Below are 144,179 nucleotides of genomic sequence, written 5' to 3' on the forward strand. Positions count from 1 at the left end.
TTGTCCGGGTTTGGCCGGTAGGGATATCCTTGTCTCATCGCGTACCAGCGACTCCTGTGGCGGGTTGGGCGCAGTGCACGCTAACCAAGGTCACCAGGTGCACGGTGTTTCCTTCAAAGCATTGGTGCTGCTGGCTTCCGGGTTGGTTGTGCGCTGTGTTAAGAAGCAGTGCAGCTTGTTTGGGTTGTGTTTCGGAGGAAGCATGACTTTCGACCTTCGTCTCTCCCGAGCCCGTACAGGAGTTCTAGCGATGAGACAAGATAGTAACTACTAATAATTGGATACTACGAAATTGGGGAGAAAAAGGGGGTAAAATTCAAAACAAAAAAACACATTTCGTCATCAGTTATTTTCTTACATTTGTGTTAAGAAGCAGTGCGGGGGAGAGCGATAGAGAGACAGAGAACCGAGGAAGACATATTTGTTGGCCTTTGTGAAAGTGAAGGTAGTTACAGTATATGCCCATAGTCCATGGGAGAGCTTTCATGGTTGTGTGGCATGTTTGATTCCCATTGCATCATGAAATACAGGTCAGACCCCATGCAGAGGATGGCCTTTTGGGGATTTTCCATGCTCTGCTAGGGAACACACCGCGGTTTTCCCTCACCACTCACTAGACTAGGCTATGGAGCAGGCACTATGGAGCAGACATTGTCACATATTAGTCTAAAATGATGCTGATTTGTTTACAGCCAAGGAGGGCCTAGTTTACTACTTGGACTTAATAAGTTGCTCTCTTTGATGCCTCTCCTTTATCGTACTTAGACTCCACACTGTGCGTCCAAAAGTGTGTTGGAGCATCTTCAGCTTCCTGGTGCTATGCCCATTTGAGAGCCTTTGAGTTGTGGCTGATGTGCGGTGTTGGTTTTATGTGCAGTTTATGTGTGGATAGGGTATGCCAGACTCTAGAGCTCAGACTAAATTAACCTACCTCAGTGTGAACCTGCGAGCTGAGAGCAGCACAAAATCTGCTCACCTCACCAGCTTTCCCATGTCCCGCTGCTCTCCTCAGCCAGGGGTGGGATGGGCTGTGGGCCAATGGGGGGTGGGGGTACTCCCTCATCTCGCTCTGTTTTAGGAAGCCATAACCCAGAGAGTCATTGAGTAGTCATAAAAACAGAATTAGAACTGTGGTCCTATGGGATGGGTGAGGTTCTCTCACTTTGGGTTTCTCTGTGTAAGAGACTGGTGTGGCTAAGGCTTTATCTGTCTGTCTGTCTGTCTGTCTGTCTGTCTGTCTGTCTGTCTGTCTGTCTGTCTGTCTGTCTGTCTGTCTGTCTGTCTGTCTGTCTGTCTGTCTGTCTGTCTGTCTGTCTGTCTGTCTGTCTGTCTGTCTGTCTGTCTGTCTGTCTGTCTGTCTGTCTGTCTGTCTGTCTGTCTGTCTGTCTGTCTGTCTGTCTGTCTGTCTGTCTGTCTGTCTGTCTGTCTGTCTGTCTGTCTGTCTGTCTGTCTGTCTGTCTGTCTGTCTGTCTGTCTGTCTGTCTGTCTGTCTGTCTGTCTGTCTGTCTGTCTGTCCGTCCGTCCGTCCGTCCGTCCGTCCGTCTGTCTGTCTGTCTGTCCTGTCCGTCCGTCCGTCCGTCCGTCCGTCTGTCCGTCCGTCCGTCCGTCCGTCCGTCCGTCCGTCCGTCCGTCCGTCCGTCCGTCCGTCCGTCCGTCCGTCCGTCCGTCCGTCCGTCCGTCCGTCCGTCCGTCCGTCCGTCTGTCTGTCTGTCTGTCTGTCTGTCCGTCCGTCCGTCCGTCCGTCCGTCCGTCCGTCCGTCCGTCCGTCCGTCCGTCCGTCCGTCCGTCCGTCCGTGCATGTGTCGGTGTGTCTGACAGAGGCTGAGCTTAGAGAGACTGCTTATCCCTGTCTGTCTGGGTGATGGACCCTTTCTGTATGCCTGTGGGGTGTGTGTGTCTTTGTGAGCACTCTGTGTGTATGTTTTCAGCCCGTCCTCCTATAGCTCATCCCACCAGCCTCCTCTGGTGTGTTTGCGCCTGAGTGTGTGTCACTGCAGGGGGAGAATGATGTACTGGCTAAATGAGCTGCTTTATCAGTGGGACGGCTGCCGTCTGTCTGGCTTATGTCATCAATATCCTCTTATATAAATGTCAGCTGTGCCATTTTACTCAGAGATATTTCCCACACTACTGATTACATTAGCTCAGAATGTAGGGGAGCTACTCCTTCGCTCTCCCACTCCCCATCTCTCACTCTCTCGCTTTCTCTTGCTCCCCCACTTACCATTCCTCACTCTATCTCCCTCCTCCCTGGCCCAATCCCTTATATGCTCTCTGTCCCCCAGACCCTCTCACACTTTCTCTATATCATCCTCTCCCCCTTTCTCTCTCTCTCTCTCTCTCTCTCTTCTCTCTCTCTTTCCCCCTCACTCTCTCTCGCTCCCCAGTATGTGTGTCAATAGCCTGCCTCCATGAAACAAGTCAATTTTCTGCTGGCTTGGCAGGCGAATAAATCTCTGAACAATCTGAGCACCGTAGATATTTATTGTGTGTGCGTGTGTGCATTTGTGTGTGTGTGTGTTATCTAGGGTGAGATTTGTGTCCTTGCCTCAATAGGGGTTTCTTGTCCAGGCTCAGTGAGTAGAGAGAGCGAGAGTGTGTGTGTGCTTGTGTGCGTTTGTGCGTGTGTGTGTGTGTGTGTGTAGCAGGGAGACTTATGGCCAGATGGATGCTGCTGTAAAGCTCAAGGCCTTTCTGCTTCCTGGGGAGGGGATATTGTGTTGGCCAAGTGATTCATTACCAGGAGTTCAAGTGTGGAGGAGCATGGGTGGGAGTCAGGCTGATTTAAAGAGAAATGTCAGCAGCAAAAGGACACTTAACACCGCACACACACTAAACCACACACACCACAGTTCCGTGTGTTTGAAACATGCCGTATTCAGGAATACATTTGAGATTTCAATCACTTTTTCTGTACTCTATAGTAAATTTAGTGCCTTTTTTTTAGAAGAAACAAAACCATCCAAATCACTATGCCCTTTGGTTTTCAACTCACTAATTCTAGACTGAACTCTATTGTGTGATTTTATTCAGACGCCACTCTACCTTAGCCACGCGAGCCAGCCTGATTTTGGCTTACATGAATGGATCGCTACCAACGCGCAGCATTAAACAGTCTAGTCATTATGAGGCTAACTTCTCCTATGGGATGTTTGGTTCAACCTACCACTGAACAGGGGTTGAACCCGTATTGTTTTCTTTCCATTCTAGTGTTCCGACCAGCATAATAAAGTTCTGAACCGGTTCGAACCAAAACAAAGTTACCGTTCATATCGTTTCTTTTCATTCATTTTTTTAACCCGTGAAATCAAAATAGATTTTAAGCTTAGCTCATTCATTTACTCCACCAATTGTCAAGGATAGAGAAGCTTGCTACAGAATCTGTAAGCTAGTTGTTTACATGTTTGATTGGTCATATAAGTGCAGGCGGGAGATGCGACTAACATTTGCCAGGTGGGGAGAGAGTGAGAAGGGGGGGGGGGGGGGGGGGCATGTAGGGGGCTTGGCTTGAAGCTCTAATAATCATGACATGAATTGAAAATTGTTCAGGCTTTCTTTTTTTTAAACCAGGCAAGTCAGTTAAAGAACAAATGATTATTTACAACGACGGCCTGGGAACAGTGGGTTAACTGCCTTGTTCAGGGGCAGAACAAGCTTGGAGATTTGTTCTAGCAACCTTTCAGTTCCTGGCCCAATGCTCTAATCACTAGGCTACCTGCCTATTACTAGCATCAGAACATCACTGAATTACATAATTAAATACAATTCTTTTTTAAACAAAAAACATCAACATTATTAACCGGTTCTCAAGATTTGAAAATAACGGTTCTGTTTCGGGAACACTAGAGATCACTTTCGATCCGGGTTCTGTCTTCGTTTCCTTGGGGGGAAAAAAGGGTTATTTTCGGATTCTCTGTTCTGTTCCAATGAACCGGTTCCCAGTAGCAAGAGATTCAGCACTGCGGCGGTAGCTCATAACAGGTATTCTGAATAGTACTGCTTGTATACCGTGTTGTCTGAAAGTGATGTGTTAGGTAGGTAGTCTTAGGTATGTGTACTTATGTGCATGTGTGTCTCAGCCACGAACAACTGCTTCATCTTTAGTAGGCCATCGGAATGATTACAGTGACATTGAGCGGTGACCTTTATCGTCTAATCAGACTGTGCTAGAAGGTTACGACCCTCCATGCCTCTTTCAGCCCCAGGTTTTCTTTTATTTCCCATTGATCTGAAGAGAGGAGTCCAACGCTGGATCAATGGGAGAGAGATGTGACATTTAAACCCTGGGTGATACACTACGTCCGGGGCTGGAGAGTGAAAGACTGTCCCGTTAAGATGAAAAAATGTATTATACACTCTTAGAAAAAATGTGCTATTTAGAACTTAAAAGGGTTCTTTGTCTGTCCCCATAGGAGAACCCTTTTTGGTTCCAAGGAATAACCATTTTGGTTCCAGGTAGAACACTATTGGATTCCATGTCGAAACCTTTCCACAGAAGGTTCAACATGAAACCCAAAAGGGCTCTACCTGGAACCAGAAAGGGTTCTGCTTTGGGGACAGCCAAATAACCTTTCTTGGACCCCTTTATTCTAGGAGTGTAGTTTCACTGTTGCAGTGAACATTGCAAGTCAGAGTTCTGTAGCATCTTCATACGTGGATTGGGCTAAATCCTTTGTAATGTAAATGTGATTTAAAGTTCTGTTAGTGTGAAATGTCCATACTGTAAAAAAACACATTTCTACTGAAATACCTTCCTCTCGTCAAATAGCTAAGGATAAATAGATACAATTAATAAATAGGATATGCCACGTTCCAACTGGTGCAATTTTGTATTCATGAGCATCTCCCTTAATGAAGTTGTCAGTGTGATAGACATGTGGGGTCACATTATCCCCGCCCAGCCCTCACCCTACAAATTCACACTCATTCAGCCAGAAATAACCTAGTAGCATAGACTGAATGCAAGATAACACACACTACAATATGGCTAATTTCATTTTAGGTAGTGTGGGAGACAGCTACACCACATACCCCTCTCTGAGGGGTACAGTGTACAGCACAGGAGGTTGGATGCACCTTAATTGGGGAGAACGGGCTCGTGGTAATGGCTGGAACGGAGTGGAATGGTATCAAATACATCAAACGCATTGGTTCACATGTGTTTGATGCCATTCCATTAACTCCGTTCCAGCTATTATTACGATCCGTCCTCCCCTCAGCAGCCTCCACTGGTGTAAAGACAACGGCTCTCCCCACTCCCACACCACATGTTCCTCCAAGAATTACCCTAATTACCATAATACCAGTAGACAGAATTTTTGCTCTGTTAGCCAAATTGAAAATTAAATGCTTTTAAAACATGTTTTACAATATCCACACATTTGTCAATCATTGCAATAAGTGTACAACACCCTATGTGCAATATGGTTTAGATGAAAAGCTCCTGCATAGTTTAAATTGCTTTCCTTATTTAGTTTGTCTATATAATATGGTATTTACAGTATGCTAATAGCTGCACACCTATATTAAGCAGGAATGTGGCTTTGGCCACACCACATCCAAGGTAAGTGTAAACAGAAAAGTTACACATCTGATGTTGAAGAGAAGTAGAGCTCACCAGACCTATTTTCTAACGTAAATCCACCCTGAGCGCTACCCCATCTTCAAAACAAGCAGATGCTGTTGTCACACACACATACACACACATACACACACAGCAAAATAGGCATGTTGTCGATATGCTGAAAAGATTTGCCTTTTAACCATCACCCATCATGTCTGTCTATTCCACTGGGCTGGAGTGATAGAACGAGGTAATCAGTGCCTTATCGGCTGAGGTTCCTGTCAGACAGCAGTGATCGTTTGAATCTGTCTGGATTAAAGAGGTATTTTTTGGTCTGTATGCTGCTAAACACCTTCCCTTAAATTAAGCATTGATTTTCTTGTACAGATCCTTTCATTGATAAATGGCACATTGCAAATGTGCTCCAGCATTAATAATGAAAAAAATGGTATTACTGAACAACCACCATTTGGTAAAAATGTTTGCAGACATAATATTTTCAACTTTATTTGAATGTTTTTTAACGTCTTTGCCTAAGAGCAGTAGTTAACTATGCAGCCTTGGAGTTGACAACAATGAAGTTAGTTTAAATCAAATCATTTTCTCACAGGTGTCCTCTGAATGAACCTCCCACTCACAGGTGGTGAGAAGAGAGGTGTGGAGAAGAGAAGGGATGAACGGAATATAAGAGGTAAGTAGATATGTGAAAGATGGAGAAGAGAAGGACATGAACAGAGGAGAGAAGGAAAATAAGTAAGGAGAGGAAAGAAGAGGAGAGGAGAAAAGATGGTCTGCGGTATCCTCAAGGTTAGAGAGGTGGGCCAATAACCAGAGGGTTGCCAGTTCGAATCCCCGAGCTGACTAGGGGGAAACGTGCAGGGAGTGAGCTGGCAGCCGGAGGGTTACCGGCTTCAATATCCTATTTGTTTATCCCTAATTGCTCCAAGGATACTGCTCTGCAGAAGCCTGTTTGTGTGTGTTGTGTATCACGTTGGGTACTGTGACAGCATCACATCAGAGAATGTCTGTGCAAATGGACCAATAAAGCAAGCGACTATATTTTGTACTGAAAATCTTGCAAGAGGTACCAGTATAGCGGTTGTCATTACTATTCAGTAAAGTGGTTTAAATGAAGAGCTGTATGGCGGAAACATCTGCTGTGTGTGTCAGACCAGTGAACCACACACCTTCCCCCTCTCTCTTATTCACAGTCTTTCTTTTAATTCTCTTGTTCTCTCTTTCTCTCTCGTCTGACATCTTAGTCTCTCTCTCATTTCTTTGTCTTTCCACAGATGTTCTCAATTTATTCCCTCTTTCTGTTTCTCTTCCTCTCTTTGCACACTGATGGTCTTACTCCCACCTCTCTCTCTCTCTCTCTCATCATTGGCTCTCCCTCCATTGCCCCTCCATCTCCTCTTTCTAATTGAAACCTGGCATCACACGTCTGAACACCAGTTGTTGCCAAGTGTCAGTAACAGCATTACTTTGCTGTGGCCTCAGACTTGAATCAACTGACTCCCACCATGCTGCAACCAAACCTAGACATTTATTTCATTATCATTAACCCTTTTGTGGTATTACCCACAGTAAGTCAGACACTGAGCCGAACAGCTGGGGATGAGGAAGGGGAAATGAGTGAGTATATCACATTAGTGACATCACTCACTATTAATGAATACATCACAGTGTTGTCATCACTCATCTGTAATGAATATATCACATTGGTCACAGCTTCCACATTGTGGTGGAAGGGGCTTTCTGGGGCATGGACTGTAGTATGGCTTTATATTCCTCATAGGCTGTTATTGGTTAGAGAGATGATGACTGGAGAAGATGACTGGAGAAGATCTGAATGTGTTTTCAGTGTGAACTCTACTCTAGACTATGCCGCCCCATTGCCAAACCCCTCTCCTTCGGCTCATACCTGAGTATGACAGAACAGCTTACAGAGATCATACACACATATATATAAACACACACACACACACCTTGACTTCTGCCATCCATCATAAGAAACCCTCTATCGTTGTGTTCCTCAAGGTGCACCTGTCCTGCTTTCTGCTTTTAGCCACTCACAGGTGAAAACATCTATCAGGGCTCTTATCTCTCCATCCCTCTTTCTCTGTCTTTCTCTTTCTTTCGCTCTGTCTCTTTACCTGTATATGTGTCTCTCTCTCTCTCTTTCTTTCTTTCTTTCTTTCTCACTCGCTCTCCCTCTCTCTATTTCACAGCGCTGTACTCCTAGCTGCTGCCTCCGGTGATGGAAGAAACCGTGTGCTTAGTAACATGTCTGTCAGAGTCAGGAGGTAGTCTCTTTCACCGGCTGTGTGTCCATAAGTCTGGCACGGCTGGCTCAGGGTCTGAAAGAGATATGGGCTTGCTAGCTGAGGCTCTGTAAATCCATAACACAGGATGAGAAATAGAAATGTTTGAATGAATAAATGCAGGAATGAATGAATGAATGAATGAATGAATGGGATGAAGGGATGAATGAATGGATGATGTTCTCAACTGGAGCTATATGACTTACTGGCTGGGGGAAATGGAAGGTTATACCATGTACTCTTCGTATTATAGAGTTAGATGATGTGAGTGGTAGCGTCCTCATCATTAGCCAGCATATCTTGCATCTGTTATGCTGTCTTCGTCTGCTCTTGGGGACCCATCAGCTTTATGATGACACGCATCTGTAAGTGGGATTAGCCGATAGCCGCATCAAGAGGCCAGTCAACATAGGCATTTAGCACCGGGCATCTGTCTAACAGGCCGTATGTGTGTGTGCCCACGGCAGTATGTAATATAAGTGCCACAGTCCCATGAATGGGCATATGAATGGCAGATATGCCAGGCCTCCATAATCACATCCGACATGTCTGCCCTTGAGAGCCACTGTTCGTCTGGCAGCAACCCTATAACCCCTAGCCTTTACCCGTTTGTTTTTTTGTAACCAGATTAGTACAATGATAGCTCCACCTCACCTTCTATTGCTTTTAGGGGGGGCTCTGCTATTTTTCCTAAGCCTATGAGGTTCCTTCAGATCTGCAAATAAAAGGAGTAGGGGATAAGGGTATAGGTTTTTGACTGGGCTTTATACACTGTTGAATATTGACATACTGACTGCTGTAGTCAGCATATAGTGACATGTAGGCCTGTGTAGTCTAGCTATAGCCCAAACCCCAGAAATGTCATTAAGCATAATGCTTTGAAGTTTAGAAATCAATGTGTTATTCATAATGTCTGTTAATGTTCAGTATTTAAGGTCACACTTCCCCCAAAACAGATTCAAATGGAATATAATTTGATCATTCAATTTGATCATTCTTTAATATTTCAACTATTTTTGCTGGCTTACTTTCCACACACATTGAAAACATCCCACTGGGCATAGATGTCAAGTCAACTTCTATTCCACGTTGGTTCAAAGTAATTCCATTGAAAGTAAGTGGAAACTATGTTAATTCAACCAGTGTGGGTCCAGTGGGATAGCCTAGACAACAAAAATCATAACCATATCAGGATGTAAACACAGGTACAATATAGACTAATAAATTCGTAGGAACAACAAATATTTTCATAATAGTCAATAATGTATTTATTTCATTGGATTATTCTAGCCTCCAGCCTATGTTTGGCCCACCTGAATTCACTTCTCTCATGACTTTTAGAAATAGGCCAACAAAAGTTCAAAGGCCTGAGTAGACATTTCTTCTGATGACGAAATCAAGACCTACGTGAAAATACGAGTGTTTCTCAATTTCTTAGAGGGTATCAAATGCACCCGCACGGATGTGGGTGCAATGATGGAGTATGGAAAGGTCAAGCGAGCAGGCGAGAGGGGAACCCTGAAAAGATCCAACAATGCCCGTGTAATCAAATCTCACGGGCGAGGAAGCCATGAGTAAATTACAAAATAAAACTGTCACCAAATAAAGTGACTTGTGTAACAAAGTCATTATTCTGAACTACTCATTGTTACACTTTGATTGCAGACATCCTAAACCTTGTCAATCAATCTTGACCATGATGGCGTTATCTACATGTTAAATATTTTTCAGGAAAAAAAAATGCTATAGCAGTATTGTCACGTGCAGAAGAAATCTGTGATGGACAGAAATCTGTGAGAGAAAGCGATCAGCCTCTGAAATGTCACTCGCTTGGGTCCAGTAAATTGCCCGAGGGCGTCAAGGATTGGACATGAAACAACTGACTGTTGGAGGCTGAAAAGATTTAATCTGTTCTCATCATTGTTGGATTTCTCCACAAATGACTCACAGTGTGCTTCATCGCACGAATTGCAGCCTAATTTCACTGCTTGTTTTTATCACGCATGGGATAATTTATTAATAGGCTACTGTCTTGGCTGTAGAGTTTAATCACCTTAAAAAACAAGGCCCGCTGCGTTAATTGTGATAGGTGGAGGTACATGACGTATAGTTACAGTAAGGACATATTTATTCATGCACCCATGGAAGGCGGAGTGTACTATTGGAACGCAACCTATGCGTCACTGCTTGAGCGTTCAACGCCAGCCACCACATAGGCCCTGCGCTTAACGTGTACGCTATAATTTTCTTTCCAAATATGATTTGTACACTAATAGGATTCTTATGACATTTTTTACAAACATAGTTGCAATGTTAATCACTATTTAATAGCTAGATTGATTGTTTTAATGCCGCGTTATGTTCTGTTGCATTATTAGCAAGGCTATTTCAGAATTGACAAATAGGAAAAAGTATATAATAATTATAGAACATTGTCTATATTATTATTATTATTAGTGGTATTATTATGGCTGTTATTATTATTGCTATTATTACTAATAATATTATTAGTAGTAGGAGGCCTAGTAGTAAGCCTAGTAGTTGTATTTACATATGGACCTATAGCCTATAATAACAGGCTAGGCCCGGTTTTCCAAAAGCATCTTAAGGCTAAGTTCATCATTAAAACCTTAGTAGTAGCAGCCTGCCTCAGACCGCTCGTAGAACAGATTATTTTTTGCCCTACCGTGTCGTTTTATACACAGAAGATCTCCGCTAAACATAGAATCACATGGTTTCTTTGTGACCGCCGATAACTTCAGAACAAATTTGACTACAAAAACAAAGTTGCCAATCTCTTTGGAATTGACAGAAACAAGCGACGTATACAAACGCTTCAAATGAAAACCGTGATAACTGCATTAAAATATTAACAGTAGGCTATAGGCCTATTCGAATCATATTAAAATAGGGTAGATTTAATGTTCAATCAATTGATTTCTATTTTGCTACTTGTAAACTACTGTCTGTTATTTGTCTCAATATAATTCATGATGTGTAGCCTAACATGTGCTCAATGATGTGCCAAATCAATGATGTAATGCATTTTTATTGGGTAAGCATTAGAATAAGCAGCCTCAATATTTGCAGCAGTAGGCGGTATATCCTTCCAGGAGCCGATCTTTCGTCAGTATTGTGAAGTAATTATAATGTTTGGGAAAAATATTTTAATGGAGAAAGCTGACCTGAGAGCAGCGCTCCCTTTCTTTTGATCATATGATGCACTCCCCCTTCACAAAAGTGGTGAGCCTTGTGACCTACATTTTTATCGCCCTATTACTCAACTTTCTTGCCTAGCTAAAATATTAGAATCCTTGACAATATCTTATCTTATCTAAGATCTTTCTTATCTTTGAAATGTTTTCTAAAAAGTTTTCATCAGTCGGGTTTTAGACCATCATAGCATTATCTCTGCTGCATCCCTAGTTATAAATGAAGTGGTTAACTGTATGGATTAAAGGCAACATTGTGCTGCCCTCTTCATTGATCTGTGAAAGGCTTTGATACTGTTGATCACTCACTGCTAATTCAGAGGCTTTCCTCAATTGGCCTAGACCAGGCTGCATTTAACTGGTTTAAAAATTACTTGACAGATAGAACTCAATGTGTATCTACTGATGATGTTTAATCAGGTTTTCTGGACAAAATGAAAGGTGTCCCACAAGGATCAATTTTGGGTCCTATACTTTTTACTGTTTACATTAACAATATTGACTCGTTGTTAAAAATTGTAACCTGCACTTATATGCCGATGATACTGTTGCGTATGGTATTGCAGACTATTGTTGATCAGGCTCTATCTGAACTACAGTCTGCCTTCATTGCATTACAGAAAAACTTTATTTACATGAAATTAGTTTTGAATGCAGGTAAAACTAAGTATATGTTGTTCTCTGGAGTGCATAAAAAGAACTCTGATGATTTAAACATACAGTGCCTTCAGAAAGTATTCACACCCCTTGACTTTTTCCATATTTTGTTGTGTTAAAAAGTGGGATTGAAATGGATTTCATTGTATTTTTTGTAAACGATCTACACAAAATGCTCTGTAATGTAAAAGTGGAAGAAAAATTTGTAACACATAAAATAAAAAAGTAAAACACTAATATATCTTGATTAGATACGTTTTCAAAGTCAATACAGAATCACTGTTGGCAGTGATTACAGCTGTGAGTCTTTCTGGGTAATTCTTAGAGCATGTGTTTTAGGTTATGGTCTTGCTGAAAGGATACATTTGTGTCTCCGTGTCTGTTGGAAAGCAGACTGAACCAGATTTTCTTCTAGGACAGGAGTATTCAACTCTTACCCTACGATTTTCAAAGACTGATGGTTTTCTGTTTGACCTGATAAATAATTGCACCCACCTGGTGTCATAAACAACTCCCTAGTCCTTGTCAATGACAAGCATACTCATAACATGATTTAGCCACCGCCATACTTGAAAATATGAAAATAAGAGTGGTACTCAGTGATGTGTTGTGTTGGATTTTCCCCCAAAAGTACTTTGTATTCAAGACTTAAAGTTAATTTATTTTCCATATTTTTTGCAGTTTACTTTAGTAGCATGCATATTTTGGAATATTTTTATTCTATTTCTTCTTTTCACTCCGTCAATTAGGTTAGTGTTGTGGAGTAACTACGATGTTGTTGATCCATCCTCAGTTTTCTCCTATCACAGCCATTAAACCCTGTAGCTGATTTAAAGTCACCATTGGCCTCATGGTGAAATCCCTGAGTGGTTTTCTTCCTCTCTGGCAACTGAGTTAGGAAGGACTCGGAGCGCCTGTATCTTTGTTGTGACTGGGTGTATTGATACACCATCCAAAGTGTAATTAATAACTTCACCATGATCAAAGGGATATTCAGTGTCTGCTTTTTATCTTTAAGCCCATTTACCAATAGGTGCCCTTCTTTGCGAGGCATTTTAAAACCTCCCTTGTCTTTGTGGTTGAATCTGTGTTTGAAATTCACTGCTCGACTGAGAGACCTTACAGATAATTGTATGGGTGGGGTACAGAGATAAGGTCATTCAAAAATCATGTTAAACACTGTTATTGCACACAGAGTGAGTCCATGCAACGTGTTCTGTGACTTTACATTAAGGGGCATTTTTATTGTGTGTAGGTCAGTGACAAAAAAACATCTCAATTTGATCCATTTTAAATTCAGGCTGTAAGACAACCAAATTCTGAAAAAGTAGATCGTTGTGAAAACCTTCTGCAGGCACTGTATGTACTTTGATCCTGTCTCTGCTTACGAAAATCTGTATTTTAAAAGCATAATGATTAGTTATTTAGGAGATTAAGAAACTGAGAATAACAATGGGTTTATTCTATAGAAATATGTCCTGCCTCAGATTATTCAGTCGATGTTCCTATCGGTCCTAAACTATGGCGACATCATCTATATGAACGCAGCTGACACTTCATTAAAGACGTTAGATGGTGTTTATCATAGCGCACTGCAAGGGACAGTTTTAATACTCATCATTGCATTCTCTACCCGAACTTTTTTTGCCCCTCTTTGATGTCACATAGGTTGATACATTGTTATGTTTCATGTATTAAAGCTCTTTGACAAAAACTCCCACTGTACCAATCATTACTTAACTTTAGACTTACCACAACAGGTCTCAGGGATGGCTAACTTTGTAAATGAGTTAGGTAAATCAGCTTTTAGTTTTCTTGCACTTTATTTTGTCGAACAATCTTCTAAATATTCCTAAATTGGACGTTTGGTGCCTCTAGGGCAATTCAGAAGGCTGATTGAGGTTCTTCTTACTGATAAATGTGTTTTTTTATGACCGTGTTTTTTTTCTGTTATTAGCATTTAGCATTTATATTTTGATGTGTGTATTTTCTGTCATTTCTGTAATTCAGAGCTCATCTGTAAAAGACACCTTGGTCTCAGTATGAGTCCCTGACAAAATAAAGGTTAAATAAAATAAAAACGAATGTTTGGGGAAAACTCTTGAAAAGTTAGCTCATAAATAACGTCGCACCTGGTATGATCATCATAATGCTTAAGTTACATCACAACTGTGAATCGAGGCCCTGGTCTAGATGCCTGTATCACAGCAGGATACTATTCACAACTTGCTGGAATACGTTATAGATAAGCTTGATTACAGCTGGGCTTCATTGATCTGGCTTAAAACATGTAGGCAACATAAAAACGTTTACTAAAGATATAGCCTAGCCATACACTTATTTCAGTAAGCCTACATCAACAAATGATTTTGGCCTACACACCAAAAAAATAGAGAGTTCCTCAAGGGTTCTTTGGGAAGGGTGATGGTTCTATGTGGAACCATACTGACCCAAAGAACCCTTTGAGCCCTTCGATGGTTCTTTGTAGTTCAAACAAGGGTTCTGTTGTGTTATGCTATTACATGTTATGTATGACTATGGCTAGTGACGTGTCTTGTGAAAGACTCGCGTATGGCCTTGTATCAAATGAGATCGGTTGACTAAGTCAGTAGTTCTCGATTCTCTCCTCAGGGACCCAGAGCTAGCATTCCTGATTCAACTTAATAAACACAATAATAAAGAACCTATGGAATTTTAACAAAATAATATGTCTATTAAACCCTGTATGGTTCTACAAAGAACCTTTGAGATTAAGAAATTACATTTTTTAGGGTTCTTTATATAGACTTCAAAGAAAGGTTCCATATAATACCAAAAATGGATCCGCTATGGTTACAAGCCAAATAATCATTACTTAGCACTACCATTTATTTGTTTTTAGTGTGTAGCAGCCTATAGTCTAAATGTGAATTCATGCTGGATGGTTAAACTGACACTTCATATTTGTACACCATATTTGTACACCATTGCAGCGAGGAGGTGAAATATCTCCCATTGCGCTATGGAGGATGGCCCTTTGTGCGTAAGTTATAGTGCAGAGGATTTGGCAAGGCTAAAGGGGATGATGTTGTCTCTCTGCCCGGAAGTATTATTAACCTGATATACTGCCTGCCTTCACAACAGCACACCGTTATAAAACATAGGGTATACCTACACTAGACCAACTTTTACGCACAGACATAGCCAGTGCACGTGTCTCCTTCCTATATCGAAAATTATGCTACAAGTAAAAACGTTTAAAAAATAATATATATATATATATAATTTTTTTAAACGTTTTTTTTATATATATATATATATATATATATATATATATATAAGATATATAAGATACATTAGCCTATTGTAACTGTAAGCAAATGATCCTGCATTTTAGAAAAGGTAATTCGATCTGAACATAGTTCAACATATTTTGTTCATGCGTAGGCTACATTACGTGGTAACCAAATAGGCTATTCTACAGAAAAGTATAATATGTACTTCGACGAAGTGCTGATTAGTCGAAAGTGTGACAGCATTAAGTAATCCAATTCGACTCCTCCCCCGGCCATGCCCTCTAATTACCGCTGCTTCGCTCACGCTAAATCCTACACTGGACCGCATCATAGTCAAGGAGTGACAAAGAGAGAGAAAGTGGGGAGAGAAAGAGTGAGGGAGAGAGTGTGTGCATGTGTGTCAGTGTCCATAATTGATTACCTTCCAATCTACAATAACTTGTTAGTGGTGGTCAATTGCGGCTGCTTTTTGGGAATCACTGGCCACCGGATGGTTTCATGTTGTGGCTCGTGCGTCACCCCGTAACAGTAGACAGGAGAAGTGGGACTTTAACTGGACTCAAAGTCTCCCTACCCTGCGGCAAAGCGACCAACATGCGGTTGCAGAAGCACCTGTGATCGGATTTCCATTCTCCACATTTCCCACAACTTTTCATTTAGACATACTTTTTTTGAAGTATAACCAGAGCATAAACAAATCTCCGAAGTGTCACCTGATAAACTACTATGACCTCCAAAGATCCCACGGTTATGGAGGACCGGAGACGCAATGCGCTGGACCAGCTTCCGCCGCCGGCCAACTCCAACAAGCCCCTGACGCCATTCAGTATAGAGGACATCCTGAACAAGCCCTCGGTAAAGAGAAGTTATTCTAGCTGCGGGACGGCGCACCTGCTCTCCTCCAGCGAGAAGCTGTCCTCTTCAGGGCATAGCCTGTCCAGCCGGGCCCTTTTCACCCAAACCTCCCCGCTCTGCGCTCTGGAGGAGCTCGCCAGCAAAACCTTCAAAGGGCTCGAAGTCAGTGTTCTTCAAGCGGCGGAGGGTAAGTCTGGACAGTCAGATCTTTAATTGGCCGATTTAGTTATTATGTGCAGACTGTGTAGCCTATTGTAATTCATCTTATGGTCTACTACAAATTCAACTAACGAAAAATAAATGAATGTCAGGTGTGTGTGTGTGTATGCCTGCAGTGGGTCTGGTCACACACATATTTCTTTCAGCATTTGAGTATTGAATAAAAGCACGGTACATGTTTTTGCACAATGAGCCTTGCCAAAGAGCTTAAAACTGAGAGGGAACTTAGAAAAATATATATCCTGGATTTTTGCAAAATATGTGTATCGAATTGGTTATTCTTATGTGAACAAAATAGATTAAATGTGACTAGTTCCACCATGAAAAAAAAACGAATAATTAGCCTATGCATAAACATGGAGCAAAATAATACTCCACATAATAAGGCAAACTAATTTAATATTTCGTTTAAGATTATTATTTTTATTAGGCCTATTGTATCACCTGATTATTATCGTCTGTTATTACCATACGTTTAGACTATTGACAGTATTGGTGTTGTTGTTGGTGGTGGTGATTTTAGAGGAGAAATACATGCATAGGTCTCTTATTGTTTTAGCAGTTATTTCCCTAAGGTTTCTTGGAGCGATATTATGCCTGGTGATTCACCAAATGCCTATAGGATAACATCCCTATCCTCTATATATCCTCTCACAGGCCGAGACGGCACGACACTATTCGGTTCGCGGAATAACCCCAAAAAGCGCCGGAAGTCTCGCACCGCCTTCACCAACCACCAGATCTACGAGTTGGAAAAGCGCTTCCTTTACCAGAAGTACCTGAGTCCAGCTGACCGCGACCAGATAGCACAGCAGCTCGGCCTCACCAACGCGCAGGTCATCACCTGGTTCCAAAACCGGCGCGCCAAGCTCAAACGCGACCTGGAGGAGATGAAGGCGGACGTGGAGTCGGCCAAAGCCGTGGGAACCGTGTCGTTTGAGAAGATGGCCAAACTAGCCGAACTGGAGAAATGCGCAGCTAACGGGGCGCTGGGCCCTAACAGATCTGAGTCACCCTCGTTATCGAACCATGAGCGCAACGCCTCGAACAAACTCTTATTGTCCTCCCCTTCGTCGCCATATACAGACCATACTAGCAGCAAGGGCTGCTCCGAGGATGAGGAGATTGACGTGGATGACTGAGGATTTTACCATTGTATCTCCCTCTTACCACGACTAAAGTTTGAAGTGCCATTTATGCACCACATCATGAGGCTTTTATGAAGAACACTTAGCATCGCATGGACTGTGTCTTATATGCAACAACAGATGCAGACAGTTATTGTATTCATCCATTCATTTAACCAACGTGGAATAGTTTAAAGAATAGCAATATGTATTTTATCCACAAATGATCTGCCCACACACACACACACACAATCTCCCCGGTATGAGTTAATACCACTAGCTAATAACTCAACCTATGAATCATTTCAATGCATGTTTTATTTTGTTTAACTTAATTGTAATTTAAACGACTGTTGGTTTGAATGTTACACAGAGGCATTCAGATTGAAAAACACACATCATATGCTAGGTGTTATAACTATATCGTAAGCCTACATATTTAAACAGTTTGATAACGATGGGAAGACATTTTCTAAGATAATAATCAAAGATAAATCATATTCCATCTGGTTGCTTGTAATATCAGTCACATTTTAATATATTTATAATGGTTTGCAAACCTGTAAGTGCCTTTCAATGCCAGCACACCATTTTAAACATAATGTATAAAGTGTAATGTATTTCAAAATAAAACATTTCGTTTCTCACTATTCCTCATAGACCACTTATTTTAGTAGCATTTATTGAAACATAGCTAGACATTAAATTATTTTGGGACCTTAATTCCATATTTTTTTGCAATCAGCATTCTACAAGCCTATTATAATGATATATTTTATATTTTATTTGTGTTTTTACATAATATCAAATTGCTGCACCTCAAGCCAAAGTATCGTTTCTCTTTCACATTGAACACATTGAAAACCTGCCTTCTGACCCGGCGACGTGTGTTTTCATTTCCTCAAATAGAATTTGTGAGAAACGCCAATCTGGAGCACAGAGCGAGGCCATAAAAGAAGGCACAAAAACGTCGAGTTCTGGGCCAGCTTCTCCATGCTGTTTGTGCATTTTTCGCTCACTCTCGGCATAGAAGCGTGAAACCGGCGAACAAATGAGCACTGCTCCCCTGTGTGACAGCCACAATGGAGCATGGGCGGACTCCAGCCGCGTGCAATACGGAGACAAGCGTGACCCAACACACAGAAAAAGATACAAACGTTTGGAGGCCATATGGTTTCTGAATTTTCCTCACAATTTCCAGTCAATTTGATGGATTGATTTAACCCTCCGTTAGCTTAATTTTTGTTACAAAGGCAGTAATGCATACATAGCCCCTCTGCTACTGAGGGCATCTGTGCTCATTGCTGTCACTGTCGATGCTTTTTTGACTCGTTTTAAACAAGTCTATGCATCACAATTGAAGTATCTTATTCTGGAGAGGGGCTGGTCTGTGCTTTGTGTTTGTGTGTGGGACTAGAAATAATATGTTTGGCTTTTTGCACGATAGATCTTTCAGCATTTTATCTTGTGGCCTGGGTGTTTTTCATGCGAAGTATAGCGGAGTCTCTTAATGTTTAAACGGTGACATTTGTGCGATTGGTGGAGGGCTTTGATTTATCGTTTTGTGTTCTTCTGTTAGCTACCTCCTTTTTTCCTTTGTCTATGGCACTTTTAATGAAGTTGAGAGCGCAATAATATGACCCCAAGATGTTAATAATTTATTATGGAGTTAGATACTTTTTACAAAAGCACTAATGTAAAACTCGACTTGGAAGATTGAGCATTGAAGATAATTCTTCAACAAATGGTACTCTAAAATACTATCTAGGCTACTATAATATAGTACTATAAATGTATTGTTTTCAATTAGGCCTAGTTTAATTCAAATATATTGTAAATCAAGCCACATTCACATTACCATATTATATTATAGGAATACTAATAATAACCTATAATAATAACAGTAATAATGACAACAATAGTGTTATTATTATTATTATTGTTATTATAATTATTATTAACATACAATTAATTTATTCTTATCATCAGTAGTTTATTATTAGTTTATTGCTACGGTTTATATTGTTGTTAGTAGTTTTCTTTTTTTAAATTGAACCTTTATTTAATTAGGCAAACCAGTTAAGAACAAATTCTTATTTACAATGACGGCCTACCAAAAGGCAAAAGGCCCCCTGCGAGGACGGGGGCTGGGATTAAAAATAAAAATGTAGGACAAAACACACATCATCACAAGAGAGACACCACAACACTACATAAAGAGAGACAACAACATAGCACGGCAGTAACACATGACAACACAGTATGGTAGCAACGCCACATGACAACCACATAACCACACTTTTTGAGAATATTATAATAATTATATTATAATTGTTTCTATTATTAAATTACTATTGTTGACATTAATTGGGCTGTGTTAATAAGCTCCCTCATTTGTTCCTTTTGCAATAAGTATTGGTTATAAAGTATGGAAATGAAAGCAGGCCGCCTTCCCTGCAAAAATGTTCTCTGCTCAAGATGATATCCCTCTGGCAGAAAAGGCTCGAGACTGCAAGCCTATGACTCGCGCACATGGTACTTTGTCCCAACAAGGATGCTGATTTAAACTGCTAAAGCCCTGCGTTTGTTAATGTAAATGTCAGATTATTTTATTAATACCAAGTTACACAAAAACAATTTATTATCAATACATTTGTTAAAAAATTAATTGATGAATATGCTATTTTTGTGAATGAACCATTGCAGGCATACATTATGGTGGAAGCTGTGTGGACAAAGTTCATTTCTTTACGTTATTAATATTGTATGCAGCTCTATTAATTTAACAGAGCAACATTTCAATTTTGATTGGCAGAGGTAGGTATAAGAGGTGGAGGATTTGTTTATGGGACTTATTTTTCTGCATTTTGACGTGCCATGCATATCCTAGAACAGTGAAGCGTCACTTGTTTTTGTAGAGAAGCCTACACTCTTAGAAAAAAGGGTCTGGATAGAACCAAAAAGGGTTCTATTGCTTGCTTCATATATGGCACCCCTTTTGTAGGGTTCTTTGATCAGAACCCCAGGGGTTCTACTTCACTGAACCAAAATTGGTTTCCTTATAGAACCCTTGGGTTCCATATTTCTATATAGAACCAATTTCGATTCTATATAGAACCTTAAGTGGTGCCATATATGAAGCAAGCATAGAACCCTTTTTGGTTCTATCCAGAACCCTTTTTTCTGAGTGTAGGCCAACTTTAGATATCTTGTCTCCTCGTGGTTTCTTATGTGGATGTCTTTAATACAGGGCCAAATAGTGACCAGTACAGTACAAAGTGTGCTATTCCAGTGCTGGTCTCAGTTCCTATTTTATGAGGTGTTGTGGCGAAGATAAGCACAATCCCCAATATTTCAATATGGTAATTAATCCACAAATTGTAAATGTATTTCAGCTCAGGAGAGAGAAAAAAATCACTAGTTCAATCGGCCGGAAAATTGAAGTTTGACGCACGAGTCTCTGCTGAAACAATAGGGTCTGCGCCCCTCTCCTCCCCACTACATCACCTCCTCACCTTACTCCCCCTCCCCTCTCTCTCTCCCTCTCGATAATTTGTCATTTGATTTGAAATAATCTTTGAAATGTGTCCACAGTTATGTGGGGCTAAACAAAGCCCATTTTCTTTTTTCCTTTAGCTTTTTAGCCAGTCTCCTTTTTTAATTCACGTAGCCCATCACGCGGACAGATGTCACTTTCGCTGATAGCAGTGGTCTTTTTATTTTATTTATATTTTTCCTGTTTTATTGAGGTACGTAATTGTGAACATATTTCGTTTACATTCAAATCATAGTTTGGATAATCGTAGGCCTAGTGGATAATGGAAATAATCTACATTCTTCCTTTTCAAATCAATTCTGGACAAAAAATCCTTTCAGTGGTTGAAATAGCTTTTCATCAGTGTAGGATCAAGTGGATAACATTATAAAGAAAGAAAGAAAGAAGAAAAACATCGTCGATTCTTGGCTCAATGGCGTGTCACCCTATTATGATCTGATGTGAGAAATTAGCTAGATTAACCTGGGGGGAAGCTTGATTGATCACTAAAGAGGGTACATTTGAAAGTTTTAGTTATAACGTTCCTATAGAGGCCCTTAACACTTCAAACTTCAATTTTACGGGCTATTGAACTAACCATGTCGCTGACAAAACTGAATATATGTATTAAATTACTTTAACCGGAGATTAATTACTATCCACTGAGAGAGTTATACGAGCCTTTTCGCCATGAATTTGCATATTAATCAAATTCTAGTTGATAATTCAAACGGAGAAATGGATTTAGGGGCATTGGGGCATATATCACAAAAATCGCTCCCTCGGATCTCTCTCTTTCTCTCCCTCGGGCTCGGCTCACTCTCCCTTAGCGCTGCTAAGCCGCTTGTCGAGTGTATTAAAATCAGAGATGCAGAACGAGCTCGCGTGGCTATTTGGTGAAAACAGAAATTGCCTGTCCACTTTTATGATGTGTTCATGCTGAGAAGGCAGATCTTAATGTGTGCTGTCAGAGTGCCCAGGATTTAAGAGGGGAAAGAGACTTTGTGTGTGTGTGTGTGTGTAGACCATTTGTTACCACTAACGTAAGTAGCCTCTATAGCTAGAAATAACTAGCTATAGGCCAAACTTCTGTTTTCAACTTTGGAATGGAATGAAAGAAAAGTCCACATTTAAGATCTCTACTGTATTTAGTGTGCACGTTAGGGAAATACAATTGAAATGAAAGATTACAAAGAAAATAAAAAAATGTTAGAAATATAGGCTCCAGGAAAATTGCTAAAATAGCCTCCAGTGCAGCAAACTGAGTTGAAAATGGGGAAAAAAACAGGCCACATAGACCTACATCACTTAACAAAGAGCCTCAACTACAGGCAAATCAACAGTATACCTACTCCCCAGCTTGCTTGCATTGTCCACATAGAACATAATCAAAAGAAAGCACTCTTACCTTACGGACAAAACCTAGCATGTCATGAATAAACCTTTAAAACAATATTCATTACACCTTTTCAGATCCGTCTATTATTTTTAGTAGATGCTTATAAACAAAACTCTGCTCACTGGCAAATGTCTCTACCCCACATGCATTGGAATGGCTCCTCCAGCACAGCTGCTGTTGGCAGTTTACTCTAGGATTTTGGATTCAGAAGACATTTAAGCATATCTGTCTAAATCAATTTAGCATTGTCAGACAGTTCACATGCAGACAGGCGATCCAAAAGCTGGCTTTACATCACGTCTCCTCGTGTGCAGACTGCAGATCAACCAAACTCCTTACTGTAAGGAGATGGGTTATTAGAGTCATAACAACATTGGTTTGTTATTGACTTCAGTTCCACAGAAACAGCAGAGATGTGGGAAAAGCTCTGTTCATCAAGACACAAAGTCATTAGCTATGTTAGGAGGCACAAATTGCAGCTATATCACTGCCAAATGTGCATTAATTATAGAACCAACGGTGATGTCGATTTAATACACTCCCCTGCTCATCTTCACAAACAAGAGTATAAGTTATTGAATCAGGATAGATCATTATGTATGAACGCACATTAAATTATATTTCCAATATTGAGTTCTTTGTTTTGACTCAGACATATGAGAGCTGTGGCCTGCTTGGTAACCCAATGTGCACCAAATTTGTGCTGGTAAGTGTATCTGGGAGCGTGTATGTGTAATAATAATTTGGTGGGTGCTTATATTTGTCCTATTTCACATATCTACACGTGTGTATTAAAGGTACAATATGCAGAAATCGCTCTCCCATTTCCTGGTTGTCCAAATTCAAATTGCTCGCCTAAAGCTGGTGTGCAAAACTGAAATTAAACGATGCAAAAATGAAACTTAAGAACGGGAAGTATAGAAATAGTGCACATAGAACAGATCTATGTTACATACACGCTCCTAGAAATTAGAATGAAATGAATAAATGCACACATAAATAGATAAATACATAAATGGATGAATGAATGCGCACACAGATAGGTAAATAATTATTTAAATATTTAATCCCACTTTAATTCATTTATATTATTTCTTATTTCTGTATTTCTTCCTCCAATATGATAATGAGGGGGTGTCAAGCAAATGTCTGTGGGTGGTACTAACACACCATTTGTTGATCAATGCCACGACGCGTTGTTCGATTGCATTTGCCTGGGCTACGTTCAGTATAACAGAAAGGTGTTCAAAGTTTAAAGGCCATGTTTCACATTTAGCACTCCCCAAATAATAATGTGTGGCTAGAGGGGCGACTAGTAACCAAAAGGTTGTAAGTTCAAATCCCCGAGCTGACAAGGTACAAAAGCTGTCGTTCTGCCCCTGAACAGGCAGTTAATCCACTGTTCCTAGGCCGTCATTGAAAATAAGAATTTGTTCTTAACTGACTTGCCTAGTAAAATAAAGGTAAATAAATAAATAAAAAATATATATATATAGCTATGTTTCAATTTGAGATGTCACATTGTTTTGGAAATAGGAGATCAACTATTATTTGCTGCTGTGCCACACGCACACCATAAAAACACACAAAAACAACAAATGGAACATTGTCCTTGCTCGATGTAGAAACAGGTGAACAGTTTTGGAACACTGAGCCATTGACTGCCTGCCTGCACCAGGTGGCTGTGTTGAGAGTGGGTCGCTTTTGACAATAAGGCACCGGACTACAGCCATATAGTTTTGAACCTAGAAGAAGGCCAAGAGACGGGAGTATGCAAAAATATTGACCGGGATGGGCAAGGGGAATGTCCAGTTGGCTAGAAAAACATAGTAAGCTAATGTTACTGATTATCAAGCTAGCTAGCTGATCTACAACTGCTAAAATTGATGTGGCTAGCTATGTTTTACAGGCAGACTCTCAGTTTTACACTTAGCTAGCTAGCTAGCTAGATAATGAACAAAACGGCAGTTATCATAAACCATTATTATCTAGCTAGCTATGCTAACTACATATCTGTCAGGTTCCTGGCAGGTGTCAGAAGCAATGCATGTTCGCCAGCACACGCTAGCTTGATCATTTATTAAGTAATCGAGTGGATACCTAATTAATAGGGTTGTCATTTAGTTAGATACCTTGGCTAATTCTTGACATCATCCATCTTTGAAGCAGATTGTTTGCAAAATTAGGTCTCAACAATCACAGGCATCTACACTAGCAGCTAGCTAACTACCGTAAAATAAGGAGGCGCATGTTGTCATGATGGAATAAGTCACCTATGTGAGGCTAGCCACAATAGTGGAATTTGCTGTTCACCTTAGCAATTGTTTGTGAGATGAGACGTGGTGCCGTAATATAAATAGTATCTTAGCAAACAATAAATGTACATGTTTTCATTATTTGTTATTTTTAATTGAACCTTTATTTAACTAGGCAAGTCAGATAAGAACTTAAGAACATATTCTTATTTACAATTGCGGCCTACCCCGGGCAAACCCCAACCCGGACGACGCTGAGCCAATTGTGCACCTTCCTATGGGACTCTCAATCATGGACGGTTGTGATACATAGCTGTTATCACAAAATGGCATGTATACTTTCAGATCTATTGTTGCCATTTTAAAGACATGAATGTAAAAGTAGACCAACTCATACATGAATCCTACAGTAAATACAGGTACCATTTTCTTTTGTTAATCTCTGAAGGTTTGTCATTTGATTTCTTGGAGCCTGGGGGAGATACCATACTACAAGTCAGGATATTTCTCTGCATCCGGGTGGAGGCTTGCTACCAGCAAGAACATGGAACACTCTGTGTCCGTAAGTCATATGATTATTTTCCTTTACATTGCATGATACTAGGGAGGAGGCCCTGGGCCAGTAGGTGGTCAGGGGTGAGGGCCCTCTCTCTTTCTAGCACTCACTAATGCTATCTGTCTCTCTCCAGGTGCTAGAGACAGAATGGTCCTGGGACCTACAGAGCCTTCTGACCAACTACATGCAATCTCTCCAGAGCACAGACAAGTAAGCGACAATCATAATAGTATACTTGATTCACAATGTAAACCTGCTTCATCATGGCAGTCTGCCTGTGTGACAACATATTGTAGCATATTATCCAGGGCCACTAGCTGGATTGGATTTACTGTACTCATGCCAAAACTCATGCTCTCTCCTCCCTGTAAAAATCTTCCAGACATTTATCAAAGCTAACATGTGTCCATCCCCAGGTGAGTCTGCTGGGCCATGGAACACTTAAAAAACCAGCCACCCTGTTGTCAGCTATATGCTGACAGTTCCCAGAGGAAGGAGACAACTATCAAGGCTTTCAAAGGCCACGTTTTTTGGATGACTAAATGGAGTAACGTTTTTATAAACTCATTTCAATTGTATTGTTAGATTACAAAACAATAACTTTCATAGAATGTTTGTCATGTAGGTCTTCACACTAACTTTGACTAACTTCTGTGGTAACTTAAACACAAAGACAACACTTGGAGCTTGCGATTCAAAAGGTCTAAATTAAATGCATGTCCAGGGTGAATGAATGTTTATTAATGTATATCAGATACATCACACAGGTGTGTCAACTAAAATATATATCCCAGATAAGATTGAAGAATTGGACAAGTAGAAAAAGTGAAAATAAGTCAATGATTCTGTCCAGACCAGTTGTATGAATTTGAGTGCTTATATACAGTACCAGTCAAAATTTTGGGCAAACCTACTCATACAAGGGTTTTTCTTTATTTTTAATATTTAGAATAATAGTGAAGATACCAAAACTATTAAATAACATATATGGAATCATGTAGTAAACCCCCCCCCCCCCAGAAACAGGGCTTTACTGAACAATCAGTTGAAAAACATGGATGGGTTGGGTTGTGGGTTGAAAATGCGACTCTGCCCTTTAAATACATCACTCATTGCTTCAAGCCACACCCGGCACACCCTCCGAATGGAGCAAACGTATCTCAAAGTCTGTTGAACTTTTTGGGAAAACGTGGCGTTCAGTACAAACTGCTCCGTAACGTAGCAAACGTTCAAGCGAACTGATACGCACCCCTAGTGTGTTGCCTGGTCGGAACAAAATCCTGCAGTATCTGCGGCACTCCAGGAACAGGGTTGCCTACCCCTGCCCTAGGGTCCTGTGGCAAGGTATTGGGCAACAGCTTTCTTCCAGGGCCATATTCACAAAGCGTCTCAGAGTAGTCATATTGATCTAGGATAACCTCCACCGTGTCAATGTAATTGTACTCAGTGTGAAGGCAAAATTGATCCTAAAATCAATACTTCAAATCTGAGATTCTTTGTGAATATGGGCCCTGCCCTGTCAGCATGCTGGCCTGTTAGCAATGCCACTCCACCTGAAATGCAACAAAAACATGAATAATAATTAGCTTAGTCAGTCAGTAACTTAGCTAACTAGCTAATGAAACACTCATGTAAATGTGCACAAACCCCCTACTTAGCCATATTATATGAAAACAACACAGCCTATTTGTAGTCAAATTTGGAGGTTATTTTCTTGCCAACTTTAGCTCACAAATGCATACATCAATAAACAGGCAGGGAAACAACACAATTTGACAAAAACTTAATACACTTGTGCGCAATAAGGTCCTACAGTTGACAGTGCATGTCCGAGCAAAAAACAAGCCATGAGGTTGAAGGAATTGTCCGTGGAGCTCCGAGACAGGATTGTGTCGAGACTGAGATCTGGGGAAGGGTACCAAAACATTTCTCCAGCATTGGAGTTTGCCAAAAGGCATCTAAAGACTCTCAGACCATAAGAAACAAGATTCTCTGGTCTGATGAATCCAAGATTGAACTCTATGGCCTGAATGCTGGCCTGAATGCCAAGCGTCACGTCTGGAGGAATCCTGGCACCATCCCTACGGTGAAGCATGGTGGCCGCAACATCATGCTGTGGGGAAGTTTTTCAGCAGTAGGGACTGGGAGACTAGTCAGGATCATGGAAAAGATGAACGGAGAAAAGTACAGAGAGATCCTTGATGAAAACCTGCTCCAGACCGCTCAGGACCTCAGACTGGGGTGAAGGTTCACCTTCCAACAGGACAACGACCCTAAGCACACAGCCAAGACAACGCAGGAGTGGCTTCAGGACAAGTCTCTTAATGTCCTTGAGTGACCCAGCCAGAGCACGGACTTGAACCCGATCTAACATCTCTGGAGAGACCTGAAAATAGCTGTGCAGCAATGCTCCCCATCCAACCTGACAGAGCTTGAGAGGATCTGTACAGTTGTATTCTGTGGGTGTCACTGAGTAGGCTGATACCCCCTTTCATGGACCCAATATCCATAGGCAAGGCTGTACATTGCAATATGAATGTCCAATACGCTCAATAAACTGGCTGGTGAGGTGACTTCCTACAGTCAAAGTCCTGCAATATGAGCTACGATGCCAATATTTGTGTAATTTCTTCACAGTTATGTTCTGGGCTGATATCCCATTTCCTGGAACAAAGATCCATAGGTAAAGCTGTACATTGCAATATTAATGTTCAACATGCACATGACACACAATAGGTTGAATGGTGATGTGATTTCCCACAGTAAAAGTCCTGCAATAAGAGCTACGACACTAATATTTGTGTATAATCTTCAGTTGTGAACATTTCATGGGCCCAAGATCCATAGGCAACGCTGTACAATGCATACAGTACAGTGGTGGTCTGTGCCGTTTAAGATGAGGGGGGACACATTTTGATTCTGAGTATGGCCATATTTCTATTACAGCAGCACATTGGATGACTGTAATTCATATTCCATTCACCCAGCTCAATGTAACATCGATAGGTTTAGGCTACTATTTGATCATCAACATTTTCCCATAACAATAGCAAGGTTGCTACAACCTAGCCTACGAATGAAAATGTGCAAGATACGTGCACAGGTCAAGAGAAAAAATGTAGTAATCAAGGTGACAGACAAGTGACACATTCAATACCGCCTTGTACACTCTCCTGCCCGCGTCTAGCTGATCTAGGGTGTAATCATTAGTCCAACAGTTGCAAACAAGAGTTTCTATTCGAACTATCTCCAAGCGGTCTGTCATGTGCCTTTTACTGAGGAGTGGCTTCTGACTGGTCACTCTTCCATAAAGGCCTGATCAGTGGAGTGTTGCAGAGATGGTTGTCCTTCTGGAAGCTTCTCCCATCTCCACAGAGGAACTCTGGTCAGCTCTCTGACCAAGACCCTTCTCCCCCATTACTCAGTTTTGCAGGCGGCCAGCTCTAGGAAGAGACTTTTCGAGTGTCACAGCAAAGGGTCTGAATACTTGTGTGTAGATTGCTGAGGATTGTTTTTTATTTAATCAATTTTAGGACAAGGCTGTAACGTAACAAATTGTGGTAAAAGTCAAGGGGTGTGAATACAGGCACTGTACAGGCACTGTACAAACAGCATGATAATTTGCTTGTTGTATAATTCCTTCTCGCATCTACACGCTCTCCTCTTCTCACCTTTTTCCTTCGCTTGTGGACTTCAGTGCACAATACAACAGCTGTCTGTGACCAGGTAAAAAAATCTTTACAAGGGTCTCCCGAGTGGCGCAGTGGTCAAAGCCACTGCATCGCATTAATAACTGTGCCACTAGAGATCCTGGTTTGAGTCCAGGCTCTGTCGCAGCCGGCTGCAACCTGGAGGCCCATGGGGCGGTGCACAATTGGCCCAGCGTCGTCCGGGTTAGGGGAGGGTTTGGCCGGCAGGGATGTTCTTGTCCCATCGCGCTCTAGCGACTCCTGTGGCAGGCCGGGCACAGTGCACAATGACACGTTCACCAGGTGTACTGTGTTTCCTCCGATACATTGGTGTGGCTGGCTTCCGGGTTAAGCAGGCATTGTGTCAAGAAGCAGTACGGCTTGTCTGGGTAGTGTTTCGGAGGACGCACGGCTCTCAACCTTTGCCTCTCCGGACGGGAGTTGCAGCGATGGGAGAAGACTTTAACTACCAATTGGATACCACGAAAAAAGGGGTACAAAAAAACAAACATTCCAAGCCAATACCTTCATACCTTAACTGCTAACCGCTACGCACCGCCTACATCGTTGTCACCATATTAGCTAACACGTCATAGTCAGCATCGCTAGCTACTAGAAGTAACTCGTTAATAAACCCACTATAATCATGCAGTGCAGTGTACAGCAAGCAGTTTAGCAGTTACACAGGTGGCAATAAATTCATAAAACGAAAAGCTTACTTTGACTTGGAAAAGTTCCAGTGTTGGATAGCCATAGCCAGCTAGCTGACATTGTGACAAAAGTACATTTTAGAGACACACTTTCATACACCCATACACGCACTTATGAAGTTTCACTTTCACTCACACATGGAGCACAAAGAAGAATGAACATTGAGAGAGAATTGGCATTGATGAAAGAAAAGAAGAAGAAATGAATGGAATTTATTAAGATAATAATTGAAGGTTAAATATGTTAAATGTTGAAAGAATGGGGCAACATACAGTGGGAGATATTGAAGGGTGATTAAACTAACGCAGTGAAAGCATTAAGAATGTTATAATGTTGGTTGCTTTAAGTTGCGATGCATGTAGACTATGTTTATTTGATTTAAAGGACATGGCTTTATGGCCTGTAGGAGGTTGATAATAACATGTTATAAGGATGAAAGGGTATCATGTTGAAGTGTTTAAAATGCTGGATGTTTAGGATGTAAGGGGAGATATAAATTAGGTTAGAGTGGGATTATAATTGAGCGGAGTAGGGAATGTTAATGTTTAAAAATAAAAGTATAAGAATGAATGGATTAAAAGTAAATGATAATGGAGTGTACTAAGGGTGCTAACTTGCATTGGAAATCCCCTGATCAGAGCGGCCAGGAACCCTTAAGGTTACCTCATTGATAGAATTGTGTTAAAGTATTTGTTTTTAGACACCATCTGAGGGACTGATCATCCTAAAGGGAGAGCCAAAACGCTGTTTATAACGTTGTAGAAGTTAAGAGCCTGTTTTTCTTGTTGTTAAATATTGTGCTTCTCATAAAATTGTAACAGACAAAAATATTGTACTGGCGATGAAGGGGTCCATCAATATAATGTATTGTCGATGTTGGCTTATCATTGACTGGTGACATGGATTTGTGTTTGATTGGTTGATCTGTGATTTTTTTATGCCTGTTTCTGGAATTTTGAATAAACTTGCTTTATTGTTCTGAAACCCTGTGTCATCAGAGTCATACAACCGCATGTCATTTTACTCTAGGATTCCGAAATAGACTTGATTAATTGAGGATTATTAGCATCTGGTTAGTGAGTCTATTGGGAACCCGAGTGGCTGGTATAAAGGAATCTAACCTTAGACCCAACTATAGGTACTAAGTGCATTGGTAAGATTCGTAGAGAGGGGTGTCTCTGGGGTCAAGCCAACCCACAGGAGGGCAACCTGCTCATAGTCTGCGGAAGCTATGGCCCAGACAAACCTGAGAAGGCACCGGGTTTATAGGTTCAGGGTAAGGGAGCGTAGGCACTCGACTCCAGGGATAGCCTACTTTACTGTAAGACCCTTGCTGTTGAGCTTGAGGAACAGTCCTTAGCTGTATATAGCTCAGTGGTATGGCAGAGCGGCATCTATCAGATCTGTAGGGATTCATGAAGATTGAAACGGACCTGCCATTGGGTAGGCAGGGGCGAGTTGAATTATTCATCCTGCAGTGGTGGTATTTTAGCTTTGACAATTGCATCCCTGTCTGTTTGAGCAGGGTGTTTGAGTAGGTCTGTGAAAGTGAAAGTGAAATATATGTCTCTCGCTCTCTCTCTCTCTCCTTTCCTCACTTGCTTCTCCTTTATTTTGTAAGAAATTAATTTGTTCAAAACTGCATTTTATTGATGGCAATTTAAACGCACAGAGATACGGTGACGAGATCCTGAGGCCCATTTTCGTGCCATTCATCCGCCGGCCATCACCTTATGTTTCAGCATGATAATGCACGGCCCCATGTTGCAAGGATTTGTACACAATTCCTGGAAGCTGAAAATGTCCCAGTTCTTCCATGGTCTGCATACGTACCAGACATGTCACCCATTGAGCCTGTTTGGGATGCTCTGGATCGACTTGTACGACAGCAGGTTCCAGTTCTTGCCAATATCCAGCAACTTCGCACAGCCATTGAAGAGGAGTGGGACAACATTCCACAGGCCACAATCAACAGCCTGATCAACTCTATGCGAACAAGATGTGTTGCACTGCATGAGGCAAATGGTGGTCACACCAGATACTGACTGATTTTCTGATCCACGCCCCTACCTTTTTTTAAAGCTAACTGTGACCAACAGATGAATATCTGTATTATTATGAATATCTGTGTGTGTGTGTGTGTGTGTGTGAGTGAGGGTGCGAGTGTGTTTGTGCGTATGTCGAAGCCTCAGAGGTGTCATCAGTGTACTTTTCTCTAAGCATCTTCATTACTGACTTGCCACCTCAGTTAACTGATGACATAGCTGTCATTCGGTGAGTGTTTATGGTTACTCAATTACTGTTCATTGGTCTTCAGTGACATCCCCTGCCTTCAGACTAAAATGTTTGACCCTAGCCTAGTGTTTCATCTAAAGTTACTGGTGCCCCCATGTGACAAGAGATGGTGATGTTCACGTTATATGGGCTCTCAGATACTGCAATCAATTGACGTGTCTCTACTGCCACCTTGTTGTGAATTATGTTCATCACTCCATCCTTTCTAAAGGAATGATTCAAGGAATGCTCAATGGTTCTGCTTTCAGGGGAATTGGGTTCTTTAAAGCCAATTTATGCTTGATCTGGAAATGTGGTCGGAGGCTCCTTATTGAGGGTGTGAAGCAATTGCGGAGCCTTTAGAGTCATGGAGAGGCCAAATTGAGCTTTGTACCACATTGCTGTTTTCCTCCCAAATGTTTTAACAACGCTGAGGGCTCAGTAAAGCTCCACGTTGACATGATTGGTTGACGGTAGGTGAGGGCGTGAGGTCCTGTATAAACACAAATTCACTTCCTTGACAACTTCCTTCACATCAGCTCTGTGCTGCTCCATAAACTCAAGAAGTATGAATGCCCTGACCTCTTCTGAGGCCATATCATCGTAAATGCTGCAAGGCCAATACAGATGCCGGATTGACCATGCAGAGCCTTTTACTCTCATACCAAATGCATAGAACTATATCTTGAAATAAAGTACTTAAACATAATCTAAATTGATATGACCGCATCCTCCGGAGTTGGAAAATAACATGATTTTCTCATTATAATTGTAAAAGAAAAATTCACAAAGACAACAACAGTACAGTGACAGCAAACATGATACCAACACAATATAGACGAAAGGGGGGGGGGGGGTCTGGGTCCTATCAGGACACACAGGGCACTCAGCGAGACCTGACAAAGCACGCTGAAGCCCGTGGCGTAAAGGGATTTTCCAAGGCCGGGAAGTACTGGGCCCGCCGGACGGCTAGGCGGGCTTGGATATGGGTGCACCCAGAAACACAACAACCAGCATGGATGCTGTACACAGACTGATTAGAACATTTGCACGATGCGGTTGTAATAACAGAGCGGTTTGTGTTTGCTTCGTACAAATTATGACCCCATCACTGAAAGACAGGACTCTCAGGAACACTTATTTGCATTCTGTTTCTCTCTACAATGCCTACAAGCCTCATTAGAACAGTGTGGACAAGACCAGTCACTAAATCAATGATTATGTTGTTTTCTACACAGAAGATAAAAATAATTATCCCCTGATGATCTTCTGAACTTCCCAATACCTTTCTGACGCATTTTAGTCACTTCAAACCATACTTAATTCAGCTTGAAATACTGTCAAAAGTACTGTCAGACTGATTTGTAATAGATTGTCATAGGCCCCAATTAAAAAAGTTAACATTGACAGTTGATGACATCACTTTTTTTACATGGTTGTGTCGCAGCTTTTTTTAAATATAAAAATGGGGTCGCTGACCAAAAAAATGTGGGAACCACTCATGTGCAGCATTATGATTCTACAATTCTTTAAAAAAAAATGTACACACAGTATGCTTTTTATCTTGAAAACCTTTCATCTTAACATAATCTTCCTGTATCATAAAAAAAAAAGTTGTTGTTAATAAATAATTCATTCTGTTCATGGAGCATTCACACGCAGCAAGATAGAAGATAAATAGGACAAAAAGACACGTTTGTGTGTTGTGTGCCCTAGGGGGGGGGGGCTGTGGTATGTCCAGGCCTGCTGACAGTTGGAGTGTCTGGAGAACAGCTCAGAGATAACCACTGTGTGGACAGACGATCCTCTGGACAGAGTACACAAACACAGAGAGCATCTCAGAGAGATGCAGGCAAAGCCCCACGTCGCAGGTGAATGCAGATACAGACGCATGAAGACTGACAAACAAAGACAGTCTCTCTTGGAAACATAGAGATACGTTTATGCACAAACACACTCAGGCACAGAATCAGAGACATAGAGACTCACTTGGGACATACGGGGGTGGCAGGTAGCCTAGTGGTTAGAGCGTTGGGCCAGTAACTGAAAGGTTTCTAGATCGAATCCCCGAGCTGACAACGGAAAAAATCCGTCATTCTGCCCCTGAACAAGTCAGCTAACCCACATAAGAATTTGTTCTTAACTGACTTGCCTGGTTAAATAAATAAAATAGAGGTGATACCTGCTAAATGCCTGCCAGGCCCCTGCTTCACTGCTGGACAGTGACCGCGCACACACAGTCAGTGGCAGCTGACACAAGCCATTTCAGCAGCAGCTCTTACTTATCTCACTGAGTTTATGGACCTGTCTGCAGTAATGGCCTGTCAGACACTCTCTCACACATGCCCGCACACACACACTCAGTAGTGCATGCGTGTCTGTGACACTGTGCGTATCTATTTTATATGACTCTTTATTTTACTTTATAGGTACCAGAAAGCAACCACAAACTTGACTTTTCATGTAAATGGAAAGGTTTTAAAAGTACTTATAAGGCTAAATAAAGACGTGACCTACAGTATATCTGTGCTTGTGTTTGGGTATCCTGCTCAAGATGTGCTCATATAAAACCCTGTCTGTTTGTTTTCTGCTCTTTCTCTCCACCAGAGGGAAGTAGAGGGCATATTTTCATCAGTTACAGACACAAACACATAGGATTCATAACACGATATAAAGATCCAACAAAACACATGCATTAGGAGCTCTATTATAATGTCTCATTCTTGTTCACATGAATACACGGAAATGTGATTCATGCAGTGCCTTGTGAGAAGATATTACTCTGTATCACATTTCATTTGTCTGCATATTGAATAATTGATATGGATATTTACAAGGAAAAACAATACATATCTTTCATTACGTCAATATGACAAATAAAGATGACTTTTTTGTACTGTAATGTTTTTATATTCTTGTGATGAGGGACAGTTGAGGAAGGAATCTCAAGCGAAATAGCAGAAAGCAACATAAAAAAAAAACTATTATCTACCGAATTCAACGCAAAAAATGCTAGACAATAATGAATTGCTGTGTGGTATTGTTTATTGGGTTGATATGTGTTATTATTGTCTGGATGTTGAGTGTGTAGGTTTGAATATATGATTATGCGGTTGTGGGTTTGGGGGTTTTGGTTACAGTTGTGGGATTTAAAGCTGAGTTGGTGTGTATTTATGTGTACAGTATCAGATCATGTAACTGTGTGAGGTTCTGTATTTGTTATGCTGTCCATTGATGCACCACTGTATACTACACTTCAAATGGACCTACGGTGAGATGTATTTTAGCCTCTTACAGGCCAAGTGCTGTTTAGAATGAGCTCTTCTCCTGTGTGCACTTTCTTATCTAAACTTTACTCAACATTGACTCTGATTTATATCTCAGTCCTCACCATTCACTCTGTCTTGGGACAACACTCAGACTGTTTCCCCATGTAACAATGGAATCAGAGAGGGGGGCAGGAAGTGTGTGTGTGTGTATGCATGCATATCTATGGGGTACCTGTGCTCTGTCTTCATCTGTCAAGGCCTCTGACACTGAGCTCTATCTTGCAGAGGGCAGGAGAGGGGGAGGAGGGGGACTGAAAGAGAGAAAGAGAGAAAGAGGAGACAGTAATTAAACCTCTTGGTGGACACTTTCACTCAGATGCTGCCAGCAGCAGGCGAAGGGATGGAGATGGGAGGAAGGGATGGAGATGGGAGGAAGGGATGGAGATGGGAGGAAGGGATGGAGATGGGAGGAAGGGATGGAGATGGGTGGGAGGGATGGATGGAGGAGGAAGGGATGGAGGAGGAAGGGATGGAGATGGGAGGAAGGGATTGAGATGGGAGGAAGGGATGAGATGGGAGGAAGGGATGGAGATGGGAGGAAGGGATGGAAGGGAAGGGATTGAGATGGGAGGAAGGGATGGAGATGGGAGGGGATGGATGGAGGGATGGATGGAGGAAGGGATGGATGGAGGAGGAAGGGATGGATGGAGGAAGGGATTGAGATGGGAGGAAGGGATGGAGATGGGAGGAAGGGATGGATGGAGGAGGAGATGGGAGGAGGGGGATGGGGATTGGAGGAGGAAGGGATGGAGATGGGAGGAAGGGATGGAGATGGGAGGAAGGGATGGAGATGGGGAGGAAGGGATGGAGATGGGAGGAAGGGATTGAGATGGGAGGAAGGGATGGAGATGGGAGGAAGGGATGGAGATGGGAGGAAGGGATTGAGATGGGAGGAAGGGATGGAGATGGGAGGAAGGGATGGAGATGGGAGGAAGGGATGGAGATGGGTGGGAGGGATGGAGATGGGAGGAAGGGATGGAGATGGGAGGAAGGGATGGAGATGGAGGAAGGGATGGATGGAGATGGGAGGAAGGGATGGAGATGGGAGGAAGGGATGGAGATGGGAGGAAGGGATGGAGATGGGTGGGAGGGATGGAGATGGGAGGAGGAAGGGATGGAGATGGAGATGGGAGGAAGGATGGGATGGAGATGGGAGGAAGGGATGGAGATGGGAGGAAGTGATGGATGGAGGAGGAAGGGATGGATGGAGATGGGAGGAAGGGATGGAGATGGGAGGAAGGGATGGATGGAGGAGGAAGGGATGGAGATGGGAGGAAGGGATGGATGGAGGAGGAAGGGATGGAGATGGGAGAAAGGGATGGATGGAGGAAGGATGTGTAAGGAAGAGTGGGTGTGTGACCCTTTTATTACCAGCAGAGCGATGCAATATCCTGTCTAAGGGGCTGGGCCACAGTAACCATGGTGTCCTAATTTACCGTGAGGAGAAGCCCAACCACAAACATAGTCACAAGCACAATCAGACAACACATTGGACAGACCCTGCGTCAGCATACATTATGTCCTCATCTTGATTTGGATCTGACGAAGGTTTCACAGTAGGCCCATGCATTATTGCATCCAGTCCATTTAATCTCATATGACTACAATTAAGTTGCGCCTTTGATATATCCAAATAATTATACATGTTCATGTTCCCCCTCTTACACATGTAGTCAGTTAGTTATCTTTTTTTGTATGAAAAGTACTGCTGAATCCCTATTAAATCATCCATATACTGTAAGCCACAAACTCTGCTTCTACAGTTTTGCACTGATTTTCCTCACCTAGGTTAAAAAGAAGCGCCCTCTGCGTGCTGTGTGATTGGACAGGTCTTTCAGGTCCATGTTGCTTTAAGATTGTCTGGGCAGGGAGAGAGAGTGGCCGGGGATGCAGAGAGGAGAGGAGGGTGAGGAGTAGTGGTGGTGGAGTGGGGGGGGGGGGAGGTGTGAGTTGGTGGAGGAGGAAGGGGGATGGATGGTATTGGGTCCAGGACCATCTTTGAGAGGGTAATCCATCTCCATCACTTAAATGATTAGCCCCATTAATCTGCTGTAAACTAATAAAGTAAAAAGCATACCCCCCCCACACTCCTGTAGCCTCTCTTCTCTCTGAGTACTGGACTGAGCTTCATTAAGTCTTTAGTACATTAATATGTCTTCATGTCCTCCTGCCGTTCCCATCACCTGGTGCTGTGCTCCCCTGGGACAATGGTGGGGATCTCTCCCATTCTCTGAGTGAGAGGACAAGAGGATGTTGTCTGCCTTGCTTGTGTGTGTGTGTGTATGCGTGTGTGTGTGATGTGATGAGCGTTGTGGATTTAATTTGTGGCGCAAGGCTCAGAGGCTCAGATGGCCCCCGCGGTCGCCACGGTAATTTGGCTGATCAGGTTAGAGAGCCGTTGCTGCGGCGCGGTGATCAATCATCTGGGTGTCACGACGACAGAGGCCCGATAGACGTTGACTCCACCTGCCTGGCTTGAGCTCGCTGTAATTGGCTCTAAATTGATGCTGGGATGTTTTCCAGTGATGTCAAACTAAAAGTTTGGTCAATTAAAGGCAGTTACAATCGCATCCTCCAGGAGGCCCCTGGCGGCCCCCCCACCGGGGCTGTTTGAGGTGTTTACATTGTCTTCTTGTCACTGGGTGGCAGGATGACAACATCAAACACTTGGCTGGTGGCTCTTCCTGCCTGTACTTGATGGGGAAAGAGAGAAGAGAGAATTAATTGGGGAGAGAGATAGGTGTGTGTAAAGATAGAGAAGAGGTGGTCTGAGCAACAGGGTGTGTGTGTGTGTGTGTGTGTGTGTGTGTGTGTGTGTGTGTGTGTGTGTGTGTGTGTGTGTGTGTGTGTGTGTGTGGACAGAGGGGACTGGGTTGTTTAAACTCTGACACTGTTTATCTTGCTGAGTGATGCAGCGCTGCCTCTCCTCATTACTGACCCAAACAGATCGTAACTCTTTCACAACACACTCACACACACAGCCCTTCCGTTGTACGACAGACACACACACTCCAGGCTTCCGTTAGCTCACACAGACACACACACTCCAGGCTTCCGTTAGCTCACACAGACACACACACTCCAGGCTTCCGTTAGCTCACACAGACACACACACTCCAGGCTTCCGTTAGCTCACACAGACACACACACTCCAGGCTTCCGTTAGCTCACACAGACACACACTCGGACATATTAAGTGCCAAATCGTGTAAACAGAATGTGTATGAGAGAGATGGATGCACGTGCTTAACAGCTGGACAGACATTTACGGAGACCATTAGCTTTGGTTCTGTTGCTTGATATGAGTGATTACTTTCTAGAGTTCTTGAGAAACGTCCTGTGAGGACAGCAACATTTGGATATCCCTTACAATCACATACCATCAGATATTATATCAGATACAGTAGACATCATTGCAGGCCTTGGTAGGCTAATCATAACTGTTGTTCTCAGGTTTAGGGTGTTGATGTAAGGTTAGGGTTAGGGTTAGGATCACAACTCTTCATGACTCCTTAGTAAGTGTGTTCCTCCTGCTTCCTGTTGTGGATCGGAAGCTGCTGTCTCCGCGTCTGTCACCCCCTCCATCAGTGATATTTATGGCCTCGCTAGCCCAGGGTTCACACAATTATCAGGGATATTTATTAGCCAAGTCATGGGCTTTGGTATTACAGGCTCAAGTTCACATTAGGAGTCTTTTACAGTAAGTTAGAGTTCACATGCGACACTAAGCCAATGGGATGGGAATCCCAGGATTGGGTTGACATTTCCGTAATCTTAGATGTTATGATCTGGTGTGAGTGATTGCCTAACTGTAAAATGGCAATGATTCACACTCATTGTACTGCTGCAATGTAACTAGTCAGACTTTATGTTACCCTTGTAGTGTGTTTGTAAAGTTCGTCGTCTTCCTCTGATGAGGAGTAAGAGAGATCGGACCCATTTGCAGAGTGGTAAGTGTCCATTTTAATAAGACAAACTGAACACTACAAAAATACAAAATAACAAAGTGAAACAACCTAAACGGTCCCGTGTGGTAACAAACACTAACACGGACAATAATCACCCACCACTCAAAAGTGAAACCAGGCTACCTAAGTATGGTTCTCAATCAGGGACAACAATTGACAGCTGCCTCTGATTGAGAACCATACCAGGCCAAACACAGAAATCCCAAAACATAGAAAAAGGAACATAGACAACCCACCCAACTCACGCCCTGACCATACTAAAACAAAGACATAATAAAATAACTAAGGTCAGAACGTGACAGTGTTGTTTGAGAGGATTTTTATTTCTTGGTGTAAATAGCAATAACTAATTTTAGACTAATTTTATTATCTTGCCAGTGAGGAGTATAAATATTTTAGTGACAAAAGTAGTATCAAAGTAACTACATGTCATAAGAGCAACTACATAGACTGCATTAAGTGTTGCCGTGTAACCCTATCCTGTTGTTGTGTGCCGGTGTTGTGTCTAGGGGCTTCTGTTTGCTCATTTGTTGATCATCTCTGATTCTGGGCGAAGCTGCTTGGACTCTAATCTGGGCTGACCTGAGATCTGTTTGTTTTGGTTCCCCAGGTCCATTAACCCAATTAGAACTGACCTCTGACCCCACAGAGAGAGCTGTCTGTCATGTCATGCTCCAGCACAGCCAGAGGGACCGCAGCAAAGCACAGACTAGCTCTCTGTCTGCACGCACTTTCTACTGTCTCTTTCTCTTTGTCATTCTGCTCCTCTTTCACTCTCTCACTTACAAACACATGCATATTGACAGACAGACAGACAGACAGACAGACAGACAGACAGACAGACAGACAGACAGACAGACAGACAGACAGACAGACAGACAGACAGACAGACAGACAGACAGACAGACAGACAGACAGACAGACAGAGAGGAATGCAGACAGCAGTGGTTTAATGAAGTGAGGGAGTGGATCTGATCTGGACTCAGAAATGTCTGTTGTAGTGTTTAGGATAAGGGAGGCTGAGGGCTGAGGTATGGATCAATTGTTGCAGCTTCTCCTCCCACTAAGTGTGACTAGAGAGACACAACAGCCCTATCAGTGCAGGTCATTACGCTAGCCATGGGCCCCTGGGGCAGCATAGGCACCAGGCAGTCTGTGTGTGTGTGTGTTGTGGCTGGAGGCCTGTTTGTTTTGGGGTAAGTTGCTGCGTAACTAGGATGGCCGGGTAACGATGACAAACCAGTGAACAGTTCAACATCCTACCTGTCCAAATCACTGTGATGACAGGTCAGTCTTTTTGTGTGCCTCTCTGTTTATGGTTGGCTGAAAGATCTGCAGTCTGGTTATTTGTGTGCTCTCTCAAAGCTTCTGCAGTAAAGATTCATGTACACCACAAAACAATGTTTACAGTGAGAAACAAAAAGAAAACCTGAATCTGAATTGCTCTATAGTTTTGATGGAATAGTCCTAGGTTTCCATTAAAGGGCCTGTCTAGTTTGTTATATGTCCCTCTCTGCTCTCTGCTGCGCTATAGACCAGGCCCACTAGTCAGGGCTTAATGAAGGGTTATTGCCTCCTCTTACAACACTAGGGTTCATAAATACACAGTATGTCTGAAACTCTGCTGAAACATCCTGCGAAGGGTTACAATGCAGCGTATTAACAAGAAGAATCAGGTCCTTGAACATGGTTTCATCCATGTTACGAAGGTGGATATTGATCTTACTCTAACCTGATCGCGCTGGGCTTTTAACTGCGTGTTCAAGTTGCACATGGCTGGTTGAAATTCGAACTCTTTGCTGAGACAATACTGGGCTACTAACAGCGTACTACACAACATACACTTTGTATTACTTTCTTAGCTACAGTAAACATGTCTCCCTGGCATATTACATAATGCAGCAGCATAAAAGACATTTTTAGACTCGCCTTGTTGTGCTGGGCTCACTTCGACAGGAAGGTGGCGCGGCGGTCCTTAGTGGGCAAATTTTGTCATCAAAGTCTGGCATTCTCTGGATTTATGGTGCTTTCAAGGCAACTGGGAACTCTGGGAAAAAAAACAAGGTTGAATAATGATGACGTCAGTGATCTTCAGGTCGTAGCTCTAGAAAGAGTTCTCGATTTACAATTCCGGTTTGGATGACCATTCAAAATGTATTTTCCCTGTCGGGAGCTTGTTTTTTTCCGAATTCCCAGTTGTCTTGAACACACTGAAGTCAGATGTTAACAGTTCAGAGTTAACAGTTGTTAACTGTTAACGGCACAAATCATGCTTCATTGACAACATAGCCAATGTTGAATGTTTATCATTTTAAGCTTGGAAAAAAGACCCTTAATCCCACTGATTCCTTCCAAACCACTCATTGTTGAAATTGCGATTTCCAACTTGTTGTGTAATGTTTATGTCCAATGGCCGATGAGCACCGATACGTTTTATCAATCATTTCTCTTCATTATTTATCTTCATATGAAAAGGATTCAAAATAATTTGCCAGTAGATTGTTGACATGATACACGATGATAACTGCTAGCTAAGATTTTGAAAGTATGATGTTGACATGATCAGTCCAATCAAGGCTACTGTAGATCTAACGTGATTTGACGTCATTTTATCTTTGGCCAATGAACTTGAGCCTTCTTGGATGAGCACTTCTAATGTAACTTTATGGCAGCACCCAGCGGGCTTTAATTTTTTTGTTCTACCCTTAGACTTGGCAGTGATGTAGTGTCCCCATGAGTGACAGAACACTGAGCCAGTCATGGTGCAACTAGAGAACATTACCAACCCCTACGCTCCGTATTTCCACTGGCAGCCCCACCACCACAGAAAGCACTGAGCTAGGCTGAAACACCTGCATTTTGGAGCTGTCTTACTCAAGAAAGCAAAAAAAGAGACAATGTGTGTATGCGGTTTTATTAACTCAATAATTTGTTGTTGTTTTTTAACTTTGTTGGACATATTATTGCCAAAATAACATTCAAAACAGGCAAGCCCCCAAAATAATCTGGTTGATTTTTTTGTTATTTTTTATTTTATTGTTAAAAATGTGGGACTCTGCCCCACCTGCCCTGAATGACGGATTGTCACTGGTCCTGAGTTAACCTGCCCCAGAGCAGGTTAGTTGTGAAAGATTCTTTGCCAAATTCACCTGTCTAAAAGGTGAGCCACTTTTGTGTCACTGGTTATTCTGAGTTGAACTGAGTTGACCAAAGTTACCTCGCTAACCCCTCAAACCAGATTCATAGTATAGGGCTCAGTAGACAGTGAGACGATCCCATCTGTCTGTGAGGAGTCAACGTCTATCAGCTGGCCATGTGGGATGGGAAAGGGAAGCGGGAATGCCCCACTCGTCCCACTTCCCAATTCAAACACAGACGACAGGAAGCTCACACTCAACCCACCGTGCAATGGGACGAGAGGAGAGGCACCCACGATGCAATGGGGCTGACAGAGGCTACCGTTTGGCCGGACAGAGACCACCTGCTGGCCTGGAACAGGACGTGTGTGCGTGTGTTCAGTGCATGAAGTGCATGCGGGATGGGGGAGGCGGGGCTATAAATCTACAGCCTAAACCCCTTAAGTGATCACAGCAGCTACTACAGGCATCCAGACACCTCCAAACTACCTCCAAGCCCCATGCTCCATTAACAAGCACAGAGGCTGTGTACGTCCTCAAAAGTATGCTCTGCCAAACCACACCTCAGCATTACACTTGGGCAGCTGATAGCATTCACACAGCCTGCTAATAGGTTGTGCAGTACATTAACGGTGATATCCACACTAAGCTCAATGATTGCGCTTGGTGTTAAATGGTAGTATTCACACGGGGTGTAGTGACAGATTGTGTCCCAGATTATATGATGTGGCTCTGCTGTTGTGCCTATCTCTGAACGCACTCACGGCACATGTTGCCCTCATTCGTTACCACTTAGAAAAGTGTAATATCATCAGTGCTATGTCTCATCGGTGCCACTGGTGTCTGAAATGCTCTCTGGAATGTCAGCAGAATAAAGAAATTATGACCATACATCATTTTGTTCAATTTGGACAGATCCTTCATAGGAGTTGAATCGAGCAATTAGCCAGGAAGACACAGCACCATGTAGCATGGTCCCATAGTTCCCTGCTCTCTAAGTCACTACCCACCGGTGAAGCCCACTATCACCGGATGGCCTGTTTAGAACCATGGGTGCCTCAAGTAGCTCCTGCACAATGCTTTAGAAATCAAAGGCAGAGGTTATACACATTTTATACAAAATGAAATAGGGTTCAACTGAGGCCCACAGCCTTTGTGTTGCCTGTACCATGTGTCAACAAACTGAGGCATTGGGGCAGCCATACACTTTGAACGAGGAGAATATGAATTCAAAACATGTATCGATAAAGTTCAGGTTTAATTTTTAAATGTTTGAATGACTCCTCTTGACTGCAGATTATTTGACAGATGGGTCATGGGATTGATTGATGGATCCATGCTTTTGTCTTCCCTTCAGTATAGATTCACACGGTGCAGTGGATAGCTAACATCCGCCATACAACGTCGAGGTTCAGAATAAGCCCTTTTTCATATTTGATAGTGTCCCCATCAAATCGTGAAGTCCCTGCTTCCGTTCCAAGCATTCAGGCCAAACATTCCGTGTCCTTTTCCCCAATCGTTGCCTTCTATTCCTGAGTCACTCCTCTCACCCTGACCATCAATCCCCTCCGAGGGGTTAAACACACTGAACCTGTGACAGGAGGCCTTACATGGGAAAGGCAGGGGGTCCGTGGATCCAACCTTAAGTTAGCATGAATAGCTGTCATTAAAATAAGGTGCAACTAGATGAAGGCAACTCACTCCTGTGTCCATGGTTACTTTCCATCTGTCTGGCTGTTTGTCTTGCTCTCCCTCTTTATTTCTCTCTTTCTCTCTCTCTCTCTCTCTCTATCTTTCTCTCTCTCTCTCTCTCGCCCTCTCTCTCTCTCTCTCTCTCTGACTGGGTCCCATCCATCAATTGAAATGGTATTTTCTGGAAGTCGCTGATGTTCAGAGGATAAGCATGCTGATAGGGACCTCTCACTCACACAAGGCTGAGGAAACAGTCAACCTTGTGTCCTGCAAGACACGGAACACGTAACTCTGTTGTCCAGCCCTGAAACTCTGGTCCGGAATCTGTTTGTTCCATCGCTATGAGATTATGGTCTGTGTGTGTGTGTGTGTGTGTGTGTTGACAGACTGTATGAGGTCATTGTGTCTGTCAACACTTTCATGTGGCTACACCTATGGCCTGGACTGTAGCAACTCTACATACACAACAACACATCTTGTAGCCACGGGCTATGTGCTCTTGGCTCGGGCACTTTTCTCCTTGTGTTTATAAACTCAAAGTTCAGCTACATTTCATTATGTGCGCTATGAGAATGATTACACCCTGAAAGAGTTCCTTGTCAACTAGACCATTAGACAGTATTCAAGGCAACATGTTCTGTGTTTACTGCCTCACATTACGAGATGTGTCACTAAAGTGCGTCTAGCTCTGATGGATCAGTCTGCCCGCGGCGGAGTGAACTCAAACATGTTTTCCCTCACATTTTTCCTGTGTGTGAATCCCATCTGTTTCGTATGTTTTTGTTCAGAGACTGTGTGTGTGTGTGTACTCGGTAGGAAGTTGAGGGGTTGTGGGGCTAGCGGTGTTTGTGCCGCATTAGATCCCTGTGGTGGCAGCCATTTCCCTGTGTTACTAAACAAACAGGATGATCGCTCACGTCTCAGTGATAACTGTTATTTCAGACCAGAGATGGCTTCAGCTCCCTCATGGGTGGAGCAGAGTAGCCTACGTCAGCCTAAGTCATTCACTGTATGAAATAGTGCTCATTTGACCTGCTTCGATCACATGGACACTCAACTCATATCAGTTTACAAATGTAGACCTAGACCAAGGAATCTGTTAGGTCTAATTCACCCAAGTGAAGGCGGTAAATCAATTATGAATCCCATTAGGTTGTTTTACTCTACAAACCAATTAAATGCAGTGAAAGTATGATAAATATGTATGGCATTTTCTGAGCTTGGTTACGTGATCTGTGTATAAAATAATTGTCCTTCTGTTTGGAGTTCAATAGAGAAGTCCTATTTGGGCTCCAGTGGATATCCGGGTGCACAAGCATGTCGGCGCTGACATAAGTTTGGCTCGAGGAGTTGGTTGTATTTGACGGCTGTTCTGTGTGTCAATACAACATGCCCAAAGTTTTATCTGGCTCCTTTGAGAATGGGGCTGCTGTGCTCTGTTATTCATATTGATACAATCAATGTATGTCCTCATTTACTCCACAGTTGGCGGTGCTGGACAGAAGAGATTGGGGAGAGAGTGATGGTTTCATTTTAATGGAACACAGGAAGAGAGGACCTATCCAAACTGTCATCGTTCATGGCCACGTGCGCTTGGCTCGGGCGGTCCTTCTTGTTAAGTGCGTGCGCCGAGGAGACGAGATGATGGAATTGGCGCCAGATAGGTCGGGGTCAGGGGTCAAGGACTGAGCAGGTAGACCCAGAAAGATGATACACTCTGATACAACCACAGGGGAAAAGAAACACAACAAACGGACCACATACCACCATGAGACTGTCCTCACAATAAAGCAGCACCATTTAGAATGACAAAATATAGAAAATAGGCCTCAATATCCCATATGGCCTAATTTATTACGATGGGCTAATGTAGCATACACCACAGGGATGAGCTATGCCTATACATAGATCTACAGGCAGACTTAAAAGGGTATGAAATCAATAGGCTAAATCTCTCTGAAAATAACTTTTTCCAAACCACACCAAAACCCTAGCTGCTATTGGAGGTGGTGGCTCAATAATCCGAGTTTGATAAGAAGCTGCTGACAGTTTTACTCCGTGTTACCACGGCAGGTTGGATTTGAGTATCTAGGACGGACACACACACAGGCACACACACATACGACCCATGACCCACACTGCACGAGAACAGCCAATCACTTACTCCACCATTTAGATGAATTGAAATAAGTCTAATCACAGATACCTTTTCCAAAGAGAAACTTGCGTGCATGTAGACTATAGATAGGCTCGTGCTCCATCTCCGTTTCTCAAAAGAAGAAAATAAAGGATTGCAGGCCTCCAAATGATATGTTGACAGCTGCAAACTAACCTCTATCCTCATCTCTTTAATGATATGGTTATATATAGCATATTCATATAGCATATATATATATATATTTCAATTGAAAATAATTCCCAGTCCAAATTGTTTGCTCTGCTTCCATGGTGCCCAAGGCCCTTTTTTTGCATATGGTTTGGGAATGCCCAGAGGTGTCCTAATTCTGGAATCTGGATTATATGTCTTTGTCGACATAGAATCCTTTTGACCAACTACATTTCTTAATGACCTTACTGTTCGTGAAAAAAACATACATCGTGTGTGGGTGGAGGATGGGGATGGCTGGGGGTTTTATAGTGTGTATTTTGTCCATGTTCTCTCTTGTCTGTGTTACCGGAAATTAAATATATATATATATTTATAAATATAACAAAAAAAGCTTGCAGTCCTCCGTGACTGCATTAGTAGTCTGCAAAGGTCGTTATTAATCCAGATTTTAACGAGTTGGTTAGTAGCCTATACCACACAAGTGGGAGCCCCGCGAGCTATTAAACTTTAATTTCGGTCAATTGGCCAGTGAGAATCTGGAAACCCATATCAAATATTAATACTTTAATGCACTCTGTTAAATAATCACATCCCTGAAGATTTCGAGAGGAGAGAAAAACAATGACCCATATGTTTTCATTTTCATGTAATTGTTTTGAAGTTAGCATTTTTGTCTGTTGAAATTATTAACTGAATTGGGTATATAAATTAAAAACGCATAAAAAAACGGGCTTTGATCATTTATTTAGCTTTTATTTAGATATGATACAGGTAGCCAATATTTATTCATTTGAACTTGAATATTATAGTATAGCCTACATAATACCAAGCCATTGATCATTAATGACGTCCATTAGGCTGGACTGAATAAGACAATGGATAAATAGGTTGCATTAAAAATAACGAGTTTGTAGTCCAATGGTTTATACTCTTTCGTTTAACTTAATTTCACAAAATATTTGATAGGCATATGCCTACATGCCAGGCGTGTGTCCATAACATGAATATTTCTGAAAATAAAGTCTTGACACATGCACAGCCAGTCAATGGCTAATTAAATAAAAAAAACGTTTTGTAGTGATGCCACTATACGAACATAGGCCTAAATAAATTATGTCGTGGGACATTAAATATCAAGCCTATTACGATGAAGGAGCTCATTATAGGAGTTGTGCAGCTGATATGCTTATCATTAATTGGTCTATTTGAGCTCACTTTTTGAAAGCCTAATAAACTCCCCCTCACAGGACCGGCTGTATAGGGCATGGATATGCTTGAAACTATTTGATTTTAATTAAATAATAGGCTAGGCTACTAAGAAATGTACAATCGAGAGATGAGTCCATAATTCAATTGGAATTACGCATGGACATATAGGCCTATCAGTAATATGCTTTATATATTAAAAGGTGAGCACATTGCAGGTCGATTAATCATTCATTATGATATGCAGTTCTCCAAAGGCTTAATATTAATCGATTTACTTTATTCGTGTCGACAAAGTTAACATTTTGTTGATGTTTTAAATCAACTATAACCAATGGAGTTTTATTGGGCATAAAATCGAAGTTTGGGGAGTTTCGTTTACAGTGTCTTCAGGAAGTATTCACACCCTTTAACTGTTTCCACATGTTGTTGTGTTAAAGCCTGAATTTCAAATATATTCAATTGAGATTTTGTGTCACTGGCCTACACACATTACCCCCTCATTTGGGGCGACAGGGTAGCCTAGTGGTTAGAGCGTTGGACTAGTAACCGAAAGGTTGCAGGTTCAAATGAATTTCAAATGAAAAGCTGAAACGTCTTGAGTCAATAACTATTCAACCCCTTTGTTATGGCAAGCATAAATAAGCTCAAGAGTACACATTTGCTTAACAAATCTAATAATATGTTGCATTTTTGAATGACCACATCATCTCTGTACCCAATACAATTATCTGTAAGGTCCTTCAGTCGAGCAGTACATTTCAAACACAGATTCAACCACAAAGACCAGGGAGGTTTTCCAATGCCTCGCAAAGAAGGGCACCTATAGACGGGTAAAAAAAAAAAACAGACATTGAATATCTCTTTGAGGATGGTGAAGTTATTCATTACACTTTGGATGGTGTATCAATACACCCAGTCACTACAAAGACACAGGCCTCCTTCCTAACTCAGTTTCTAGAGGGGAAGGAAACGGCTCAGGGATTTCACCATGAGGCCAATTGTGACTTTAAAACAGTTACAGCATTTAATGGCTGTGATAAAGGAAAACTAAGGATGGATCAAAAACATTGTAGTTACTGCACAATACTAACCTAAATGACAGAGTGAAATGAAGGAAACATGTACAAGAATAAAAAATATTCCAAAACATGCACCCTGTTTGCAATAAGGCACTAAAGTAAAACTGCAAAAAATGTGCCAAAGAAATTTACTTTATGTCCTGAATACAAAACCTTATGTTTAGGGCAACTCACCACTGAGTACCACTCGTCATATTTTTAAGCATGGTGGTGGCTGCATCACGTCATGGGTATGCTTGTCATTGGTGTAACCGATGTGAAATGGCTAGCTAGTTAGCGGTGGTGGCGCTAATAGCGTTTCAATCAGTGACGTCACTCGCTCTGAGATCTTGAAGTAGTTGTTCCCCTTGCTCTGCAAGGGCCGTGGCTTTTGTGATGGGTAACTATGCTTCGAGGGTAGCTGGTTCGAGCCCAGGTAGGGGCGAGGAGAGGGACGGAAACTATACTGTTACATTGGCAAGGACTGGGGAGTTTTTTAGGATTAAAAAAAACACAGGCAGAGGAAAACCTGGTTCAGTCTGCTTTCCAACAGACACTGGGAGACAAATTCACCTTTCAGCAGGACAATAACGCAAAACACAAGGCCAAATATACACTGGAGTTGCTTACGAAGACAACATTGAATGTTCCTGAGTGGCCTAGTTACAGTTTTGACTTAAATCGTCTGGAAAATCTATGGCACGACTTGAAAATGGCTGCCTAGCAATGATTAACAATCGACTTGACAGAGCTTGAAGAATTTTAAAAACAATCATGTGCAAATATTGTACAATCCAGGTGTGCAAAGCTCTTAGAGACTTATCCAGAAAGACTCACAGTTTAATCCCTGCTAAAGGTGATTTTAACATGCATTGACTCAGATGGTTGAATACTTAGGCTATCTAAACAAGATACATACATTGTTTTACAAATGTTTCTTCCACTTTGACTTTCTGAAGGCATTGTGAATCCACTTTGACTTTCTGAAGGCATTGTGAATCCACTTTGAATTTCTGAAGGCATTGTGAATCCACTTTGACTTTCTGAAGGCATTGTGAATCCACTTTGACTTTCTGAAGGCATTGTGAATCCACTTTGACTTTCTGAAGGCATTGTGAATCCACTTTGACTTTCTGAAGGCATTGTGAATCCACTTTGACTTTCTGAAGGCATTGTGAATCCACTTTGACTTTCTGAAGGCATTGTGAATCCACTTTGATTAAGATCATTTGCTCGAGCACGTAGATTTTTCTCCAGTTCAATTGTGTTTCCAAGAAACACTGTCAAATGGAGACATTTGATTCGGCCTACCTGAAATAAATTGAACACAGAGGCCTACGAGGGATGGAAGAAGACACGTTCCTCCGCATTTATTAGGCCATTTTAACACTTTCACTGCTTGCTCGGATCTGACCACGCACCTATTGACATTAGGTTAGTGTGTGTTACGTAAAACAGTTTTTGTAATTGATGTTCTAAATATGTGCCATGAGGTGAAATTAATAAAATACAGAATATAAACATTGCCTACTTTCACAAGACTCCGCCTGGTGTTTATAATGTTTGCCACAAGTCCAGAGGATCATGCGACCCTCCGCTCAGTTTTCACTGAATGAGCTTGTGGCCTCGCGGTGGTGTCTTCAGCCAATTGAGTCTCGAGGCCTAAAAATGGGGCTTAATCTCCTGCTGCCTATTTGGCACTTTGATTGATGCTGCACTCCAGTCGGCAAGGCTGCCCGAGCCAAAAGGGAAGAAAAAAAAAACCAGACAATCGCTTTTAGTATAGCCTCACTCTCACACACTTACACTCTCACAAACACGCACACACACGCACACACACCCACACACACACGTATTAGATAACGACTGGAGCGAGAGCTGAAGACGTTTTAAAGGACCAAGATAAGGCGCGCTGCGTGGAGCACCTCTGTACCTCGCGGGGGGCTCGCGGGGGCCATGGATCATATTGGAGCGCATCTCCAGCACATTCACGGGGAGCCCATCAGCTTCGGGATCGACCAAATCCTTAACAATGTGGACCAAAGCTGCATGCTCGGCGATCGGATGCCCGAGCCGGACTATGGCCTCGGCTGCGTCGTCAGCACTGCCTACAACACCATGACTAGTAACTTCACCGGCGACAACTCTGGATATAACAGCAACGCATGTGGGGTCGCCAATCTGAGCGGCACCTATAACATGAACATGGGGATGAACGTCAGTGGGAATAACGTTAACGCAGCTGGAGTCATCCGTGTGCCCGCGCACCGGCCTCTGAACAGTGGACACTCGTCCATCCCCTACGGCATGTCCACGATGCCAGGCTCGATTAACAACCTGACGGGATTTACATTCCCCTGGATGGAGAGTAACAGAAGATACACCAAAGACAGGTTCACCGGTAGACCATCTCTATAATGCACATACAATGTTGTGTGTGTGTGTGTGTGCGCTTGTGCGTGTGTTGCCATGCTTGTCATGAGAAAATCACGATCGTGCAATTTGTTTCTGATGGAAAGGGTCATTGAATGCACTTAGACGTAGTTATTGTCTTCTGACGCACTCAGCTTAGAAAATAATCGATAATAAATCAGTCTCCTGCTGTCTACTACGGCTTCTTCTTAACACGCTGCGTAATTTCATTATACCATTTTAGTTGATAAACACCTATGCATTTGACTTATTTTACTAGTCTATATATATATCTCACAAGAAGCACCTACAATCAACGTTGATTTAAAGATAATCAAAATATAGCCCAACACATGTTATCGAAATAGTCGAAATGTACCCCCCCCCATTATTACAAAAATGTCTACAACAAATATAACACCGTATGCATCCTTGTTTTTCATCTCTCGGTGATTTAAAAGGAACATTTATCCTTCAATCTCACATTTTAAAAGTTCACTTAACGATAACTAGGCTATAGTATTTGGAGCTTTTTAATTGTATGTTGTCGTTTTATACACTAAATGTTTCTGCAGCCTAATAGGTGGATAATGCATCTGCCAGAATCTGTGTGGTATAAACGTAACATCGAGTGTTTTCCTCCTACCTGCATCATCTTGTTTTAGGACAGGACAGTGGGTGCCTAATCAATATGCTATTTCATCCAGGACTGTATCAGAGTGCATTATTAACAATGGGATGTTTGGTTTAGCCTAGCATTTGAATTGCAGTTCTTTATTTTAAACCTGCAATCTCCCTCTCTCTGTCTGAAGTTGCATGAACTTGCTTCGCTGCTCTGTTGTTGCTATTTTGCTGATTTTGCTGCATGCTTTCGCCCTTATCTATCCGTCTCCCAATCCAGTGGCGCTCTCACCCCTCACTGTAACACGTCGTGTAGGTCACCCGTACCAGAACCGGACGCCCCCCAAGAAGAAAAAGCCCCGGACGTCTTTTACTCGCCTGCAGATCTGCGAGCTGGAGAAACGCTTTCACCGACAGAAGTACTTGGCTTCCGCAGAGCGAGCGGCTTTGGCCAAGGCCCTCAAGATGACTGACGCACAAGTCAAAACATGGTTCCAGAACAGAAGAACAAAATGGAGGTGAGATTACTGATGATAATTTGTAGATTACATTTAAGGTATAAAGTGTCCTCTCCGTGATTTGTTTGTGTGTGTGTTTTAGCTAAATTGATGCTTTTATGTATAACATGAGCTATTTATTTACACTCCAAGAAGGCTATATAAACCCACCAAAAAGAGATTGGGAGACGGATAGATTGAACGTACTCGGTCTTAAATATGGGATAAATAATTGTGTGCATTTGTTAAAACTATATACAAAAATCCAATCTCCCTGCTTCAAATGAACATTTTACAGTCTACTCCAGATGGTCAATTGTATTTTTTATTGAAGTTTTCGATTGCAAACCTTTGCAATTCATTGAATTAATATTGTCTTGCAACAGTCAAGGAAACTATGGTGATTCATATAATGAGTGGTTTAAAATTAAAGTAAAATTCAGTGGCAACTTAACTATATCCTATATCCTATCCTAACCTACAGGATAATGATTTCCCTCACACGTCTACTCTTTTAAAGTGAAACGCTTCTTTAATCTTACGAAATAATGTCATTTCAGTCATTTTAAAAATGGTCTTTAAAGCTATTTTCAGATTAAACATATCGTGCATAAATGTAGAAGGCCTGTTTGGCCACACATTTTACGCATTGAGATAGAGGATATTTTCCTTGGCCTATCTACTAAAGAAGTTAAATACATCTCTGAAGATTGGATTTTAGAAAAAAATATATATATACAATCAAGGAATACAAATATTATGTATATAGGCCTAAGAGTAAGTATGAAGTCAATGAGAGAACATAACAGAACATTTTGGAGAAACATTTATGCCACATCAGAGGAAGACTAAATTAATTGACAAAACGTTATTTATTTTCACATAAGCTATTGTTGGCTGTGAAAATGTTATACTATTTGTGGTAAATTTGCATTTGGATATCAGCTTTTAGCCTATCGGTTAATAATGCTTAGCCAAGCAATTTAGCCTACATTAGGCAAATGTTGTCTCGCAATTTGTTATAGTCTATAATCATACTTGATAAACGTGTTTAAATTAATCCAGAAGACATTCACTTTGTATCAAAATGTAATGTGCATAGGCTTCTTAAGATCTATAATGACGCAGCCTATTTTGGATAGAATTTCCCACTGATTCCTCGGTGTCGCTCTTGTGTCTCGGGTGTTCCAGGCGGCAGACAGCTGAGGAGAGAGAAGCAGAGCGACAGCAGGCCAACCGGATCCTCATGCAACTCCAACAGGAGGCTTTTCAGAAAACGATAAACCAACCGGCAAACCCGGACCCGCTGTGCCTGCATAACAGCTCCCTGTTCGCGCTTCAGAACCTCCAGCCATGGACTGAGAACACCGCCAAAATCAGCAGCGTGTCCGCCTGCGAATAACAAACTCTGACCCGCATTTCTTTTCTCTTCTTTTTGAAAGTGAGTGGAGTCATAGCGAACAACTTTTTAAGATCATCAACTTGAAAAATATGACTCAAGAGGACCTGGATTTATCTGACTGCCTCAAAAAAGGTTTAGGTTGAAAGCATGGAGTGAACAAGGAGCTCATAGCCACCGGAAGTAGGGGTGTTGAGGGTGCTGCAGCACCCCCTGATAAATCATAATTAAATACACATATACATACATACACATACATACATATTTATATATATATATATATATATATAAAATCAACAATATATATAAAATCACCAAATTAGTGCACTGGACCTTAATGACTCCTGTATGAGTGGAGAAAAATAGTCGTTAATGCGGGGATATGTTTTCTTTCTCAGCACCCCCACCCGGAAAAATCTTCCTGCAGCCATGCACGAGTCCATTAGCAACATGCTTTTAGAGGACTGTGCAATAGTTCACCTTATCGTCCTGCTTTTAGGTGATAACATTTTTAGCAGTTGTATTAATTGTCATTTTTCAATCAAATATAGTCCAGTTCTAACTATGAACTAAGACTATAGCTAGATTCAAACAAGTGAGCACTTCTTTTAGCACTTTTCTCCTAGAGGAAAACTTTGACATATTCATTCATACCTGATCATTTGAGGAATAGGCCTAATTCAAGAAAAATGTATTGGTTTCAAAAATATGAATTTGCTGGTATAGATTCACTAGCCTGCCTGTGTCTCATAACAGTGATGTTTATATCAACCGTTTATATTGATAGCAATGGTTATGAATCGCTTTTAGCAGTTATGCAACCCCTTTATCTCTTTGCAAGGGAAGAATCAGTGGCAAAAGGTTCAAATGTACCACCTCATCAAGTTTCTGTTGTAAATTATTCATTATCTTTTACCTCTTACCACATTACACAAGCACTTACTAATTTGGATTATACTTTATTGCACTCTACTATTTACCTGGTATTTGCAGAAATTGGATTATACAGTTGCCTGATCATTGTACAATATTATTTGTTGTCTTTGTCTTTCAAACAAGCACAATGTTAGCAATATGAACATGGCTTTGAATTTGTTGAAGTGTAAATGTATTGTTTTTTCGTTAAGTAGCCTATCCATTGTTACTGCATAATGTAATTTCTTAATCAATACCAGGTAAACAGCTGAATTATGACTGTAAAATAAGGTGTTATTTGTTCAACTTTCTTGTACTCTATAATCATTTCAGTTATGTTGATCCATTTATACGCATAATGACAGGCTAGAATTATAAGGCCATATGAAATATATTTTTAAAGAATTAATACAGTTGTACTTTGTGTATTTGTCATATTTTGTTTTAAACTAATGATCATGCATCATGGAGTACATGGAGTGAACTACATTGCTGTGTATGGGACAACTGATGGCCAAAGCCCTCTTTGACTATAGGATCCATCCCTGATATACCTGCCCTCTATTAGTCAATACCAGACCTTTATAATGGGTGTTTCCAGCAAGTGATTGATACTGGTTGCATGATCATGATGAATGTCTACTTTTTGGAATATGCAGCTGTGTATTTTGTGTGTTAGTTAACATTCATTGCAACTGTAAAGTGTGTGTATGTGTGTGTTGATCGTATCCAGCTGTAGGACAGTGTGTTTGTGAGTTAGTCCAGGGCCTCTCCCCATGGTCAAAAAGGAATGTAGGGTAGAATTGCCTCATCTACTCGGAAATATCAGCACTGCAGCGTCACTTAAGTGGCTTTCCCAAAACTCCTGAAATTCTTAAACCGAGCAGGCATGATGGCTTTCGGTTTTTTTCAAAGCCCTCAATGGAAAAAGTTGGTAAAAAATGGCTGAAAATGTAAAAGAAGTGGACAAGTGCAGTGAGCGGCAGATTGAGAGCTTAATATGTAAGCAAGCATAACACCTTCCATTTTGTTCGTTGTCCTCAGCCTTTTCAGTTTTAGTTTGATCCGTATTCTTTATTTATGGCTTCTTTAAATTACAATTATTTAGGCTTGTTTTATGTCATCAAATACAGTTCCTACATGCATTTCATTACTGAAGTAATATGTTATTGTATTTCTACCAAGTGAGCGTTTACTGTTTGTTTTGTCTGCCACAATTCAGTTGCAAATCCACAATCTAACAACATTCGTATATCTTTACACAGCCACAAATAATGTTCAGTTCTTGTGCTACTGCTATTATCCTCTTTTGTACCGTATGAAATGTGTTCATTTCCACAAACATGTTCTACGTTTGATCTCACTGCGCTTTGCTTCCTTGTGATCTGTAATGCTGCAATGCATTCATCACTACACAATCTCCAAATTAGCATGAACCAGGACTTACAGCTTAGTATCCTGTTTATAGCACAGTAATGTATGATTCTGCCACAGTAAGTCACAGAAGCCCATGCATTTTTCATTCACCACCAGGGAAATAAAGCAGCATATTCTTAACATCATCAATAAGAAGTTGAAACATAATTATCAATAAACCGATCTCTGTCATGTCCTTCATTGCTACAATTAATTTGCAATGAATCCTATTGCTATATAAAAATGATTGTATGACTCAAATTAGCTACAGTATAATATATTCTTGGCTTTACACACATACGAATCACTGTACCATTCAAAGCCATTGTGTAGTCTATGTCTCTGAATTTGAAATGTATGAATGGAGCGAGTTTTTTTTCTCATTTTGAACTGCATGCAAAATCAATTGTCTATTGCAGACTTTATTCTGCAATCATTGTTTAATCATATTCTTGAACAGAATATGGCAATTTGTATGTTACATTTTTTAATTAAATGATTCATGCTTTTGTATTTGATAAATATTTGGCTCTTCTAATCCATTAGTTCCCTTGTTTAACATATTAGATGAGACAAAACCATGTCCACAAAAGAAAATCATAGCAGCTGTATCCCAATTTTTAACAAGGTATTTTCTCATCTCAACCTATTTATTTAACTAGGCAAGTCAAGTCAGTTAAGAAACACTTCTTATTTACGGCATAGGAACAGTGGGTTAACTTCCTTGATCAGGGGTAGAACAACAGATTCGTATCTTGTCAGCTCGGCGGATTCGAGCTAGCAACCTTTCGGTTACTAGTCCAATGCACTAACTAACCACTAGGTTACCTGCCGCCCGATCCTATAGGAGCACTGATCGGTGGATTGATTAGGTTATACCATACTTCTTTCACACAACATTTTTTTTGTGTGCTAAATGATCCAAGGAAAGGGAGAGACTGAGATTAACCCATGAAAAATCTGTTTTTGTATTTATTATTATTATTATTTTTACAAATTGTTCGGTTCTTTCAACCTGTGCATGTGACAAATGGCCATGTCAACCAAAATACACTTTATCACACATGTATACACTTTTTGAGGAGAATGATAGACCCGTGAACTTTCCCACATACATTGATAACTATCCCTCCATGATGTTATTATCTCACGTTCTGCATCTAGAAGACATTATGATGAAAGCACTTACACAGGGATTTACCGGTGGTGGTAGTTTGTGTTGTGATGGCTACTCGGCTGCATCTGATTGACCCACACCCTGTACTTTAGCTCGCCCTGGTGACCATACGTAGTTACTACAAGTTAGATTTTGTCGCAAGATGATGACTTTTAATACGTCATTAAAGCTTGCCAAAACACCAGAACATTTGGTAAATTACTGTTTAACCATCTTTCTGAACGAGTGAGTGTATCTAACGGCAATCAACATGTCTCTACTAAGCGTCTGCGCTTCTGCATCGAAACGTCTTGTGACCCAAGGGTTATTCGTGGAATCTGCTTTTACAGGTGCGTGTATTAACTCGAAGAAGAGTGTTGCCTCTCAAGGCTTAGTGTGCACATGATGGCTATAGTTACCGTTAGCAAGGTAAACAACATAAAATCAACGTTTATTTGTCACGTGCAGGTGTAAACAGTACAGTGAAATGCTTTCTTGCAAGCTGTTCCTCAACAATGCAGTAAATACTACAGACGATAAATAAGGAAAGTACACATGAGAATGAAAGAAATCAACTCAGGGATACTTGTGACAGTTGAGGTAAAGCTCAAGGATGAGCGGGAGGTAGGTTGATGTTCCTATCCCTAAAACATGTAAACAATGGAGCAAATGGGCATTCCGTTGCATTTTCAGGTGGGGCATAAGCTAGCCCAATGATGGACGAAAGGAGCCTAACGTTACCCCTTTATATTCCTAGGACCTTACATTTTCTGTTTAGAAGCGAATTGGCTTAGACAGCCAAATACCCCATCTAAACGGGAATCGATTCTCAATTGCGGTATGGTTCGTTTTGGCTCGTGAGCACCACTTTCAAAACTACTGCCTGAAATTATACAATAGTTTAAGAGTGCATCTTTTTTATTTTTTTATTAAATTTTTTTGAATACTGCCAAACCTAAACACGGATAGAGAAACTCAACACATACTTTCTGAACGAATTCAACCACACTGTAAACATTCAGTATGATCCTCAAATGGTTCTCAAACAAGTACAGCTCAGCAAAGATGCCACAGTCTCTACACTAGTCCACCTGAACAGATCTAAGTACTTTTATACACTTCACATGTTCTCCACTAATTAGGGTAGTGGGACATTCAGAGAGGATTTGAACACGATCATGTCGATGTACCACTGTTCAGTTTCCCGCTTCCCACAAGCACATTAATCCCCCAATTATGCCTTGTTAAATCAAACTGTGTCTGGTAGTATTATGATGTACCCTGGATTGTCCATTTGTTTAAATTAGTTATTGTTGTTGTGTTATTTTTGCAAATAAATACATAACTAAAAAAGGGTACCCTGGGAAACAGAGACCAAAACTATGGATTCTACATGGTCACATATACATAATTTGTTTACAAATTACCAAGATATTGATACCCTTCTCAAGCCACCAATCATTTTGTGTTTATATGTCAAAATGTCAACACATAATCATCTAGGTTAGGTATGAAGTTGTTCGTTTTTCAATGTAATTTCAGCAAGCAATGACACCCACCAACTCAGATTGTTCTGAGATTGTTTCTGTGAATAGAAACAGATACGATTGGCATTCTTGAAACATTATTTTGTTGAACTTTAATTTTATCTTGGAGAAATTAAGCTAATTGATTGCACCCAAATGGTCTATTTTCATTTTATAGGATTGAGATAATATTCAATAAATGTAGTACCCAACATCTTATTTGGACCATTTATTTATTGAACGTCTGAATCCTATCAATTAAAATGGCCAACTTGAGTGTCATCAATTAGTTTATTTTCTCACAGATCAGATTATATGTCAACAAAATAAGGTTTCAGGAATACTAATCATATCTGTTACTGTTACCCCTTCTGAAAAAACCTACACTCGATCCCTCCGATGTCAACAACTACAGACCAGTATCCCTTCTTTCTTTTCTCTCCAAAACTCTTGAACGTGCCGTCCTTGGCCAGCTCTCCCGCTATCTCTCTCAGAATGACCTTCTTGATCCAAATCAGTCTGGTTTCAAGACTAGTCATTCAACTGAGACTGCTCTTCTCTGTATCACGGAGGCCCTCCGCACTGCTAAAGCTAACTCTCTCTCCTCTGCTCTCATCCTTCTAGACCTATCGGCTGCCTTCGATACTGTGAACCATCAGATCCTCCTCTCCACCCTCTCCGAGTTGGGCATCTCCGGCGCGGCCCACGCTTGGATTGCGTCCTACCTGACAGGTCGCTCCTACCAGGTGGCGTGGCGAGAATCTGTCTCCTCACCACGCGCTCTCACCACTGGCGTCCCCCAGGGCTCTGTTCTAGGCCCTCTCCTATTCTCGCTATACACCAAGTCACTTGGCTCTGTCATAACCTCACATGGTCTCTCCTATCATTGCTATGCAGACGACACACAATTAATCTTCTCCTTTCCCCCTTCTGATGACCAGGTGGCGAATCGCATCTCTGCATGTCTGGCAGACATATCAGTGTGGATGACGGATCACCACCTCAAGCTGAACCTCGGCAAGACGGAGCTGCTCTTCCTCCCGGGAAGGACTGCCCGTTCCATGATCTCGCCATCACGGTTGACAACTCCATTGTGTCCTCCTCCCAGAGCGCTAAGAACCTTGGCGTGATCCTGGACAACACCCTGTCGTTCTCAACTAACATCATGGCGGTGGCCCGTTCTTGTAGGTTCATGCTCTACAACATCCGCAGAGTACGACCCTGCCTCACACAGGAAGCAGCGCAGGTCCTAATCCAGGCACTTGTCATCTCCCGTCTGGATTACTGCAACTCGCTGTTGGCTGGGCTCCCTGCCTGTGCCATTAAACCCCTACAACTCATCCAGAACGCCGCAGCCCGTCTGGTGTTCAACCTTCCCAAGTTCTCTCACGTCACCCCGCTCCTCCGCTCTCTCCACTGGCTTCCAGTTGAAGCTCGCATCCGCTACAAGACCATGGTGCTTGCCTACGGAGCTGTGAGGGGAACGGCACCTCAGTACCTCCAGGCTCTGATCAGGCCCTACACCCAAACAAGGGCACTGCGTTCATCCACCTCTGGCCTGCTCGCCTCCCTACCACTGAGGAAGTACAGTTCCCGCGCAGCCCAGTCAAAACTGTTCGCTGCTCTGGCCCCCAATGGTGGAACAAACTCCCTCACGACGCCAGGACAGCGGAGTCAATCACCACCTTCCGGAGACACCTGAAACCCCACCTCTTTCAGGAATACCTAGGATAGGATAAAGTAATCCTTCTCCCCCTTAAAAGATTTAGATGCACTATTGTAAAGTGGCTGTTCCACTGGATGTCTTAAGGTGAACGCACCAATTTGTAAGTCGCTCTGGATAAGAGCGTCTGCTAAATGACTTAAATGTAAATGTAAATGTACATAAACGATTTCAGAACAATCTGACATGGTGGGTGTCAATCCTTTTTTCTTGTGCATTTTGAGGTGGAATGACCTAATGCATCAGATGTGATGTGACTCTCTTGTGTAAAGGATACTTACGGACAGCCAGTGGAGCAGTGAAGGACAAGGAGCCACTGCGCAAGGCCAAAACCCCCCAGGGCCGCTTTGACATGAATGATGAGAAGACCAAGGATCCCCTTGAAAGTAGGACAAACTATTTTCACTATGTTGAAGTCGGAAGTTTACATACACCTTAGCCAAATACATTTAAACTCAGTTTTTCACAATTCCTGACATTTAATCCTAGTAAAAATTCCCTGTCTAGTTCAGTTAGGATCACCATTTTATTTTAAGAATGTGAAATGTCAGAATAATAGTAGAGAATAATTTATTTCAGCTTTTAGTTCTTTCATCACATTCCCAGTGGGTCAGAAGTTTACATACACTCAATTAGTATTTGATAGGATTGCCTTTAAATTGTTTAACTTGGGTCAAATGTTTCGGGTAGCCTTCCACAAGCTTCCCACAATAAGTTGGGTGAATTTTGGCCCATTCCTCCTGACAGAGCTGGTGTAACTGAGTCAGATTTGTAGGCCTCCTTGCTGGCACACGCTTTTTCAATTCTGCCCATAAATGTTCTATAGGATTGAGGTCAGGGCTTTGTGATGGCCACTCCAATACCTTGACTTTGTTGTCCTTAAGCCATTTTGCCACAACTTTGGAAGTATGCTTGGGGTCATTGTCCATTTGGAAGACCCATTTGCGACCAAGCTTTAACATCTTGACTGATGTCTTGAGATGTTGCTTCAATATATCCACCTAATTTTCCTACCTCATGATGCCATCTATTTTGTGAAGTGCACCAGTCCCTCCTGCAGCAAAGCACCCCCACAACATGATGCTGCCACCCCCCTGCTTCATGGTTGAGATGGTGTTCTTCGGCTTGCAAGGCTCCCCCTTTTTCCTCCAAACATAACGATGGTCATTATGGCCAAACCGTTCTATTCTTGTTTCATCAGATCAGAAGACATTTCTCCAAAAAGTATGACCTTTGTCCCCATGTGCAGTTGCAAACTGTAGTCTGGCTTTTTTATGGCAGTTTTGGAGCAGTGGCTTCTTCCTTGCTGAGCTGCCTTTCAGGTTATGTCGATATAGGACTCATTTTACTGTGGATATAGATACTTTTGTACCTGTTTCCTCTAGCATCTTCACAAGGTCATTTGCTGTTGTTCTGGGATTGATTTGTACTTTTCGGACCAAAGTACGTTCATCTCTAGGAGACAACGCGCCTCCTTCCTCAGCGGTATGACGGCTGCGTGGTCCCATGTTGTTTATACTTGCACACTATTGTTTGTACAGATGAACGTGGTACCTTCAGCCGTTTGGAAATTGCTTCCAAGGATGAACCAGACTTGTGGAGGTCTACAATTTTCTTTCTGAGGTCTTGGCTGATTTCTTTTGATTTTCCCATGATGTCAAGCAAAGAGGCACTGAGTTTGAAGGTAGGCCTTGAAATACATCCACAGGTACACCTCCAACTGACTCAAATGACATCAATTAGCCTATCAGAAGCTTCTAAAGCCATTACATAATTTCCTGGAATTTTCCAAGCTGTTTAAAGGTACAGTCAACTTAGTGTATGTAAACGTCTGACCCACTGGAATTGTGATACAGTGAAATAATCTGTCTGTAAACAATTGTTGGAAAAATTACTTGTCATGCACAAAGTAGATGTCCTAAACGACTTGCCAAAACTATAGTTTGTTAACAAGAAATTTGCGGAGTGGTTGAAAAAGAAGTTTTAATGACTCCACCATAAGTGTATGTAAACATCTGACTTCAACTGTACCTTATAGGATGCGCCATTGCCTTTCACACTGTAATTATTCCCCATTGATTTTCCAGAGTTCCCTGATGATGTGAACCCAGCCACAAAGGAGCAGGGGGGGCCCCGGGGCCTAGAGCCCACACGCTACGGGGACTGGGAGAGGAAGGGCCGCTGTGTCGACTTCTAGTTTCCATACCTGGTATATTACACATGCGATGTGGACATACCTTAGCTATAAATGATGTATCTATATCTATGGACTGTCGTGCAAGAGACCAGGAATGGTCCACCATACGGAATCAGACTTAATTATTTCCCCCTGAACGACACAATCTGATGACTGTTCAACAGACTCCATGTGTATGAATTTGAAAAACAGTCTCTCTTTATATTGTGTTCCTATGTTGAAATGTATGATGATGACGTTGTGAATGCTTGTCATGGTTATTGCTTCCTGTACAGAAATTAGAATTTTGTGAATAAAATGAAACATTTCTGGAAAATACCGTGGCATGTTTTCAGTTTTTGGTGTACGCTCATGATGTTAAAGAGATATCTACAATGCCTGATGCCTCTCTGATCGTCAGTATTCCTACATTAGCCCATGTCTCGTCACTCCACTACCTTTATCATACCTGGCTCTCGGTTGTTTATCGATTTTATTCTATATGTACTGTACAGAACCACTCCTGCTCACCAACACTCAACAGGCAGAAACCTAACCGGCTCTTCTACGTCTTGTTGTCTGGGACGTCCTGTAACATCCACTGAACCAAAATATAAACGCAACATGTAAAGAGTTCGTTTCATGAGCTGAAATAAAAGATGCCAGAAATGTTCCATATGCACAAAAAGCTTATTTCTCTCATTTTGTGGACTAATTTGTTTACATCCCTGTTAGTGAGCATTTTTCCTTTGCCAAGATAATCCATCCACCTGACAGGTGTGGCATATCAAAAAGCTCATTAAACAGCATGATCATTACACAGCTGCACCTTGTGCTGGGGACAATAAAAGGCCACTCTAAAATGTGCAGTTTTGTCACACAACACAATGCTGTGCAATTAGCATGATGACTTCAGGAATGTTCACCAGAGCTGTTGCCAGAGAATTGAATGTTCATTTCTCTATCGTAAGTCGCCTCCAAGGTCATTTTTGAACATTTGGCAGTATGTCCAACAAGCCTCACAACCGCAGACCAATGACCAATTATGGAGTTGTATGGCGACCAATTTGCTGATGTCAACGTTGTGAACAGAGCGCCCCATTGGTGGACATTTTATCAATGGCTATTTGAATGTACAGTGATGCCGTGACTGAGATCCTGAGGCCCACTGTCGTGCCATTCATCTGCCACCATCATCTCACGTTCCAGTATGGTAATGCACGGCCACATGTCGCAAGGATAATTCCTAGAAGCTGAAAATGTCCCAGTTCTTGGCCTGCATACTCACCAGACATGTCACCCATTGAGCATGTTTGGAATGCTCTGGATCTATGTGTACACAGCGTGTTCCAGTTCCCAATATCCAGCAACTTTTCACAGCCATTGAAGAGGAGTGGGACAACATTCCACAGGCCACAATCAACAGCCTGATCAACTCTATGTGAAGGAGATGTGTCGCGCTGCATGAGGCAAATGGTGGTCACACCAGATACTGACTGGTTTTCTGATCCAAGCCCCTACCTTTTGTTAAGGTATCTGTGACCAACAGATGCATATCTGTTTTCCCAGTTAGGACCTAAGGAATGTATTTAAATTGTTGGTATTTTATTAGGATCCCCATTAGCTGTTGCAAAAGCAGCAGCTACTCTCCCTGGGGTCCACACAAAACATGAAACATGACATAATACAGAACATCTCAAAGATACAACTACTTCACACGTAGCCTACATATCAATACATACACAAACTATCTAGGTCAAATAGGGGAGAGGCGTTGTGCTGTGATGTGTTGCTTTATCTGTTTTTTGAAAGCAAGTTTACTGTTCATTTGAGCAATATGAGATGGAACGAAGTTCCATGTAATAATGGCTCAATGTAATACTGTCCACTTTCTTGAATTTGTTCTGGATTTGGGGACTGTGAAAAGACCCCTCGGCATGTCTGGTGGGGTAAGTATGTGTGGAATGGGTGGCGGACGCCTCACAAGTCCTCAACTGGCAGCTTCATTAAATAGTACCCGCAAAACACCAGTCTCAACGTCAACAGTGAAGAGGCGACTCCGGGATGCTGGCCTTCTAGGCAGAGTTCCTCTGTCCAGTGTCTGTGTTCTTTTGCCCATCTTAATCTTTTCTTTTTATTTGCCAGTCTGAGATATGGCTTTTTCTTTGCAACAGCATCTTCACTGTTGACGTTGAGACCGGTGTTTTGCGGGTACTATTTAATTAAGCTGCCAGTTGAGGACTTGTGAGATGTCTGTTTCTCAAACTAGACACTCTAATTTACTTGTCCTCTTACTCAGTTGTGCACCGGAGTCTCCCACTCCTCTTTCTATTCTGGTTAGAGCCCGTTTGCTCTGTTCTGTGAGGGGAGTAGTACACAGCGTTGTACGAGATCTTCAATTTCTTGGTAATTTCTCGCATGGAATAGCCTTCATTTCTCAGAACAAGAATAGACTGACGAGTTTCAGAAGAAAGTTATTTGTTTCTGGCCATTTTGAGCCTGTAATCGAACCCACAAATGCTGATGCTCCAGATACTCAACTCGTCTTTTGTGTGACTTTTACACCTTTTTCTCCCCAATTTCATGTTATCCAATTGTTTTTTAGTAGCTACTATCTTGTCTCATCGCTACAACTCCCGTACGGGCTCGGGAGAGACGAAGGTTGAAAGTCATGCGTCCTCCGATACACAACCCAACCAAGCCGCACTGCTTCTTAACACAGCACAATCCAACCCGGAAGCCAGCCGCACCAATGTGTCGGAGGAAACACTGTGCACCTGGCAACCTTGGTTAGCGCGCACTGCGCCCAGCCCGCCACGAGTCGCTAGTGCGACAAGGATTTCCCTACCGGCCAAACCCTCCCTAACCCGGGCAACGCTAGGCCAATTGTGCATTGCCCCACGGACCTCCCGGTCGCGGCCGGTTACGACAGAGCCTGGGCGCGAACCCAGAGTCTCTGGTGGCGCAGCTGGCGCTGCAGTAAGTTTTATTGCTTCTTTAATCAGAACAATAGTTTTCAGCTGTGCTAACATAATTGCAAAACATTTTTTAAATGATCAATTAGCTTTTTAAAATGATAAACACAACGTGCCATTGCAACACAGGAGTGATGATTGTTGATAATGGGCCTCTGTACGCCTACGTAGATATTCCATAAAAAATCTGCCGTTTCCAGCTATTGTTAGTCATTTAAAACATTAACAATGTCTACACTGTATTTCTGATAAATTTGATGTTATTTTAATGGAAAAAAATGGCTTTTCTTTTAAAAACAAGGACATTTCTAAGTGTCTCCAAACTTTTGAATGGTAGTGTATATGTTTTCACCATGACAGTTTACAGGTTACACCAAGTAATTTAGTCTCAACTTGTTCAACAGCCACACCATTCATTACCAGATTCAACTGAGGTCTAGAACTTAGGCAATGATTTGTACCAAATACAATGCTCTTAGTTTTAGAGATGTTCAGGACCAGTTTAATACTGTCCACCCATTCCAAAACAGACTGCAACTAATTGTTAAGGGTTTCAGTGACTTCATTAGATGTGGTTGCTGATGCGTATATGGTTGAATCATCAGCATACACGGACACACATGCTTTGTTTAATGCCAGTGTCAGGTCATTGGTAAAAATAGAAAAGCTAAGAGAGCTGCCCTGCGGTACACCACACATTCGACATTATTAAAGAAACACTGTTGAGTTCTATTAGATAGCTCTGAATCCACGATATGGCAAAGGTTGAAAAGCCATAGCACAAGTTTTTTTCTGCACTGAAGGCTGCACTGAAATCTAACAGCTCCCACAATCTTCTTATTATCAATTTCTTTCAACCAATCATCAGTCATGTGTGTCAGCGCAGTACATGTTGAGTGCCCTTCTCTATAAACATGCTGAAAGTTTGTTAATTTGTTTACAGAGAAATAGCATTGTATTTGGTCAAACACTATTTTTTCCAACAGTTTGCTGTTAGAACCAGTAAATGCAGCTTCACCACTTTTAGGTAGCGGAATTACTATGGCTTCCCTCCAGGCCTGAGGACAAAGACTTTCCTCTAGGCTCAGATTAAATATATGACAAATAGGATAGAGTCAGCTACCATCCTCAGTAGCTTTCCATCTAAATTGTCAATTCCAGGTTTGTCATAATTGACCGATAACAATAATTGTTCACCTCTCCCACACTAACTTTACAAAATTCTAACTTGCAATGCTTTTCTTTCATTATTAGTTTTTTTTATGCATGAATACGATGGCTCACTGTTTGTTGTTGGCATTTCCCACCTAAGTTTGCCCACTATGCCACTGAAGTAATCATGAAAATGATTGGCAACATCAAATGGTTTTGTGATGAATAAGCCTGATCTGATTTGATGAAAAGATGGAGTTGAATTTGTCCTTCTGCCCATAATTTAATTTAAAGTAGTCACGTTTTTTTTTTCGATCACTCTTATATCATTGATTGATCTTTGATCTTGGATTCATAATACAGTTTATTTTTGTTGAGTTTAGTCACATAATTTCTCAATTTGCAGTAAGTAAGCCAGTCAGATGTGCAGCCAGACTTATTAGCCACTCCCTTTGCCCCATCTCTTTTAACCATACAGTTTTTCCTCAATCCATGGAGCCTTAACAGTCAGTTTCACAACAAGTGCATGTTTATCAATTATTGGAAGAAGCAATGTCATAAATTCATCAAGTGCTGCGTCTGGATGCTCCTTATTAATCACATCAGACACACACATTTTTTTTACATCACCCACATAAGAGTCACAGCAACATCTTTTGTATGGTCTCTTATACACTATTTTAGGCCGAGCTTTTGGATCTTTGGCTTTCCTGTATATAGCCATAATATTGTGATCACTGCATCCAATGGGATACAGCTTTAGATCAAAGTTCTACAGTATCAGTAAAAATGTGATCCATACATGTGGATACTCTTGTTCCTGTAGCATTTTGTTTTATATACCTTTATTTAACTAGGCAAGTCAGTTAAGAACCAATTCTTATTTTCAATGACGGCCTAGGAACAGTGGGTTAACTGCCTTTTTCCGGGGCAGAACGACAGAGTTTTACCTTGTCAGCTCGGGGATTCAATTGGGCAAACTTTCGGCTACTAGTCCAACACTCTAACCACTAGGGTACCTGCTGCCCCTGTAGTGTTTGTAAACACCCTGGTAGGTTGATTAATAACCTGAACCAAATTACAGGCACTGGTTACAGTGAGTAGTTTCCTCTTGAGCAGACAACATGATGAAAACCAGTCAATATTCAAGTCCCCAAGAAAGTATACCACTCTGTTTACATCACATACACTATCAAGCATTTCACACATTATTTAGATACTGACTGTTAGCACCAAAAGAAAAGGCTTTAGATGTGCCAAGTGAACCTACAACCACAACACATCAATAACACTTGACATAAGATCTTCTCTAAGCATTAAAAGGGATATGGCTCTGATAATATACAGCAGCACCTCACCCATAAGCATTGCTGTCTCTTCTATAGATGTTATATCCTTGTATTGCTACTGCTGTATAATCAAATGAATGATCTAAGTGAGTCTCAGAAATGGCTAATATATGAATGTTATCTGATGTTAGCAAGTTGTTGATTTAATGAACCTTCTTTTTAAGGCTACATATATTAATATGGGCTATGTTCAGCCCTTTCCTGGGTAGCTTATCAGAGATAGACATAATGTGGAAAATAGCCAACATAGACATTGAAAAAAATATACATTCAGCAGTCCATTAATCAATTGGTGTGTGTAAGTGTGTGTGTGTGTGTGCTGCAGTGTTGAAGCTACGAACCCATAGGCTTAGCTTTCTCATCCCTTCCAGGCTTCTGGTAGGGTGGACAATGAGCCTGTCATAGCAGATGTAAGCAATGTCCTGACTGATTTCCTTATATGAACTGTAACGCAGTAAAATCTTTGAAATTGTTGCGTTTATGTTTTTGTTCAGTATTGATGCAGTGGACCCATCTGTTGCGATGGTCTGATACGTTGTGGCTGTATTGACGATTCTTTCAAACAAACGGAGATAACATGAGTGTTCTAATACCAGCACACAAATATTACATTATTCAATCCGTATTGAGTCCAGTTGTGATATTAAATTATGAAATATTGTGATCAATGTGAAAACGAATGCGTTGAATAATAAAAATGAAGGAACTACAGTAATTGTTACAGATGTGGCCCCACTAGGGGGTAGTGTTAGCTACGGTCTGAAACTGTGCAGTAGCCTCTTCCGTTTGCCACGCCTGTTTACAATTGAACTATTTCCTTTGCCGAGGTATCTTTGTTACAAGAAGGGATGTGGTGAAACAAATGTTACCGTAAGGATGCGCCCATTGCAACACGTTTAGTTGGAATACATTCATCGAACAGACGCGTGCGCTAAAGAAATAAGGTAGGTTCTGTTTGAGCCTCTCGTGGAGTGAATGCTTTTGTTAATAAATGGCTAGGGCTGCTAATGTCATTTTAGGACTGGTTGAGGAGAGCAATTAGCTATTTGAAAACCAGTAACCTCTCGGTACACACTGTAGAGTAAAACTATAGCTTACATTGAGAATTATTTTGAATGTGATGTCACGGGTTTCTCTGGAGGTATATAGCTAGTGTAGCCTAGCCAGCCTCTAGTGGGCGCTAGATCGCACTAGCGGCTGCCTAGGATAAACTAGTGCCTTTGTCTTACAGAATGTTGCCTTTGTGGATAGTTCATTTCAAATTTAGAACGTATACCTCTAGTCAGTGGCCTAGACTACTAGAGTGATAGTTTGCTAAGCATTCTACTTGCCTTATTACTCAAACTGAATTCTTACGCAGTGTTATGTCCGCTACATCAGTCTGAGACTGCCGTCAATGAAGGAGCGGTGTTGTACAAAACAAAGTCGTCAGCAATTGGGCCGTCTCTAACCAATCAGCGTATCAAAACGGTTGACGAATTTTCAAAACGCTGCTTTGTACCAGCGGCTTCTGGGACTAATCAAAACCGCTAGAATGTGTTAGCGTTCTAGAAATCATTGGGGAGGGACTCAAATCCAGACTCATTGTGGAGAATAAATGTGGCGTTTGACCAGAGCGATGAGTTTGGGTAGCCAGCCAAGCATTCTACCCACAAGGACTCATAATCTTGGGCTGGACAAGGCCTACATGTTACCATATGTTCAAGGGAAGACCAGGGCAGCTTGGCTCAAATTTTTGAAGCCTATGTATAAATACCCTGACTATTGGAAAATCATTGAGCAACACATTCAAACACACAGGTGCAGAGAGCTGCCCTGGGCTTGATGAATTCACAGATCTAAAGTGTCCAAGGTTATCCAGTAAAATACATCAAATTATATCACCAAATACATCTTACTAGGCTGATTCTATAATACATCTATACAAGGGAACGAGTCTTGTTCCCAGAAAAGTCAGGTAAGCAAGCTACAGGAAGACTCATTGGCTCTTGAAAACATTATCAGTAATTCAATGTGTAGCTATGCCATGTGTGAGTTAAGGCAAACATGTTGTTGCTAGGCCAGTATCCACAACTGTTCTTCCTCAATGAGAGTAACAAAGAGGCACAGCGGGCTAAAATAATTTGATCAGTGGCAGCTTCAAGAGAGAGGTAAGAAATTAACTTAGATTAAATTGCTAAGTGTATTTTTCGTTGTATTCAAACACAGTAAGAGCTTTTTTCTGCATTTATATCATAGTATAGGTATAAAGGTAACTAAGAAGGAAATGGGGCAGACTGGGTGTTCTATGTCAGTCTTTGTTCTGTAGTTAAGCTTTGATTGACACTACCCTCATGATCAGCGTTCTAGAGAGCCACTCTAGTCGTTTGCCATGGGTTATTTCCATGAGCACCATCGTGAAGTTTATAGGAGCATGTCAAATGAAAGCTTAGTCTATATTTAGGAGAAATGAAGGCATAGATACATTTTTCAACAATTTTCCGTCTTATTTTTTTTTTTGCATAAGTAATGGCTTTGATTTCTGGTTAAACAGATGGAATATGTGTCTTAGATGTTTTCTAACATAAAAAACATTAGAATTACATCAAAACACCATGTGAAGTAAAGACCCCTGCCATCTAATATCAACATTTTCTTATTTAGTTTTGGGGAAATGTTTTGCTGTATAAGTTTTAAGAAACATTGCCTTGTGTCTTGAAATTCCGTTACCAAAAACCCACATCTTTAAGATATTATTTAATTTATCACCCTTGTGAGGGAGGATAATGTAAAGGTAGACCTATCAATTAGTAAGTGTTTTTACTGGTTTACATTTTTGTATATGAATTATTAAGTGATTAAAACACGTAATTCTGTTACCAAATCGGTAACAGAATTACTGCAATTGAATTGGCTACAATACAAAATCACAGTAGTCACAAACCACAGTTTGGTCACTTGCTACTGTCATCCCTACCAATGGCATACTGTTATGTTATGCTCATACAGGTTTTCTTTCTTGTCTAGCTTTGACCACCAGAAGATAAAACAGTCTAGACAATCCCTCCCCCTCTTGCTGCCTCTCTCTTCTACGGCCTTTTCTCATTTGGGCAAAAGTCTGTCCTTTCCTCCGTGACCTGGAAACCGATAAGTGATCATGGAGTGTGTCCATTTGTTAGTAGGCAAACGGAAGACTGTCCTCCCCTCCTTGATTAACCTCCTTTGTCGAGGAAGAACAAGTGTGTCCTACCTCAGAAGAGTTTGATATCTGCCACACACCGTTTGAATCAGATGTTGTATTGCCGGAGGAGATAAATGTGTGCAATCTTCTACTTCTCCTTTTTATCTATACAATTCTTGCATGAATCACTTTACACTTATTTTGGGATCCACCCCTGTAAACGCCATTTGCCAGATGGCACGCTAGGGGAGAAAGTATTCTCATTTCATAAAAGTGCATTTTTTTCTACGTTCACTCTCCGCGCCGCCTCTGCTTGATTACCTTTGACCTTTTTTAAAAGGAGATGAGAGAGGACGCGGGAGTTGAGCAAATCTAATTGAGAAAAGCCCTCTCTCTCCATTTTAATATGACCTCTTCTGGCTGTTAATGACACCCATGAGCCCCCTCTTTCCATGTACTGTAACCAGCATCCTCACCCACTGAGCACCGACAGACACTGGATGTCCATGGATGTTGGAATTTGTTCAGTCTGCCCCGGCCTTGATTTTCTACGTCCACGGATGTTGGAATTTGGCCCCAAAATAAACGACCATTATTGGTGACTGGACCAACTCTGAACCAGTTGTAGATGTCTGTTTCACAAGTTTGGACAACACCGTACAGTAAATAAAAGTTGAGTAGAGTATATTGTACTGTACTCTACTGCCCCGTACTGTACCGCACTCTACTGTGATGTCCAAACTTGTGAAACATAGATGTCTATGATTGGTTCAGATTAGGTCCGGACCAACCAAATTTGGTTTGGGCTCATTAGAATAATGGCCAGTGTGTAGAATAATACCCCAAAATGTAAAGGATGAGATTGTGTACCTATTCGTAATACATCACCATGAAGAGAATTACATTCATATCCATAATTATGCATTTCTGTGTAGTACAGATCAGGGACCCATGATGTAATTCCGTTACCGTAATTGTGTTACCGGGTGTGAAGCCACTTCGCTTACTGTAGTTCAATAACCAAAATATACATAGATTTATTTTTACTCAAGATGTCATGTCATAGCTGACACCCCATTTAAATGTTTTAAATCTTAAATCGAAGCAGATATTTAAGAGTTTTTGGAAAACGTGGTTGCATAAAAAAACAGAGGGAGATTTTACCTTGATTCTGTTACAATACTTTGCATCTGCACAGTTCTTCCATTTAAATGGGTTTTTGTCAAATGTTCAGTGGAAATTGTTTTAAAAGTAGTTCTTGTGCATAGAGTTCTCTACGGTTTAACCTTTTGAAAACCATGGTTTTTGTTTGGTATACATTTTGAAGTGAAAAATCGGAGTCGGCGTAATTCTGTCACTGGATTTTCCCCATGGCAACAAGACGTACTCAAACCGGCAGGGAGGATGCTAGAGGGAGCGCAACACCCCAGAGACACACAGAGCATTAGCTGTCTGTTTTTACAATTGTATTTACAATTTTTTTTCCCAGGATGGAATCTCACTATCATTAAATATAATCGAGCTTTGTGAGAGCTATTCAAACATCGTGACGAATACAGATAATATGATGCTTTTACATTTGCAAGTTCAGCATGACTTGACTGGCGGCTGTAGCTGGATGCTACATGTTTGTTTATATGGCTGGTCTGTCTGGTTGTAGCTATGCTACTATAAGGTACACAATGGGCAGTGTTCTTCCTCTTATCTGTGCTGCCATCCCTGACCACACAACAGATCATGGTACCAGTAGTACAGCCCAAGTGTCTTTGGTTTATATCACAACAACTGTTTAAAGACCGAAATATATATATTTTTTGCTGTCAATTTCAGAGGTCGCTTGGACACATGACACATCTCTGGCCCTCTACCCATAACCATGGCACTGGGAGTTGACAGGGCCTTCCCAGCATCCATCTCTCCGATGGAGTCCAAGGGCTGCAGTGGGCAATGGAAGACCCGGATTCCAGAGATTACCCGGGCGGGGTCAACCACAACGAAGCATGACAAAGACTGGGAGAGGGGGACAGGGGATAGGGACCGGGGTGGTCCCAGAAAGAGTGTTTCCATGGCACCCACCTCCAGGTATATGAGTGACAGGAGGCAGTACTCTATGAGGAAACCGCTGGTCACCACCACAGAGCAGCAGACCTCCATCCTAAAGAAATCCTACCTACACGAGCACCCAGAAAAGGTGAGAGATGACTGCTACTATTGTATGACTTATGACAAGTATGGAAACATGTTTGATTTAGATTCCCTTTGACTGCACTTTTTTTTTTATAATAAAAAATAATAATACTATTACTTTACAAATAACAACAATGAACACCACGTTGAATGTTAGCTCTACCTAATGTCCTATTCCTTCCCTATTCTTTCACCATAGGAGCGACAGGGGGATGGTAGCCGTAATGAAGCACACCATCATGGCGAGTTTGACTTCCAGACCCGATGGGCTGAACAGAAGTTCCCAGACAACTTCAACCCCTCTCAGGCCAACATCTCAACCTGCTCAGCCTCCAGAGAGGACTTTAGCACCTCCCTAGGGGTGTCAGACCTCATGACCGGTCTGTCACATGAAGAACCCACCTTCAGCTCATCGTATCTTGGCAGCAGGCCTGGCCGACGCAGCCTCTCCAGCCCACCCCTGGAGGTCCGTACTTTCTCTACTCCACTCAACTCCAAGTGGACCTCCACTCTGCTATCCCCCCTCTCGCCCTCCTACACCCCCCCGTCGCGCCCGTCCAGACAGAGATGGACAGAGCTGAAATTGGATGCAGGTGAAGTTTGTCAATCACATGGAGGAGGAAGGGAAATGAATCTAAATGTAGGCCCTTCAGTGGGCTACTCCAAGGGCAACTCCAACCCTGTGCTCCACACCATGTCCCCCCACCAGGCCAACTACTGGGCCTGCGCCATTCCCAGCTCCCTGCCCCCCTCCCCAGACCGACGCTCTTTGAGCTGGAACCCTGATAAGGAGTACCAAGCCCTCCTGGACTACACCTACCCTCTGAGGCCAGGTAGGGTGGTCGGTGGGTGGGATACCTCCGACGCAGGGGGTGGACCTCTCATCCAGACAGACCCAAACCTCCAGGACTCAGGAATAGACCTGGACCGCCTATGCAGCTCTACCAGCCCGTCAGCTTTGGACTTTTCCCTGACTGGCACGGCAGGGGTGGGGACGGCAAGGGAAAGGCGGATGCCGGGTATAGGTCAGAGGTCATCTGAGCTGCGTGGGCTCTCACACCCCAAGTCCTCAGATGGTCGCCTCTCCAGTAGCCCCTTATCCTCTGCGGACCCTATTGGTCTATCCGTGGAGAGTCTGGACTGTAGTGGAGGTGGTGGTGGTCTGGATCCTTTGCATCGTATCGAGGAAGGTCGCTACTGCCATCACGGCATCTCCTCTTCCACCACGTTCATCCGCACAACGAGTATCCTTCCCCAGCCAGGGTGCCTCAGAGGGGGGGCTTGGGATGAGGAGTTCTGGTCTCTCCCGGAGCAGTTGGAGGAGCTCCGGGGTTTGTCCCGGCAGGTCAGGGAGGTGACGGCCCAACTCAGTCAGCCTGTCACAGCCAGCTGGGAGTCCCTGGAGAGGGGGACCACCTCCGTCCAGTCCTCCATGAACCTGGCTGAAAAACAGGAGGCAGAGGAGGAGAGAAAAGAACGGGAGCAGAATGAAAAGGAAGAAAGGGAGGGTGATGAGAAGCAGAAAGAGGTGTCCATTTCTGAAGCGCTTCAATACTTTAATAAAGGTATGTGTTGGTGCCAGCATTTCAGTAGGCTTTTTAAAAAATGTATAGTATTTTATTGTATTTGTAATATTTCTCAACTTAGCATGTGTTTGACTTCAAACACTTTTTTTTAGTCTCTAAAGTGGTCCATAGTGGGGAATCCTCCCAGGCAGCCAGAAACTCTGGTTCTAGGATGGAGGGTGGGGTAGCAGGCAGGGGAGTGAGCAGGGCCAGTCTCAGAGAGGTGGAGGCCATGGTGGACCAGCTGAGTGGACTAACCCTGCCTGAGTTCCAGAGGGGGAGTCAGGGGGAGCAGGGGCCCAGGGAGTCCCTCATGCAGCACATCCAGGTAAGGACAGAGAGCTAAAATAATCGCTTTATTATGTGAAATATAATGACGAGGGTGTGCCTCTGCCACCAATATGCAAAAAAATGCAGTATGATACAGTACCTTCCAACACAATGGAATACAATACACGTTACACAATCAATGCAATGTGTTGATAATGGTATAATTAAACAATAAGGCTAAGGGATGTTCTTAAGCACAACGCAACACAGTGCCTGGATACAGCCCTTAGCCGTGGTATATTGGCCATATACCACAAACCCCTGAGGTGCCATATTGCTATTGTAAACTGGTTACCAATGTAATTTAGAGCAGTAAAAATAAATGTTTTGTCATACCTGTGGTATACGGTCTGATATACAACAGCTGTCAGCCAATCAGTATTCAGGGCTTGAACCACCCAGTGCATAATGCATAATACATGTACAGTACACAGGTCTCACCTCTATTCAATCCAAATCCACAAACAAACGGTTGTGGTGCAGTTTGATATTAACCTGTTTACCCATCAGACCTTCTGTTCTAACCTGGAGGAGCTCATCCAATGGCTGTACACTGTGGTGGAGAGGATGGAGGTGCTGGCTCCGCCCTCTGTGGACATCGAGAGTGTCAAGTCGTCCCTGGCGGATTATAAGGTCCGTAGTTTACACACAAAGATCCTGTAAATCAATTTTACATGTTATTCTGTGGGTGTACAATACACGTCCTTGCTCAAAAGTGATAACTCTTGGCGTAGTATCTTGGGAGAAGGGAAGTGGCTTATAATTAATCAACCCCCTCTGTCCCCTTCTTTTTTCTGTCTTTCAATCTCTATATGCCTATGTCTCCCCACTCCCTCTGTTTTTCCCTTTGTCTTTTTCACCCTCATCACTCGCTCGTTCCCCTGCCTCTCCCTCCATAGAGGTTTCAGAGAGAAGTAAATGCCCACCAGCCTCTGACCACCTCTGTTCTGCAGACTGGAGAGCTTCTCTTGGGTTGTATGACCTCCACTTCTCCCGGTGAGCTTTCCATCACTGACTAGTTTCTCTTTGCCTGCAGCTATTTCATTGGTACCTACTGTATCTCAGGTGTCACCCACCCTGACTATTAGGACCGATAAATGAGGCTTCCTTCACACAGCAATGACCCCGATCTCAACTCAAGAGGATCAGCCTGTCAGACCAGACTCCTTCATAGTAAAGGTTGTGGAAGTGTTAAAATTACTTTTTTTGTTTTTACTGAAAGACGACGATGAGGCCAATACGCCACACTACTCTATTTCCTTTTGTGAATTCTGAAATATGCTTGTGCTCCTTTACTAAAGGAAGAGTCAAATGAGTTGCGTGACACAGCAACATCTGAGACTGTTGAAGTGGGCGTTGCCTGTTTTTTTTTTTTAGGGATTCAAATGACATTACATGATTAGCTTACATGTTTGTGTGAAGGCTACCTTGATCAAAGGGTAACAGTGTCCGCTAACAGGGGCGAGCTTGTCTTGGTTTCAGGTCTCATACGTGTCAGTTCAACAGCTAACACTGGCATACTGTAGATGTGTGGCAGTCACTAAAGCGTTCCATTTCTTTTTTCTCTTCCTCTTCCTCTCCATTTTTCTTCTCTATACTACTCTCTTCCCAGTTCTGAAAGAGACCCTCGGTCTTATTGAGAGGCAGTCCAGGGCGTTGGAGACTCACTCAGAGCACCTCTTCTCCTCTATCCTCTCGGCCATGGACAGCCTGACCCAGCCCAGGGAGACCGGCGCTGGGGACACCGATAGCGTGAAGATCCAGGGGACAGCTTAGTGAAGGCTCCATGCAAGATATGGATAGTATGTTTCTGTGGTTACATAGAGATCGGGCTATGACTACTATACATCACCGTCTCGGGCTATCGGTTGTATTATTTATCAGAAGTAATTATCCTTTTCAGTGAAGAAGAATGAGAGCAGATTGGTGGAGGAGGCTTGATGAGGTGCAGGAGCTTCTTCACTAACATTCCTTAAAGGAAATAACCTCGACGTGTTGAAAAGAGAACCACTTGACTGTTTCATTATTGTCTTAAGTGCTTTTTAAATGTTTGCATAATGTGTGCTGAAGAAGCAAAGTATTATTTGCCTTGTGATATATGCTCAAGCAGATGTTTAATCATTTATTTGAGTTACACACTTATTAATAATGACCCATTGCACTCCTCTTGCAACTCTGTTACATGCATGACATTATTATTTTTACCTATTTTGATATCCCTCTGTGGCATCTAAGTGTCTTCACTAAAGGTGCTGTGAATTTCGTACACTGGGTAGAGCACTGCAATATTTTCCAGCAAGTTTTTTTTTTTCAGGGCGAACTCAACCAGTTGATTATGGCCTCAGATTGTATCATCACCTGTCTCTGGTACATAATGTTGAGCCTTCTTCCTGGATTGACAGAAGGGAAGGTCTGCATTTGTGCAGTGTTGATGTTGTATATGTCGATTGGTAATATAGGATGGTGAACCATTGTGCCCTTACAGTTGTATTTGAAATCATATCATTGATCAGATGGCAGCTATATGCAAGATATGGCCACTGTGATAATCACCAGCCAGAGACAACAGCACAGTTTGGAGGTCCCATGTTTTTAGGAGTTTGATACTTTTCGTATGCATGGAAAACCTGGATGAAAAGTGCCTCAATTCAATCATATCAAGCATTCGCGGGCAATAGTCGGCACCCGCGCGTACCTGATGTTTTGGCGGCGTCAAATTGGTGAGCAGCTGCTCTTGATTGTCACAAAGCCACACCCTTCACGTTAAGATGTTCAGAATGAGAAAGTAGGTTATATGGAAATAATTATGCTCAAATTGAAAATCATTCAACTAAATAATGAGGATTTAATTTCAAATTAAAATGTAAACAAGGCTGCATGGGATTTCTCTTAATGAGACTCGGTGCAGCCAAGGGCAATGTCCACTTTAGGTATAATGCCAGGAGCCGCTTGTGGGTTTGACAGCTCTAACGCAGTTCCACCTTCACTGCCAAAACGACCACTTTGCGGATGTCGGCTAAAGCGGATCTGATTGAATAGAGCGCTCAGACATAACTACAGCCTTTTTTAATGTGCAGGATGTTTTTAACTGTCTTTGTTACTGTAGTAATCAATTGGGAATGTTAACTTTTAAACACCATTGAAAACTTTGTTCATCAGACTGTTATCCTCGTTCACAAAATGAACCTGGTGAAAACTACACATTGTTCCTTCTGATTAAACAAACCTTTTATCTGGCTGCTTCATTGAACGTATAATCAGTTTGTGTAGAGCTCCGGTATAATAATTATCAAATTTGTGCTGCCTAATGAGTTGTTGCTCTTAAAGCTGAGTAATCTGAAATGGGCTGTCTACAGGCCCCAGATTCATGAAACAGTATTTCCTCAACTATGGAATTCTGCTGAGTCGGGTCTACTGGAAATCAGGTCACACTTCAGCTGCTTATGCAGCAGAACAATGGAGGCCAGGTCAGTGAAAATACTGTAGTTACAAACGAATGTGGCTTGGCATATTGTAAGATCCAAGGAACTGTGAATCTCTGACCTTTTCCTTAAGTCTGAAATGAGCAGTTGGTGTACTGAGGGGACTCATGCGAATGTGACACATAGGCATTCTATTCTGACCTGTAGAATGTCCTTACCACAGAATGATATCGGGACAGACCACTACCACTACAAAAAAAGACATCCATACAGCAACAATACTGAACTCTGTAAACGGTGCTAGAGAAATGGGAACAGATTTATTTTAAAACTGTATTTAGTTGCCATAATTATGAAAAAGAAAAAAAGTTTTATATATGCAATTCTGAATGAAGATATTCCACAGGTAATGGCCCATTTGCAAACCAATCCTAAATTACTGGTGCAATTTATTTGCCATAAATGTAGAATAAATAATTAAAACAAAATGTTTCTACATATTCCACCAAGAATTGCAGATAGATCTTTCTGTATCATACATTCTGGAACTACAATATTTATTGTTTAAATCTGACATGTTGAGCAACAAAATTACAATTGCCTACAGCCACAAATTTAATTCAGAAATTAAGTCAAGACTACTCAGATAATGTAATGAAGTCTACAGAACTAGCAAATCAGATCATACATATATACATAAGCATATATACAGTACCAGTCAAAAGTTTGGACACCTCATTCAATGGTTTTTATTTTTACTATTGTCTATATTGTAGAATTAACACATTAAATCATGTAGTAACCATGATTTAGACTCTTCAAAGTAGCCACCCTTTGCCTGACATCTTGGCATTCTCTCAACCAGCTTAATGAGGAATGATTTTCCAAACAGTCTTGAAGGTGTTCCCACATATGCTGAGCACTTGATGGCTGCTTTTCCTTCCCTCTGCAGTCCAACTCATCCCAAACCATCTCAATTGGGTTGAGGTCGGGTGATTGTGGAGGCTGGGTCATCTGATGCAGCACGCCATCACTCTCCTTGGTCTGCCTGGAGGTGTGTTTTGGGTCATTGTCCTGTTGAAAAACAAATGATAGTCCCACTAAGCACAACCCAGATGGGTTGGCGTATCGCTGCGGTAGCCATGCTGGTTAAGTGTGCCTTGAATTTTAAATAAATCAGTGTCACTATCACACCTTCATGCTTCATGGTGGGAACTACACATGCGGAGATCATCGGTTCACCTACTGTGCATCTCACAAAGACACAGCGGTTGGAACCAAAAATCTTAAATTTGAATTCATCAGACCAAAGGACAGATTTCCACCGGTCTAAGGTCCATTGCTCGTGTTTCTTGGCCCAAGCAAGTCTTCTTATTGGTGTCCTTAAGTAGTGGTTTCTTTGCAGCAATTCAATCATGAAGGCCTGACTCACGCAGTCTCTCTCAGTTGATGTTGAGATGTGTCTGTTACTTGAACTCTGTGAAGCATGTATTTGGGCTGCAATCTGAGGTGCAGTTAATGCTAATTAACTTATCCTCTGCAGCAGAGGTAACTCTGGGCCAGTCCCCGTGAGAGCCAGTTTCATCATAGCGCTTGATGGTTTTTGTGAATGCGCTTGAAGAATCTTTCAAATTCCCTTGAATTTTTACAGATCGACTGACCATGTCTTAAAGTAATGATGGACTGTCATTAGTCTTTGTTTATTTGAGCTGTTCTTGCCATATGGACTTAGTATTTTACCAAATAGGGCTATCAACTGTATACCACCCCTACAAACGCATTAAGGAAAGAAATTCCACAAATTAATGCACATCTGTTAATTGAAATGCATTCCAGGTGACTACCTCATGAATCTGGTTGAGAGAATACCAACATTGTGCAAAGCTGTCACCAAGGCAAAGGGTGGCTACTTTGAAGAATATAAAATATATTTCGATTTGTTTAACACTTTTTTGGTTACTACATTATTCCATGTGTTATTTCATAGTTTTGATGTCCACTATTATTCTACAATGTAGAAAATAGTCCAAATGAAAACCCTTGAATGAGTAGGTGTCCAAACGCTTGACTGGTACTGGTATATTTTTCAGTACTTTTTCACGAGACAGTGAGAGACTTGTGCAGTTGGCTGACACTCATATTCGCGAATAAACACCTTAGAGAGACATGCCGACACAAACCGTAAAATAACCAACAGGAAAGGAAAGCAAAGAAAAAAGACGGGGACAGAAGAATAGAAAACATAATTGAATTTGACCACAGACCAATCCCGACGTAGAAATGCAGTGAGATACACACACATTATTCTCATAACCCTGCACACAGAGGGGGTGTTAACTGCGGGGGTGAGGGGGCAAACAAAATCAGTTGTCTCTGAGGTGGTCCGGGGAAGGGTGGGGGTAAAGCCTCTCCAGGAGGGGGCCAGTGAGGGACATGTCCATCTGACTGCTAACAGATTGCCTAGAAAGTACTACTAATCATCAATTACCAGGGCAATAAGGGAGGGGGGATAATGATTTATTTTCTTGGTAGTGCGGCTACAGTACAAATTCAGGCAACTTCATTTTGTTTTCCCTCTCGCACACACAACTTCTTTCTATCAGACTTTCCCTCTCTCGGTTACGGTTAGGCTAGGAAGGTGGGGCATGGTGGAAAATGGGGCCAGGTGGAGGGGGCTGACAGGCTAGAGGGGGGTGCTTGAGATTGGGGTAGAGGTGTTGGTGGGGTTCTCTCTCAGCAGCAGCCCCCCGAGGCAGGTTTGACAGGCGTACTCTGGATCTTGACATTGGACTTCTCGTTGCCTCCGGTCGTGGCCCCGGGCCCCATCCTCTTCTTGATCTCAGCAGCCATGGTCATGAAGGCCTGCTCCACATTGGTGGCGCTCTTGGCACTCGTTTCCAAGAAGGGGATGCCCAGGGAGTCTGCAAACTCCTGCAGAGAAAGGAATGGCAAGAGAGGGTTAGGGGAGCTGCTGCATTCATGACAGGACTGTAGACTATTACTGCTACTAATTTATTCCTCGGTTGTAGAGACCCGACTGTGTCCAAAACCATTTGGAATGTTTGGGGGCCTCAACAAAATCTCAATTCAAAAGTTTGGTAACCACAGCTCGACAACATTTTTTCAAAAAGTTAATTGGAAACAGGCATTACTTCTGCTCCATCTGATAACCCAGTGTCTTCATTGTCTTGGTTAAAAGCCCTTACCTTTGCTGTTGTGTAATCCACCACTTTCTTTGTGGTCAGGTCACACTTGTTCCCCACCAATAGCTTGTTGACATTTTCACTGGCATAGCGGTCGATTTCCTGTAGCCACTGCTTGACATTGTTGAAGGACTCCTAGAAGAAGAAAGAGAATCAAAACCAACACATCAGGGTAGGCAATATATTTGTGAGGTAAGTCTGTCAAAATACTAATTCACCTGCACTCCTGACTTTCAATTCTGAAAAAGAAGCCAGAAAGCCCAAACACAGTGACAAGTTAAAGATCGACTGTGCTAAAAGAGACAGACTGACCTGGTCTGTGACGTCGTAGACTACGATAATGCCGTGGGCTCCTCTGTAGTAGCTGGATGTGATTGTGCGAAACCTCTCCTGCCCCGCCGTGTCCCACTGTCAGCGTCAATACACAGCAGAGATATGCAGTCAGTCATAAATACAGGACTGCCAAACACACGCGCTCTCTGACAAATAGATGCTGCCACACACACACCGCCAAATACAAGGTATCTGCAGGTTTCATCAAGTTGAATTGAAGACATTTTAAGACCTTTTTAGTGCAACTTGAAATGCAATTTAATAACAATGAGGTCTTCGTGTGCCACAAACCTGACACTTTCCCCATATTTTTAATGGCATTCACAGTGCTTTAATAAAGTAGTGCAATGGACTACTGAGATGGTATTCAAATATCTTGTTTAATCTAAGCAGGAATGCATGATTCAAGATATTTTGATGTGCACTGCAACCTAATCCAGCTATTGCCATGAATTTGACAATTAGACCATTGTTCTAGTTTACTGTTAAAATAGGACTCAGTATTTGTAGTTAAAGAGATGAATTCGCCTACATCTTTATGTGCACTAATATCATAGACTAATATATTTGGGGCTAATTCACCAGCTGGGTAAGTGGAAACTCAAAACACATTAGCTAGATCCCTACCTCTAACTATAATTGTCACTGGAAGTAGCCATGTTTTAATTGATCAGTTATTATTATTGTCCTAACAAAAAACATTACTGTCATATGGCCTAATGCCCAATGCTCATTTCGCACGCCCCATATCTCAAATCCATGTTAATATCCCAGCTGTAAAACAGACAGCTGAGAAAAAAATATATATACCTGCACAAAGCTGAGAACATCCTCTCTTCAACTGTTCAACTGTATTACCAGGGCCTAAAACAAACTTTGTATACCAGCCACTGTGGCAGGTACATAAAAATAAAAAAATCTACCAGCCATCCCAATTTTTTCCAGACCAGATTTTTTGTTGATGCCATAATTACACAAACACACACAATAACAGATGGTCATGGTTAGTAATGTTTCTAAAACAATAAATGTATTATTAGTAAAAAGTCATGTGGACTACGGTTCAATTTAATTTAATGAGTATTATAACAAAAATATCAGACAAAAATATTTAGCTGCCCCTTTAAGGTTACTTTGGTAACAGGGCCACTTAAGTCATGTGTGCCTGTTAGAATGTCACAGGTTGAGGCCAACAATGTCTCTTTTTGCTAGCAGTGGGAGCAAACTCAAACATTGAAAAGCAACCTAGCTTGTAGGCTATTATTTATATTCATCACATTAAGAAGCTGCACAACGTAGCAGAAACACTAGTCATCCCCGGACCATTGAAAACTAAAATGTTTAAAATAAGACATTTTACAGCCTTTAATTTAGATAAAAGTCTTAAAGTATTAAATGAAGTACCTGCGGACACCCTGCAAATAGATGCTGCTTCATCGCACATTCACCAAATGTGACAAATAAGAACACACGCAAGCACCTCAAACAGATGAGAGAAGGACATTTCTAAATCGATAAATCACAATTTTAGTCAACCATGTGTCTTAATAATGTAGGAGGCCTCTGCCTTTGCGATATTTGATGAACAATCTAGAGTTAGGTTCTGTTTAGGAATGCCCACAATGGCATTTTTTCAGAAATTCCATGGTACAAATGTGGCCAGATGCAGAAAGGCACACTTGTTAGGTCCTTGTTAGTATAGCTTGGAAGTTTCCCTTTCCATATTAGAAAAACAAAGATGTGTCGGGGAAACACTTACGATTTGAAGTTTAATGGTCTTTCCGTCTAATTCTATAGTTCGTATTTTGAAGTCTACTCCAATTGTGCTTATGTAGCTTTCTGTGTATGTGTCATCCTGTGGAGAGAGAGAGAAGAGTCTGTGAAAAAGTACAAATCCTTAACCCTTTCATACATTTTCAGTCGAGAGAAAAAAGGAATCAAAAGTATGACCATTTACCGCGATAGGAGAGTAAACAAGATAAGTAAAATTAACATACATGAGTATTAATATAGAAGTTGAATACTAAAGCAGTGCACTAATATGACATCATTATTAATATGACTGGTTCAGCCTATGAACAGCTAATGAGTGATTAGTGCGAGCAATTTATGAATGGCTATGAGACACTTATAGGACATGGACGAATCAATAGGACACTTACTGCAAATCGGAGTAGAAGACATGACTTTCCGACACCAGAGTCACCAATCAGGAGCAGCTTGAATAAATAGTCACTGTGGAGAGAGGAGCAAAGTTTTTATTTATTTTAACAACCTTGTTTTAAAACAGGATTCCAGACTTTCCACAGTTTCAACAAAAGTATAACCATTGTCAAGCCTGGGACTCTAAACTCAGAAGACAGCTTTAGGGCTGACCCCCATTTACTCGACTGGTCACAAATATATATATTTTTATTTCATGGCACGCCAGTCTGAGTCCCGCCCGTCTCAGTGGACTAATCCATTGAGGAGGCAGCGTGGGTGGCATCACTCTTAAAACAGGCATTGGCAACGTAAGACACACTTGCCGTGAGGGTATTTGCCTTGGCACACCAAGCCATTTGATACAATTGATCAAATAAGTGAAATTTAATTCATTTTGAAATTGCATTGGTTTTCCATAAATGGCTAATGTTTGGACGTGACACCATTTCAGGGAATATTCCTTAGGACCTACAGTATGTTTGAAGATAATGTGTCCTGGGTATAATTTTAAAATGTTGAGTCAAGAAGAAGGGAAGTGTGGCTAAGCTGCACAAGGAGCATCTCTTGCCAGAATGCGCTCTCCCTCCAAGTAGTGTGCATTCATTGTTTCATAATTTGATTGTGTGAACTGTTTGTCCTTTGATTGTTAGTGTCTATCAATTGCATATTCAGTGCATTCAGAAAATATTCACACCCCTTGGAGTGTACACGTTGTTTGCAGAGATCACAACTTACGACACTTGAGAAACAAGTTTTGGTTCATTTCTTTCCATTTACGAGTTGTCAATTTATGCAGCCTTTTGTTTGGCGCGCTTCTGTCATTGTTGAATAAGGACACCGCGCACCTAATTACGCATAGAAGTAAGCCTAGGCTACCTGGTCAGCTCACAAATGCATAAATGTGCCCATTTGGGGATGTCTGATAGTATTTGTCTTAACTACACTAAAGAGCTGTGGAGCTTCTCAAAGTAAATTTTTTCCTCACCTCAAACAGTAAAGTCTGTTTTTACAGCCATAGTTCCTCAATGTATTTAAAATCTTTCCAGCTCTCTTCCTTTCGATAACCAACAAGCCTCGGCATGAAAGGGAATAATGTTCTAATTAGTGTTGCACGGTACACAGAAACTTCTGTACTTTTTCCCATACTAGAACATTAAAAACGGTTCAATACTCTATAATCTTTTTTTGTTACTTTTGGTACTTCTGTCAAGAAAGATCAACTCTTTTTTACCCTTTTTCATGATATCCAAGTGGTAGGTACAGTCTAGTCCCATCTCTGCAACTTCTGTACGGACTCAGAAGAGGCGAAGTTGGACAGCCATGCGTCCCCCCTCGATTACACGACCCTGCCAAGCCGCACTGCTTCTTGACGCACTACTCGCTTAACCCGGAAGCCAGCCGCACCAATGTGTCGGAGGAAACGCAGTCCAACTGGCGACAGTGTCAGCGTGCATGCACCCGGCCTGCCACAGGAGTCGCTAGAGAGCGATGGGACAAGAACATCCCGGTCAGCCAAACCCTCCCTTAAACCGGACGACGCTGAGCCAATGTGCTCGCCGCACCGCCTCATGGGTCACCTGGTCGCGGCAATCGAACCCGGATCTACAGTAATGTAATGCCTTTCTTCACACTTCACCATATAACCAGAAGAGATCTAATTGTGACCATGCTTCAGACAATTCCAAGATGCCATTGCCATAAGGCCTATTGATTTCACTGCGTTAGGCAAGATGCTGCATTAGACAAACTCTTAGAATAACTATTTTTGTCTCACCACCACACAATCAGCAGCGAGGATGTGTGATGTCTTATGACGCTTACATAATGCCTAAAAAGCTCTTTCACGCCAACCCATTTATAGACAATCACACACAAGTTGAAAGCAGGCCAATTCAATCCACACAGCAACCCAAACTTCCATAGTTGTTGGTACAGAAAATAGTTTTCTACAGGCAAATTAAATTAAACCTCACAATACTGAGCTGTGCATGGTCAGCAAAACCACACAAGGAAATACAAGTCAGTGGGGGGGGGGGGTTCAGTGCTCATTTCAGTGCTCATGTGATACACACTCAGACAAGAGAATTTTAAAAGAGGTAAAGACTGCACTGTGACTGACAACAGCATAGCGTGTTCAACAGAATACACTACCAACTTAGTAGGCCTGTGCCTGACTTCACCAAGAAGCCTACTTTAATTGAGCGCAGACAATTCATGATTAAGCGGTTACAACAGAGCCATTGTTCAGAGTTTGCCAAAGCTCCCTGTAGTTCAAAAGATCAGATTTCAGAATGCTGCTAACCTTGGTCAGTTATGAGATACACAAAACAGACACACAAACATGACTAATTGGACCTCATGTCAAATAGGCTTGTACCAAGAACTAAAAAAGCATAACAGCATAGCAACCACAGCTTACCAAACACTAATCTTGCAACAAAAAAACAAATCAGCCTAACTTCTAAAACACCATTCCTTGCTCCATTTCTGCTTGCTCGAATACACCAATTCATGCTATGCTCATTTATATGAGCAGAAACACCAGTAGGATAGATACGACAACAAAATTCTGAGCATCGACAGTCCATACATCCTGTCCCACTCCCAACGGTGTGAATTAGGCTACACTAATGCTTCCCTATCTAAATAGGTCAGACCAGTAAAAAAAAAAAAAAAAAAACTCTTGCAAACAATAGGCTACAGCTATTGTCCACTCATGTTCACCTCTAACCGAGGCATTCCCACACAGAGAGCTCTCGCTCTTTCAACCCCCTCCACTCTGTACGCTGTTTTTTATTTGACATGGGCTGTGCCATACAACTAGGCTACACAGAAAAAGGTACGGAAACTCCTGTAAGCTGATTAAGCATTCCACAGCAAAGGGGAATTCAGCTGGACTTCAGATCCCCCTCCAGTCTCTCCAGTAGTACAGTCAAAGGAAGTAAGGAAGGTTCGGAAGAACTGAGGCGACGCTCTAGTCTGGTGTGATCTGACCCAGCCCCAAGGCTAAGAAGCTCTGATGCAGCCCGGTTTCCTGCCTCCCTGTCCCTTTCCTCTCCCATTGGAATGAATTCCAGTCATGCCCTCTTCGTTAAGCAGATGGTTGAGGATAATGACAGCCTCTATGAAAGGCTAGTAGTACCGCTGACTGGTCATGCAAGACGGAGAGGGAAAAGCCTACAGCAAAAACCTGTCCATCCCTCTCCTCTATCACAGTCAGTGTTTGTTTTAAGTCGGATTGAATGATACTTTGTATGCTGCAAACACATTACACCACCCACCATTATTCGACTTTCACATGACATTCGACTTTAAAATTCCTTTGAAAACACCCACACCTATAACACATGCAAACACACTATGTGGCATTCAATCACAAAATTCTACAAACGCCACAGGATCAAACACTGCAATTTTAGCATTCCTATCTCAGTCTCTCCTCGGGGAGGGCAGTCTAATAAGAGGTGTCGAGGAAAAGCAGGGTTTAGATCAGACCAGAGGTTCCCTTTCCTCACTACTACAGAGGTCAATGAGAGTCACAGTGTGTCAGCCAGGCCCTATCTCATCTGCTGGAGCTGAGCTTCTGATCCACAGACTGTTAGGGCCTGGCTGACATTATTAGCTTCCGAGTATTTTACTCGCTGATGTTCAGTCCCTGGACAATAAAGTAGACGAGCTCAGGGTGAGGATCTCCTGGCTCTCTCCGGATATAATGTCCCTGTCCCTAGAGCCAGCTGGGTTCTCAGTACATCGCACAGATAGGAATAAAGAACTCTCCAGAAAGAAGAAAGGCGGTGGTGTATGTTTCATGATTAACTACTCAGGATGTGATTGTGATAATGTTCAGGAACTCAAGTCCTTTTGTTCACCCAACCTAGAATATCTCAAATGTTGACCGTATTACCTCCCACGAGAATTCTCTTCGGTTATAGTCACAGCAGTGTATATTCCCCCTCAAGCCGATACCACAATAGCCCTCAAGGAACTACACTGGACTTTGTGCAAAATGGAAACTACATATCCCGAGGCCCCCAGGTGGTGAAGGTAGGAAACAACACCTCCACTACACTGATCCTCAACACAGGGGCCCAACAAGGATGTGTGATCAGCCCCCTCCTGTACTCCCTGTTTACCCATGACTACGTGGACATGCACGCCTCCAACTCAATCAAGTTTGCAGACGACACAACAGTACTAGGTCTGATTACCAAAAATAACGAAACAGCCAACACGGAGGTGGTGAGGGCCCTGGCGGAGTGGTGCAAAGAAAATAACCTCTCCCAACGCCAACAAAATAAATAAGCTGATCGTGGACTTCAGGAGACAATACGCCCCTATTCACATCGACGGGACTGCAAGCTGAGAAGGTGAAAAGCTTAAAGTTCCTCCGCGTACACATCACTGACAATCTGAAATGGTCCACCCACAGACAGTGTGGTGAAGAAGGCGCAACAGCCATCTTCACCAGACTGAGGCGCAATAGCGCCTCTTTAACCTCAAGATGCTGAAGAAATTAATCATGGCCCCAAATGTTTACAGATGGACAACTGAGAGCATCCTGTCAGGTTGTATCACCGCTTGGCACTGCCTGCAAACCGCAGGGCTCTCCAGAGGGTGGAGCGGTCTGCCCAACGCATCGCCGGGGGCACACTGCCTGCCCTCCAGGACACCTACGGCACCCGATGTCACAGGAAGGCCAAAAAGATCATCAAGGACATCAACCCCCTGAGCCACGGCCTGGTCACCCCGCTATCATCCAGAAGGCGAGGTCAGTACAGGTGCATCAAAGCTGGGCCAAGAGACTAAAAAACAGCTTCTATCTCAAGGCCATCAGACTGTTATATAGCCATCACCAGCCGGCTACCACCCGGTTACTCGACCCTGCACCTTAGAGGCTGCTGCCCTATGTACATAGAGATGGGAATCACTGGTTACTTTAATCATGTTTACATACTGTTTAACTAATTTCATATGAACTGTATTCTGTTTTTTTATTCAATGCCACTCAAGACATTGCTCGTCCTAATATTTATATATTTCATAATTCCATTATTTTACATGTGTGTATTGTGAATTGTTACAATACTACTGCACTATTGGAGCTAGGAACACAAGCATTGCTACACCCGCAATAACATCTGCTAAATATGTGTATGTGACCCAAAAAATGTGATGCTACACACAGTTTAAGAGTTCAAGAGCAACTGACTTACAATTAATAACAACCCCGTGACGTTTCAAATTAATAACTGTAATGGATATAAATGGAGGCAATAGTATAGTGTGCCTGTCAAAAAAAGGAAGGAAAGGGCTACCCTTTCAATGCAAAGTCATATGCACTAGATTGTGTCATCAGAATGTAATATTGTAAATACCATTTAAAATCAGATGTTCAGTCATGCCATTTAAACTGAGCTGAAATACAAAAGCTGTATCACAAAAGAGAAACCTATAGGCCTAAACTACAGTAATCAGGTACTTGCCAATCTGAATGGAGGGATGGTACTAGTAGACAAACCATTACTTGCCAAACAACCCTATGAGTGTGTTGAAAGAGGCATGGCATATGGCTGGCACGCTCGTGACCTACACATGACTCTCAGGATGTAGAGAGGGGGTGGCATTGACTGTCCCCTTGCGTGTTTTCCGCTTGAGGGCCAAATTCACTGAATGTCATTTAAAAGGCAAGCTAGTTACATTAATTATTGACCACAAGCGCACAAAGGCTGCCGTAACGTTACACACTCGCATAATGACTTGCATGGCTAACGATAATCATAACATGTAACGTTAGCAGACGTGCCTTGTATAGTCAGACTACTAGCTATAATATAAGTAAAAAGGTAAGTCGTATCGTTAGTTACCAACCAAGTAATGTTCCCTTTGACAACAGCACTTATCGTTAACTAACTGATGAACGTTAGGTAACGTTACGTTGGCTAGCTTGCTAGCTAACTAAGGTAGATGCTACTTAGCAACTAGCTAGCAAACTCACAACAACTGTCTACAAACATATAATTCACCTGTGTGAAACGTTATTATGAGTTCAATAAACAACACTGTGACAATAGTAGTTAGCTAGCTTGCACTTCTTAGACAATTGATCAGTTAACGTTAGCTGGCTAGCTACTTACTATTCGGGATTCATCGTGGACTCGTCACAGTAAATCCCCTCTTCTTATAAAACGACACCCCCTTCCGCTCTGAAAAATCGAAATAAATACTTAGCTAGCTAATTCCTTCGATAAAACAGTAGCTAGCTAATTTAACTAGGTGACAAGGTACTCCTCCAAAAACAGGCTAGTTGTCTGAAACCCAAAATGGCTGCTAGTAACGTTACCAACCAGGAAATAGCAACTCCACAAACAGAGAAGCCTTAGAGAGTTGAGCGATTTTCGGAAAACGTAGTTTGTTCCTAAAGGGTCGTCAAATATTGAGTATGTTCTGCCGTGAAGAATATGGCTACAGTGCCCTACTGACAATGTAGGCAACTAGGCTGGTCGATGTTTCAACCGCTCGTTTGCCCCTTCTGCTTGTTGTCAAAGCTAAGGAGAGGTTACGTCATTAGTGAAACGTGGCAAAATGTTGGCATGAATTCCAGTCTGGACTGGAGAAATAAATTGCTCTCCATATGGCTTAATCAGACTTAATCAAATCTAAATCAAGCCTGTCATTGTTTAATTAAAATAATTCTGAGATTAGTTCTAAAAAAACAACTGACAAATTGTTGCTCTTTGTCATTACTTTCTCATAATGTAAGACCATGATAATGTTTTGAATGAGTAACTTAATAAGGACGACAACAACCACCACTGGGGAGATACAATGTAAGGATGGCAAAATTAACTGAAGGCACAGTCCAGTTCCCTCATGAAATTGATCAGCCACATCAGATATCATCAAAGGTTAGCTCCTTGCATCCTTCTCAAAAGCTATTGGAGGAGAAGGTCAGAAGGGCGTGACATTTGGCTTTCATATCCAATGGGTTTTGAGATGAGCGAGGACGCATGTAAGTAGTTATTGATTATGCAAGTCACAGTTAGTCCATAACATAAACCTTGCATGTGAAAAGAGTTCAACATTTCACAGGCTAAAGCTAGAAAAGTCCATACCACAGATTGGGGAGGAAAAAAGTGTCTGCTACATACCATTTGTACCACCTGTGTGTAGGCCTACTTCAAAATATATTTTCAGACAGCACTATTAGACCCTTATATATTGTAAACGTACAATAGTTGTATTATCTATTACTGACAATATCGATACAAGAAATATCAGAAATCACTGATAATAATGACACCCTTTCTTTCACAGTACATGTGTGTCACATTGTTCTGTGCCCTCTGTTACTTTGGAATGTGGAAGCTGATTACTTGTTTCCAAAGAATAATTCCGCTGGTTCAAGAATGTGGAGGGAAACTCCATTGAAAAGGACAGAGGACAGGTTTCAATCTAGTGTTAGGGAGTCAATGATACAGAAAGACCCAAGCTGGTTTGTTTGCAATTTAATGTATCTACAGTGCATTCGGAAGGTATTCAGACCCCTTGACTTTTCCACATTTTGTTAAGTTACAGCCTTATTATAAAATTGATTAAATAAAAAATGTTCCTCATCACTCTACACACAATACCCCATAATGACAACGCGAAAACAGGTTTTAGCAAATTTTAGCAAAGGTTTAGCAAATTTCTTGCAAATTGCAAATTTATTACACAAGTATTCAGACCATTTGTAATGAGACTCGAAATTGAGCTCAGGTGCATCCTGTTTCCATTGATCATCCTTGAGATGTTTCTATAACTTGATAGGAGTCCACCTGTGTTCAAATTGATTGGACATGATTTGGAAAGGGACACACCTGTCTATATAAGGTCCCACAGATGACAATGCATGTCAGGACATGACCAGGAAGGGAAATGGCTGCAAGTAGTGCAGATGAAATGAAGGAAATGGAGAAAAAGTTGGTGAAGCAACAGCTGTGCTGGAATGAGAACAACATGGTTGCTACTTCAAGAACACAAACTCCTGCATCTTTAACAGCAAAGAGCGAGGGAGTCCCAGGGGATGACTGGAGAAGCAATGGTGGCCTGGAAGTATTGTGTGATTCTCTTGGCACGAGTACAGTTGGTGAGAATGAGTGGACGATGGTGAAGAAGAGTGGAGTGAAAAGGGCTTAAGTTGGAAATGAACTGCAGTTTATGGTTAGAGTGCGATTCACGAGCAAGGATGTTTTTGGGTGACCCGTTTGCGGTCTAAAAGATGTTGAAGGATGAATTGGGTGAAGGGGAATCAGTTTGAGTAACCAGGAGCAGTATGATGCTGATTTCGTGTGTGTCAACAGCACAAAAGGAGAACGCTCTGTGGCTCAATAAGATGTCGACGCATGATGTGGAAAGCTATGACTTTTAGAGTAGGGCACCGGTTAAAGGTGTCATCTTTGGTGTTTCGTTGGACATAGAGGCTGTGTGGTTTAGGGATAACATTCCAGGAGTGGTAGACGCACGTCGATTGAATCGCATGATAGACAGAAGGAAGTCGTTCTCCCAACTTATGTAAAACTTGAGTCCGTGAGATATGCGGATGATGGAGGTCGCAGTAGCTAGGATCAGGGCAATCCAGCCGGTCTCCTATGTGGAGGCAGTGAAAATAGCTGAAGGACTGAGTAGAGAGGAGATGGAAGTGGATGTCCCACAGTATGCAATGATTGCCATGTAGAAAAAGGTGGACTTTGTTGTGTTTATAGTGCAAGTGGTCTCTATAATTCTTAAATGGAAGAAGTTTGGAAGCACCAAGACTCTTCCTAGAGCTGTCCTCCCAGCCAAACTGAGCAATCGGGTAAGAAGGGCCTTGGTCACGGAGGTGGCCAAGAACCCAATGGTCACTCTGACAGAGCTCCAAAGTTCCTCTGTGGAGATGGGAGAACCTTCCAGAAGGACAACCATCTCTGCAGCACTCCACCAATCAGGCCTTAATTGTAGAGTGGCCAGAAAGAAGCCACTCCTCAGTAAAAGACACATGACAGCCCGCTTGGAGTTTGCCAAAAGGCACCTAAAGGACTCTCAGACCATGAGAAACAAGATTCTCTGGTCTGATGAAACCAAGATTGAACTCTTTGGCCTGAATGCCAAGCATCACGTCTGGAAGAAACCTGACACAATCCCCACGGTGATGCATGGTGGTGGCAGCATCATGCTGTGGGGATGTTTTTCAGTGGCAGGGACTGGGAGACTAGTCAGGATCGAGGGAAAGATTAACGGAGCAAAGTACAGAGAGATCCTTGATGAAAACCTGCTCCAGAGTGCTGTAGAAAATAGTAAAAAATAAAGAAAAACCCTTGAATGAGTAGGTGTTCTAAAACTTTTGACCGGTAGGGTAGTTCACATACTGTATCTGCAGTGGCCCCCACGTGAAAAACAACAAGTCTGTTGTCATACTCACATCTCTTTCAATTCAACATGCGCTTCCTTTGCTCTTGTGTTTTCTTATTGATCATAAGATGCTAAACTGTGGAGTGTGGTGAATTGTCTATGAATAAGTTTCTCTCAAGCGTACTGAAACGGAAACATGGTTGTGTGAAAAGGCGATAGTATCCTGGTCAAAGAGAGATTGTTTCTAGGTTGTTGGAATAAGGCCAAAATGATTTGCCCCTTCCCCCCCAACAATTCTACATTCACTTTTCTTGCCCCACTTGTCCATTGAATATTGAACTGGTTTAAATAGACTGTTTACATTAACATTACAATAATGTATTCAAACTTTACATACACCTTCAGTCTTTGTAGGATTAATACACATACAGTAACATGAATGAATTATGTAGTATGTCACATAACACAACTTTTCAGAAAAGGCTACTAAAACATTGAGGGGAAAAAGTTCATCAGTGTGTGCAGTTCTTTGATTGAGTTAATTTTGGTAGCTGTAAACTTGCCATGTGTTCAGTGTATAAGCGATAGCCCGATAGGGGAGTCTTCCACCCTCCCTGGTGGTTTGAAGGGGGCACCTGAAGTAAAAACAACTGGAAAATTGGACAAGAGCAAATCCACTGAATGATAATATTACAACCTGAACTCATACTGTAGCTACTATGGAAGTATCTCTAAATTCAGAAAATAAATAGTCAATGAATGTCTTTTAGGGTGTTTTCACCACAGGAGGTTTGTGGCACCTCCATTGGTGAGGACAGGCACCCTCACATTGGTGCCACAAAAAAAAGAGAATATGACAATGTGCCGGTTTGCGAAAAAAAACGTGTGCTGCTTTTGGAAATTGATTAGCGATTGTCAAGGACGCACAGAAATTCCAAAATGTATGGAGTTATTAGTTCAGATCATTTATTTGCAATATGTGATCTATAGGCGAAGAGATCTTCAAGGGGCACTAGCCCCAATTACAGCATGATTTATTCTGCAGTTATTCTAATGCTATTTATTCTGTTACCAATCAAAAGTATATGTTAATAGTATCTTCTCATTACAATTATTATGTGTCATATTTTAACTCAATGCAATCTATTAGCTTCCAAAATGTAAGTAGGTGTATCTAGCTGTCTGATAACGCATTCTAATTGCATGGCTTGTCCTGCACTTTGTAAAAACCCAGAGTGCATGTTGGAAAAGAGTTCACCCCAGAGTTCACTTTAAAGAGGACTGATATTGGTTCCTTTAAAGAGGACTGATATTGGTTCCTTTAAAGAGGACTGATATTGGTTCCTTTAAAGAGGGCTGATATTGGTTCCTTTAAAGAGGACTGATATTGGTTCCTTTAAAGAGGACTGATATTGGTTCCTTTAAAGAGGGCTGATATTGGTTCCTTTAAAGAGGGCTGATATTGGTTCCTTTAAAGAGGGCTGATATTGGTTCCTTTAAAGAGGGCTGATATTGGTTCCTTTAAAGAGGACTGATATTGGTTCCTTTAAAGAGGACTGATATTGGTTCCTTTAAAGAGGGCTGATATTGGTTCCTTTAAAGAGGGCTGATATTGGTTCCTTTAAAGAGGGCTGATATTGGTTCCTTTAAAGAGGACTGATATTGGTTCCTTTAAAGAGGGCTGATATTGGTTCCTTTAAAAAGGGCTGATATTGGTTCCTTTAAAGAGGACTGATATTGGTTCCTTTAAAAAGGGCTGATATTGGTTCCTTTAAAGAGGGCTGATATTGGTTCCTTTAAAGAGGACTGATATTGGTTCCTTTAAAGAGGGCTGATATTGGTTCCTTTAAAGAGGGCTGATATTGGTTCCTTTAAAGAGGACTGATATTGGTTCCTTTAAAGAGGACTGATATTGGTTCCTTTAAAGAGGGCTGATATTGGTTCCTTTAAAGAGGGCTGATATTGGTTCCTTTAAAAAGGGCTGATATTGGTTCCTTTAAAGAGGACTGATATTGGTTCCTTTAAAGAGGACTGATATTGGTTCCTTTAAAGAGGGCTGATATTGGTTCCTTTAAAGAGGGCTGATATTGGTTCCTTTAAAGAGGACTGATATTGGTTCCTTTAAAGAGGACTGATATTGGTTCCTTTAAAGAGGACTGATATTGGTTCCTTTAAAGAGGACTGATATTGGTTCCTTTAAAGAGGGCTATATGTGAAAACACCCTTATATAATAAGGAAGAAAGAGCTAAACAAAAAAACAGAAGACACCAATTTCCTCACCAACAGTTATGTTCCCCATGTTGTCTAACTGCCACTGTAAGTCCTGTTGACTGTAAGTCCTCCTGTTGACTGTAAGTCCTGTTGAGAACGGGAAGATGAGAAGGTGTTAGACGTGAACTAATAAATACTTAAACTGTACTTTTAGACCTGGGTCCACAGATGTATTGTACTGTACCAACAGGCTTTGCAGGAATTGTCAGTAATCAAAATGATGGGATAAAAAAGGGAAATTGGGGTTATATAACCAAGATGAGAAACATTCATATTGAAGATAAGGGAATCAAGACTATTATAAGGTGATTCCAGATCAAAACAGTCGGTGTCGGGTCAGGGACTCATAAATTATATAATAGACAACCCAGACTAATGTGATTGTATGGATTACGTCTCCCCTTAGAGGACCAAACAATTTACTGCACAAGTAGCAGTCATGTTACCAGTCGTTTTCAGTTCTGTTACAAAAAAGGGAAGGAAAGGGGGTACTTAGTCAGTTGTACAACTGAATGCATTCAGCTGAAATGTGTCTTCCGCATTTAACCCCCTCTGATAGCTACGTGTTTTACTGTCACTCAATGTTCTACAATGAGCAGGAAGATCATGATAAACAAAACATTTAAAAAGCAAGTTGCAGTTCTCACCAAGTGTGTCATGTCCACTGACACTTTGCTTCTGTTCCAGCAAGTCCTGCAAGTATGAGTTCTAATTGTAGTTGACCAATATCTGTCACTTATATTTAAAATAGTTAGCCATGCCATTTTCCCCCCATTCCCCCAGCAGACTGTGGGGGCTCCTGTCCATCACCCTACAAGCCACCCGCTGGAAATCATAGTTTCAGACAATACATTTATTGTATTGTATTATAAATACATTTATTTACAGACAATACATTTATCAGTGGGTTTCCCTATGAGTATTTATTTTCAAAGATATCTCTTTCCCATGGCAGTGGTTTCAGCAGTTAGTTCTCTCACCATCGTAGCGCTGTGACTGCCCCAAACCTGCCGGCGATGCCCTCCATGATGGCAGCATCACACTCCCCCACTGTTAGGGAATCCTCCCCTCCCCACAATGTGATGCCAATGTCTCTGGCTCATCTTCAACCTCTGGAAGAAACACAAGAGTATCATTATGCTTCATTCTACAGCTAGAGGATTATTTTTTGCCTTTAAATGCTGCCTGTCTTTCCAGGAGCCTACTTGGTGTGTGAACTGCTGACTGCTCATAACTTGCAGATGATTGTTGTCACATCAACCAGGATTAAGGGGCAGGGCAATTTGTGACTGTTTTGGTTTTGTTAATCAGTATCATCGGCGGTCTCGTCGTCAAAACTAAGACCGCCACCGAAACAAAGATGGTTCTGCTGAGTTATTCAAGGAAGGAAAGAGAGTAAAGCTCCACACCACTCTCTCACTTGAGTATCTTACATAGTTATTTTCAGATGATCTAATTTAGTTATTTTGTATCTTTTGCAACTGTATGTTTTTTTTTTACCCAGCTCGCCCTCTCCCTGTCTGCTTTACAGACGCTCCCCACCCCTTGGCTGCAACCCTTCTACTTTAGTGTATCCTGCGCACGTAATTCCTGGTCTCCAGCAATGCTTGGAACAGCCGATCTGCGGTCAAGAATGCTAAGTTCTTCTCAGCCTATGCTGCCCTTCAGTCCTTAGACTTTCTGGCCCTGACAGAGACATGTATCAACCCAGGGAACACTGCTACTCCAACTGCTCTCTCTTTATCTGACAACCTTTTTTCTCATAGTCCGAGAGCACCTGTTCTTCGCGGTGGTGGCACAGGGCTGCTCATGGAGATTTTCTCTTTTCTCCCTCACTCACCTGTCCATCTCCTCATTTGAATTCCATGCTGTCACTGTCACTTGTCGACTCAAGCTTAACATTGTTGTCATCTATCGCCCACCATAGAGAGTTCCTCAATGAGCTTGACACCTTGATAAGCTAATTTCCTGCGATGGCTCACCGCTCTCTGTACTGGGCGACTTCAACCTCCCGTCATCCGCCTTTGAGGAATTTCTTTCCAACTCTTTCTTTCCCCTCCTTGCCTCTTTTGACCTTTCCCAGTCCCCTCACACTCACAAGGCAGGCAATATGCTTGACCTCAACTTTATTAGAGGCTGTTCGCCCCTACCCAGATGGTTATGCGCAGTCGTAATCTTCGCTCTCTTTCTCCCACTACTCTCTCCTCTTCTATCCTATCATCTCTCCCTTTCTGCTGAATCGTTCTCTGACCTGTCTCCTGATTCTGCTTCTTAGACCCTACTATCCTCCTTTTCCGCATCCTATGACTCTCACTGTCCCCTTTCCTCCTGGCTGGCTCCACACTCCCCTCCTGCTCCATGACTGAGTGACTTATTTAGAGTTTACAGAACAGGTGAAAATGAGAGAACTAAACTTCCGGAGGACCTATCATCCTTTCTCCCCTCTGTCTCTCTTATCTTCCTCTGTATCTGCTGCTAAAGCCACTTTCTATCACTCTACATTTCAAGCTTCTGCCTCTAACCCTAGGAAACTCTTTCCCACCTTCTCCTTAGTCCTCCACCCCTCCCCCTCCCTCTCTGCAGACAACTTTGTCTACCACTTTGAAATGAAGGTTGACGACATCCGCTCCTCATTCACTCAGCCTATTGAATCCACTGGTCCCACTCACACAGAACTACCTTACGCCTTAACCTCTTTCTCCCCTCTCTCTCCAGATGAAATCCTGCGACTAGTGAGGTCGCTCAACAACCTGCCCGCTCAACCCCATCCCCTCCTCCCTTTCCAGACCATCTCTCTCGAGACCTTCTCCCATTCCTCACTTACCTCATCAACTCATCACTGGCGGCGTCCCCTCTGACTTCAAAATGGCCTGAGTCGCTCCCCTCCTTAAGAAACCAACACTCGTCCCTGCTGATGTCAAAAACGACTAAAACTCCCTTCTTTCTTTTCTTTCCAAAGCACTTGAGTGTGCTGTCTCTGACCAACTCTCTCGCTATCTCTCTCAGAACCATCTTCTTGGCTCTAACAAGTCAGGCGTCTAGACGGGTCACTCAACCGAGACAGCTCTTCTCTGTGTCAAGGAGGCTCTCCACACTGCCCTAGCTGACTCTCTCTCCTCTGTTCTCTTCCTCCTAGATCTATCTACTGCCTTCAACACCATGAACCATCAGATCCTTCTCTCCATCCCCTCAGGGCTTGGTGTCTCAGGCTCTGCACACTTTAGGATTGAATCCTACCTGGCAGGCCCATCCTACCAGGTGACGTGGAGAGGATTTGTGTCTGCACCACATACTCTCACGTCTGGTGTCTCCCAGGGCTCAGTTCTAGGCCCTCTCCTCTTCTCTCTATACACCAAGTCACTCACCTCTGTCATATCCTCACACTGTCTCTCCTGTCATTGCTACGTTGATGACAACTCAACTACTTTTCTCCTTACCCCCTTCTGACACCCAGGTGGGGACACGCATCTCTCTGTGTGCTTAGTAGATATCTGGGGCTTAGATGTTGGCCCTCATGCTCAACCTTTACAAGACGGAGCTGCCCTTCCTCCCGAAGAAGGCCCACCTGCTCCAAGACCTCTCCATCGCAGTTGATAACTCCACGGTGTCCCCTCCCAGAGTGCAAAGAACCTTGGCGTGACCTTGGACAACACTTTGTCGCTCTTTGCAAACATCAAAGAAGTGATATGCTCCTGCAGGTTTATGTTCTACAACACCTGTAGAGTACGACACTACCTCACTGGAAGTGCCGCAGGTCCAAATCCAGGCACTTGTCAACTTCCGTCTGGACTCCTGCAACTTGCTGTTGGCTGGGCTCCCCGCTTGTGCCCACTCGCACTTGACTCTTATCCCTCTTACTACCTCTGACTTTGCTGATAGCTACTTCATAGAGGAAAAATGTACTTACTATGACTGAGATATGTGGTTGTCTCACCTGGCTAAATGAATGCACTTAACTGTAAGTCGCTCTGAGTAAGTGTCTGATAAATTAGTAAAATGTTATTATTATTATATATTTTTTTAAATAGACATGATGCTTTGCATAACTGTGGTTGGTGGGTCACCCACTCCAACTCATGCCAACCTGCCATGGCATCCTCTACATTGTCCGTAGCATCTCGTCCAGTGGTAATCAGGCTGAGAGAATCCCCATGTCCCGACAACTGCCATGGATTCACTGTCTGAAGAACTATTGGCTATAGGAGGACAAAACACATGGTAGCTATATACCCAATCCATGTGCAAATTAAAGTCCCCACATCCAAGGTCTGGGTTAAACAAACTAGTAAATAAACAAACTAGTAGATTAACGATGCACTATAACTGTCCTTTCATGAGTCATCCCCATTGGAAAAGCTGGACTGGTGAATGCAAGACATCCCGATCTATGCATCTCGTGGGCAGAAATGAGAAAGGAAAAGCGGCGTTTTCAGAATACGGACATGACCCAGGATTAACACCCTTAACTTCACCGCAACCAGTATATAGATCAGAGGAGGCTTGCGGGAGGAGCTTTAGGAGGACAGGCTCATTGTAATGGCTGGAATGGTATCAATGGAATGGGTATCAAACACATCAAACTCTGTCCATGTATTACAGTCTTTCTATAGCTCCTCCCAACACCCTCCTCTGGTATCACTCTACATGGACACTCTTTGCTGGAACCACGACTTGCAGCACTAGCCAATGAAAGTGATCCTCTTCCTAGTCTTCTTCCTTTCAGTTTCTGGCAGACTACACAAATACATGGTGTATTGCTGCCACCTACAGGCTTAGTATATCCCTACACAGTTCATCACAGCAAACCCACAGTGTCCCAATCTCATGCTGGTCCACAGGATAAAATCCTTCCTCTGCTACCCCACGTACTCCCTCACACCCATCGCAGATGCCTGAATAACAAAATATTGTTGTCCCGCTGTCACCTGCTCTCACTCTATCTGCCACTTCCGTCAGACACACTAACTGCATATAGACCAATCTGTAAAAAAAATCATAACAGCCATACTTCTTCTAATAGGAAGCATATGGAGCGGGGAGGACATTAGGAAACAGGGACAGACAACATACCACATGAGACTGTAATCCCAACCCCAATCAGCAGAGGGAGTGATATGCACAATAACATTCCGTAATGCCTGCCCTCTGCCAGGCTCCAGTCAGTGATCCGAGAAATGGGGACAGCTGCTGAACACAACACCCAAAGGAGAAGCTATCATTGGTAACACAAACACAGCACTGTTGATAAAAACAGCATTGCATGGATAGGGGCTACTGTGGGGGATAAAGATAATTCCATCCCCATCAAAAGGACTTAAAGGCTTTTCATTGCCACAGAGATCTACTTTACACTAGACCGGGTATTAGGTAAAGGCCTCTGCCTCTTTGTGCTATATGGACATGCACAGCATTCACACCCTTGACCATAACACATACATTGTTCTGGTTCATGTATTATGATCAAGGGTGTGAATGGGGTGTGTGTGTGAAGCATAAAGGTTATCGTCCAGGTGTGTGATCATGACACAAAATAATATAGCAATGGCCCACTAGCTATAATCCTGCACTGTGTGTCTGGAGAAACTGTTTTACTTTGTCTGCTCTTAGTTTGGTTTAGTTCCCCTTTGGGACAGAGTATCTTAGGTGTCTGTGAGGGCTAGTAGGCTGAGAGCCAGGATCCTGTCCAGGCTGGCCCTACCATCACAGTTCCCCTGCTAAGAGTGCAGTTATATGTAAGAATGCAGTGTCAGATTCTAAGCCATGCCAGAACATTAAGGTAAAAGATTGTGGATTCAATCCAAAGTGGCTCCTTCATCATGTACAATGTAATATACACTACCGTTCAAAAGTTTGGGGTCACATAGAAATGTCCTTGTTTTTGAAAGAAAAGCACATCTTTTCTCCATTAAAACTTTAAATTGATCAGAAATACAGTGTAGACATTGTTAATGTTGTAAATGACTATTGTAGCTGGAAACGACAGATTTTTAATGGAATATCTACATAAGCGTACAGAGGCCCATTATCAGCAACCATCACTCCTGTGTTCCAATGGCACGTTGGGTTAGCTAATCCAAGTTTATCATTTTAAAAGGCTAATTGATCATTAGAAAAGCCTTTTGCAATTTTGTTAGAACAGCACAACTGTTGATCTGATTGAAGAAGCAATACAACTGGCCTTTGTGGGTTCGATTACAGTCTCAAAATGGCCAGAAACAAATACCTTTCTTCTGAAACTCAGCAGTCTAACGTTGTTTTGCGAAATTAAGGCTATTCCATGTGAGAAATTGCCAAGAAACTGAAGATCTTGTACAACGCTGTGTAATTCTCCCTTCACAGAACAGTGCAAACTGGCTTTAACCAGAATAGAAAGAGGAGTGGGAGGCCCCGGTGCACAACTGAGCAAGAGGACAAGTACATTAGAGTGTCTAGTTTGAGAAAAAGATGCCTCCAAGTCCTCAACTGGTAGCTTTATTAAATAGTACCCGCACCGGTCTCAACATCAACAGTGAAGAGGCGACTCCAGGATGCTGGCCTATTAAAATGATACTTGGATTAGCTAACACAACGTGCCATTGGAACACAGGAGTGGTGGTTGCTGATAATGGGCCTCTGTACACCTACGTAAATAATCCATAAAAACTCTGCCGTTTCCAGCTACAACAGTCATTTACAACATTAACAATGTCTACACTGTATTTCTGATCAATTTGACGTTATTTTAATGGACAAAAAAAGTACTTTCCTTTCAAAAACAAGGATATTTCCATGTGACCCCAAACTTTTGAACGGTAGTGTATGTCCACTTGTTGCCATCTGTCCCCCAGGGAAAGTGTCACAAACAAAGTCTTGTATTGTCAGTGGTTTGTGATCCAAAAAGTCATCCTGAAACTGAGGATGTCCTAATATGGACCCCGAACGGATGACAGTTTCTACCCAGGACCTAACCACAAATATCTTGCGACTAATGATTTTGCAAAAAGTGTTATAATCAAATGTGATTGACTGATTAATGAAGCCACAACCTCAAAGGAATCAGCCATGACCCACTACAAAGTGGATCCCCACCCACCATTTGGGAACATAGATATAAATAATTTAGATTCTCCAGATTCTAGTCTTACACAGGTTTAGAGGTGCATGGACAACACTGGAGGTAGGGGCTTATTTTTGGAGTGGCTATCAACAACCCCTTGACAACTTCGCTGTCTGAGTGACAGGACAAGTGTGCAATTAGACCCTCCTCTCAATCACTCAAGCCAGCATTCCACTGTGTAAGCAGACACAGGTCTCTAACCACCTCCTCTTCTTTTCCACCTACCTCCCTCTCTCTCTTGCTTGCTCTCTCTCCCCCTCTCTCTCTATCCCCCCTCTCTTTCTCTCTTTCTCTCTCACTCTCTCCCCACCTTTCTTCTCTCTCTCTCTCTCTCTCTCTCTCTCTCTCTTTCTGTCTCTCTCTCTCCCCTCTTTCTGTCTCCCCCTCTCTCTATCGCTCTCTCCTCTCTCTCTCTCTCTCTCTTCCCCACTCTCTCTCTATTTCAGCTCCCCCAGCCTGCAACCCTATCAGCAGTGCCCATACTTAGGGTGTGGGTGGGCATGTGTGTGTGTCATTGAAAGAGTGTGTGTATGTGTGCGTGCCCAGGTGCCAGAGTAGTGGGTTGAGAGAAGTCAACTCCAAGACATTATAGCTGAAGGAGAGCGGACAGAGCTCTCTGAGGGGGCCCTGATAACTATGGAGTAAACGCACTGAGGGCCCCCCAGAAAGACAAAAAGACAGACAAACGGACAGAAAAACAAAAAAGGAGAACGTATCACACAATAATGGTGGCAGAAGAGGTTATAATCACCTTGTCTGGTGGAGCACCATGGGGCTTTCGTCTCCAGGGGGGCGCGGAGCACCAGAAACCACTTCAGGTGGCCAAGGTATGGCTTCAGTGAAAGGTAGGATGGTAAAACTGTTTCAAGGGACAGGGGATATGGTAAGAGGGACATTCTGAATGATAAGTGTCTATGACAGTGCATTCTATAATATATTGGGTCTGGAATTAGTGGGTGATAAAGGGTTGTGAACATGGTTCAGATAAAATATCGGCTGCAATCATGGGCAGGGGGCCGAGAAGCCTGAGCATGAGTCATGTGTCTGTTCTAGAATGGGAGACATTGGAGGGATTGATAGAGCTGTAGAACTTTAAACTTCTCCTGTTTGGAGTGCATGTAGCAAGGCAGACATCATTTCATGCTATGTGGAATGACATGAGAAAAAACATACACACGAAATACTGGTTCTTAAAGCATTTGTTATGTGATTGCACAGATGTCGGACAATCATGTTTCCTCATTGGATCTCTCTCGTTTCTGAATGGCTGGTTCTCAGTCAGGTTTCTCAGTCAGTTGCTACACCTCTTCATAAGAGGATATCCAGTTCAGCAAAGCTGTCATAGACACATACAGGATATCAGTTTCACACCTTACATATCCAACTGCCTATGCATTCCCCCATTGCATTTCCCCATTACCAAAGTATTTCTCTTGTCCTTTTCTGTATAGGGGATTTTAGTACATCCTCACACACCTCAGTGTAACTCTTGATGTGTAAAGTTTCTACCAGAGTAAGAGATCCTTACAGATCATGTAGCTTCAACATGTACATTCTCTTAAAATCTCATAGGTTGCATTAGCACAACTATGGGGTCAACCCATAGGGCACAAATAGTGGGAGAGTGCATGGGGGAGGAGAGGAGCTGGCTGGCATTTCGCTGCTGAAGTGGGTAAGAGGGCTTCACTTCAGCCACAGCTTGTGGGAAATGTCTGCAGCACGTCCAAGCTGTCAGGGCAAGTCACCAAGACAAGAGATCAAGAGCTGCTTTGTCATGTTCTCTATCCAATATCACTTTTCAGAATGAAGGAGAGATGACAGAGAGATAATAGATAGAGAGAGAGAGCTCGTTAAAGAGAGTGAGAGAGAGAGATATAGAGTATGGCATTGGGTACTGTTGGCAAACCAATCTTATATTGTTTATTGTGGGTGATATTTTGTCTCTCTCTGCTGGTGTAGGTGCGTAAGCGCAGTAAAGCGTGCAGGGCAGGACTGCGGGAAGGCGATGAGCTGGTGTCCATCAACGAGCAGCCATGTGGAAGTCTGTCCCACTCCCAGGCCATGACCATAATCGACAGCTCCCCAGGAATATTACACATCCGGGTCAAGAGGTCAGAGAGTAATTACAATCACCATTGATGTATACACTTTTATGCATAAAAGTCCTGATGTTAACACATTGTTTTACCTGTTATATTAGCATTAAGTGCTACTCCATCATTATTTTATTAATTGAATCTTTATTTAACTAGGCAAGTCAGTTAAGAACAAATTCTTATTTACAATGACAGCCTGCCAGGGAACCGTGGGTAAACTGCCTTGTTCAGGGGCAGAACAACAGATTTTTACCTTGTCAGCTTGGGGATTCGATCCAGCAACCTTTCAGTTACTGGCACAACGCTCTAACCACCAGGCTACCTGCCACTCCATCTTATGCAAATAGCATAAGCCAGAGCAGTATGCCCAACAATTGTTAATATGCTCCCACAGGGCACCGGCAGGCTTCCAGTCTGTGGTGCTGTTGACCCGCGCCCCGTCCCCTCGCATTGACAAAGAGTACCGAGCCGCCCTGCGTGCCATGTCCCCCTCCTCCAGACCCCACCACATAGCAGCTGTCAGGGAGGTCCCCCATGGCAGGTCCTCTGTCCTGTCCCCCATGGGGCGCAGCGGCCTCACCTCGCCCCCAGGCAGTGAGGCCTACTACGGGGAGACAGACAGCGACGCAGATGTGGCAGCCCACGAGAGGCAGAGGAGGCAGAAGCGCAGAAGTCCCAGCAACTTACCCGGCAAAGCCTCTGGCAGAGCCTCCCAGGAGGGAGGCGAGACCTCAGAGTTTAGCGGCTATGACAGCGCCCCAGATGGCCAGCTCTACCCAGGGCTCCAGGACCACGGGCTAATGGATGGCCGAGGAGCGGGGGAAGGCTTGCCGGGGGTGGCCCGCAAGGAGGTGATTTACCAGCCCCCTCCAGGGATGTGGTCCTCCCAGACCTCCACAGAGACCTCCTCCATCATCTCCTCTGTTGAGGACCAGGGCCCAGGAAGGGACGGAGTGGCGGAGGAGGACAGTGGCTTCCAGGAGCCCTCCAATGTGGTCCCACTGGTTTCCCCCGAGAGGGCCAAGGGGGCCATGCAGCTGAGCTCCCGCAGGCAGCTGGTGCCCATGGTGGGGCCCATAGACACCCCTCTGGATGAGGAGCTCAGTGTCACCTACATGGACAAGGCCAAGCAAGCCAGTGAGTATCCTAATCATACCCTATAGGGTGATGTGAGATGTGTTACTATACAAATAATTAGTCATGTAATGGCTAGTTGAGGCTGGCATTGCATGTTGTGAGTTATTTATACTGAACAAAAATATAAACGCAACATGTAAAGTGTTGGTCCCATGTTTCATTAGCTGAAATAAAAGATCCCAGAAATGTTCAATACATGCAAAAAGCTTATTTCTCTCAAATGGTGTGCACAAAATTGTTTACATCCCTGTTAGTGAGTAATTATCCTTCGCAAAGATAAACCATCCACCTGACAGGTGTGGCATATATGGAAGCAGCGCTTCCTCATTACAGAGCTGCACCTTGTGCTGGGGACAATAAAAGGCCACTCTAAAATGTGCAGTTTTGTGATGTCTCAAGTTTTGAGGGAGCGTGCAATTGGTATGCTGACTGTAGGAATATCCACCACAGCTGTTGCCAAACAATTGAATGTTCATTTCTCTACCATAAGCCCACTCCAACGCCATTTTAGAGAATTTAGCAGTACATCACAATCACACACCATGTTTTAACCATGTCAGTCCAGGACCTCCACATCCATCTTCTTCACCTGCTGGATCATCTGAGACCAGCCACCCGGACAGCTGATGAAACTGTGGTTTTGCACAGCTGAAGAATTTCTACACAAACTGTCAGAAACCATCTCAGGGAAGCTCATCTGCTTGCTCTTGGTCCTCACCAGGGTCTTGACCTGACTGCAGTTCGGTGTCGAAAAACCGACTTCAGTGGACAAATGCTCACCTTCGCTGGCCAGTGGCACGCTGGAGAAGTGTGCTTTTCACGGATGAATCCTGGGTTTCAACTGTACCGGGCAGATGGCGGACTGCGTGTATGGTGTCGTGTGGGGGCGAGCTGTTTGCTGATGTCAATGTTGTGAACAGAGTGCCCCATGGTGGCCGTGGAGTTATGGTATGGGCAGGCACAAGCTAGGGACAATGAACACAATGACATTTTATCAATGGCAATTTGAAAGCACAGAGATACCATGACGAGATCCTGAAGACCACTGTCGTGACATTCATCCGCTGCCATCACCTCATGTTTCAGCGTGATAATACACAGCACCATGTCGCAAGGATCTGTACACAATTCCTGGAAGCTGAAAATGTCCCAGTTCTTCCATGGTCTGCATACTCACCAGACATGTCACCCATTGAGCCTGTTTGGGATGCTCTGGCTCAACGTGTACCACAGCATGTTCCAGTTCCTGCCAATATCCAGCAACTTCGAACAGCCATTGAAGAGGAGTGAGACAACATTCCACAGGCCACAATCAACAGCCTGATCTATTCAATGTGTAGGGGATGTGTTGCGCTGCATGAGGAAAATGTTGGTCACAGCAGATACGGACTGTTTTTCTGATCCATGCTCCTACCTTTTTTTTAGGTATCTGTGACCAACAATTGCATTTCTGTATTCCCAGTCACGTGAAATCCATATATTAGGGCCTAATGAATTGATTTTCTTATATGAGCTGTAACTCAGTAAAATCTTCGAAATTGTTACATGTTGCGTTTACATTTTTGTTCAGTGTAAATCATATTTAAAAAATTGTCATTGTGATAATGAGATGGTTTAAGTAGCTTCTCAAATCAAATCAATGTTTATTCTCATAGGTGTCCTCTCGGGTAAAGGCAGAGTATTCCTCGTGAGATAGCATTAGTCTGAAAAGGGCCCCTTTAAGAGGACAGAGGCAGTCCCTTCTACGTAGAACAGGGGCTATATTTGTCCCCTAGTTCAGTGGTCCGCTAACCCGAGCACTGCATGTATGAACTGGGAAAGGCATCTCCAAGCAGCTGCTATCTGATATCAAGTAGCAGTAGCTCCCCCCCTCTCACTTTCCCTCTTTGACCACCTTTATATATCACTCTGTCCTTCTCTTCCACTATATTCCCCTCTCACGTTCATGTCTTGCTACATCTTGCTAAGACTGCAACAAAAACAAGGACGCACTGAAGAAAAACATACAATAACTATTTACAGGTATAAATAAGACACATTTAAAACTGTATCTAGAGTAAACAACAGATGATACCATTCCATTCATACACATATCAATAGACAAAATACACACGTGCTGTCCTTGGTCGGATGGTTTAGACACCAATACACCAATAGTTAATAATAGTAAGGCGGAGTGCCCTCTGCTGTGATCAATCTGTCAGAGCTAACAGGCAGCTGATGATTGGACCAGTGACCTGGGCTAACAGCCAAAATATATACAGTACCAGTCAAAAGTTTGGACATACCTACTCATTCAAGGGTTTTTCTTTGTTTGTACTATTTTCTACATTGTAAAATAACAGGGAAGACATCAAACTAGAAAATAACAGTGCAAACCAGATGGGATGGCGTATCGTTGCATAATACTGTGGTAGCCATGCTGGTTAAGTGTGCCTTGAATTCTAAATAAATCAAAGACAGTGTCACTAGCCAAGCACCATCACACCTCCTCCTCCATGCTTCATGTCTTAAAGTAATGATTACCTGCTATTTCTCTTTGCTTACTTGAGCTGTTCTTGCCATAATATGGACTTGGTATTTTACCAAATAGGGCTATCGTCTGTATACCAACCCTAACTTGTCACAACACAACTGATTGGTTCAAACACATTCAGAAGGAAAGAAATTCCACAAATTAACGTTTAACTTGGCACACCTGTTAATTGAAATGCATTCCAGGTGACTCCCTCATGAAGCTGGTTGAGAGAATGCCAAGATTGTGCAAAGCTGTCATTTTTATTTTATTTAAACTTTATTTAACCAGGTAGGCTAGTTGAGAACAAGTTCTCATTTGCAACTGCGACCTGGCCAAGATAAAGCAAAGCAGTTCGACACATACAACAACACAGAGTTACACATGGAAAAAAACAAAAATACAATCAATAATACAGTAGAAAAATCTATATTCAGCATGTGCAAATGAGGTAGGTTAAGAGAGATAAGGCAATAAATAGGCCATGGTGACAAAGTAATTACAATATAGCAATTAAACACTGGAATGATAGGATGTGCAGAAGATGAATGTGCAAGTTGAGATACTGGGGTGCAAAGGAGCAAGATAAGTAAATAAATAAATACAGTATGGGGATGAGGTAGATTGGATGGGCTATTTACAGATAAGCTATGTACAGGTGCAGTGATCTGTGAGCTGCTCTGATCTGTGAGGGAGGTAAGAGTCTCCAGCTTCAGAGATTTTTGCAGGTCGTTCCAGTCATTGGCAGCAGAGAACTGGAAGGAGAGGCAGTCAAAGGAAGAATTGGCTTTGGGGGTGACCAGTGAGATATACCTGCTGGAGCGCGTGCTACGGGTGGTGAAGGATGCTTAGTTGCGAAATAGGAAGCAGATTCTAGATTTAATTTGGGATTGGAAATGTTTAATGTGAGTCTAGAAGGAGAGTTTACAGTCTAACCAGACACCTAAGTATTTGTAGGTGTCCACGTATTCTAAGTCAGAACCGTCCAGAGTAGTGATGCTGGACGGGCGGGTAAGTGTGGGCAGCGATCGGGTGAAGAGCATGCATTTAGTTTTACTTGCATGTAAGAGCAGTTGGAGGCCACGGAAGGAGAGTTGTATGGCATTGAAGCTCCTCTGGAGGTTAGTTAACAGTGTCCAACGAAGGGTCAGAGGTATACAGAATGGTGTTGTCTGCGTAGAGGTGGATCAAAGAATCACCAGCAGCAAGAGCGACATCATTGATGTATACAGAGAAGAGAGTCGGCCCGAGAATTGAACCCTGTGGCACTCCCATAGAGACTGCCAGAGATCCGGACAACAGGCCCTCCGATTTGTCATACTGACCTCTATCGAAGAAGTAGTTGGTGTACCAAGCGAGGCAATCATTTGAGAAGCCAAGGCTGTTGAGTCTGCCAATAAGAATGTTGTGATTGACAGAGTTGAAAGCCTTAGCCAGGTCGATGAATACGGCAGCACAGTAATGTCTCTTATTGATGGCGGTTATGATATCGTTTAGGACCTTGAGCGTGTCTGAGGTGCACCCATGACCAGCTCTGAAACCAGATTGCATAGCGGAGAAGTTATGGTGAGATTTGAAATGGTCGGTAATCTATTTGTTAACTTGGCTTTCAAAGACCTTAGAAAGGCAGGGTAGAAAACATATAGGTCTGTAGCAGTTTGGGTCTAGAGTGTTTGAAGAGGGGGATGACCACGGCAGCTTTCCAATCTATGGGAATCTCAGACGATACGAAAGAGAGGTTGAACAGGCTCGTAATAGGGGTTGCAATAATTTTGGCAGATAATTTTAGAAAGAGAGGGTCCAGATTGTCTAGCCCGGTTGATTTGTAGGGGTCTATATTTTGCAGCTCTTTCCGAACATCAGCTATCTGGATTTGGGTGAAGGAGAAGTGGGGGAGGTTTGGGCAAGTTGCTGTGGGGAGCGCAGGGCTGTTGACCGGGGTAGGGGTAGCCAGGTGGAAAGCATGGCCAGCCGTAGACAAATGCTTATTGAAATTCTCAATAATTGTGGATTTATTGGTAGTGACAGTGTTTCCTAGCCTCAGTGCAGTGGGCAGCTGGGAGGAGGTGCTCTTATTCTCCATGGACTTTACAGTGTCCCAGAACTTTTTTGAGTTTGTACTACAGGATGCAAATTTCTGTTTGAAAAAGATAGCTTTAGCTTTCCTAACTGCCTGTGTATATTGGTTCCGAACTTCCCTAAAAGTTGCATAACACGGGGGCTATTCGATGCTAATGCAGAACGCCACAGGATGTTTTTGTGCTGGTCAAGGGCAGACAGGTCTGGAGTGAACCAAGGGCTATATCTATTTCTAGTTCTACATTTTCTGAATGGGGCATGCTTATTTTCGATGGTGAGGAAGGCACTTTTAAAGAATAACCAGGCATCCTCTACTGACGGGATGAGGTCAATGTCATTCCAGGATACCCCGGCCAGGTCGAAAGGCCTGTTCGCTGAAGTGTTTTAGGGAGCATTTGACAGTGAGGAGGGGTGGTCGTTTAACCGCAGACCCATTATGGATTTTTTTAAATTAATTTTTTATTTCACCTTTATTTAACCAGGTAGGCTAGTTGAGAACAAGTTCTCATTTGCAACTGCGACCTGGCCAAGATAAAGCATAGCAGTGTGAACAGACAACAACACAGAGTTACACATGGAGTAAACAATAAACAATAAACAAGTCAATAACATAGTAGAAAAAAAATAATCTATAAACATTGTGTACAAAAGGCATGAGGTAGGCAATAAATAGGCCATAGTAGCGAATAATTACAATTTAGCAGATTAACACTGGAGTGATAAATGATCAGATGTCCAGGTAGAGATACTGGTGTGCAAAAGAGCAGAAAAGTAAATAAATAAAAACAGTATGGGGATGAGGTAGGTAAATTGGGTGGGCTATATACCGATGGACTATGTACAGCTGCAGCGATCGGTTAGCTGCTCAGATAGCAGATGTTTAAAGTTGGTGAGGGAGATAAAAGTCTCCAACTTCAGAGTTTTTTGCAATTCGTTCCAGTCGCAGAGAACTGGAAGGAAAGGCGGCCAAATGAGGTTTTGGCTTTAGGGATGATCAGTGAGATACACCTGCTGGAGCGTATGCTACAGGTGGGTGTTGCCATCGTGACCAGTGAACTGAGATACGGATGCAGGCAAAAAAAAAATATTTTTACCTTTATTTAACTAGGCAAGTCAGTTAAGAACAAATTCTTATTTTCAATGACGGCCTAGGAACAGTGGGTTAACTGCCTGTTCAGGGGCAGAACGACAGATTTGTACCTTGTCAGCTCGGGGGTTTGAACTTGTAACCTTCCGGTTACTAGTCCAACGCTCTAACCACTAGGCTACCCTGCTGCCCCGGTGATTGCTGAGATCTTGGTTGAAAATCGCAGAGGTCTATTTGGAGGCCGAGTTAGTTAGGATGATATAGTCTAAAGAAGAACAGTTTTATTGCTTCTTTAATCAGAACAACAGTTTTCAGCTGTACTAACATAATTGCAAAGGGTTTTCTAATGCTCAATTAGCCTTTTCAAATGATAAACTTGAATTAGCACAACGTGCCATTGGAACACTGGAGTGATGGTTGATGATAATGGGCCTCTGTGCGCCTATGTAGATATTCCATTAAAAATCTGTCGTTTCCAGCTACAATAGTCATTTACAACATTAACAATGTCTACACTGTATTTGTGATCAATTTGATGCTATTTTAATGGACAAGAAATGTGCTTTCCTTTCAAAAACAAGGACATTTCTACATGACCCCAAACTTTTGAACTGTAGTGTATATACCAAAGACTTACAACCTGTCCACCTGTCACAGTAATAAACTCCCAGAGAGGGAGGCTATTTCAGGAGGTTGCTGTTTTAAGAAGTTTAAATAAATAAAATGCCATAAATCCCTGAGTGTCCCTAATTAGAGGTTCACATGTCCTCTTCAGGGACACTGCCAATGACAATTTAAATAACAACTCCTTACATAGTTGGGCACATTGGGATCATATCTGTCTAAAACTATAATAAGTTTGTGCAAATGTACAGCGTCTGCTTGAAGTTTGCCTACAAGATGGGACTTTTCTTCAAATCTATGCTATTAAGTCAATAGCTGGGAACTTCACCTTGGTAAATGTAAAAATCCTGTGGCTTGCCAGGCATTTTTTCGGATGTGCTCTGGTAGCATGCTAGAAGATGGATGCTTGTCACTGGAGTACCACACAACCCCTTCCCCTGGAGGTTGCCCCCCCCCAGATAGCATATGAGCACGTCATAATCCATGGCAAAATGTGTAGAATAGCATGAGATTAGCTATAAAACGGCAATTTTTTCTCTCTGCCCCATAGCAAAATGTGTAGAATTGTAGGAAGTTAGCTGTTGCCGGTTTTTAGAACTTGATGTCATGATGAGTTCTCAATTTAAAGGTTATATCTGGTCATTCAACACTGGTAAAAAAATATATCCTCCTTTACTTTTGGCAATGCATTAATAACAGTCATGTTTCTTCATCATATTTTAAATAGCTTGTAGAAATTATGACCACCCTGTGTCACTTTACATGGACTAAGAACTTGTAAAATACTATCCTGTGATCTTTTTGTGTATATTATGTTAGGTGCAGTTGTTCAGGTGAATTGTAACTCCTATTCAAGAATTGAAAATAAGTTTCATTTGACCTAATTCAAATGGAATTGACCACAACCGAGATGTTATGGAAACAGTACAGGTGTATTTACAGACGTACCCACACTAAAACATGTTTTGACTCCTACAGAACTGAACCGGGGTGACACGGTTCAAGACAAACAGGTGAAAGAGGCCAGAACCAAGTGCCGCTCCATCGCCTCCCTTCTGACAGACGCTCCCAACCCCCACTCCAAGGGCGTGCTGATGTTCAAGAAGAGGCGGCAGCGCTCCAAGAAGTACACGCTGACCAGCTTCGGCAGCGTGGACGAGGACATGCAGCAAGATTCCCAGGAGGAAGATGGTCTTTTCCCAGGAAGCGAGTCGGAGTTTGATGAGGATGGCTTCTCAGCCGCCCCCGACACCACCTGGGACAGTGACTACTTGGATGCACTGGAGAAGAGGGCGACCGCGGGGGGAGAGCGAGGGGATGGGACAGAAGATGCCCCCAGTCCCGGCCTGAGTGACATCTCTGGGAAGGGCGCCCAGCTGTTTGAGCAGCAAAGGAAGAGGGCGGCCGAGCACGCCAAGAAGGTGGCTGCCACCCAGCCTCAGGTGCCGCCCCAGCCTCAGATAAAGACCCAACCACCGAACCAACCACAGATCCAGGAGCAGCCTCAGCCATATGCACAGAGCGAGCCCCAGCCAGAGACACAACCACAGATGTACCAACCTCAGCAACCTGTGGCACCACCGCCCCCTGTAGCCTTCCAGGAGGAGACTCCGTCTGTGGCAGAGAGGGCTATGGCACCAGCCCCAGCTGCTCCTACTGCCTACAGTATGGCTAACGGAGATGTAGCCTACTCTGCAGTGAGCACAGCTAGTGTGCTAATGTCACCCCCGACTGTGGCACCCAAACCAATCACCGGCCAAGTGTCCATCTCAACCATACCTCCGCCCCAAACACCACTGCCAGAACTCTCCTCCAGCTCTGTGGTCAACAGAACCGCCCGACCCTTCAACCCAGGGTTTGTGACTAACCGAGCCGCCACCGCTCCTGTTCTGTTCCGCCCCGTCATCACCAAAAGGGCCCAGCGCCCAGCAACCTCTGTGTCTATTGTAGGACCTCCCTTCTCCACCACATCAGAGCTGCCTGCAAGTGGCTGTCCTTCCTTCTTCTCACCCCCGTCCTCTGTGTCCGGAGGACCGTTCTCCACCCCATCGTCAGCACCGGCCACTCATCCCCGTCCTGCCTTCTCTGTGGAGAGCCTGGCAGAACCACCCATGCTCTCTGTTCCACAGGCTTCCTTCACAGCCATACCTCCACCCCCAGCACAATTCTCAGGTGGCCCCATACCCCCACCTCCAGTCTCGTTTGCCTCCGTACCACCTCCCCCAGTATCATTTGCCAACGTACCCTCAATTCCACCCCCATCGCCATTCTCAGGTGCTCCCATACCCCAAGCCTCGGTCTCGGTGGCCCAATCATCCCCAGCTCCAGTGTCATTTGACCCCATACCCCAACCTCAAGTTTCTTTTGCCCACATGCCCCAAGCTTCAGTCTCAGTTGTCCCACTCCCACCCTCCACAGCTCCTGCAGCTGCACCCAGATCCCCCATGTCCAATGTCCCACCTCTCCCTGGTGGTCGTACCGGTTACCTCCAGGAGGCTCGTCGGCGCAGCGGCAGGAGGCCCATGTTCCGAGTCCCTGATGAGAAGAAGAACTCTCCCAACCCTGACCTGCTGAACATGGTGCAGAACCTGGATGACAGGCCCCACTACGGAAGCAATTCAGGGAGTATGATGGGCTTTGACACAGAGGAAGACCAGGCTGCTGAAGCCGGCCGGGGCAGGATGCCTCCACCGGTGGCCCCCAAACCCAGGGTCATCCACGAGGCCCCTCAGATTCCCCAGGCGGAGGGAAGGGGGCTCAGCTGTTTGCCCGCAGGCAGAGCCGCATGGACCGGTTTGTGGTAGACACCCCACTAGAGACCGCCTACCAGCAGGAGGTCACCCACCCAGGGGCCGAGTCCCAGTATGCCCCCAACCCCAATATCAACTCACAGTGGAAGTTATCCCCCAACATCCGTGCCCCCCCGCCCATTGGTTACAACCCATTGCTAGCCCCCTCCTGCCCTGTGGGGCCACAGAGAGATACAGGCAGGTCTGACAGGGGGGGCTGGGGAAGCAGACGGGGGATAGCCTCTCATAGGGAGGGAATCAAAGCTCTGGATTTCATGAGAAGGCAGCCTTACCAGCTCAACTCAGCTATGTTCGGGGGTAGTGTTGCCAACCTGTCGGCGATGCCCTCATACCAGGACCAGAGGCAGCAGCAGGGAGGGTATACTACCATGGTGGGCAGCACCATGACTCCTCCCAGACAGATCCCAGTCAAGGCGGCCCGTGTGTACGAGATCAAACGCTTCTCAACACCCACGCCGATGTCATCCCGGTGTTTGGCCCCCACCGTGATCGCTCCTCGTTCAGCCACAACGCTGGGAGAGCGCCTGACCCGCTCCGACATGATCTCCCCAACCCCTGCTCCTCTCTCCCCACCCCCTGCCCCAGTCTTTTCCCCAGCCCCGGTCTCTGCCCCACATCCCGCCCTTGCTCCTACCTATTCAGGGGGCCTGCCCGGGCTGCCCAGAATCAATGCCACCCCTGTCCCCAACCCCAACCCCATCCCCCACCCATCACCCTATCCTGGGGTGTCTTACAGTGGGCTCCAGGGTACTAAGCAGTTTCAGAGTGCCCCTGATCTGAGTTTCCTTGCTAACCTCCCCCCTCCTTTCAGGGCAAATGCCATGCAGGCACCCAAACCCCGCTTCATCGCCACCAAGGTGGGTGTCCAGCCGCGTGTGTGGAGACCAGGTGCCATGTAAATGGGAGTGGGAGACCCTGTCTGAGAACTGGACACATCCCAGCCCTATAAAAAAAGATATATATATCTGCAAAACAACAGAGTATTAAAGTGGTCAAAAACTGATCAATGAGTTTGTTCAGAGCCCAACAAATACTTTTTCACAAATGTATGAAGTCTCTTTCATTGGCAGGATTTGAAACCCTCACTAAACGAATGTTTTAATTGGTGAAACTCAGAAATGTGTTTCCATTCATTTGATTATTATTATTATTATTTCCCACCTTTTTGTTTGTGCAATAGAGGTCCTTTGCTGTCAACGTCACAAAGTGCTATGATCAACTTCAAATCATGGTCCATGTGATTGCAGTCGTAGATGAGCTTGCCTGTCACACATACTGTTGCTAACCTGCGTTTGGTCTGGTCTGTCTTTCAACTCATTTGGCCCAGTCATGTCACAAAGTACACAGTAGTATATCCACTGTACGCCTGTCCTGGAGGAGGTTTTTGTAGGGCTTATCTTTCTACACAGTCATCTAAATACTGTTTAAATCGCCATGGGAGTGAGAGAGCCTGTACTGAATTATTCTTTGAAACTTGAAATGTTGACATGTAGGATTTCTGAAATGAAATGGTGGATATCATTTTGCATAGCAACCGACCGTTCACTAAAAATTACCACAGGAGGATCGCTGAGGCCCTGAGTCTTCCCTGTCTCTGATGAGAGGACAGAGGAGGGAGAGGTGAGGCTAACAGAGAGTGGTGAACACAGGGGGGTCCGAGCTGATTCAATGTGAGCGCCAAGTGAGCGCCACTCAGACGAGTGCCAAGCACGATGATGCTTCACTCAGAAGAAACCCCTGACATGCTTCTCTCATGAAATCTGGGCTCTCCAACAGATGTCATTGCTCCTTTTTCATTGGGCAATGGCTAGGTCAAATGTTTAATGGATCTAGGGCTGGGGCTCCCTTCCAGTCTGCTGAAGCCCACCTCGGAAGATCAGAGGAGGTGTTTGTGTTGGTGGCACCAGATCCCTGGCTCCCAGGGGTCAGTGAGAAATGCTATCTGATTTGGCGGGGTTTGTAGTTAACAGGTGTTTTTCTAACCAGTCACTGCCTATTTGCGGAGCTGATTAGACAGTCAAGCGAATTGGATGAGCACAGCAACCCAGCCCTTCCCAGACTAGTGTGCCCTTTCTGAATGTCTGGTGTCCATGTCACCACTCACGTTGTATTAAAACAAATCACACTGATGACAGATGTTCATTTGTTGTGACTGAATCTGATTTGTCGCATAGAAAAACAGGGAGGCACCGGCAACAGAAATGTTAAAGACATGAGATGGGCTGTGGATATTGAAGAAGCGGGGACATACGGTCCCTGCCCAATGATTTAGAGGGGTGTCGGTTATGAACCAAGTCAAGGTCCTCACTGGCATGTTAGCCTCTAATTTAGAGGAGGGGAGATACGACACGGTGTACCATGAGAGAGAAACTTCAGTTTGGGTATTTGTCAAGGATTTCCCACAGCCTTTGGAAAGTAGACGAGAGTGACCAGGAAAGCCTGGTTCTGAGGCCTAGTAAGGGAGGAGGGTAGAGAGAGAAAGTAACAGACTCCACCGGTGCCTCTCTGAGACATGGAGGTGATCAGGTAGTGTATAAAATGGCAGAGATGAACACATAATGAACCCGATTAAGAACGAAACCAGAACCGTTCATGTTCTTCTAACAATGAAAACAGCTGATGGTAATTAACTGTAAATATATACAGGCTTTTGGATATGGATACGACCCCCATTCACTGACAGGGTTCATGACTTGCCTTTCTGACACTGGTAAATCATTGTTCTTTTTTGTTGTTTTTCTAATTTATTAATCTAATTGAGCCTAACTTAGGCTATCTGTATTTATGTCATTATGGGTTTTAAAGTATGTGATATGTTGTGCATAGTGGTCTCGGTGTGTAAAAATACAAAAAAACTCAAATGCATTTATCCTGGATACATCTATATCAAAGAGTGAGTGTGAAAATGTCTGTTAATGAAGCTGCAATAAAGGAGAGCAGTATAAGCTTTTTACTGACTAAGAGATGTGTTCATTTTAGAGGAATAAAAATACTTAAACATTTATCCAATTGTCTGAATCCTCTGATTCCACACTGCCCCCTGTCATTAAAAAGCACTGAGTAACACTGAAATGCTCAGATACACAATATTTCTGTGCTACAGAAAACCAGTCTCTGAGCAGGAATAATAGGCTACATGCAACGACAATGCCATTGATTCCCTAAAATTAACAAATATTTCTCTAATTCAATTAGGAGAGAGTGGGGTAAGTTGAGCCATTTTTTACATTCAGCATCACTCCATGGGTACGGGGTAAGTTGAGCCGTTTTTTACATTCAGCATCACTCCATGGGTACGGGGTAAGTTGAGCCGTTTTTTACATTCAGCATCACTCCATGGGTACGGGGTAAGTTGAGCCGTTTTTTACATTCAGCAACACTCCATGGGTACTCGGTAAGTTGAGCCATTTTTTACATTCAGCATCACTCCATGGGTACGGGGTAAGTTGAGCCGTTTTTTACATTCAGCATCACTCCATGGGTACGGGGTAAGTTGAGCCGTTTTTTACATTCAGCATCACTCCATGGGTACGGGGTAAGTTGAGCCATTTTTACATTCAGCATCACTCCATGGGTATGGGGTAAGTTGAGCCATTTTTTACATTCAGCATCACTCCATGGGTACGGGGTAAGTTGAGCCACAGGACTGGGTAAGTTAAGCCGCCTACAAATTTCTGTACGGAATGAAATATTACCACAACCTTTTTAAAACCACGTCTATCTTTATTTCCCAAACACAATTTAACACAATCACAATCACTATTTTTGTTGTTGTTGTCTTCTTTTAATAATTGAATGCATATTTTAACACAGGCACACACACCTAACAAACACACTTTTAAAAACACTTTTAACATAGGCCTCATATCCCAGCGACCGTGCCTTGAATCAAGCCTAGGAAGAAAACACTTCAATTTGCTCAACTTGTCATTGGCTCAACCACTGGCTCATGTTATCGCAAGGCAAACATTTGGACTATATTAGCCCACACAGATACAAGGACACACTTTCATGTCAGGCTACACACCTCCTATTGAAGCTTACTGAGAACCCAGCTGATGTACAGAACAGTCTGACAATGATTTCCTTTGTTTTAGATACAAGCATCGTGAAACCTATAACACAATACATTAATTTGACTTGGTTTTCAGTTGATGACCACTTTGTCCGGGTGGTTTCTTCTTTCACAGACTCCATTTAAATGAACTCTTCCTAAATATTTGGTCAAATTAATTATGTCTGTCTGTCTGTTTCAATAGCGAAAGGTAACAGACATGCAGCTACTTACCAACGGAATACAATGAAGACATGCTGCAGTTTCTCAATCGCTTTGGCTCAGTCTTAACATTCTCTAAACTGTAAGTGCAACTGTCACAACTGTTTCATGGGACACCGCAACTCTATTGCATGTCTACAAAATGTAGTAACTCACTCGAAACATTCCATTCATGCTTCAAAACCTAGTTATTGTGTCAGTGAATTGGCCAAAGCCACCAGAATGAAAGGTTTTGTCATCCTGGGAGCCGTACTGGTCAAAACGTTTAAATGTTTTTTCACCGTGGCAGTCAACCCTGGAAATGTTTGTTATATACACACATCTCAGCTTAGTTCTACTTTTTTTGTTGACACTGACTGTTTACTGTACAATAATGTCAGTTTTGTCTAGCTGAATGCTATTGTGTATCACACTGAGATTTTTAGATACCGATTTCAACAGTAGGTGTGCGATGAGACAAGGATATCCCTACCTGCCAAACCCTCCCTAAACCGGATGACGCTAGGCCAATTGTCCGCCGCTCGACGGACGTCCCGGTTGCGACAGAGCCAGGGCTCGAACCCAGAGTCTCTGGTGGCACAGTTAGCGCTGCGATGCAGTGCCCTAGACCACTGCGCCACCCGGGAGGCTACAGGTCCCATCTTCTTGGTGGACATCCTGTCACTCTTGTTGGTCTGGCCAGAGATTTTCATTAACATCACATGGGAGGTTTTCCCTTGCGATGCACCGGGGGAATAAAATCTCCTTGTGTGGCGCAACCATCCCCTGCAATGATCGCCTGTGACCATTGATGTCCAGGTGGGAGCTGCGGTACCAGTATGTCCAGGTAGGAATGGGTATCTGAACATACTGGTACCACAGCTCCTACCTGGACATCCTGGTACCGCAGCTCCTACCTGGACATCCTGGTACCGCAGCTCCTACCTGGACATACTGGTACCACAGCTCCTACCTGGACATCCTGGTACCGCAGCTCCTACCTGGACATCCTGGTACCGCAGCTCCTACCTGGACATCCTGGTACCACAGCTCCTACCTGGACATACTGGTACCACAGCTCCTACCTGGACATACTGGTACCGCAGCTCCTACCTGGACATCCTGGTACCGCAGCTCCTACCTGGACATACTGGTACCGCAGCTCCTACCTGGACATACTGGTACCGCAGCTCCTACCTGGACATCCTGGTACCGCAGCTCCTACCTGGACATACTGGTACCGCAGCTCCTACCTGGACATACTGGTACCACAGCTCCTACCTGGACATACTGGTACCACAGCTCCTACCTGGACATCCTGGTACCGCAGCTCCTACCTGGACATCCTGGTACCACAGCTCCTACCTGGACATACTGGTACCACAGCTCCTACCTGGACATACTGGTACCGCAGCTCCTACCTGGACATCCTGGTACCGCAGCTCCTACCTGGACATACTGGTACCGCAGCTCCTACCTGGACATACTGGTACCGCAGCTCCTACCTGGACATACTGGTACCGCAGCTCCTACCTGGACATCCTGGTACCGCAGCTCCTACCTGGACATCCTGATACCACAGCTCCTACCTGGACATCCTGGTACAGCAGCTCCTTCACTCTGTCACTATTCCTCTCATATATGAGTTGTTTCATAGTCATTAGATCTTTTTTCCTAAACTCTGTCTATAGTGGAAATGCCAACAGAATTTATATTTGCGAAGATATTGTTGTCATTTATGATTGCACTTTGGAACTCTCTTGATGGATGGAATTGTTGGCTATGACCATGTTGCAAATTTCTTGGCTGAATACTGCCGCTCTGCCACCAGCATGAGGTCGTTGTGCGGTCCTATATATGACATGTAGAGCGGCTCTGCCACCAGCATGAGGTCGTTGTGCGGTCCTATATATGACATGTAGGGCTGCTCTGCCACCAGCATGAGGTCGTTGTGCAGTCCTATATATGACATGTAGAGCTGCTCTGCCACCAGCATGAGGTCGTTGTGCAGTCCTATATATGACATGTAGAGCTGCTCTGCCACCAGCATGAGGTCGTTGTGCGGTCCTATATATGACATGTAGAGCTGCTCTGCCACCAGCATGAGGTCGTTGTGCGGTCCTATATATGACATGTAGAGCTGCTCTGCCACCAGCATGAGGTCGTTGTGCGGTCCTATATATGACATGTAGAGCTGCTCTGCCACCAGCATGAGGTCGTTGTGCGGTCCTATATATGACATGTAGAATTCTCAAATCATTTGAGAATGGAGCCAAAGCGATTGAGAAAAACTGTCATATTAGTTCCAAGAAGCCAGTACAGAATCTGACTTGGCTTTTCCATGAAAGTCACAGTGCACTTGCCTCATTGGTGGAAACCAAGACTGTTCTCAGGATATGTCTGCCGGTTTGATAAGCAGAAGTTACTTTTCGTAGCAGGGTAGTAGAACTTACACAGCAGGTTAGGATAATTACTGTTTTTCTCAGTCGCTTTGGTGCATTTTTCACATCATCCCTAACATGTGCAAAATAATAAGTGCATTTCTCAGAACAATTTGTACAAACTGCAATATACAATAGATATGTTTCTAAAGCTAGTCAGTCACTAAAAATCCTTAGTACATCTCTCAAAAGTAAATATTCATGCCAATGATCATGTCAGTGTCATCAGAATGATAAGTCATTGAGTCATTGTTCACGAACAAGGTCGTCAAAATGTTTAGGCATGTTGTCAATGTAACTGTGTACTTTGACAGTATTACCTGATGTAAACTTAGGCTACAGTTTGGATGACAGCTACTGTATTGAAAATGCACAAGGCTGCACTTCTATGGCATATATCAATTTCAACAGTACTATTTACATATTACTGTATGTGGGTTATTGATTGAAAGAGACTGGACAACCCAAGGGGCACAAAGGAAAAAAAACTAAATTAGAAAGAAACACAGGAAACCACCCCTAAGGCACAACTTTGCCCGCAGCACTGTTGTGCTGTCTCTACACATCCAGACGTGCCTGTCTGTCGGCCCACATATTCTCATCCACATCACATCGGATATTTTCCCTTCCAATGCAACGTGGAAAGAATCTTTTTGGAATGCCTTATCCATCCTCTGCAGGTGTCTACTGTGATGTCCTCTCATGCTGCATCCATTGCAGCCAGCAGGGTCATCTGTGTGTGTGGCTGACGATCGTACACCTTCCACCTCCATGCTGAAAATAACTCCTCAATTGGGTTAAGGAATGGTGAATAAGGTGGGAGGAATTCTATGAGCATCCTCGGGTGGGTCACAAACAATTGCCTTATGATGTTTGATCGATGGAAACTCACATTATCACAAATGACCACATACTTTGGCAAATCCTCTCTAAACAGACCCCTCTCATCATCAGGGATGAGAGCCCTGTAGAGAGTCTCTAAAAGGTTGAGTAGATGCTGGGTGTTTTATGGCCCTAAAAGGGGGATATGGGTTAGGACACCATGCTCTGAAATAGCAGCACACATGGTGATATTTCCTCCCCGTTGGCCTGGCAAATCCACAGTAGCTCTGTAACCGATGATATTCTGACCCCGCCTTCTGCATTTGGTCAGGTTGAAGCCAGCCTCATCCACGTATACAAAGTTGTGAGGGTTCACTTGATTCCAACTCCATTATACGCTATATCCCAGAACACACAGTTGAATTTGTTTTGGTAAGGAAGAGTGACATAAAATGTACATATATTGCATGTTCCTTCCACAGCAAAGGAAATGTGTGCAGTTTATGCTTACTGTACTATGTATCACTATAAAATGTTGCTGTAAAGTAGTTACATAGATATATGTTTTACCTGTACATACTGGTACCGTAGCTCCTTAACTCCTCATTCCTTTGGAATGGTACACGGTACAGCTGTTTCATACTCATCTGGTTTCTATGCAACACCCTGTCGATGGATGAGATGCTAACCGTATGGATGTTTTCAAAGACATCGTTGTCTTCTATAATGGTCCTTTGTATTTCCCTGAGTCTCATGGCATTGTTTGCTAGGACCATGGTGCAAATAGCCTCCTCCTGTTGAGGTGTGAAAAGGCATCCTCTGCCACCGGTTTGAGGTACTCTTGCAGTCCCATGTGGGGAAAAATGCAGTGATGCATCGCACACTTTCACATAGACAAAAACTATGCGAACACACATTTTTACTGTAAAAGATACAGGTGGGTGCATGTAAGTATGCAGTATGTATCTGTATAGAGTATATTTCTGTATGCTGTGAAATACAAGTGGACTACTGTAATATGAAGCATTGTAGGAAGTATACAGTATACTGCTTATATACAGTAACAGTGCACTGTACATTGGTGGACATACCTGTTCTCTCTTCGAAACGTTTGAACTATTGAGGACACGGTTGATCTCCCAATATTCGGCTGCACCCTTCGACCCGCCTCAGCCCCTGTAAGGCCATGATTGACAATATGGTCTACAATAGTAGCCTTTATGTCATCAGATATGCGCCTATGTCCTCTTCTTCCTCTATTTTGCCTTCCACCACGCATCCTTGCTCCTCTTCTTCCTCCTCTTGGCTGTTGACCCTGTTCGTTTCCTGGTCCATCCATTATTGGAAAATTGCAACTCTGTGTTGTGGTCTGTCTATATATGCTTGCCAATTGATTCTTCATGAGATGCACCTTTGAGCAATTTAGACAACTGGTTGATTGTTGGTTGAACTAACACATTATATTCCTTCATGAGTGAGGGTCAATTTCACCTGCACGATTCATCAATTCACGTTTTTGTACAAAAGGTCTAATAGAAATGTGTAAAACTATGCTTGACAGTTTATGACAAATAGTTCAACAATTTTGCACGTAATGGCTTATGCAAGGAACTAATGCCTAGATGTTTTGAGGGGTAAGACTATTCAACAGAGAACCATCTACTATATTTTGATCAACATGACATGAGCAAATGATAATGTGGAAAAAAGCTGACACATTATCAATTGCAATTTGTTCAAAGGAATAAGAAATTGCTTTAATGATGTGCACAAGTGACTACATGATTTGGAATTTGTACAAGTAGTATCAAGAATTGCACTTTTGATCTAAGAAATGCACCAAAGCGACTGAGAAAAACTGTAACGTGGCAGGTTAGAATAATTCATGTGGCAGGTTAGGAGAATTAGGTTAAGGTTAGGAAAAGGGTTAGGGTTAGCTAAAATGCTAAAATTGTCCCCGATGCAACTCATGCATATCTAGCTACAACCAGGCCTGCCCTGAGAACAGTCTTGGTTTCCACTAATTCCGTGCTGCATAGGCTAGATCAACTGTAGGCCTACGGAAGTGTAAAATAGTGGATCATTGGCGGTCTAGTCCCTATGGTCTTGACAGGGGATGCAAAGCATCAGTCCTCTAACAATCTGCGGTGGTAGGCTACAGGTCTGCGATACAATGTAACTGAACTGAATAAACAATGTTACAATTTATTCTCACGATTGCTCTTTATATAACAAATGCAATGGATGTTCGGTACGTTTTAGCAACAAGAATATGTGTGTAGCCAGGCATACAGTGGGGCAAAAAAGTATTTAGTCAGCCACCAATTGTGCAAGTTCTCCCACTTAAAAATATCAGAGAGGCCTGTAATTTTCATCGTAGGTACACTTCAACTATGACAGAAAAAATGAGAGAAAAAAAATCCAGAAAATCACATTGTAGGATTTTTAATGAATTTATTTGCAAATTATGGTGGAAAATAAGTATTTGGTCAATAACAAAAGTTTATCTCAATACTTTGTTATATACCCTTTGTTGGCAATGACAGAGGTCTAACGTTTTCTGTAAGTCTTCACAAGGTTTTCACACACTGTTGCTGGTATTTTGGCCCATTCCTCCATGCAGATCTCCTCTAGAGAAGTAATGTTTTGGGGCTGTTGCTGGGCAACACGGATTTTCAACTCCCCCCAAAGATTTTCTATGGGGTTGAGATCTGGAGACTGGCTAGGCCCCTCCAGGACCTTGAAATGCTTCTTACGAAGCCACTCCTTCGTTGCCCGGGCGGTGTGTTTGGGATCATTGTCATGCTGAAAGACCCAGCCATATTTCATCTTCAATGCCCTTGCTGATGGAAGGAGGTTTTCACTCAAAATCTCACGATACATGGCCCCATTCATTATTTCCTTTACATGGATCAGTAGTCCTGGTCCCTTTGCAGAAAAACACCCCCAAGCATGATGTTTCCACCCCCATGCTTCACAGTAGGTATGGTGTTCTTTGGATACAACTCAGCATTCTTTGTCCTCCAAACATGACGAGTTGAGTTTTTACCAAAAAGTTTTATTTTGGTTTCATCTGACCATATGACATTCTCCCAATCTTCTTCTGGATCATCCAAATGCTCTCTAGCAAACTTCAGGCGGGCCTGGACATGTACTGGCTTAAGCAGGGGGACACGTCTGGCACTGCAGGATTTGAGTCCCTGGCGGCGTAGTGTGTTACATTTTGACCCCACGGTGTGAGATCCTGCGTGGAGCTCCAGATCGAGGGAGATTATCAGTGGTCTTGTATGTCTTCCATTTCCTAATAATTGCTCCCACAGTTGATTTCTTCAAACCAAGCTGCTTACCTATTGCAGATTCAGTCTTCCCAGCCTGGTGCAGGTCTACAATTTTGTTTCTGGTGTCCTTTGACAGCTCTTTGGTCTTGGCCATAGTGCAGTTTTGAGTGTGACTGTTTGAGGTTGTGGACAGGTGTCTTTTATACTGATAACAAGTTCAAACAGGTGCCATTAATACAGGTAACGAGTGGAGGACAGAGGAGCCTCTTAAAGAAGAAGTTACAGGTCTGTGAGAGCCAGAAATCTTGCTTGTTTGTAGGTGACCAAATACTTATTTTCCACCATAATTTGCAAATAAATTCATAAAAAATCCTACAATGTGATTTTCTGGATTTTTTTTCTAATTTTGTCTGTCATAGTTTAAGTGTACCTATGATGAAAATTACAGGCCTCTCTCATCTTTTTAAGTGGGAGAACTTGCACAATTGGTGGCTGACTAAATACTTTTTTGCCCCACGGACACGAACATTAGCAAAAATGGTCAATCTGTGTTTGGTGCCAAATGGGGAAGAAATGGAGGAAACGTCTGAAGTCACTGGAAGCCTACACAGGAAAATCAATGGCGTACAAGTCTGAAAGTGTCAAATGTGCACTTTTATCCGTAAACATATGAGTCCCAATATACTGGTTTAAAATAACACTTCTGAAAGTGTTAAAGATTTAACACTGTTGCAGTGTTCCCCCAAGTGTTCAAAGGAACTTGATTGTGGTGTTTGCATAGTTCTTCTGTAGAGTAGTACGCAACACCTACAGTGTAAAACGTAACGCTTGATTTAGAGTGAACTGGACTCACTTTGCTTTGAAATTAACACCTGTAGTGTTACAGTAAATCATGTTTGTTGTTTTAACACTGTATGGTGTGACACCTAATTTGCATATTTCCCAGGATGCCTTTTCTTTTTGAGTAAATTGTACAGTTAACACCAATGACTGTATTTGTTAGTGACAGAGACATGGTTGTTGAACTCTACTTTTAAAGGCGTAAGGCTTTCATGTCGTGAGTTCCTAGGCGAATGTTTTCAATAAAAATGTAATTATATTACCGTACATTACATATATACTATATATACAAAAGTATGTGGACAACCCTTCAAATTAGTGGATTTGGCTATTTCAGCCACACCTAACAGGTGTATAAAATCGAGCACACAGCCATGCAATCTCCATAGACAAAACATTAGCAGTAGAAAGGCCTTACTGATGAGTTCAGTGATTTTCAATGTGGCGCGGTCATAGGACGCCAACTTTCCAACAAGTCAGCTTGTCAAATATTTGTCCTGCTACAGCTGCCGTAAGTGCTGTTATTGTGAAGTGGAAACGTCTAGCAGCACAACGGCTCAGCTGCGAAGTGGTAGGCCACACAAGCTCTCAGAATGGGACTACCGAGTGCTGAAGCATGTAGCACCTAAAAAATCATCTGTCCTCGCTTGCAACACTCACTACCGAGTTCCAAACTACCTCTGGAAGCAACGTCAGCACAAGAACTGTTTGTTGGGAGCATCATGAAATGGGTTTCCATGGCCGAGCAGCCGCACACAAGCCTAAGGTCACCTTGCATAATGCCAAGCGTCGGCTGGAGTGGTGTTAAGCTAGCCATCATTGGATTCTGGAGCAGTGGAAACGCGTTCTCTGGAGTGATGAATCAAGCTTCACAATCTGGCAGTCCGACGTACGAATCTGGGTTTGGCGGATGCCAGGAGAATGCTACCTGCCCCAAAGCATAGTGCCAACTGTAACGTTTGGTGGAGAAGGAATAACGGTCTGCGGATGTTTGTCATGGCTCGGGCTAGGTCCCTTAGTTCCATTGAAGGGAAATCTTAACGCTACAGCATTCAATGACATTATAGACAATTCTGTGTTTCCAACTTTGTGGCAACAGTTTGTGGAAGGCCCTTTCCTGTTTCAGGATGACAATGCTCCCGTGCACAAAGTGAAGTCCATACAGAAATGGTTTGTCGAGATCGGCGTGGAAGAACTTGACTGGCCTGCACAGAGCCCTGACCTCAACCACATCAAACACCTTTGGGATGAATAGGAATGCCGACTGCGAGCCAGGCCTAATTGCCCAACATCAGTGACCGACCTCACTAATGTTCTTGCGGCTGAATGGAAACAAGTCCCCACAGCAATGTTCCAACATCTAGTGGAAAGCCTTCCCAGAAGAGTGGGGGCTGTTATAGCAGCAAAGGGAGGACCAACTCCATATTAACGCCCATGACTTTAGAATGAGATGTTTGACGAGCAGGCCATTCGTATTGGCCTAGTTGATGGCAGTTCTACCCACAGTGGCGTTAGGAAACTCCTGGTTTACAGGCCACATCAGGCCTGCAAGTCACAATGTGCTTGCTTGCAAAGTGATGTGTAATTCCTATTGGAATCCAGTCAGAGTTAGGGTATCCAACAATTGGAATTTGTATTCACCTGCAACCTGTATTCAGAATGACTGACTGTTAGGAAACTTACATTAAAAAACACTACCTAAACCATTTAAACCGGGACAACCATTTCAGCAACAGGTGCCTTAAATCTAACTAGCTGATTGGATTAGTTTAGAAAAATGTGTGTTATTTATTTTTCTGTTGCATAGTATTAATCAATCAATCAATATACATTCAAAATCACAGATATTAAAAACAATCCCGAAAAATCTACCTGAAGGAAAGCATGCTGGGAAATGTGTGTGATTTTGTAGGGACTGTTTGACTCTCCACATGTGTAAAACAATCATTTACTTATTAACACCAACACTGGGGGTTATTTTACACCACTGAGTGTTGAATTTAACTCCTGAATCACTAGAAATGTTGCACTGAAAAATCAACACTGGCCAATGTTGCACAGCAAAATCTCACAATAACCACCTGTAGGTTATACAGTGCCTTCGGAAAGTATTCAGACCCCTTGACTTGTTCCACATTTTGATACGTTACAGTCTTATTCTAAAATGGATTAAGTATTATTTTTTTCTCAGCAATCTACACTATATCCCATAATGACAAAGTGAAAACAGGTTTTTATTGAAAATAAAAAAACAGAAATACCTTATTTACATACATTTTCAGACCCTTTGCTATGAGACTCAAAATTGAGCTCAAGTTCATCCTGTTTCCATTGATCATCCTTGAGATGTTTCTACAACTTGATTGGAGTCCACCTGTGGTAAATTCAATTGATGGGCATGATTTGGAAAGGCACACACCGGTCTATATAAAGTCCCACAGTTGACAGTGCATGTCAGAGCAAAAACCAAGTCATGGAGTTGAAGGAATTGTCCGTAGAGCGCTGAGACAGGATTGTGTCGAGGCACAGATCTGGGGAAGGGTACAACCATCTCTGACAGCCGGCTTGGTGTTTTCCAAAAGGCACCTAAAGACTCTCAGACCATGAGAAACAAGATTCTCTGGTCTGATGAAACCAATATTGAACTCTTTGGCCTGAATTCCAAGCATCACGTCTGGAAGAAACCTGACACAATCCCCACGGTGATGCATGGTGGTGGCAGCATCATGCTGTGTGGATGTTTTTCAGTGGCAGGGACTGGGAGACTAGTCAGGATCGAGGGAAAGATTAACGGAGCAAAGTACAGAGAGATCCTTGATGAAAACCTGCTCCATAGTGCTCAGGACCTCAGACTTGGGTGAAGGTTCACCTTCCAACAGGACAACGACCCTACGCACACAGCGAAGACAATGCAGGAGTGGCTTCGGGACAAGTCTCTGAATGTCCTTGAGTAGCACAGCCAGAATCCGGACTTGAACCCAATCTAACATCTCTGGAGAGACCTGAAAATAGTTGTGTAGGAACGCTCCCCATCCAACCTGACAGAGCTTGAGAGGATCTGCAGAGAAGAATGGGAGAAACTCCCCAAATACAGGTATGCCAAGCGTGTAGCGTCATACCCAAGAAGACTCAAGGCTGTAATCGCTGCCAAAGGTGCTTCAACAAAGTACTGAGTAAAGGGTCTGAATATTTATGTAAATGTGATATTTCAATTTATTTGTAATACATTTGCCCAAATTTCAAAACCTATGGGGTAATGTGTGTAGATTTCTGAGGGGGGGAAACAATGTAATATATTTTAGAAGAAGGTAACAAAATGTGGGAAAAGTCAAGGGGTCTGAATACTTTCCGAAGGCACTGTATACAGGCCAACTAGGCCTACACATTTGACATAACTTTTTGATGTCAACAGCTAAACAGGACTAAAAAGAAATAGAATATTCTAAAAACAATGCCTTTTTTTACAAATTCAAAATGAAATAGTTCTATGGAATAGCAGCCCGCCAAGTGGGCACATCACGTAATTTCAATGTAGATAATTGCGTACGTTGATATATGAGATTCCAACCTTTATTCGCCCACTCAAAAAGACAGCCAAAAGTTAGATGAATTTCCAATGTGATATCGCTTTACATTGAACCATCTCAAATCACAACCAAATTCCAAAGGAAAAACCATGTCTGATTTTTGGTTTAGTCACCTAAATGTCTTAACTGTGCTTTCAACCAATTAAAAGCACAGCCAAGTTCAAATGGGAACATGTTTTGTTTATTTATATAACAGATGCATGTGTTATCACTGTGCTTCATCTAATAGCAGAACCAAATGACCAGGATTGGAGTTGAGATTACACTAAAAGTACATGGTGCGAGTGATCTATGTCATTTAAGGTTGTCCACAGACCTGCGGTGACCTATGCATGCTATCTTGAACATGTACACTTTATATGATTACATAAAGAAATGTATAGTTACAGTAACCTCAATGTGTCCATGGATGTTACTCATTTTAATAAGGTTGAACGTTATATTGGTTTGTAAAATAGCCTTAATTTTGGGCTATATACTGTATAACAGAAATGATGAAGACTGCTTGGTTGGCCATGCAACCAAATATCAACATCTAAAGGAGATAATTCCATCTAAGCCACTGGCTTAATCACATTCTTTGAATTGTATTTTTTGGTTGAGTTGGAGACATGAATCCAACATGTAATTTGTTAACTCGTCGATAAGTTTAATAGACAACCAAATATATGTCAACACAACCAAATATCAACATTTGAAGGTGATTTATCTTCTGCTTGTGCCACTGATTTAGTCTGCCTTTTAATTCCAGTTTGTCTACAAACGAACTGATATGTTGGATTCACGTCTCCATATCAACCAAAAATGAACGTTTGATTTAGTCCTATTCCTTTAACTTAGATTTTTGGTTGAAATGGAGACGTGAATCCAACATATGAATGACGAACTGGTGGTCCGATAAAGAAGAGGTGAGGCTACAAGACTGTTTTGCCAGTACAGACTGGCATATGTTCCCGGGATTCATCCAATAGCATTGAGGCGTTTATCACATCAGTCACAGGCTTCATCAAAAAGTACATAAACGACGTCGTCCCCACAGTGATGATGTGAACGTATCCAAACCAAAAACCATGGATTACAGGCGATATCCGCACTGTGCTAAAGACTAGAGCTACCATTTACAAGAAAGGAGACATGGACCGACAACACATCAAACATGCAAAAGGACAATATAGGAAGGAGGTCGAATCCTAATACACACTAGCTTTGTCGTATGTGGCAGGGCATGCAGACGAAACGGATTACAAAGAGAAACACAGCCGTGAGATGCCCAGCGACGCAGAACTCTCAAACTAAATGGCTTTTATGCTGGCTTCGAGGATTACAACTTCAGTGAAAGTCCCTGTTTCGGATGTGTGATCTCGCTCTCCATGGCCGATGTGAGTATAACTTTTAAACAGGTTAACACTCGCAAGGCCGCCGGGCCAGATGGAATACTACAGCGCGTACTTAAGACATGCCCAGACCAGATGGCAAGTGTCTTCACTGACATTTTCAATCTCTCCTTGTCCCAGTCCTGTAATCCCAACATGTTTCAAGCTGACCAGCATTGTCCCTTTTCCCAAGAACTCCAAGGTAACCTGCCTAAATTACTATCATTTAGCACTCACATCTGTAATTCTGAAGTGCTTTGAAAGGCTGGTTGTGACACATCAACACCATCATCCCAAATTCCCTGGACCCACTCCTATTTGCATACTGCTCCAACAGATCCATAGATTACGCAATTTCAATTGCATTTCACACTGTCCTCACCCACCTGGACAAGAGGGGAAATGCTGTTCCAGCTCATTCAACACCATAGTCCCCTCCAAGCTCATCACCAAGATGGGGACTCTGGGACTCAACACCTTCTTCTGTAACTGGATCCTGGACTTGCTGACGGGTTGGCCCCAGGTGGTGAGGGTAGGCAACAACCCCACGCTGACCATCAAAACTGGGGCCCCTCAAGGGTGTGTGCTTTGTCCCCTCCTGTACTCCCTGTTCACCCACGACTACATGGCCACGCACGAATCCAACACCATCAAGTTTGCTGACAACATGATGGTGGTAGGCCTGATCACAGCCTGCAATGAAACAGCCTACAGGGGGAGGTCAGAGACTTAGCAGTGTGGTGCCATGACAACAAACCTAAGACCAATGAGCAGATAGTGGACTACAGGAGAAAGAGGGGAGAACACACCTCCATCCACATTGATGGGGCTGTAGTGGAGTGGGTCGAGAGCTTCAAGTTCCTTGGCGTCCACATCACTATGGACTTAACATGGTCCACACACACTCTCAAAGTTGTGAAGAGAGCACGACAAATTCTCTTCCCCCTCAGGAGGCTGAAAAGATTTGGCATGGGCCCTCGGATCCTCAAAAAGTTCTACAGTTGCACCATCGAGGGCATCTTTACTGCTGCATCACCGCTTGTTATGGCAAATACACAACCCTCTACTGCAAAGCGCTACAGACTGTGGTGCGGACAGCCCAGTACATCACTGGGGCCGAGCTCCCTGCCATCCCTGAACTTTATATCATATTATATCAGTGTCAGAGGAAGGCCGAAAAAATGCCAAAGACTCCAGCCACCCAAGCATAGACTGTTCACTCTGCTACTATCTGACAAACGGTACCGGAGCATCAGCTCTCGGACCAACAGGTTCTGAAACGGCTTCTACGCCCAAGACATAAGACTGCTAAATGGCCATAAGACTGCTAAATAGTTCATGAATGGTTACCCGGACTATCTGCACTGACCCGATCTTGCACTGACTCTATACACACTCACAAGACTATATATATACACACACACACACACACACACACACACACACACATACACATACACATACACATACACGCACGCACACACACACACACACACACACACACACACACACACACACACACACACACACACACACACACACACACACACACACACACACACACACACACGCTGACACTCTCACACACCCCACACATTCACATACACTACATACGTACACCCACACAACACAAACACACACAATACTCTCATCATATGCCACTGCTACTCTGTTCTTTATTTTAGTCCTATTATTATTATCATTATTATCTATCCTGATGCCTTTTCACTATACCCTACCTTAATGTACATACACATTGATCTGGTACTGGTAATCACTGTATATAACTCCGTTCTTGTGTCTTTTGTTCCTCCTATGTTACTATTTGTCCCTGTATCGTTGGGAAGGGCTCGTAAGCAAGCATTTCACGGTTAAGTCGACACCTGTTGTATTCAGCACGTGACAAATAAAATTAGATTTGATTTTAAATAGAGCTTTCCTTTTCCCAGGTTGTCTGCCAATAACATATTGATTCTATTAGTGAGTTAAACATATGAGGACAGTTTCTCTGACACAGATTAAGCCCAGTTGTGGACCAAACATTTGACAGTGATATAGAATTTCCATTGAGCATGCTTTTTAGTCAAGGACTACGCTTAATCTGTGCCAGGAAACTGTCCCTAAGAATGTTATCATGGTCTAATAGTAGGATATCAAAAATACTCAATTATATCCGCTCAATCTCTATTTCCACAATATGTAAACTAGTGAATGCACATACATGTAACAGTGAAATCCTGACAACCATGTACCACATGATGGTGCTATGGGCTGTATTTTTCAACTCATTCTGAAACCCCTTAGCACTAGGTCACAACTTATTGGTGAAGGGTACTACAAACCCATACATTATATGCTAAAAACAGACAGTCTGGTGGAGACATTTAGCTGGCATCTTTTCCATTTGCCACCTATATATAGGGCTGTTAATATCCAGAAAGTATTTATGGCTGCTCATTTTTACATTCCAGTCAGAATATGATATGAGGAGGCCTCCCAAGTGGTGCAGCGGTCTAAGGCACTGCATTGCAGTTCTTGAGGCATCACTACAGACCCGGGTTCGATCCCAGGCTGTGTTACAACTGGCCATGACCGGAAGTCCCATTGGGCCAGAGCACAATTGGCCCAGCGTCGTCCGGGTTATGGGAGGTTTTGGCCGGGGGGGGGGGCTTTAATTGGCTCATCGCGCTCTAGCGACTCCTTGTGGTGGCCCGGGTGCCTGCAGGATGACCTCGGTCGTCAGTTGAACGGTGTTTCCTCCAACACTTTGGTGCAGCTGGCTTCCGGGTTAAGCGGGCGGGTGTTAAGAAGTGCGGTTTGGCGGGTCATGTTTCAGAGGACGCATTACTCGACCTTTGCCTCTCCCGAGCCCGTTGGGGAGTTGCAGCGATGAGACAAGATCACAATTGGGTAGAATTTTTTAAATAATATTATGATATGAGGAAATGGTATAACAGTAGTATTACAGTAGTAGTCTATATCTGTGACGGATATTCCAAGGCTGAAATGTTGAGTGCAGAAAAAAACATTACTGGGTCCAATGCAGAGGGTGAGGTTTTGAGATATAAATGAGAACAGTGGGAAATGAATAACGGATATCTATTATGAGCTGGGAAATACAGTATATTATGCCAGCAGTTTTTATTTGTGATTAATTGATTTGTTTCCTGTAACACAACAATTCACCATAACACAACATAACCCGTCCTTCAATCTTAGTAGACAAGCTCCTGGTGCTAACAGTGAAGCACTGCAAGCACTGCAAGGGTAGATGTCAAGGTTAAAAATTCAGGCCTCCTGAGTCACTGTTAACCTCCCTTACTAATGGAAATGTTTCAAATGAAGAGGCAAGGTGCAAATGGTACATTTGACTCACTTCTCTTCTAGTGAGCACACAGGGGAGAGAGAAGCTGTGACAATGACTGTAAAATGAATCATCGCAAAGAGCAAATAGCAATGTGTGGGTGAGATGTGTGATGGCACTCTTCACTTAGATTTTTGTTATTCACTCTTCCTTTTGGCCTGATTTGTTTCCCTACAGTAGGCTACATTACCCCGGCTTTCACTGTGATACGGAGTACAGATTTGTACAGACATGCTTAAATGGGAGAACTTGAAATTATCTATGAATGAGTATGTAAAGTAACCAATCTACAAAATATCACACCCTGGTCTACCGTATGGATCGAATAACACTAACAGGCACATATATTAAAAAACGTTCAGCCATTAAGCCATGGAGAGAGCTGTGGATTTGTCTGAGCCAACAAATCAGCACCCACTTTGGTTTAGGAGGCTATATGACCACGAATACCATAGAACAGCAAGGACGCCTCTGCCTGACAGAAAACTGATAATCTATTGGAAGGTTGGAGTTAATTAATGAAGGGGAAAATGGGCAAACCAATGACGCCAACCCCAAATCACACCCTCAGACACTCCTCCGTCCTTTGAGGCTCTATTATAACTAAGTTTAGACTCCCCCTCACCCTGCACCGGTTCTATATATAGGCCCCCCGGAGCATCTCTTGATAGCCCCATCAGCACTTTCACCCCTCATCCCCCACTTTTACTTTTACTTTTACCCCAACCTCAACCCCCCCCCCTCCCTCCAGCCCCCCCTCAAAGATCTTCCATCCAAGCTCAGGGTGGATTTCACACTCCCTGGGATCTGAGTCCAGCCACAGGTCAGAGGCACCCTGGGATTTGTAAACTTCTGATTAAGATTAACCTGCAGCCTTCATCTCCTACTGGTATTACTAGACCTCCTTGAACATAAGGATTTTTAAAAAACTGGGTGAGTGGTTCATGCCATCAGCTTGATTTTACTAACCAATTGCATGCATGACTTGGCCGTCAACGGCAAACTGGAAAGCAAAGACAGTTGTGCAAAATCTTCACCTATAGCATTCAAAAAGAACTGCACTTGAGAATTGAAATTATGTTTGAAGACCTTGACTCAATAAGGAAGGCATTATTTATTCATTTATGGGATATAAAGTGCTTTTGAAGGCATGGTGAAGTGATCTTGATGTTCATTGAACATTTTTAGAATTTGCCCATCACTCAAAGACGCAGGCAGGCTCTGAGAGAATGTGCTGACTGCTCCCCTTTGTCCAACAGCACATTTTATATGGTGTGCAAAGCCTGGAATACCCAGCTGGGGAGGTGAAACCTGAGTGCTGGGGTCCTCAGCTGGGTGATAATTTTACAGGAGATTTACAAAGTCCTCCCCCACAATCCCTTCTCCAATCCACCCACCTATCACCCCTCAACATCTTCATTTTAATTTTGGGAAGATTAGATCATTCTCTTGACAATTGTGCCAATGTGTATGTGTTTGTATATGAGTGTCCATTGCGTCTCACACATCTGATAGTACACTGACGCCACTACTCGCCGCTAAAAGGTCTTGGCTGAAAATAGCTCTGGTGGATTAGGTTACAGTCAGTCGATGTGATGCGAAGTTTGCCACAGAGTGGGTCTTCAAGAAGCTGCAGACTCTCAGTAGATACAGAACAGTATGGCTGAAAGGAGAACTACAGTATATAGAAAGGGGCTCTGTGAGACATAAACATGCTGGGTGGTGTGGTGCTTGTACTGTATCCCAACTGAGATCTTCCATGTCTTCAAGCTTCACCTAGCAACCTAGACTACAGAGTTCCTGTGTCAGATTTCTACATACTTTAAGAATCTATGATTACAGCCATGTTCATCGTATCCATCAAATTGGATCGATGTGTTTACTGCAAATTGGATTTATCTGAAAGTCTTGGTAGTGTGTGCTCATCAGCTCATGAAGAGGAATGTGTTTACTGTAAACCACTGTAGGCATACAGTATACTCTGTGTTAAACCTTTCTCATTTCTAGAGTTGTCAGACCAAACAAAACAGAAACTTAGTGGGCTATATGTTTTCTCACCGACGGACATCTGTTGGCTCGGGGAACGTTATGGATCTGAAGCCACTCTGAACTTGGAAAAGGAGCAGGGTGCAGTCTGCACGTGTTCTTCATGCCCTCAGACGCTAGGCCTCATAAGTGTGGGTCCCAACATAGTGCAATGTTTAGAGATTATCACTAGAGGGACTCCAATCCCCGATCTCCTCTCTCTGTGCTGCCTTTCCACAATTATTTTTTCTGCTATTGAGTGGCTACAGAGAGACTATATATACACATATATACAGTACCAGTTAAACATTTGGACACACCCACTCATTCAAAGGTTTTTCTTAAAAAATATATATTTTATACATTAGTAGAATAATAGTGAAGACATCAAAACTATGAAATAACACATGGAATCATGTAGTAACCAAAAAAGTGTTAAACAAATCAAAATATATGTTATATTTGAGATTCTTCAAAGTAGCCACCCTTTGCCTTGATGAAAGCTTTGCACACTCTTGTTATTCTCTCAACCAGCTTCACCTGGAATGCTTTTCCAACAGTCTTGAAGGAGTTCCCACATATGCTGAGTACTTGTTGGCTGCTTTTCCTTCACTCTATGGTCCAACTCATCCCAGACCATCTCAATTGGGTTGAGGTCGGGTGATTGTGGAGACCAGGTCATCTGATGCAGCACTTCATCACTCTCCTTCTTGGTGGTCAAATAGCCCTTACACAGCCTGGAGGTGTGTTTTGGGTCATTGTCCTGTTGAAAAACAAATGATAGTCCCACTAAGCGAAAGCCAGATGGGATGGCGTATCACTGCAGAATGCTGTGGTAGCCATGCTGGTTAAGTGTGCCTTGAATTCTAAATAAATTAAAGACCGTGTCACCAGCAAAGCACCCCCACACCATCACACGTTGTCCTCCATGCTTCACGATGGAAACTACGCATGCGGAGATCATCTGTTCACCTACACTGCATCTCACAATGACACGGCGGTTGGGACCAAAAATCTCAAATTTGGATTCATCAGACCAAAGGACAGATTTCCACCAGTCTAATGTCCATTTCTCGAGTTTCTTGGCCCAAGCAAGTCTCTTTTTATTATTGGTATCCTTTAGTAGTGGTTTCTTTGCAGCAATTTGACCATGAAGGCCTGATTCACGCAGTATCCTCTGAACAGTTGATGTTGAGATGGAGATGTGTCTGTTACTTGAACTCTGTGATGAATTTATTTGGGCAGCAATCTGCAGTTACCTCTAATGAACTTATCCTCTGCAGCAGAGGTAACTCTGGGTCTTCCTTTCATCATAGCGCTTGGTGGTTTTGCGACTGCACTTGAAGAAACTTTAAAAGTTCTTGAAATGTTCCGGAATGACTGACCTTCATGTCTTAAAGTAATGATGGACTGTCGTTTCTCTTTGCTTATTTGACCGTTCTTGCCATAATATGAACTTGGTCTTTTACCAAATAGGGCTATCTTCTGTATACCACCCCTCCCTTGTCACAACACAACTGATTGATTTAACAAGGCACACCGGTTAATTGAAATGCATTCCAGGTGACTACCTCGTGAAGCTGGTTGAGAGAATGTCAAGAGTGTGCAAAGCTGTCATCAAGGCAAAGGGTGGCTTCTTTGAAGAATCTCAAATATAACATATATTTTGATTTGTTTAACACTTTTTTGGTTACTAAATGATTCCATTTGTGTTATTTCATAGTTTTGATATCTTCACTATTATTCTACAATGGAGAATGAGTAGGTGTGTCCAAACTTTTGACTGGTCCTGTATATATATATATAAGCTAAATCCAGACATATTATACAGTAGCTTGGTATGTTCTGTGACCTTTTCTAATTTCCTGTTTACATGTGTTCTCAGTCTGCAGTCATGCCTCATGGAACACCTGCCCCACCTAACAAGCGGAAAAAGCCCTCTAAGATCATCACTGACCTGTCACATGTCACTCAAGATGGTAAGGCACGAACATGTGAGCTCATAAACACAACACATTGCATGTACAAAGGTACATTGCTCACATATCATTAAAAAAAAGAGATCTCCCAAAGTTATGTGAGAGACCGCACAGTACCATACATTCAATTCTGCTCAGTAACATTTATCAATATGAGCCTGTGGTATTATCAAGAGTAACATACTGAACTAATTGGTAAACCGAGAGGGCGGGCAGGGGGACACTTGTCAAATAGGTTCCTCCACATGGCTACACTTAACATGTCCTAATGACTAGCGCCCTGTCACACACACACAAACATTTATCTCCTGTATTTCACAGCACAAATACGATCTGTCCTTTATAATCATCACAGTAATGGTTTACTCTCCCCTCCCTCTCAGCTGTTAGGATCCATGCTTCATTAAACAGCGATGGCATGATGATTTTTAATGAAAATTATGACAGGTGTTTTTCCTCTCCATCCATTAAGTGCTCCAGATCTGCGTGCAAGTAGATATAGTAGTCTCCGTTGACATCAGTAAAGTGTAAATTTGGTGCTGCCCTTTCACTTCAGTTGTGCTGTGCACTTCATACTTTTTTTGTGTTAAGTGTCCTGACAGATGTAGCAATAAGGCCTAAGCAGAAAGCTGTGTTTTAACAGCAGGTTCATGTTTATTGAGATAAATCTAGTCCTTAACGCAGAACTGAGCGAATTTTCACAAGATGGGCCAGCTGCAAAGTCCAAAGAGACTATATTGTAAAAAGTTATGAAATTAATTTAAGGTTAGGGTTAAGTATATTTGTAAGAAGTGTGATTAAGTTTGGGGTTAAAGTTCCCATGCAATCTTTGTCATTTTATTTGGAAATCATCACTGTGTGTCTAATAAATCACCGTGTGTGTTTATTTAAGGAAAATAACTCCACAATATATTTCTGATCATGTATTTCCCTGAGACCCCTTTGACCTGTGAAATGCTCAGTCTGATCATGTGGGCGTTAGGAAAACATTTGAAGATATTTACATAAAATCACATTTTTAACTGCATTGCCCCTTTTAAGGTTAGGGTTAGATTTAAAATCAGATTTGATGAATTTGTGGCTGTGCCAGCTAGCTTCAGCATTCAAATGTATTAACCTCCACCAGAGAAGCCACGTCTGTTGTAGCTTATAACAGAAATAGTCAGAAATGAAATTTGAATCACATAACTAGTGTTGACTTTTAAAGTCAACATAAAAATGGTACTGTCAAACATTGCAAAATCGTAATGGCACAAAAGTCATTGAGACACAAGCATAGTCCTTTTGAACTGCAGAATTTATTGCCAGGAAAACAAACAGGAATGCGAAATGATTAAATCCACCAAATTTAATCAGAGTTGATGCGTGTTTATCTAGTGGCAGTTCCTGCAATGGAAAAGGGTGGCAAGAACTTCTTAGCAGGAACTAAAAGGATGTCATGTTGAGAGGATGTGCTTAGTCAAAACAGTGTGGGATGAATGTTCTCATAACAAAGTTCTAAGGCCTGATGGTGCTATGTAAATAATCAGCTGCTATCTGAAAACCTGTTTGGTTTTTTTACACACAGAGAACATTTGACATAAGAGCTTAACATAGATAGATAGATAGATAGATAGATAGATAGATAGATAGATAGATAGATAAAGAACAAAGCAAAGAATGATCAGGCTACTACAAAAAAAGTATAAAAGACACATATGTATTATATTAGTACTATAGCCTACTGTTATATAAGTATTGTATTATTATACTGTGCTCCAGAGCTTTAGAATTGTTGTGGAACGTCTTCCCTGTGCAGTGTTACAGATTGAAGATTTTCTCCCTTCACCCATCCTCTCTGTTTCAACACCCTGTGACTTCTGACCAATGGATCATAAAGCACCGAGAACAGAACAAATATAGACAACACAGACATGAAAACGACTCAGGCCTTACCTCATAAAGCCATAAAGCCTCAGTCAGAGTCAGGCCCAAACTCTGGGATGAGCTGTTCTCTGCTCTCTCTCCTTCAACAGCCACATTGTTGAAGAACAGCCAGTTCATCTTTGGGCAGAGAGATTTATGAATTTTCCACCGTAATGATACCAAGAATCTGAGAGCATCCCCCTCCTAGGCAACCATCTGCACTGAGTGTAATTTCTGCTGAGATGTAGAGATCACCTCACACCCACACAGATGTGTTTTCTAGATGAAAGATGATGCACGCAAAGCACTTTAACATTCATTCAAACAATGCTAAGCAAACCGCAGAACCAATTCAAACCACAGGTAAGATTCTTTCTGCATAGGGAGATGCATTGCGTGTATGAGTGTATTTTTGTATCACACTGCAGACATTGTTGAGTCCAATAATCCAAGTTTGAACAATTGCTGAACCAGAATAATTATGTTTTTGATTTATCCCGGAAACCTGGATAAATAAGTTTAATGGAATAAAGCCTTATACAGTATGTTCATACAGTATAATGTCAAGAAACAACAAGAGAAATGAATAGACAGTGTGAACATTTCTCATCTGCAGAGTATGAGTCAGAGCCTGAGGCGTCAGAGTTTGACCTGGGGACGAAGATCAAGACTCCCAAGGACACCATGCTGGAAGAGCTGAACCTCTTCACCAACAAGGGCTCCAAGATGTTCCAGAGGAGACAGAAGCGTGTGGAGAAGTTCATATATGAGAATAACCCTGACCTCTTCAACAGCGAGTCTATGGTAAGAAAAAGGAGGTCAATCATCCAAGTCAAAATTAAAAACTTGATATAACAATAATACATGTTAGTATTATATATAGTTCATGTAGAAATTCTGTCCAAAGAGCTTTGATGTAAAACAATTGCAGTGAAAATTGGCAATGGATGTGGGAAGGAAGTACAACCCATGGATAGATAGGGAAATGATCACAATGTTGAGGCTATCAATGTATATCTCAACAACCACCCAGGGTGGAAGCTTGTCTTACTTGTGTGTTTCATTTCAGGAGAACTTCCAGAAGTTGGTCCCCAGCCTGGGTGGCACAATGATGTTGGACGCTAATGGCCACATGGTGGAAAAGAAGGCAGGCCCTCCTGTGCCCCCTCCCAAACCAGGCAAAGATGGGCATGGTTATGGTCATGGTCAGGGACATGAGCATGATCATGAGCATGGACACCATGGACATCATGATGATGTTGCTCCAGGAGAACATGGTCATGGTCAGTATCCGCTCATATCAACTCACGAGATTAAAACAAGTGATTTTGGAATTAAGGGAGTGCAGTGCAATCAATATATCAGATTTAGCCTGACTTGACTTTTCCTGGAGATTTATTCCAAAGAGGCTTGAACATCATGTGATAGAATATCTGGTTTCCTGTTTTCTTCCTACAGGTAGTCATGGAGTAGAAGTGGCCTTAGACAAGGCCAAGAAGAGGCATGATTTTGTCCCCTCATACGTATCACCATGGGAAAAGGCCATGAAGGGCAACCAGGAGCTGACATCCAGCATGAGATATCATATGCCAGGCCCCCATGCCCACCATGATCTGCCCAAGTTCAAGTCCTTCAACAGGTACAGTCCCCTCTATGCTTTGCTTGGTTGACTCCATAGCATCTAAAAAATATATATATATTTGAAGAGAGTATGAAGTAATGGAGCCCACCCATTTACTCTCAAACTCAGACTCTTTGTATTGTCCATCCATGTCTGTGACACACATGTACAGAAGTTGCCATAGAAGATTAATTTAACTTATTAGTCTGATATTCCTTTGTTGCCCATCACTTTATCTGTCTTAGGAGTGCTACACCGTTTGGGGGCTTTGATAAGGCCTCTCAGCTCATGACCTTCCAGCTGCCAGACACCCATGAGGTGGCCCATGATGAGCCTGAACTGGCTGTAGTATACCAGCAAGAGATTGGCGCTCGACCCTCCTTCAACCGCACTCCTATAGGCTGGGTGGGGAGCGGTGAGCCCAGCAGCATCCACATCGAGTTGGACGCCATGCCCTTCGATGGGGAGACTGACGACCTGTGAATAGCATGCCCCACAGACCCAGATGTGCAGATAAAGACCACGCACGAATATATACAATTACATAAACAAAAACCATAACTTTTTTTTGAAAGGTTTGGGATGCAGTCAGCTTTTCCTTGGGTTGAATTAATGAATAGGAAAGTGTGTATGAAACGAACCACGCAGCTCAATATTGGGCTCTTTAATTTAGACAGAGAGAGAGAGAGAAGGAGACAAAGTAAACACAATAGACTACCATAACCCTGATTTATGCTTACACTTCTTTTTTCATGATGATTCATTTAAGGAGCATAGTGTATTGCGCAATCACACTACAAGTGTGTAGCTTATTCACAAAGCAGCAACATAACATATGTCCATGAGGAGAACAGGTAAACGCAACGGAGAGTTTGAGTATTGTTTCGCTTTTCAGCATGTTGATGTGACTCATTGCTCATCAGGACAGCCACAAGTTGTTCATTTAGCTTCTAGCCTTCTACCATCATGGCTTTTACTGTATTTCTGTGCTTTTTCTTCTGTGTTTCTATGCCAAGTTCACTTTTGACAGCTTTGTCAAGCCCCTGCAAATCCAACCCATCCTAGGACGCATGCAGTAAGCATGAGGTGAGGTGTGTTCATTTCTGTTGAGTGATAGAGATGATGTTCTACTGCATCACCCACGTTTTCTCCCTAATAAACTTTTTTCCAATTGTAGTTTGCATCTGTTATTCTTTGTATCTCGCATGTGTACAGTGTAAGACTGACTATAATCTTCAGTGGAACGAATAGACAGGAGGCCAGTCTAACGTGTGGGGACCCTCTTTAGGGCCCCACGGTGTAATTCACTTGATGGAAGACAGTGATGTAAACAGGGATGAATTTCAAAGGAACTTTACCTGTGACAAACACCTGCAAAATGTGAAATAAAATCATCAGTCAGTGTCCCCTTTTTTCCTTCTCAGTCCGTCCCCCTGTGCCAAACACTTGGATATCACCTCTCAATACGCCAAGCCAAAATATCGCGAGCATTTGGTTGCCTTGGCTGCA

At 42.8% G+C, this 144,179-nt stretch overlaps 7 protein-coding genes and 1 long non-coding RNA gene across 12 annotated transcripts; 7 read left to right on the forward strand and 1 right to left on the reverse strand.

The window, feature by feature from the left end:
- The first annotated feature begins 15,757 nt into the window (after positions 1-15,757).
- Positions 15,758-17,247, forward strand: lbx1a (ladybird homeobox 1a). Its single transcript, XM_029671941.2, has 2 exons — positions 15,758-16,073; positions 16,763-17,247. The coding sequence occupies exons 1-2, from the start codon at positions 15,758-15,760 to the stop codon at positions 17,245-17,247; spliced, it is 801 nt and encodes a 266-aa protein (XP_029527801.1).
- Positions 17,248-23,740: 6,493 nt separating this feature from the next.
- LOC115136352 (uncharacterized) lies at positions 23,741-25,707 on the forward strand. Its single transcript, XR_003864596.2, has 4 exons — positions 23,741-23,995; positions 24,870-24,983; positions 25,111-25,187; positions 25,394-25,707. It is a non-coding gene; the product is annotated as an uncharacterized LOC115136352 (long non-coding RNA).
- Positions 25,708-50,121: 24,414 nt separating this feature from the next.
- tlx1 (T cell leukemia homeobox 1) lies at positions 50,122-54,537 on the forward strand. Of its 2 annotated transcripts, none has more exons than XM_029669609.2 (3): positions 50,122-50,774; positions 51,687-51,924; positions 53,095-54,537. In XM_029669609.2, the coding sequence occupies exons 1-3, from the start codon at positions 50,330-50,332 to the stop codon at positions 53,303-53,305; spliced, it is 894 nt and encodes a 297-aa protein (XP_029525469.2). In that variant the 5' UTR covers positions 50,122-50,329; the 3' UTR covers positions 53,306-54,537. The 2 variants fall into 2 exon arrangements, with proteins under 2 accessions (XP_029525469.2, XP_029525470.2); XM_029669610.2 differs by having other exon boundaries at positions 50,123-50,774; positions 51,723-51,924.
- A 2,429-nt stretch (positions 54,538-56,966) lies between these two features.
- sdhaf4 (succinate dehydrogenase complex assembly factor 4) lies at positions 56,967-62,551 on the forward strand. The gene is made up of 3 exons (XM_029671942.2): positions 56,967-57,139; positions 60,311-60,424; positions 62,126-62,551. The coding sequence occupies exons 1-3, from the start codon at positions 57,061-57,063 to the stop codon at positions 62,233-62,235; spliced, it is 303 nt and encodes a 100-aa protein (XP_029527802.1). The 5' UTR covers positions 56,967-57,060; the 3' UTR covers positions 62,236-62,551.
- A 5,923-nt stretch (positions 62,552-68,474) lies between these two features.
- Positions 68,475-78,177, forward strand: LOC115135192 (centrosomal protein of 68 kDa-like). 4 transcript variants are annotated; one of them, XM_029669613.2, is made up of 8 exons: positions 68,476-68,634; positions 72,681-73,041; positions 73,237-74,602; positions 74,716-74,930; positions 75,443-75,565; positions 75,832-75,928; positions 76,545-76,734; positions 76,836-78,177. In XM_029669613.2, exons 2-7 carry the CDS (start codon positions 72,727-72,729, stop codon positions 76,706-76,708), a joined length of 2,280 nt encoding a protein of 759 aa, XP_029525473.1. In that variant the 5' UTR covers positions 68,476-68,634; positions 72,681-72,726; the 3' UTR covers positions 76,709-76,734; positions 76,836-78,177. The 4 variants fall into 4 exon arrangements, 3 of the variants coding, with proteins under 3 accessions (XP_029525473.1, XP_029525471.1, XP_029525472.1); XR_010464831.1 differs by lacking the exon at positions 76,836-78,177 and having other exon boundaries at positions 68,475-68,634; positions 75,832-76,111; positions 76,545-76,632; XM_029669611.2 differs by having other exon boundaries at positions 76,545-78,177.
- A 478-nt stretch (positions 78,178-78,655) lies between these two features.
- On the reverse strand, positions 78,656-90,657 carry LOC115135193 (ras-related protein ORAB-1). The gene is made up of 7 exons (XM_029669615.2): positions 90,440-90,657; positions 90,230-90,298; positions 84,053-84,125; positions 83,650-83,745; positions 81,870-81,965; positions 81,561-81,692; positions 78,656-81,285 (listed from the first exon to the last, which is right to left on the reverse strand). Exons 2-7 carry the CDS (start codon positions 90,241-90,243, stop codon positions 81,088-81,090), a joined length of 609 nt encoding a protein of 202 aa, XP_029525475.1. The 5' UTR covers positions 90,244-90,298; positions 90,440-90,657; the 3' UTR covers positions 78,656-81,087.
- Positions 90,658-103,216: 12,559 nt separating this feature from the next.
- Positions 103,217-118,184, forward strand: synpo2la (synaptopodin 2-like a). The gene is given in 5 exon segments (XM_029669617.2): positions 103,217-103,659; positions 104,792-104,943; positions 105,323-106,065; positions 113,349-115,109; positions 115,112-118,184. Coding segments are annotated over 5 exon segments (3,726 nt in total). The 5' UTR covers positions 103,217-103,557; the 3' UTR covers positions 116,080-118,184.
- Positions 118,185-135,909: 17,725 nt separating this feature from the next.
- myoz1a (myozenin 1a) lies at positions 135,910-143,846 on the forward strand. The gene is made up of 6 exons (XM_029669619.2): positions 135,910-136,073; positions 139,051-139,144; positions 141,666-141,853; positions 142,119-142,332; positions 142,508-142,688; positions 142,916-143,846. Exons 2-6 carry the CDS (start codon positions 139,060-139,062, stop codon positions 143,151-143,153), a joined length of 906 nt encoding a protein of 301 aa, XP_029525479.1. The 5' UTR covers positions 135,910-136,073; positions 139,051-139,059; the 3' UTR covers positions 143,154-143,846.
- Positions 143,847-144,179: the final 333 nt, after the last annotated feature.

This window comes from Oncorhynchus nerka, linkage group LG10, assembly GCF_034236695.1.
Source record: "Oncorhynchus nerka isolate Pitt River linkage group LG10, Oner_Uvic_2.0, whole genome shotgun sequence".
NCBI classification, from domain to species: Eukaryota; Metazoa; Chordata; class Actinopteri; order Salmoniformes; family Salmonidae; genus Oncorhynchus; species Oncorhynchus nerka.

What these genes read in the sequence shown, in the direction of transcription:
- tlx1 (XM_029669609.2), top strand. Translation starts at nt 50,330, where the DNA reads ATGGATCATATTGGAGCGCATCTCCAGCACATTCACGGGGAGCCCATC. An exon ending in CACCAAAGACAGGTTCACCG is followed by an intron (nt 50,775 to 51,686) that starts GTAGACCATCTC and finishes CTCCCAATCCAG; the next exon opens with TGGCGCTCTCACCCCTCACT. An exon ending in AACAGAAGAACAAAATGGAG is followed by an intron (nt 51,925 to 53,094) that starts GTGAGATTACTG and finishes CGGGTGTTCCAG; the next exon opens with GCGGCAGACAGCTGAGGAGA.
- LOC115135193 (XM_029669615.2), bottom strand. An exon ending in GTCTTCTACTCCGATTTGCA is followed by an intron (nt 83,746 to 84,052) that starts GTAAGTGTCCTA and finishes CTCTCTCCACAG; the next exon opens with GATGACACATACACAGAAAG. An exon ending in TGGATTACACAACAGCAAAG is followed by an intron (nt 81,286 to 81,560) that starts GTAAGGGCTTTT and finishes CTTTCTCTGCAG; the next exon opens with GAGTTTGCAGACTCCCTGGG.
- sdhaf4 (XM_029671942.2), top strand. Translation starts at nt 57,061, where the DNA reads ATGTCTCTACTAAGCGTCTGCGCTTCTGCATCGAAACGTCTTGTGACC. An exon ending in CGTGGAATCTGCTTTTACAG is followed by an intron (nt 57,140 to 60,310) that starts GTGCGTGTATTA and finishes TCTTGTGTAAAG; the next exon opens with GATACTTACGGACAGCCAGT. An exon ending in GACCAAGGATCCCCTTGAAA is followed by an intron (nt 60,425 to 62,125) that starts GTAGGACAAACT and finishes TTGATTTTCCAG; the next exon opens with AGTTCCCTGATGATGTGAAC.
- LOC115135192 (XM_029669611.2), top strand. Translation starts at nt 72,727, where the DNA reads ATGGCACTGGGAGTTGACAGGGCCTTCCCAGCATCCATCTCTCCGATG. An exon ending in CCCTCATGCAGCACATCCAG is followed by an intron (nt 74,931 to 75,442) that starts GTAAGGACAGAG and finishes TTTACCCATCAG; the next exon opens with ACCTTCTGTTCTAACCTGGA. An exon ending in CGTCCCTGGCGGATTATAAG is followed by an intron (nt 75,566 to 75,831) that starts GTCCGTAGTTTA and finishes CTCCCTCCATAG; the next exon opens with AGGTTTCAGAGAGAAGTAAA.
- myoz1a (XM_029669619.2), top strand. Translation starts at nt 139,060, where the DNA reads ATGCCTCATGGAACACCTGCCCCACCTAACAAGCGGAAAAAGCCCTCT. An exon ending in GTCACATGTCACTCAAGATG is followed by an intron (nt 139,145 to 141,665) that starts GTAAGGCACGAA and finishes TCTCATCTGCAG; the next exon opens with AGTATGAGTCAGAGCCTGAG. An exon ending in AAGTTCAAGTCCTTCAACAG is followed by an intron (nt 142,689 to 142,915) that starts GTACAGTCCCCT and finishes TATCTGTCTTAG; the next exon opens with GAGTGCTACACCGTTTGGGG.
- lbx1a (XM_029671941.2), top strand. Translation starts at nt 15,758, where the DNA reads ATGACCTCCAAAGATCCCACGGTTATGGAGGACCGGAGACGCAATGCG. An exon ending in TGTTCTTCAAGCGGCGGAGG is followed by an intron (nt 16,074 to 16,762) that starts GTAAGTCTGGAC and finishes ATCCTCTCACAG; the next exon opens with GCCGAGACGGCACGACACTA.